General features: G+C 44.4%; 2 protein-coding genes across 30 annotated transcripts; both read right to left on the bottom strand.

Moving 5' to 3' along the window:
* Positions 1-23079: 23079 nt before the first annotated feature.
* Positions 23080-26874, bottom strand: Fgfbp1 (fibroblast growth factor binding protein 1). Of its 3 annotated transcripts, none has more exons than XM_006251079.5 (2): positions 25894-26874; positions 23080-24102 (listed from the first exon to the last, which is right to left on the bottom strand). In XM_006251079.5, exon 2 carries the CDS (start codon positions 24037-24039, stop codon positions 23437-23439), a length of 603 nt encoding a protein of 200 aa, XP_006251141.1. In that variant the 5' UTR covers positions 24040-24102; positions 25894-26874; the 3' UTR covers positions 23080-23436. The 3 variants fall into 3 exon arrangements, with proteins under 3 accessions (XP_006251141.1, XP_006251140.1, NP_072125.2); XM_006251078.5 differs by having other exon boundaries at positions 23080-24173; positions 25894-26873; NM_022603.2 differs by lacking the exon at positions 25894-26874 and having other exon boundaries at positions 23080-24162.
* A 9162-nt stretch (positions 26875-36036) lies between these two features.
* Positions 36037-140742, bottom strand: Prom1 (prominin 1). 27 transcript variants are annotated; one of them, XM_039092362.2, is made up of 28 exons: positions 140617-140742; positions 131036-131406; positions 100467-100522; positions 96429-96455; positions 93687-93892; positions 82365-82485; positions 80377-80440; positions 78935-79024; positions 75798-76015; positions 72341-72415; positions 71478-71541; positions 68160-68319; positions 65524-65676; positions 59762-59885; positions 58103-58206; positions 56212-56296; positions 54528-54674; positions 53326-53397; positions 51854-51946; positions 50140-50193; positions 48048-48128; positions 46808-46876; positions 45536-45628; positions 43936-44051; positions 43453-43476; positions 42978-43046; positions 37468-37507; positions 36037-36922 (listed from the first exon to the last, which is right to left on the bottom strand). In XM_039092362.2, exons 2-27 carry the CDS (start codon positions 131253-131255, stop codon positions 37492-37494), a joined length of 2601 nt encoding a protein of 866 aa, XP_038948290.1. In that variant the 5' UTR covers positions 131256-131406; positions 140617-140742; the 3' UTR covers positions 36037-36922; positions 37468-37491. The 27 variants fall into 27 exon arrangements, with proteins under 27 accessions (XP_038948290.1, XP_008768433.1, XP_038948293.1 ...); XM_008770211.4 differs by lacking the exon at positions 140617-140742 and adding an exon at positions 140334-140473; XM_039092365.2 differs by lacking the exon at positions 140617-140742 and adding an exon at positions 140334-140473 and having other exon boundaries at positions 68208-68319.
* Between the last annotated feature and the right edge of the window lie 3437 nt (positions 140743-144179).

The following is a 144179-nucleotide window of genomic DNA, read 5'->3' as shown; positions in this document are numbered from 1 at the left end:
CTGTCAGACAGTTACAGATGGGTTCTCAGTAAAGGCCTTGCTGTTTCCTTTAACCTAACAGACAGGAGGGGGGAGTAAGGCAGAAGGAAAATGTGGCAAATGCCTTTACTGTGGCTTTATGGGAAATAACAATGAAAAACAAACATACAAACAGCAAACACAGTTTTCACCTTAAAGGGAGTAAGAGATAGTTTATTCTGGAGCCATTTTGAATGACCATAACCCAGCTACACAGATACCCCAAACTCAGTGTTCCAATGTGGAGTTTCATGAAGTTTTATAGTTTTACAGAACAAAGACAGTTATAAATCAAGGCAAGCTTCAAACACATTGAGACAGTTACAGCAAGACTATGAAAGCTCACAAAACCTCTAGGAAGCAGGTGACTTTGTATATTAGTCAGGGTTCTCCAGAGTCACAGAACTTGTGGAATGTCTCTATATGTTAAGGGAATGTATTGTAATGACTTACAGTCTGCAGTCCAACTAACCCAACAATGGGCAGCTGTGAATGGAAAGTCCGAGAATCTAGTAGTTGCTCAGTCCCAAGAGGTTAGTTATTTCAGCTGCTCTTCTGTATAAACTGGAATCCTGAAGAAGTAGGTTCCAACAGATGTACTGGCAAGTAAGTGCAAGCAGGAGAAGAAGAGTAAATCTTCCTTCCTCCAATGTCCTTATGTAGGCCTCCAGTAGAAGGTAAGGCCTAGATTAAAGGTGTGTACCATGCCTAGATCTGGAACTTGCTTTGTCCCAGGCTGCCTTTGAACTCAGAGATCTGCTTGCCTCAGTCTCCTGGGATTAAAGGCATGTACTACCTGGCCAGGGCCTAAGCTTTTTGAGGCTTCCATGCCTCAAGATCTCAATGTCAAGATCTGGATCACAGGTGTGCCCTCCATTTCTGGATTGTAGTTGACTCCAGATGCAGTCAAGTTGACAACCAGGAATAGCCATCACACTTTGTGTCCTTAAGGAGTTGGTTTCAGCACCCTCAACAAACACCAAAATCCTTAGATGTGCATGTCCCTTATATATGACAGAACAGCTTTGTATGTGACCTACATATGTCTTGAATACTTTACATCAGTCCTAGATTACTTATAATACTTAACATTATGCAAGTTTATGTAAATAGCTATTTCACTATATTACTTAAAGAATAACAGCAAGAAAAAGTCTATATGTGGTTTCTCTACAGGACAGTTTTGATTGATTTGGGTTTGGCTTTACAGCAGGGCAGAGGGGCTTAAACCCAGGGCCTCCTACAAGCTACAGAAGTGCTCTATTGACCAGCTGTAGCCTTGCGTATGAAAGGAGCTCTTGCATAGAGCAATTTGCTCTCTCTAGATATAAGAGGCTTGGGGGTGGGGATGTAGCTCAGTTGGTGGTGTGCTTGACTAGCAGGTATTAATCTCTGGGTGTGATCCCATGTAGCCCATAAACCAAGCACAGTAGCACCTACCTGTAATCCCAGCACTTGGGAAGTGGAGGCAGGAGGGCTGGAAACTCAAGGTCATTTACATGAGTTTGAGGCTAGCCTAAGCTATATGATACCCTGTGTCAAAAACAACAACAATAACCACAACAACAACAACAACAACAACAACAACACACACACACACACACACACACACACACACACACACACACACACACACTGACTTTCCGAGGGGTGGCAGTCTTTCCTGACTCATCAAAGACGACAGAAAGCAAATAATCAGAAAATAGCGAAAATAAAGGATAGCATTGCATATGTGGTGGTTTGAATATGCTTGACCCCAGGAGTTGCACTACTAGGAGATATGGCCTAGCTGGCATAGGTGTGGCCTTCTTAGAGGAAGTGTGTCACTTTGGGGGTGGGTTTGAGACTCTCCTCCTAACTGACTAACTAGACTAACTAGACTAGACTAACTAGACTAACTGACTCCTAGACTAACTAGAATGTAGTCTGCTCCTGGCTTCCTTTGGATGAATATATAGAACCCTTGGCTCATTCAGTGCCATGCCTGCCTGAGTGCTGCCATACTTCCTGCCTTGATGATCATGGACTGAACCTCTGAAGCTGCAAGCCAGCCCCAATTAAATGTTGTCCTTTTTAAAAGTTGCCTTGGTCATGGTGTCTCTTCCCAGCAATGAAAACCCTAGGACAGCATGGCAGTGTGCGCAGGGCAATAGCAAGTCTTCAATACACGGATGAGATCTACAGCCTTGGCCCGTTCTGCCTTGGATGTGTGAGAGGTCCTGAGGCCTGATACATCTTTATTGGACAATATTCCCCATGTTACTTCTTTGTCTGTAGCACAGGGTAACAGAGTTAGGTCGCCCTGTTCTCTAGCAGATACACAATGCTTAGTTGGCAGTCACCAAAATGGGGCTATGCAGAGCCATGGGGCAGTGCAGAACCAAGGGGGTATGTAGAACCAGGAGACTGTATAGAAACATGGGCTGTGCAGAAGCAGGGGTCTATGCATATATACAGGGGCCTGTGCAGAGACAAGGGTCTGTGTAGAACCCTGTGTAGAACCCGGGGTCTGGTTCCAAATTTTGTTTCCCATTTATATCTAAGCTAAGGATCTGTGTCCACAACTGTCTGTTGTTACTCTAAATAGTGGCCCAAACACCTCCATAATGGAACAAGAGCTCTGACCTTTCTAGGCCAGGACAGACAGATATTATATATACTTCTCCCCAACAGGTTTATCTAGGTTTCCCTGAAATCTGACATAACCCATATAAGAGCCATGGCTCTATTTCAAAGGAGTTGGCTTGAGAGTTTCTTCCCTGGAGGCACTGGGCATGAGTGAGGGTCCAGCAAGTAGTTCACATCTGGAAGCAGTGGTATTGAAGCACCTAAACATCATTTGGCCAGTTAACAGCTTTCAAAAGCATGTGCTCCCCATTGCTGTGCATTTAGCATTGTTTGTGTATTTCAAGATACCAGCAATAATTAACTATTACCTTACCATGATAAAAAATAGCATTTGTAAATATTCATAGCCTAATTATTTTCGATTTATTTATTTTATGTGTGTGAGGGCTATATCTGTTCGTATGCCTTTGTGCCAGAAGAGGGCATCAGATACCATTACAGATGGTCATGAGCCACCATGTGGTTCCTAGGAATTGAACTCAAGACCTCTGGAAGAACAGCAAATGCTCTTAACCCCTGAGCCATTTCTTCGGCCTCCTTATATCCTAATTTTTTATTGAACATCAATTCTGCCTACGTAGAATTGGCATCATTAACCAATTTTCCATTTAGCGTCTGTGGGAAGAGGCCTCTGCCCTCTTCTCTCAGAACCTTGGAGCCTTAGCAACTTTGTAGAAAGGAACCAGTTAACAGAGGAGGGCTGGTGAACCAGCTTATGATGGTTAGTTTTGCTTATCAACTTGACACAGTCTAGAATCATCTGAGAAGATTGTCCCAGTGAGGAATTGGTTGGTTTATAGGCATCTATCTTAGTTGGGCTAATGAATGGGGGTGATATAGGAATATTGAGGTGTCCTTGAGAGACATGGAACCTTTCTCAGCTCTTTTTGTGCTTGGATTGGGAGCTGGGAACTTGATAGATTCACAAGCTTCTGCAAACCAGAGGCTTTTGGGTCTTGTGAATTCAAGAAGTAAAACTCATAGACCACAAAAGGTGAGCTTCAGAAATATTTTATTATAAATAGCTTAAGAGAGAAAAATCCTGAGTTCTTGTACAGTAGGAGTTTCCCCTAGAGTGGGATACCATTGGGCTTCCCTGAATTGGAGTTAATAAACCTACACTGGATGGAAGGAGGGGGAGGATAGATTGGTGCAGATGCCATTCCAGGTGTCCAGGAGCCTTGAAGTTTCACTCCTATCTCTAGTGCAGTCCCTGAAAAGGGGTATTCCTTTATGGGGAGATAGATAAGGAAAAAGCAGATCCCCTTTCTGGTATCTGCAGCCTCTAGCCATTGTGGAGCAGGAGACTTTTCTGCCTTAAATGCTCTGGAAATTCGGATTTGAGTGTTACATTTGTTGGGCAGCCAGTAAGGACAGAGGTTGACCTCAATAGGTCAGATCTGCTTGGTTTGCATGTTTCTCACCACCAGGATGGTATGACCCAGAAGTAGGGATGCTCTAGTCTATCATGGACCATCCAGTTCTGTATTGAACTGTATTGAACACAGAGTGGGAGCTCAGTTACTAACTGGCCCAAATTGACTTCTTTGTGAAGCCGGCCAACTACAGTTCCAAGACATGCCCTAGGTGAGAGGGGTGAATACTGGAGTCAAGGTTTTCCAAGCTCTTGACTCAACAGAATAAGAACCCTTTTTCCCTGTCTTCCTCCCTTCCAAACCCTGCCTCCCCTGCTCACATTGCAAATGCCAATCCCTCCATTGCCCTGGGAAAGCAGTTCAACTAAAAACATAGTAAATGCTTTGAGGAAGAATCACGAATGCCCCTGCCAAGATAAATAGCCATAAACTACAACCACAGCACCCACTTACCCCAAGTTAGATAAGCTAAGGAAAAATAAACATTGGTGCCATTCAGACATCCAATTAATGTAAACTGGAGGAAGGCTGGCTTCATTGATGTAAACAAGAGGGAGGCTGGTTTCCAGCCTATCTGATTCTAATCCAACCACAGAGACCTTCATCTATTCTGATGGGGCTGGCCATGCTGCTTTCCTCACCGCAGCCTATTATCACACTAATTTGTGGTTCTGTTGGATGGATTTCTATTCTCAACCTTGGCTGTGTCATGAAAGTTGCAGAATCTTTGCCAAAAACTGTTTCTCTCCTGTCTGATTTCAGAGCACAGCACCCATCCATTCACTCAACAATCATCGATTGAATATGCCCGGGGGCCAAGCAGTACTCCCCGGACAACCGGGTCCAATTCACTGACTACACCTTCTCCTTGGAACATCTCCACTCTTATAGTTTTAACTACAGTTTTCTCACTGATGGTTCTTCAATATAAATCTCCAGACAGAGACTACCCAAGTAGTTGGATGCATGCCGGAATGTCTGTTGGACAATCTGCAGTTTGGGGTCCCGTAAACAGCCTACACTCAACTCGTCCTGAACAAAACTCAACAACCACCTTCTCTAAACGCATTGCTCATTTCTCCTATAATTTTAGTCACAGCCCCAAAAAGAGTCAGTTAGTCATCTACATACAAACCCTAGCTTTTATCTTCATTGAGATCTAGCAATTTCTATTCGTTTTCAAGTCAAGAATTAATCTTATTTCTTTTCTTTTGGTATGCATCCCGCATCAGCTCATCTCTGATCTGGGCAGACTCTACCTCCTTTTGGCTTCATTCTTTATCCTCCCTTACATGAAACCCTTTGTTTCCCTAGCTCTTCCCTCATCATCCATGTATGATGGCTGCTTCCCTGGTAAATTCAGTTCTGCCTCTCTTGGCATAGAGGAATTGACGGCTCTTTGGCCAGTTACTGTTAGCTCAAGTGTCTTTACCTGCTCTTGTTGGCTTTTCATTTGATGTGCCTACATCCTTGTTAACAGTATCTACTCTAACTGTGCTCCAGTCCCCATGTGGTGCATGTGTTTCCTGGCAGGACCCACTGCCACTGCCTTGTGACTCCCTTTCAATCTTCAGGCAATGTATTTAGGCAATGTATTCAGCAGCACTCTACTATGTCTGCTTAGGGAAGTGTTTTCAGCCTGTGGGTCATGACCCTTTTGGAGGTCAAAAGTCTCTCACAGGGGTTGCCTAAGCCATTGGAAAACAAATATATTTATATTATGATTCCTAACAATAGTAAAATTATAGTTATGAAGTAGTAACACGGGAGTCACACAACATGAATAATGATATTAAAGGTATGAAGCACTAGAAAGATGGAGAACTACTTGCTTTGAGAGTCTGTGTAGGAGCCCTGTGGTTCTTATCCAAGTCTTTGCCCAGGCTAACCCTCTACCTATTGAGTTCTTCTCACTGTTCTGTATATTAAGATTCTGAGTTTAGGTTTCTATTGTTATTATAAAGACCTATGTCCAAAAGCAACTTGAGGAGGAAAGGGTTTATATGGTTTATAATTCTATATTACAGTCTGTACTGGCTGGTTTTGTGTGTGAACTTGATACAAGCTGGAGTTATCAAAGAGAGAGGAACTTCCCTTGAGGAAATGCCTCCATGAGATACAGCTGTAAGGCATTTTCTCAATTAGTGATCAAGTTTGGGAGGACCCATTGTGACTACCCATTGGCTGAAGATATAGCCCAGGGGGCTGGTAGTCTTGGGTTCTATAAGAAAGCAAGCTGAACAAGCCAGGGGAAGCAAGCCAGTAAGTAACATTCCTCCATGGCCTCTGCATCAGCTCCTGCCTCCTGATCTGCTTGAGTTCCTGTCCTGACTTCCTTTGGTGATGAAAAGCAATGTGGAAATGTAAGCTGAATAAACTCCCCCCCCACCCCCCGCAACTTGCTTCTTAGTCATGATGTTTGTGCAGGAATAAAAACCGTAAGACAAATTGGTACCAGCATAGTGGACTATTCCAGTGACAACCTGGCCATGCTTTGAAGAGGACTGTGGAAGGACTTTGTACTTTGCCCTAGAAGAGCCATTTGGGTGTTGAGAGCTCTGTGGGGTGTTCTGTAGGAGCTTGGAAGATAATGTTTCAAACAGTGTAAATGATGCAGTGCAAAGACGGTTTGTGAAATTTCAGAGGGAAGATTAAAGACTCTTATCAGGGCCATTCCTATTTTGATTGTGAAGATTCTGTGGTTTTGGTTAGCTGGGGCTGAAGAATCAACTGTGATTAACAAGATACCAAAACTACTAAAGCGAAATTTTACATTACTAGGACGATTGATGCTGGTTAGCTGGGCTAAGAAATTAGCAGTGAGTGAGAAGAGACCAGCATCACTAAGGTGAAATCTTCTGGAAAATGTTTCCTGAGAGCACAGAGAAGCTGTGTTCCAGAGGCAGCCATGGCTGTACCTCATGTTAGCAGCCAGACTTGGTAATAGATGAGTCACCCAGGTTTTGAAACATGAAGGAGTAGCAGCTGATGCTTGGCACTGTGAAAGACCAGGAGAAGTCATTGGTGAAGGTGCAGCCTCAGTGGCAGTTGAAGGCCCAGGACTGAAGGAGTCATGCAGAGAAGTTGAGGCTTAGCACCATGAAAGGAGCATTTGAGAGGTTATTTGTGAAAGTGCAGTCAGTTGCAGCAGAAGACAGCAGTGTTTGGGAGATGTCAGTACCATGAGATGACCACCAAGAACATCAGCAGTGGAGTACAGGCAGCTGGAGCCTAGAAGACATTGGATATTTTAAAGGGATTAAAATTTTAATATGTAAGAATTTGTAAAGATTAGGACTTTTAAAGTTATATAGATCTTGGGAATGGATAAGAAAGTAAGGGTTAAGGCTTAATAGTGATGTGTTTGTCAAGTTGACAAGTGTTCAGTTGTACCAGCTGGTTTTGTGTGTCAACTTGATACAAGCTGGAGTTATCAAAGTGAAAGGAGCCTCCTTTGAGGAAATGCCTCCATGAGATACAGCATTTTCTCAATTAGTGATCAAGGGTGGGGGAGCCCATTGTGGGTGGTGCCATCCCTGGGCTGGTAGTACTGGGTTCTATAAGAAAGCAAGCTGAGCAAGCCAGGGGAAGCAAGCCAGTAAGTAACGTCCCTCCATGGCTTCTGCATCAGCTCCTGCTTCCTGACCTGCTTGAGTTCTTCTCCTGACTTCCTTTGGTGATGAACAGCAATGTGGAAATGTTCCTCCCCAACTTGCTTTTAGGTCATGATGTTTGTGCAGGAATAGGAACCCTGACTAACACAGTCTAGCATTAAAGGAAGTTAGGGCAGGAACTACGGGAAGGAACCTGGAGATAGGAACTGAAGCAGAGGTCATGGAGGAACATGACATCTTTTAACTTACTCAATTTGTGTCCTTATACAACATAGGAACACATCACGAGTGAGACTGCCAATGATGAGTGTCTTTGGGTCTCGCGTTGCTGTGACAAAACACTGTGACCAAAAAGCAAGATGGGGAGAAAAGTTTATTCAGCTTACACTTCTACATTGCTGTTCATCACAGAAGGAAGTCAGGACAGAAACCCAAATGAGGAAGGATCCTAGAGACAGGGGCTGATGCAGAGACCGTGTGCTGCTTACTGGCTTGCTTAACATGGCTTGTTCAGTCTGCCTTCTCATAGAACACACTCATCATGGGCTGGGCCCTTATTGATCACTGAGAAAATACCGTACAGCTGGATCTCATGGAGGCTGCTAAGCACCTGTAGAATCCCTCCAGAAATTAGGTCTTCCCAGAGGATAGATCTCGTCTATCTCAGGCAGGTTTTTTTTTTTTTATTTAAAGATGTATTTATTTATTATATGTAAGCACACTGTAGCTGTCCTTTAGACACACCAGAAGAGGGCATCAGATCTCATGACAGATGGTTGTGAGCCACCATGTGGTTGCTGGGGATTTGAACTCAGGACCTCTGGGAGAGCAGTCAGTGCTGTTAACCACAGAGCCATCTCTCCAGCCCTCAGGCAGGTTTTAAAACCTTCATTTCTACTATCTCTTACTAATTCCCTTGACTATAGTATTTCTTAGGAACTGAGTGTTTAATGACAATCTCCTTGGGTTCAAACCCTGAGCTCAATTTGATTTTCCCCTCTGAAAACTGAAAGCTGTCACCACATAGAGCTTCAGTACTTCAGTATGTGAAGTGTATAGCACAGTTTGGGCAGCATAGACAGTGTTGGCAACTATGAACTGGTTTTCTCAGTCTGTCTTTTGCACTTGACTGTCATGAAAAAATGGACTTTTTGTTGACCAGATTTTACCCTCCAAATACAGTCTAGCAACTGGTAGGTAGTAGGCACTTAATGAAAAGGTATTGGAAGGAAGAAGGGAATAAAAGAAAGCAGTATACAGGGAAGGAAAATGTCATATAAGAAAATGGAAGAGAGTGGGAGGGAGGGGTGAAACAAACGAGTCTTACTGGAGGCAAGGCAGTCTAAAACAGAACCAGATGCATGGTGAGAAGGCAGGGCTTCTGGGAAGGAGAAAAGTTGTCTCTGCTGGGCAATGATGTCTAGCAGAGGCCTAAAGGCAGTGAGCTGATGATAGACTAGCTAGGCAGGGCTTCTGTAATCTGTGTTCACTGGGATGTATTTGAAGGCATTAGGGAGCTAATGGCATGTCAGAAGTAGGGATGGCCTAACGAGATGTACTGCTTGAAGCCCTGTATGATACTCATGTATCTGTCCCTCTAAACGATTACCTGTTTGACATTGCCAGCTGATGTCATTCATCTTCAATACTTACTGCATAATTGTCAGAATGAACTTTGTATGAAGGTAGACCAAGGCTCTGTACCACCTTAGATGGTTTCTTGATGTAATTTTCCCATAAAACAAGCAAAGTACCACCCTTCCTGATGAGCTGTAAGGCATGAGCTGTAAGGCTCACCAGCGCTCTCTCCATTTAATGATTTCTCTACTTTCTCCTAGCATTTCTGTCCAGAACAAATCTCTCCACCTTCTCTGGAACTTTGTGTCTTGGCCAATGCGTCTGAGTGTATCCTGAGCTGCTCCTGTTAAACCTGAAAAGTCTAGTCATTCATTGCAGGCCCCAGAAGTCTCTCTGGTATGTAAAAAGGGTCTTGGTAAGATTTTCATCATGAACTCCCAGGGTTGCTCAAGTGTCTTTTTATGCCTCTGAGTAAAGGAAAACATATTTATGTTCCATGAACATGAATGTACACAGTATGCCTACAGAGAGATGGGGATCTTTGGGTTCCTACTTTTTGTTGTTGTTCTTTGCCTTTGACAGCATTCAACACTAACAGAAAAAGCACACTCACCTGCAGACACTACAAAGCATTGTTGAGAACTGGCAAGAGAATCATGCACAGCCATTCTTCAGAAGCCACTGGGCTCCGCCTAGTTTTGCTTAGGGACAACCCAAATCACATATGGGTCTACTCTAAGTTTAGGAAACCAATATCAGTTCCTCATACATGTTTTTAAATGAGCTATTTTATTTTAACTAAGAGAGACATTCTTATTTGAGCTACTTAAATTTGCTTGGTCAAAAATGATAGACCATTGGTGGTTACATATGATTATCCTAACACCTTTGTATTGTGAGCAATTCCAAAAGTATAAAGGTGATAGAGGGCTCTCTACTATTGTAGCTTTCTGCCTACTCTCTCTAATACAATAGCTATTGGTGATTTGGTAAACAGTTAGCTATCATATGAGAACTATTTTACATGCATATTAACTTATAAACAACATAGAAGTATGTTATTCTCATCTTTACCTACTGTATCTTTTAGAAATTGTTCCAATGGATTAATTGGTGTTTGTTAATCATTACCTAAGACTTTCTCCATTGTTCCTGGTCTTTTAACATTGTGAGTTCTACTATAAGGAAGATCTAAGACATGGGTAATCTCCATGGAAGTAGAGTGATACTTCGGTTTTACTATTTTTGTACTTTCCCTGGCATGATTTCTCTCTTCAGAGTCCCAGGGGTAGCTGGGGTCTTGCCAGAGCTCACAACCTCTAGCCAAGTGCCCTGGGCCCTGGCTCTGTGATTCCTCTGCCTCCCCTTGCCTTACCAGCTGTTGGCAGCTGATGTGATGTCCTGGCCTTTGAATTACCTCTCTGTGTCATGTTGTCCCTCAGTTTTTTCAGCACCTTTGTAACTGTCCATTTTTACTCATCTCTATTGGCTGTGAATTGTCTTATTCTTACTCTCTTCCAAACTGGACACTGAACTGTTAAACTCAGAGTGATGGGGGGGGGGCATTCTGATGCTGCTGGTGTAAGTGGAGATTGCTGTAAAAACATCCTTTGACAGGCAGTTTAGCAAGAACCTCAAACATGAGCACAGTCTTATCTTAAGAAACAATCTTTGACATATTTGTGAACTGTTAGGACCTAGGTAAAATATTAAGGCCTAAATGAGGTGTGGCTAGCCTACTGTTGGAAGACAACTTTCTCATATGTTTCTGCTGTTACTAAGAAACTTTCAAAAGCCAAGATGGATTACATATTCTGTTGTGTTATGTGCCCTTGGAAACCCATCATGATAGAAGTCAGTAGAACCGTTGTGTGTTACCCACAATAAGGTTGGACCCAAACCAACCCCCCAACAGTGCTTCCTGCACCTACGCATAAGCTTTCGTGGTGTTTGCCTTTAGAAGCTGCCCCTAGGATGGATCCCAGCACAGGAGAGACACCTGCACCAACATAAGAAACTATTTGGAGTAAGATTTCCATTTGAGTAGTGACCTTTTAAAGTTCAAGTTCCCAAGACCTCTCTGGAAACTGATATTCCACTTGGCAGAAAGATAAATATACGTACATGGGTAACTGATATCCTGGTTGGCAAGCTAAGACATGAATGTTAGACAAGTCCCATCCTGGAAGACAAGTTAGAACATGAATATTAGACAGCCAAGTCCCCTGCCACAGTTGACTCTCCCAACCAATAGAAGCAGGTTAAGTGTACAACAGATACATGTTCCTAAGGAAATACCCCTTCCCTAAATCCTGGTTAAAGTTTTTGTGGATTTAGGGCTTAAAAACCCTATAGAATCTTAATGTCATGGTTCAGCTCCAGAATCTGGACTATGGCCCTGATCAACCAATCCTGGGGTGTATGCTCAATAAACTACACTTGTCTGACTGAGATTGGTGTGGTCTTGTTGTGAGGCAATTTCTGGACCCTAACATGAACAAAATTATCTGAGGTCTCAGACTTGCTTCTAAACAAACTGGTGAGTAAGGGAGATGGTACATGGATGTAGGGAGACTACCATGATGAGCAGGATAACCTGCTTGGACACTGATCACAGCCATCTCTTTGTGAACGTCTGAACGTTCAGTCATAAAATGCATTCTGCCCAAAGCAAAATTAGACTTTTCATTCTTCCTCATAGATGTTTATTCTAAAGGGAAAAAAAAATCCTGAATGTTTAAAAAAATGGTCCTACCAAGACTTGACACCCCCCCACCCAGTGTAAGGGAATGTCAGGGAGGGGAGGCAGGAAGGCGGGAAGGGCTGGATGGTTGTGTGGGGGAGCACCCTCATAGAAGAAGGGGGATGGGGGATGGGATAGGGAGTTTATGGATGGGAAACCGGGAAAGGGGATAACATTTGAAAGGTAAATTAAAAATATCCAATAAAAAATAAAAAAATATTTAAAAGGATTAAAAAATTCTCTTTAGGAATGTTTTCAACAGCATTCTTTATAATAAACAATCACAAAATGGTCTAATTTTCCATAGTAGGACACTCCTATTGGTGTTTCCAATAGAGCTACGTACTGAAGACCACTCAGGCTTAAGAAGTTGTAGAATAAGAGAAACAAGAGAAAGCAGCTTTTCAAGGCAGGGCTTCAGGAAGTGTGCGTGCAGGCTGGTGACAGGGAAAGAGGAAGAGTGGGAGGGAGGGAGGAGGGAAGGTACACAGAGAAGTAGGTAGTAACCATAGCACTTCCTTTGCTCTTTTGAAGCCTTGCTTTTTTTTTTTTTAAATTGGTTCATATTTTAAAATGAAAAATGATGCAAACCTTGTGATAATACAGTTGGATTAACATTTTTTAGAGACAGTCTCATATATTGGCCTTGAGCTCAGTTTGCTTCTGTTTGGTCTCCATTGTTTTTCGTTGATTTGAGACAAGGTCTCACTATCCAAGGCCGACCTGGAACTGGCTATGCAGACCTCAGTGGCCTTGAACTCAGAGATACTCTTACCTCTGCCTCCTGAATGCTGGGATTAAAGATGTGTACCACCATGCCACATGTTGAAATCACTTGGGATTAGAGGATGACCTTGAACTTCTGATCCTTCAGGATCCACCTCCTAAGGGCTGAGACCAATGGGTGTGCGTCATGCTTGGTTTTATGTGGTACTAGGGATTGTCCCCAGCTCCGGTTAAATCTTCATACTTGTCTGATAGAGAACTCGAAGGACACGTTCAAGCTAAACAGTGGATAGTGTTGGCTGCTTTCTTTCTTCCTTTGATGGCCTTTGTTTTCTCATTAATTTTCCTCCTGGTGTCATGCCATGCATGACTTCTAGGCTCTAAAACACAGTGAGCACATCTCTTCTTCCTCTTTCTTTCCATATCTTTCTCAAAGCACTCTTGCCCAGGCAGCCAATGCATGTATTGGAGTAAATGGTGAGGGAGTCTCCCTTTAGCTTCCTTTTAGCAAATGCCACTTGTTTTGAGCTTTTCCAGGCCAGAATTCAGAGTGTGTACACAGGCTGGTGAGGAAGGGAGGGAGGAGGGAGGGAGGGAGGGAGGGAGGGAGGTGCATAGAGAAGTCAGGTGACTACACCACTTTCTTTGCTTTTTGTAAACCTGATTAGCCATGTGCAAACTCTGGAGTGAGAATGTGCAGCAGACATAGGGTGGGACCTGTGTGTGGCCCTTGCCCCACTGAGGCTGGCCTTGTGAGTTTGGCTTTTACATTTGATTCTTACCTGATCTTTACATGTTATCCTAACCTTCAACATAGAAAGGGCTCTAGTTTGGAGGGGTGCACATTCTCAGTACCTGCCTTCCAGGCTGTGTACCCAGATTAGACAGTGTGGATTCCTAGGGTACATAAAGATACACCCTTGTGTCAGAAATATGTTTAGAAGGGGCCAGAAGGCAGCTCAGTTGGTAAAGTGCCTGCTTTGCAAACTGGTTACACTTATAATCCAAGTGCCAAGGAGGCAGAGACAGAGAAATCCTCAGCGTGCTCACTGACTGTCCATCCTAGACCAGATCATTTCTGAGATCGCTGAGGAAAGGCTGCCTAGGGAGATCCTATATTGACTGATGATGGCCAGCCATAGATGCTGTAGTAGAAAGAGAAGCTCACCAAGATGTTAAGCCTTCATTTTCCAAAGGAGTAGAGGGGTTCAACCTTCTTGGAAAAAAAACAGACTGACACCCAGCTAGCTTACTCCAGTTACTTTATTCAAACATTATACAAGGTTAATTGGAACTGGGCAAGGGTCTAGCTACTAAAGTTTTATCTTGTCCTTGCTGCCTGTGACGTCGGACAACCCATACAAATCTCAGTCCCTTTTGACCGTGGCAAGCCATAATCCAAGGTAAGAACTCCAGGTTTGTTAGGAGTGTCTTAGGACCGAGGTTTGTGCAACTGTAAGCTCTCATGTAGCATCAAGTACAGACTTTCCAGAGAGACATTTCCTCAAGGTTCCAACAGTCTCAAAACAGTTTTGCAGCCTCAGCTGATTGACACACAGCAAAGACTTTTCGGAAACATTCCACTCAAAACCAGACACAAAGGCTGTACCATCCATATTACTACAACCCTAGTCTCTGCCTCAAGAATGTAGTGTCCCTGGCAAGCATAGTGGCTCCTTGTAGCCTTGCTGTTTTTCAATCTTAGGACAGTTCTGACAGACAGGTATTTGTGGAGATAAAAGGTGATAACATTATGCAAACACTTGGCTCAGTGCCCAGGGTGTGCAGCTCCACCTTGACTGCCTATGCCAATCATGATTAATTTATCAACCATCAATGGGTTATGTTAATAGTGTGCTGGCTATAAAGGCCCATTTAATTGAGTTTCCCACCATCCTACATCACCTGAGGACTCTGCCAAAATCAGTCTGTATGACCCCTCGACTTTAGACTAGACCCCTGAGCCAGTATACTCTACTGCTTCAACTCACAAAGCTTCACTGTTATTGCCAACAGACGATGGATTAGGGCAGAACACAACTAAAACATGTCATTTCCAATGGCCAACCACCCAGTTTCCATCTCACTCTCCTCAGCACACTTACATTGCATCCCATAGTCAACCGACTTGTCTGCAGGATCCAGTCTTCTCTCTTGCCTCCCAGAAGTAGCCTAGGGGATCTGAGAAGTGTGTCATTATCCCATGACCCAGTTCCTGTCAGCTGCAGATGACCCTCCCTTTAGGGATGTTTAGCAACATCTGGGAGTAATTTTGACTGTCCCAACTGAGGAAAAGGTGGCTCTAGGCTCCTGGAGTTTAGGGCTTAAGAACGTGACTGATTGCCAGCTGCACAAACGCTCAGCAGAAAGCGTTATCAGCTCCAACTGTCAACATCTCGGAGGTTGAGAAACCCTGCTGTTATCTCTGAGATTTATTGAACACCTGCCAGGAGCCAGGTGGGTGCTAAGTCCCAAGGGGAGAGTGGGAAGCTAGACAGACTCATTTCCTGCTCACTGTGGCTCACAGAAGAAGCATACTCATTCCTATCAGTTGAAGCAAACTAAAAGAAGCAAAAATGGGGGCTTCTATATAGAAATCTCCCCAGTCTATACAGGATAAACTAGACCTCAGTGTACCATCTTCTTATATCGATGAAACTGTAGGGAGTGGGGCATAATATCAGCATTAGAGACCAAACTCTGGCTACTTTAGCACAGGTAAGTTGTCTCTAAAACCCCATCTGGCCCGCTCCCTGATTCTTGGTTTTCCCAAACAGACTCACTCTAAGAGTCTTGGTTTATCAATTGCCTCTGCAGAGAACCCTTTTCTGAAATTGATTGCTACTCACGTGTCCTCAGACACTTAGTGTTCCTTTCTGATTGTACCTCGTTATCTTAATCTTAACCTTGTTTGTATCCCAAGTACAAAGTTATATTGCTGTTCTCGTCCTCCTCTACATCATCGCTTACCACCCTTCCTTCCTCTTCTTTCTCCCCTTCTTTCATATCCATCTTCTACTTTTTCTTCTCCAGTGGTCCTTGAGGTCAAAACAAGGGACTGTGGATGCTTGCACATCAGCTATGCTCCCAGCCCTCAGCTTCTTGACAGCTCCATGGTGGTCAACAGCAAGGTCCTTAAGATGGCAATACCTGGATTTCCCTTCCATTCTGGTGCTCAATAACTAGGACAGTACAAAGTTTCCTATCTCTCTCAGCTTTAGCTTCATGATGAGGATACCTGTATCTGCCATGAGTACTCTGTGTCAGAAACACAGATGGATGCTCCTGTGTTTATCCATGATGTCAAAATTTACTAATTAGAGGTTGACAAGACATGTCAGGTTTTGTTGGCTGATACTTATCAAGTATTTTAATTTTGCTCCAGAGACATTGGCAATCTCAGGTCCTTTCATTTCTATCTGAATTACTCATCTTAACTCACATCTACATTTCACTTTATACAAACATATATATCAGGTTATAAAATGGTTAAGGATTAACCAGCTACAGAGATGGGAAAGAGTCTTCACAAGCATAGTTATAAAGATGTTCAAGGTCCAGAGTGCCCAAAGTATGTTTTAGTGGCTGGCTGTGGATAGTGCCAGTCAGAAGTGGGGTTAAGTGTCATGGCAAGCAAGAGAACTTGCCCTCAAGCTGGGCTCTGAGGACAGAGGCAGACATCCTTTGCCAGCCATGTTCCTGGATGAGACTCAACAAGTAACCAGGTGATAGGTCAGTACAACTGACATATCTCAATCTCAGGGTGCTTTTCCTTTAATAGTCCCAGAGAATCACATCAAATGTGATTCTGAAGCCCCTCCTTTTTCTTCCCCAACTTCTCTGATGGGGTTGGTTTATTTACAAGTGTCAGTTTTACTGTCATGTCACTTTTTTTTTCTTTTTCTTTTTTTTCGGAGCTGGGGACCGAACCCAGGGCCTTGCGTTTGCTAGGCAAGTGCTCTACCACTGAGCTAAATCCCCAACCCCGTCATGTCACTTCTTAGCATGTGTTTCTTAGTGTGATGGCCAATGATGGTTGTTTAGTTGGGCTAGCAATATGCAGAGCCATGCTTCCTTGGTACTTACACTCAAAATGATGCCACTTGTGTCAAGACTGTTGCTTTATGGAGTGAATCATGGCTACTGTTCTATGTAATCTAGGGTAGCTGTTCCAGGCTCCCTTCTGGGTGAAGGGCTGTGAGAAGCAGGGAGGTCATTACTTTGTATAGCAGGGACCTGATCCCTAGGGACCTGGCCCACAAATCCTGAATGTTCTTGGTGGGTATGTTCACCAATAACCTGCATATGCTCAAACACTCAATCATGCTTGCTTAGGAATAAAACCGAGTCTTGGGGATGCTAAGGAATCATGTGCCTAGGGCTCATGAGGCTAGAAAGTAGCTGAGTCAGCATCTGAATCCACACCTCTGTTGTTGGAGGCCATACCATTCCCTGCTACTTCCACTCCACGGCTACTCTGCCATGCACAGCCTTTATGTCCTACCTGGAGGAAATGCCAAGTATTTGATGGAACTTTGAGCCCACTTGAAAGACCTAGCATAGCCTTTGAATGGAAACCAGAACCTTCTGCCCCTTGCCTTCTGAGAAAGCATCCCTCTCAGTCTTGTTCGGTTTGATTTAAGGCAGATATCTCCCTGACATACAGCCCCTTACTCTCCCCTGTCCCTTCTGCCAGTTAGGGTCCCTGTTGACCCCTTGGCAATCCATTACTTTAATTCAAGCCATGTAGTGGTCACTGGGATGAGAAATGCAGAGTAGGGTTGGGAACTAAGGTAGCTTATGAGCTGAGATCTGAAATAGGTAAGAGATCTTTCCTGGTACAGTGGCCAGAAGGCGGGTGTAGGGCAAGTTTCATGAGCAGCATAGGGCAGTGGAACCATGGAGTTATCACATAGGAGCAAAGCTGGCAATCAGTGAGGGGGGCGAGGCCACATCGCTTTGTAAAGCATCAAAAAACCTTTTGGTGTTTATTTTGAATGCAACACAAACCACTAAAGGGGTTTTTGCAAAAGAGAAAAATTATGTGACAGGGTAAAGGGAATTTATTTTATTTTTATTTATTTATTTTTGTCACTATGCTAAAATGAACTACACGAGATAAGCCCAGAAACATGGCAACCCATCAGGACAACTACTACAGTCACCCAGGTGAAAAAGCCTGAGCTTTGACAAGGCTGTGGCATGGAGGCTCCAATGTTGAAGCCTGGTTTGAAGGTAGAGAGGATGGGACTTGAAGGTGAACTGAATATAAAGTTTGAGAAGAGTCTAATATAATCCAGAAGAATTCTGACCAGGCAATTGGAGGGTTATGTCACCATGAGCTGAACAGAGGAGAGACATGATGTGGAGGGGTGAGGTCTGGCTGGAGTTAGAAGTGTGCCTGGTACCCAAAGCAAGAGATCCCTGAAGAGATGAGCTAAGACGTCCTGGTAGATGGTCCTCAGCTTAGACTGCCAAGTCCGGGTTAGGAAGACGAAGAAGAGAAGGAAAAGGGAGAGAGAAGAAGAGGGAACAGGAGGGGGAGGAGAAACTGGTGGCTGGTGAACAGGACGGCACAGATGGGAGACTCAAGGATTGCCTTCATATTCGAGATTTGTCACCACCTTGCTCCTAGATCAGGGACAATGATTCTGTCCCTGGCAGGTGTGTGGGGCTGCTGAGGACCATGAGGTAGTGAGTACTTATGAGAAGGTGACTTGGGAACAGCCGGCTCCATCTCACAGGCAAGTGAGCCCTGAGTTTTTGGTTTCCTAAAAAACGGTCAGTCTTATTATCTCCTCCTGACATTCTACTCACCAATAGCAAGGAAGTTCTGACTTAATGACAATCGCTATTAGTGTGCGCTATTAGTGCTTTTGATGCTAATCGTTTATCATTCTTCTCAGACGCCTTTCATGGTGGAAACTTGAGACGGAAAAACTTGTCCCATCTAGCACAGTCAGAAGCTCTAACCCAGGTTTCATTCACCCCAAAGTCTATCTTTGCCCTTGCTGTGATAATATTTGTGGAAGACACACCTTGTGGTGAGCCTGGCACCGAGTATTAGCACTTGCTTGAGTGTAGCATTATCAACACATTTCCAAGAACATTGTGAAAACTTGCCCAGGATAGCACAGATCCAACAATCCAGGTCCCAAATCAGCCTTTTTAGGGAATCACCCATGCTTTTTGAGTTTCATTGAAATGGACCCTGACTAATATGTTCTTGTATATGCTACTTGTATGACATTTATTGAGGAAGATATTTCAAGGTGTACACAGAAACATTATGAAAATCCAACGTGTGTGGGAATTTTAACCCCTGACACTTTGTTTCTCTTGCTTATTCTGCCGAAAGCAATTTAGGAGGGAAGTTAATGAAGGAAGGTGGACGGGAAGGAGGCCAGGTGAGATGTGCCTGACTCCGGGCATTCAAGTCTGTACTGGTGTTGCGGTGAACAACTACGCAGGGATGGGATGCCGGAGGGAAGGGGCCCTCCTGCTGAATTATGGGGCAGATAGATATTACTCCTCTTACTTCTCCAGATGGCTTCAGTGAATGCACATCAGGGGGAGATCAGGGGGAGAGAGAGAGAGAGAGAGAGAGAGAGAGAGAGAGAGAGAGAGAGAGAGAGAGAGAGAGAGACACCTTTTGGGGGGAGGAGGTTGTTTTGTTTTGTTTTGAGACTCTGTGTAGTTCATGCTGTCCTGGAACTTACTCTTTAGACCAGGCTGGCCTTGAACTCAGAAATCCACCTGCTTCTGCCTCCCAAGTGCTGGATATGCCACCCCGCCCAGCTAGAAGCCTCTCTTTTTTTCTTGCCAGAGAAACCTCAAGGAAACTACACAGTGACAATTTAGATAGAATCCAATATAAAGTCTGGATTACTTTTTGCTTATTTTTTCTTAAAATTTTACCACCTTCCCTCACGATATGATTAGGATGAAAAGTTGATCAGCTAACAAGTGTTAGCTTCTAGAATTTTTTCTTTGTAAAAGCTGGGAGGGGCTTCACATGGACTCTGTGCACATCCAGGTTCGGCTCATGTCTGAATATCATAACTGTCAGTCTTACTCATTGAAGAATACTCTCCGGTTCCCCAGTCAGAAGGACTCGTGAGCTCTCAAAGAAAGCATTCTCCTCACAGGCTCTGGCTTTCGCTGTTTTGTGGTTCTCAGAAGTTCTTCATCTTTTCTGAGTCTCAGCCCCTTCATTTAGGACATGATATTGAGAAGTCCTGCCATGCTTGTTGAGAGATTAAATAAGAGAATGAGGATCATGTCATTGTCACCTTATAGTTGATCATTAATGGCACTTGGCCACTTACTATTCTATAAAATGTAATGCTGAGGCAAACATGTTAAGGCATGTCCAGATTGCCAATATTGAGGAGGTTGAGGCAGTAGGATTATGAGTTTGAAGCCAGACTGAGCTACAGACTCAGTTTATGGATAGCCTAGGTTGCATATTGAGACCACGTCACAAACAACAGTTAGTAGCACACAAACAACAAAACCAAAGTCAAACTGAAGGAGAAGAAAACCAATTCAGACCACCAAAGAAAGCTCAATACAAAAACTGCCTCTTCCCTCTACAATCTAGTCTCACAGTATGGACTCTGAATGGCCACTTGTGGTGGCCACCCATGATATGAAGGGGACAGAGTAGTGGGTGACTGTTTTCTTTCTCTACTTTGGTCCTGGAGATTGACCTGAGAGACAAATGCATGCTAAGCAAGTAATCTACAATACAGTAAGAGAACAGGTTTATTTTGGTTCCTGGTTTAATAGGTTTGAATCTCTGACCCCTTGGCCCTGTCCTTTAGGGTCTGTGGTGGTACAGCACACCGTAATGGGATCAAATGCCAGGAAGAAAGAAAAAAAGATATTGGCTTTTCAGTTTCTCCTTGAAGGACACTTCCTTGATGACCCAATTCACTCTTTATGGTTCTACCACCTCCCAACAGGGCCCCGAATTCAGGGCCAACCTTTAAAAGTACATGTGTCTGAGGGATAGTCCAGACCCAAGCTCTAGCAGGGAGGAGATTGGGTCAATTCCTAAAGTTGATGGATAGATTCTTAAGCCAGGTCTAGGGCCCCACCTTGTGCTGCCAGTCTAGTTTTTGACATTCCACTAGTGTGTTGAGCACAGTCCCCGTCATAGGAATAGATCATAAGGATGAGGATACATTTTTCTGTTTTTCCTGATGTTATTTAAATCTGGAGGAGGGCCCTGAAAACAGTGGGAACGTAACAGAGAACAAGGAAATTACCTGTGGTGTCAAACCATTTGCTCTGACAGCTCCTTCTGGATCATTCTTAACCCTGACCGTCACCTGGCTGGCTCCCTATCTTTGGATCTAGGTTCAAGTTCCCTCTAGAGAGAGGTCTCTGGTCAGCCATGTAAAACTCCTTCCCATGGTTCACTTCCTTCTCCCAGCTCTGCTTTCCTTCTCGAACTCTCATAGAATCATATTTATCACCACTCCCGCACCAGGGAGAGCTGTAACAGCAAAGCAGTCATCCATGGTGCCTCGCTTGTGCCCAACACCTGGAACACATCTAGGAGGAGTCCATGCTCCATAAACCACATTTGAATGAGTGACCCAGTGAGGAAAAGAACATAATTATGGGAGAGTCTTGGCAAAGAACCAGACCCATAGCAAGTGAAGGACTTTGGTTTCTGATTTTATTTGGTTGTTTTTTGGGTTTCTTTGTTTGTTTTTGTTTTTGTTTTTTTTTTTTTTTTAGTGGTAGGTTTTTTTTGTTTTTTGTTTTCTTAATTTTTTTAACCAATTCTTAAGAATTAGTAATCTATTTTGATATTTACTCCCCTCCCTCAACTCCCTGATCCACCTCATTTCTCCATCTACCCATGCATGGCCTACCTCGAATGTGGTTGGCTTACCAAGGGCCACGCCCTTCGAGAAAACTCCCCTTCCCCCTTCCCTGCACTTATCACCTGATAATAACTCCTCAGTTAGGGCTGGGACTCCCTTACCACCTCTCCTCACAATGCTGGAATTAGTCTGACTTGAGCTTGTGCAAGTCCTATGCATGTTCTCACAAGCACTGTGCATTCATAGAACTCTTGCAAAGCTGCGGATATCCTCTCGATGTCACCGAGGCCTCCTACATCCCCCAACACATGTCCTGGGAAGTTGAAAACAGCAAAAGACTGTCGGCATACCCGCCATTCCTCTCTGACACCGGCAGAAATGCTAAGGGTGGGGCTTCTTCTAACTGACTCTTTCCCCACTCAGTGAAACATAAGAAGGCATTGACAAGAGTCCTTTCCCCTCAACTCTGGAGGCAAAAATAGCTTGATCTCTTTCTTACTAACATGTCCACAACTGGGAACTGTCTTGACTGTGTTGCTTGGCAAGACCACTCTCAGCTTCTGGGACTTGCACATAACTGTGCTCTAACACTGTGCTGTCGTGTTGAAAGTGTCTTACTTTGCTTCATTTTATCCGTTTTAAAAATTGTGTTAATATTATTTTATTGTTTTGTATGTGTGGGTGTTTTACCTCCATGTATGTCTGAGTGTCAGAAGAGCTTGTTGGAGCCCCTGAGACTGGAGCTACAGACGGTTTTAAACTGGCATGTGGATGCTGGAGTTCAAACCGAGGACCTCTGGAAGAGCTGCCTGTGGTCGTAAGTGCTAAGCCATCATTCCAGCATCTCCGTCTCATTATTAAATATGTCCTCTCCAGAGCCCAGCTCTACCATGGCTTCCCTGTGAAGCTCAGCCCTCATCGCCCACATCTCTCTGGTTTTTCATGCAGCACCCACCTCCTGTTACAGCTGCTATCACAGGACAATGCTTACCTGGCCTCTGTCCCCAATGGACTCTGTGTAAGGACAGTTCTACATGTGGTGGATGGACATGGGGCAATCAAACGTGAATCCTCAAACCTGTGTTCTCAGTGGCTAGAATTTCTGAGTCTCAGAGTTAGTGAGATGGTTCAGTGGGTGTAAAAAAAAAAAAAAAAAAAAAAAAAGCTTGGTTCTCAGGGGTTTTTTTGTTTTCTGTTTTTTGTTTTTTACCTCTGGGACTTAAAATACTAATAATAACAATGATAACAAAATTAATTTAAAATATCCCTGGTTCTAAATTACTGCCTCCTCTCTAATCATGTGTGATGTCTTGAGAAGTCACCATGATACCATGCCCAGGGCATCCCATCTGAAAACAGATACTGATGACTATATTTCACTAAACATCAAACAATACAAGACAGTGGATATAGGGCAGTGGATGGCCTCAGGGGGGAGATATGGATGGGTAAACCCTGAAGTCAACCTTCCACGTCTCATCTACTCACACCTGGAAGCTCGTTAAAAATGAGCCAAAAGCTCTTTCAGAATGCGAAGTATCAGAAGGAAACAGTGGTTGGTGGCATTTCTGAGAATGCCCAGAACTTTATTATCTTGGTAAATACAGCCAACAATTCCTTGCATGGACATTATCACTTGGATGTATATATCCACTGCTTATATGAACCTAGGTTTGTAGTCCATGGAAGATTACGCTGAGGTAAACAGTCTCTGAAAAGCACATCTAAGAATGTAAAAAAACAAAATAAAGCAAATTCTAAGACACAAAAAACAAAATTTACAAAATCTGTTTAAATACTTCACTTTGTTCCCGTATTGGAAATGTTTGTGTCTTAGTGGGAACCCGGGGAGTTTCCAGCAAACAGTGGGGCTCTGATACCACATGTCTTAGGCTGCTCTCTCTCTGACTTCGTTAGCATGATGTGGCCTGTAACATGTTGAGGAAGAATGTGCAGAAGGAGCTCCAAGATTCCCCACAGAACTCCAGGGCGGTCTTCCTCTGGGTGAGGACATCTGGGTCCTCTAGACACTCTGAATCTTTGACAGCCACGGTCGCAGCTGGGCTGGTGGTGATGTCCACTTTGACCTTGTTTGGCTCCATGGAGACAGCTTCTTGGACCTTGTTGTGCTCCCTTGGGGAGACCTCTGCTTTCTCCTTCCTGGGGTTTACCACCTTGAGGTTAGACTCTGGAAATTTCTTTCTGCACACTCTGGTCTTCAAGACACTCTTGGAGTTCTCACAGATATTCTTCTGTTTGCGCAGTGTGCGGGCGACTTGTTTCCAGTAGGTCTGGTCTTTGTCGTATTTAAGGCAGCCGGTTGGATCACCAGCGAAAACACAAGAAAACTCCTGATCGGCTCGTGTGCACTGGACCTTCAGGTTGATGCCCAGCTCCTCCTCAGTCACAGCCCATCTGCATGTGGCTTGGTCTTTGGTGACAAACTTGCCATGGGTCATAGATTTGGATGTCCTGCTCCTCTGCTTATTCCGTGCCTTCCCCAAAGAGGGAGACATATCCTCCTCCGTTGTGCTGTCTGGTACATTCTTGGCTGTCTTTCTGACCTTTTCCGAGAGTACCTGAGCAGCCAGGAGAAGGAAAGAGAGCAGGATGAGGCTGTGGATTCTCATGGCGACAGCTGGGTGGACACCTGTTTGACAAAGGCAGATGATTGAGTGGAACATCCAATGGCTTGAGACTGCAGGCTGCCTCTCTCCACCCTCACAGGGGCTGGCCCACTTTAAGGTCTGCCAAGTGGCCTGCCTGCTCTCACTTCCACTTTGAAGAAAGTTATACCTCCTTTCCTTCCCCACTGCATGAGCCCATGACCCTCCTCCACTCTCAGCTTCTTCTGCACCCAGTGCCTATGACCTGAACACTATTACCACCTTAGTGAGAAAGACCCAGGCCTTAAAGAATTCACGCAGTACAATCAGAGGAATTTAAATATCATCAGCTAGGGACTCTGTCCCTTCTCAGCCCTCAGTCTAATCTTGAGAAAGCCACTCCTCCCCTCTAGAAATTGTTGAATAAAATAATCACTGATCTGATCCCTTGACTAGCTCCAGAGAGAGTTGGGTTTCTACCCCATCATCCACGTGGGTACCAACAACCACCAGTTGGGAAAGGGTGTAGTAGGAGTCATAGAAATGTCATGAAAAAGATATGTTGACTCAGAGTTGAACATGCACAGGGTTTGACATACTAGGCTGGGTGTGGCTGTGGGAAGAGAAGGGGAAAGTCATGAGGAAGAGCCCCAGAAAGGCAAGAAAGAGAGGCCACTGAACTTGATGGGGCCAAGTTGAAACATGGTAGAAAGGAATGAGTTTCAGATGGTATAGACTTCAAGACCGAAGGTGGGGGTCATGGCTGAGGTCAGTGGCACGGTGCTGGGCATACAGGGAATATTTTTTCAGTGCCCTTTTCCTATATATAACAAAAATAAAATGACTTTCCATGGTGTATTAAATCACATGGTTTTCACGAAGTATAGAGCTATAGGTAAAGGCAGAGGAAGCTCACATAGTTATTTGCCATCTACTAGGTGTTAAGCAGTGCCCTAGCATTTGATTCTCACCCCTCGTAATCCACAAAAGAGCTTGCACAGGGTCTGTTAATGTAACACTCCTGGGCGGGCAACTGCTGGGACAGCTAGGACTCAGAGAGCTAAGCAAGTTGATCAGGGTTCCTTGGTGGGCAGAATTGGTGGTGTGGAAAGCCAGAGTGTGTCTCCCTTTCTATCAATTCTTACAGCTCACTTCTTGCTTTCCACCTTTATTCTGCTCTTCAGAAAATAGGAAAAAGAAACAACGGACTGTACAAGGTTTGGTATGGCATCAAAGACGATCACTGGGTCATCCTTTTAAAAACATTAAATCTGTGCTTTTAAAATAAATAGAGAACTTTTGTCTGAAAGGTAGAAAAAGCTACAATTTCATTTCTGCCCACCTGGAAAGTTAGAAAAGGAAAAGGCCCTGAGAGGGTTGGGCTAAAGCTTGGCTGAGACAGGAGGCTAAAAGAGTCAGGGAGAGACCTGTTTCTCTCCGCATTGTGATATAGCTTTCATGTCCCCATAATGTGGTCCAGACCCAAGGAGGTCCAGGGGCTAAGAAGTGGGTAACACAACTCTTAAGAGGGGACAGACAGGATGGCCCTGAGGATGGAGGCACTTGCCATGCAGGCCCGATGACCTGAGTTTGATGCCCAGAACCCATGTAAAGGTGGACGGTGAGATCCAACTTCTTATTACATGTTATCCTCTGCTCTCAGTATATATAAGACCCCATCCCTGAAATCACACACACACACACACACACACACACACACACACACACACACACACACACAATGTTTAAAAGAGCCAGGCTCACCTTTCTATGAGTATACAGATCCAGGTGCGCAGGGAAGTGCAGGCTTCCAGTCCTCACGCTGCTGGGTGCAGGCTGCACTATTTATACAGGAGCCCAAGCCTGGCTTTTACAACTCACACACCTTATTCATACTCCTCCCAGCCACACCCCTCAGGGAGAGCCAGTTCGTGGAGGGAAGTTGCTCACCTCACAGGGTTTGCAGTTGCCACTTGCCCTCCTCCTTGGAAGCCCTTCCTTTCCTATTCAGTAGCTGCGATCAAAGCGCAGCTCAGCCTTGCAAAGGTGAAGCAAGGACCCCAGCAGCGACATTTATTTATGAACTGAGGAAAAGAACCATACTATTTCATTGTAGCTGCCAAACACTGAGCCCAGTTCCTCTAGTGCCTTTCCATATCCCCTCTAGTGGTTCTTCCCATTTCGTAGACTTTGCACTTAATAATAGCAAATGGGTGGGAATTCACAGAGCTGGTAAGAGCAGAGCTCTGATTTACACCTAGGACACCCACCGTCCGTCCGTGGTCTGATTTCTTCCCACCTGGCTGCCTTCAGGGAATATTTGGAGAACACATGACTGAAGTCACTGAAATTTGTTTCTGAGTTCCTGGTTGCTCTGAGTCAGCGGGATTTACTGTGTAGGCAGATGAATCTGTGGGTCCCAGGGCTGGTGGAGAGATAAGTCTCTACCAATGGAATCTCATTTAAAAATATTCGCCTTCAGGCCATCAGAGAGAACTTGAACAAGTCACTGGGTTGCAGGTAAAGTCTCACTCTGGTACATCTACGTAGGGAATCCTGGCCACAGCACACACCAAACGGACTGACAGTCTGCACTCTCCAACTCCTTCTCCAACCCCTACCACAGTGTGTGGTCACTGTGCACAGTGTGGCACTTAACAACAGCACCTCCCTATAGGCAGCCCGCTGAAATCTTTCCTGGGGCTGAGCTATTTAGATCTCCTACTGAGATCTTAAGCTGTCTTCTTGGAAAACAGGCTTTTGGGTAAGAGTGTGTTCTTTGTGTGAGAGTGTCATTTTTGCTTTTTTTTTTCTTTCTTGTTTTCAGAGCTGGGGACCGAACCCAGGGTCTTGCGGTTGCTAGGCAAGTGCTCTACCACTGAGCCAAATCCCCAGCCCAGAGTGTCATTTTTGAATGTGGTGTTTCTCATTAGATTGGAAATTTGTCATTGGTTAAACTCTTTATTAAAGAGTTTAAATAGCAGGGGTTGGGGATTTAGCTCAGTGGTAGAGCGCTTGCCTAGCAAGCGCCAAGGCCCTGGCTTTGGTCCCCAGCTCCTAAAAAAAAGAAAAAGAAAAAAAAAGAGTTTAAATAGCAAATGTAACTTGGCTTTCAGGGATGCCGAGCAAAGAACACAATGAATATTACTGGTGAATTGGTATTTGCCCAACCAGACAAGACTGGTGACTGAATGCCTCTCTCATCCAGGCTGACTGGTCACAGGGAGAGAATACCATGTTCAAAACTGGTTTTAGTCACATGCTTTTTACACATAACTGCTTGTCCTGAGGCCTCCAGAGAGCGTTTGAGTTGTGTGTGTTTGGATTCTGAGGTGAGCTTTAGCTAAGAGCAACACTACCAAGCCATCCTAGCCATCAACCCGCCTCTTTGGAAGTGACCTCATAAACAGAAGAAAATGCTGAGTTACCTCATTAAAGCAATAACAATCTGTCTGTCAGATAAGTACATCGAAGCCTTTACCAGTGACAGAGGAAATGGAGGTGGGGGAGGGGTCTGGCTAAACAAACAGAAAAACGCAGGGAGTGCAGTAAACAAGTCCTCAGTTGGAACTATGAGAAGAATGTGCGTTCCACATTTTGATTCTGAGGTTTCTGAATCACCGGGTAGCAAATCAAAAGACACCTACTGCTAAAGCCTCTCTTTCATACACCATCAAGAGACCGTGTCGACATGACAGTTGTGTATAAGAAGGCAGACTGAGGAGCTCTTAAAATTGCTTGACTTGCAGGAGAATGAACATCTCAAACCGTTTAGTACCAACTTCTTTTGTTGGCTGCGCTGGATTGTTTCAGATTCTGAACCAATCGAAAACATAGCTTTTAGTTTTAGTTTAGACTAATCAAGAAGAAATTATTAGGGATTTTTCTTTGTGGGTTGTAATACTAGAATGCCAGCTATTGAAAATAAGACAATTTAGCTTTTTCCTGTGTAACTGTTCTTTCAAACACTACTCTTCTTTCTGAAAAAGTTTTCTGTGGTGGTAGAGGTGGTGGAGGGTAGTAAAGTGGTGGGGGTGGTGGGGGTGCTGTTGGTGGTGATCGTAAGTTAGTAGGGCAGTGCGTGAGAGTAGTTTTGTTAGTTTTGGTCTTTTATGACAATTGTTCCCTCAAATCAAGCATTTTGACCATCTTGGAACTTTTTAAAAGTATATTATTTTTAACAGCAAAGAGTCCTAAAAGGAGTCCACAAGATTTCATTCTTTTTCACGGCCTCTCTCTGCATCTACTTATGTGTGCACATGCACACACATGATCTCATGGCATGTAACACACAGAAATGCCCTCACGCTACCTTATTCTCTTAGAGCAGAAGATGACTCTAGAGTCTCTTGTTTAAGGTTTTAGCCTCTCATCTCAATGTTTGGGTGAGAACCCCAGAAACAACTCTGGAATGGCCAGTAAGGGCACACAGATCCATAGAGTCAAGACACTCTCATGAAGGGGGCCACTTGAGAGAAGACGGGAATAAGAGCAGGCCCGGATGCTTGTGAGACCGCATCTGTTTCACTCGATCATTGTTAATTCCTTTATTTGTCTAAAAACCAACTACAAAAGGCAGGCTATTGGCTAACAGGAATGTAGAGTTTGCCCTAAAGGAAGTGGTAGACAATAAGGGGGTTGGCTTATCTCAGATGCCACTGCAGAAGTTAATTGCCAGGTTGGAGGAAAGCCTAGGATTCTACCCATGGGGACATCTTTCCTTACCAAAGTAGAGAAGAATTTCTCAGGAGCCTGAAAAGACAGCAATAACTGGGAACTGGGGGCAGAAGCTTGTGATTCTATTTTTATGTAGTAACTATTCTAGGCAAGTTGAAGTAGTACGTACTCAAGGGAATGCCAACATGGGTTTAGCTTAACTCCTGTCCTTAAGATCTGGCAGTTTGTCCCACGACTAGCTCTTAGATGCTGCTAGTTCATACCATACTTGAAAGCTGTTGGGGTCATATGAACAGAGGCTATGTCATGGCCAGCAGTGGGTGTCTGAGACAGCACAGTGTCCTCTGAGACGCCTTTCCCATCCAAGAGAAACCCTACTGGAACTGATGTCTATCATAGCATTTGTGAAGGGTTTATTCAGTTCGTTTTTATACTTATTGATATTTTTTTTGGTGTTTAGATTTTTGAGGGTTTTTAATATTTACATATTCTGGAATTTAATCCCTTGTGAGATAAGTAGCTGGCAAAGTTTTTCTCCTATTCTGTAGGTAATCTCTTCACTGTCTTAATTGTTCCTCTGTTAAACGTTTTGGCAAAGCTACGATGTCTTTTGAGGACCTGGGCTTCCGGATTGTCAATCAATGAAAGCACCCAAATCTGAGAAACAATCAGACTGGTAGTCAGCCAGAACAGTCTGTGGGTGCACTGAGTGTTTTTGCTGTTGTTTTAGTGAAAGTTGAGGTTCAAGTGGGTCCTGTATCACATGGCAGGTCCTTGGCCGATGAGCATTTATAGTTCATCAGTCCTAGGAGAGTTTGGATTCTCCGCTCTTCCCTCTGTTATTGTGGAGTGATGGCAAAACGGAAAAGTCATAAAGAGAGGTTAAGTCCTAGTGAAAAACAGAAACTCTTTGGGGGGTTATTCGAAAAGGTAGAGTTTTTAAAAGGAGTTGTCTGAGGAAACCATTACTTCTTCCAGTTAACCTAGTTTTCTGGGACATGAGCGTCCTATTGAATGAGTTTCTTCTACCAGCTATGCCTTCAGGTTCTGAGAGTGGTGTGTGTACCTGGGTAATTCTTAGTAACACCTATCTGCAAAAGGACTTAAGAGTGCGCTGAGATCGCCTTGTGCTGTGGGCTTGATACCTGTAGAGACATGTGTAAGTTTGACTTACAGGGTGAATATCTCGGAGATGGGCAATTCTCCAAGTTGTTTCAACATGAAGAGAACAAACATTAGGCAAATGTCCAATGGTTTATAATAAATTTCAAGACAGAGGCACTTGCTAGACTGGTAATCCAAATGAGGATGAGTTTTTGAAAGTTCAGACAGTGAATAATTTCCTGAGTTCCATCCTTCATCAGAGACAGCCTCACTAAGGATCCAAAGCAGCTACAGACACATTCTGCAGAGCTCCAAGACATATATTGATAAGAAGAATCATTTGCATAGTCTGTGGCACCCCATCAGTCTTTAGCTAGCCATTCCAAAAGGCTCCTCAGGTAGCTGAGGGATCTGAGGGAAAGGTAACCTCCTCCAACGCCATGACATCTGGCAAGAAATGGAAAACACAGAAGTCACTTTCTCTAGCAGGAAGAATGTGCTAGAACACTTAGTTTCCACTCTATCCTGCCTTGAAGTCCCAGCTGAGCATGGCAACTGGACAGAGAGAGTAACGCGTCAGGTCAAAAGTCATCAGAATGACCTGTAGGTGGCGAAGTATTGCTGTTTTAATGGCAGCCAGCATGAGGCATTTTTTTATTGGCCAAGTTTGTAATTTTTATTAATATAGACTAATTACACAAAACAATGTACTTTATTGTAACATTTTCCTACATCCACATAATGTTCTTTAATAACAGTCACCCTTATTGTTCTCGTATATCTCCACTCCTGCTGGTTTCCCTTCTCTGCCTTAATAATCCCTTTTCTGGTTTTGTGACTTTTTCCTTGAGCAGATTCCATTCATGGAAGGAATCATGCAATACTTCTCTTTCTGAGCCTGACCTCTTTCCTTTATTTGTTTTTTTTTTCTTTTTTTTTTCTTTCCGGAGCTGGGGACCGAACCCAGGGCCTTGTGCTTGCTAGGCAAGTGCTCTACCACTGAGCTATTTCCAAATACACTTACTTTTCTGCAAACGCCATGGTTTCATTTTTGTTTTTTTGTTTTTTTTTTTTCATAGCTGAGTAAGTCTCCATGTTGATTCACCCATGGCTGGGTATCTAGGCTGATTCCATAACTTGTCTGCCATGAATGGCATCACATTACACATGCGAATGTGGTTCTCTATCATATACTGACTGCTTTCTTTGCGTGTTTACCCACAGTGGTTGCTGGATCATATAATAGGCCTAATGTTAGGTTTGAGAGGAACCTTCAAAATAATTTCCATAATGGATACACCAATTAACTCTCTTACCAACAGTGTATCAGGGTTCCTTTTCCTTCCCAACCTTACCAGTTGGATTGGATTACTTTCTGGATTGGGCAACCAATAGGATGTTGAGAATCCCAACAGAGTTCTGAGGAGTTCTAAGTTACATTTACCTGATGGCTAAACATGCTGGACATTTGTTCCATGTATTTATTGTCAATTATACTTTCTGTCTTTAAAGGAGCCTATGCTGGTCATTTACCCCTTTATTTATTTGATTACTTGGTCTCTTGATGTTTAATTTTGGTGGTTCTTTATATATTCTGACAATGAATCCCTGTCATATAGATAAATAGGAAAGATTCCCCGCCCCCATTCTATAGGTCGTTCCCAGACTCTGTGAATCACTTCTCTCTTCTCTGTATATGGAATGTGTTCAGAAACTCTTCATTGTTGTCATATCTTGAAGTGTTTCTATCGTCATGGGACAGGTTCTTACATCAGAACCATCGGCCTGGTCATAGCCATTAGGAGGCAGGAGCAGTTGAAGGCAGGTACAGTTACAGTGAAGGGCTCTCAGAGACTCAGGGGTGCTCCTGACTTTGAAATAAAAACTTTAACTAAGATACACACTGCCATCAGAACCCCCTAAAACTTCAATGAGTATTCTACTTGTATTTCCATGATGAGCATGTCTGTAAATTCCCATGGAGGAGGTTGTTATCAAGAGGCACAGGGAAAGTGTAGACAGGAGGATCCATGGGTGTCACTGGCCTTCCTGTCACACAGCTTTGTGAATGTGAGGAAGAGATCACCCGGGCTTCTTCCAGATGTCTTTGTAATATCAACACCCCATTCAGTCCAGGTGAGAGCTAAGGGGTCCCCACAGCATTTAATCAGTATGGGGGTGCAGGCAGCAGCTGAGAACTTGGAACCTGGAACTTTTGAAATAACTACTGGGTGGATTCAGGAACCCGAGGGGCTTGCTGTGAGTTGGAAGTGAACTAAAACTCCATGGATCATTTGACCTCGGTTAGCATCTGCTTTGACGGGGAGGTAGGGGGTCTGTTATTAGACTAAGGATAGCAACTTGCTCCCTAACACAATGAGTCCCAAATGGGTTTCTAGTACTTTCCCTGGATGGAAATACCCTTGCAGGACTGGTGGTGTCTCTCAGTAGTTGCTGTGTCAGCTTAAAGTAAGCAAGGACCCCTTAACTCTGGTATTTGTTCCTTATGCCTGGCAAATAGACCATTTGGTGCTCTGCTGCCATCTGGTGGCTGCCACTGGAATGTAGACGTAGGTGGAACAGAGTTGCGTTAGTTGAAAGGCAGATTCTGACCACAGTCATGGTAGCACCTTACCCTTTAGTAGATGCTGTGCTGTTCAGGACACAGAATTATGAACAGCAACATGACTGATGCATAAGATCGGTGGCTCACACACACCCTTAGCGTATTCAGCTAGCGGTGTCTGCAAGTGTTGGAATGAGCTTGGTGATTTGACTGAAAAAGATGATGGACAAATTATATACTTGTGATGAAAGAAAGCATGTCAGGTGTGTCTGTGTGAGCAGCCTGCCGGGGTGCAGAGAAGACTCAACATTTAGAGAAAAGGAAGGGTCATTGGTTTGCCACTGCTTGGCAGCCACTCTGAAAAGTACAGAACTGAGCACTTAAAGGAATTCAAAGGCCAACCTGACTTGGCTTCTGTCTTGCCATGTGAGTTCTGGTCTTATTCTCTGACACAAAATACACTGATGACTGCTCATCCCTCCTAAGCTTCAAGCCTGTGCTGGCTTTCTGAACTCACAGGAAGGTCCAGACACTTTCCCTAATCCCGGATACTTCTCAGTTCATTCCCTGTATCTTCTGCACAGGCTCTGAGGCAAAGTTGTGCACCACTCAAGCTCCTCAGGACTTTTTGTCTTTGCCAAACTTTTGTCCACGAAATCCCCTTCTGTGTTTGTCTTCATGGAATCCACCCCTCCCCCTTGACATCTGTACTTGTAATAGCAATCACGAGTTCTTCATAAACCAAAGTTATGGGTTCCCATAACGTTCCCAGTGCTGTTAACCTTTGTCTGGTTGATGTCCTGTGCAGCATGGCACAGTTCCATAGTCAACGCCCTTCACTGTGTTAATCCATAGATGTCTTTAACTTAAAAATAAAGTGCTTTGTTCTGTGTGTGTATAAGCATTTTGCCTGCATGTATGTCTGTATACCATGTGCATGCCTGATATTCCTAGAGGTCAGAAGTGAGTGTTATGGAACTATGGTTACAGATGGTTGTAAGGTAGCATGTGGGTGCTGAGAACTAAACCCAGCAAGAGCACCAAGTGCTCTTAACTGCTGAACCATCTCTCCAGACTGATTTCTACCTACATTGAAAGTGAACAAACAAAATCCCAAAACAACCCCCCCACCCCTGATTTCAGTGATGTCCCTGAACCACATAACTCATTTGCTGCAGACGCCAAGTCTCATAACCTTCCCATTCCAGACACAATACTAGTTCTTGCTCTGTGGCAAAAGGAGACATTTCTCAGAACCTATGAGATAGAGGATTTGTCAAAGGCTAGGGAGTGGTGACAAATATACTTTTGCATAAACTGGTCATGTCACTCACTAGTTCTTAATCTTTTCTAATTCTCATTAAAAGGTGTCAATAGAGTCAATAGATACACAATCACTTCAGAAATACCTCAAAAGTAGTTCTGTTAAAGGAGCCAACCACCTGACTTCTTGTACACCTCAAGATGACATCGATGTAAGACTTACATGCAGGGGGAACATACCCTTCAAAGGGATGCTTTGTGAACTGTAACATTCTGCAGACATAAGTCTGAATGTATTTGAGACTAACACATTGAAAACCTCTCATGTATATACTCTGAGTAGCTCTTTCACTCAAAGCAGCTACATTAACCACAGTTAATGATGGTTAAAGTCCAATAGCTGTCCCAATGCCTAAACAAAGTTTAAAAGGAAATTGAACAGCTTAACATGTTTCAGTCCTATCACATCAACAAATTTTTACTGACTGCTTGAACATGCCCAGAGAGAATGGGTGATGTGACAAGTCGTTCCATCTGTAAAGTGGCAGAGTGATTGTTGTGTTATGTCAGCTAATGTGATAGATGGGCAAACCCTACATTCTGGGAGCTTAACACATTAAAAATCTTCCTTCTGTCTCACATGAACTCCAAATTGAATATCTCTGACCCCAAAAGACAGTGAACCATCACCAAACACATCTGTTGTCAATAGCAACCAACTGGACTTGACCATGGTTAGGTTGATTGCACAGGTTGGTCATAGCCCATGCTTGCCCTCCAATTCCCCTCCCCTGAGGATCAAAGATTACTTTCTCTATACCCCTCGAACTTGTCTAGCTGTCCCCTCCACCACCAAATACTGAATTATTCCTATTGATTGTGGAAGGATGGGTGAAGACATATGACAACCATTCTTTCGAGTGATACCCTGCTCATAGGCACCACCAAAAGACAGGTAACAGACTCTTTAGAGTAACTGCTGTCCTATAGAAAAGCCCAGCCATTTGTGGATGTATAGGACCCTTGGACTGAGAATCCCAGACTGATTTCTGAGAGAGTCAAGTGCGCCGTTCACTCAACTTGAACTTTTTCAGACTCATCAGGAACAGAAGATAAGAAACACCTCAGGCAGATGCTGTTTTGAACTCTAGCTACAAACTAGCAACAGAATTGGCCTAATTTATCTGAGGGCCTGGCAACGAATGCATTTAATACAGTCCAATAGGTTTCTCCTTAGTCTTTACCTTGGGGACCACAAACTCCAAGGACGCACATGAACTTCAGGTTTGTGTGATAACTGCGCTCAATGAAACCTCTGGCCCAGGTACAGGTTGTGCCTTCAGTCACCCATTGAGACATTGACCTCTTGGAACACAGCTCTTTTTAGAGCCAGCCCAAGAAACCTGCTAGAACATGACTGGACAGTCATGGAAGCAAGAAAGTCTTAGAATAGGCCTCCAATTATCTCTTCACTTAGACATCCCCATGCTGTGTTGGATCCCTCAGATACTCATGATAGGCTAGGTAAATGCCAACAGGTTTCTCATACTCCATAGAAATGGAATCTTCCAGAAGGACCATTCTCTGAGGTTGTAAGTTCTGAAAATGATGCTAGTCCAGGCTGGCGTTACTTTTTTTGTGCCCTGAGTTAAAGCTCAAGGGAAGCATGGCTACCCAGAGGAGACTTCTGTCATTTTTTTCTTCTTTTAAAAGCAGCCTCCCTGGGAGATGTGAAGCAAACTTCTGTCCTAGTTTTGATCCATCCTTCCCCAATTGCTGGTGCTCTTGGGCACCTACTTGCTTATTTCCCATTTATAGATCTTTGGAGAAACAGATTTTCAAGAACTTCCTCAATTTTTGAATTGATAGTTTCCTCGCTAAGTTTTAGAAACTGAAGGGAGTTCCATTTTCAGGCACACGCGTAGCTCAGCAATGGTTGTCAGCAGTGCCATTCGAATATACACAGTTTTAAAATCACCGGCAATTTCTCAGCCTTTACCGCATATTCAAATCTAATTCTGCCTGCAAAGGTTGCATCCCAGGCAGTGCACACTCTGACTACCTAAGGAAGCCACACTTGCCACGTTCCTTTATATTGAACTGACTCAGGGCTGGGATCTCATACGGAAAAGCCTGGCGTAAAACAACCCCTCTACCTGCAGGACACAGCCTCTTTGACCTGACAAGCTATCCCCCGCTGCTCACTTTTGGAAAGGTGAAAGCCAATAAGAATAACCCGCAGCAAATGCAAACTCACTTTACACCTCGGTGTATTTTAAGGACCAAACGCCAAAGGCTTTGTTCATTCATGCTTTATTTCAAATCTCAGAATCAGGATAGGAGCTCTTGCACCTCGGTTTAGAATCTCGCAGATAACCAGATAACACCGAACGTAATGCCCATCCTTATAAACCAGAGCATGACACTAAACTGTGAACCAGGACCAGTGGCTTCATCTGCTTCTGGCTGAGCGACAGTTCCTTCTCTCAAGGTTCCTCATTCTGAATTTGGCAGTGGTGTCAAGCTGGTCACTCCTTGATGGCTCTTGAATTCTATTTCTAAACCACAGGCAGATCTGCAGTGAGCAGACGGAAATCCACAAGGAAGGTTGTGCCTGCTGTACACACTTTTAGGCAGACACACTTTTTAGTGCATGCGGATTCCCTTCTACAGCATCACTAAGTCAACCCCACCCCAACAGTAACCTCATTTGGAAGAAAAATCTAGAGTATTCATTTGTTTAAAAAACCGGCCGTGGTAAAAGGGTGAATATACAATTTACTATACACAAAATACATCGTTTCTGTAAACTGGTTTGAGTTTAGCACACTTCACATATGGAAGTAAGTTAGGTACCCAGCCATGACATCCGAATAGCTGGCTCACAGATAAATGTATCCGGGTGACAAGCACCCCTATATGTTTTAGTGTCTAAATAGAAATTCAGTGTAAAAAAATTTTAAAAACAAAACAGAAGAGAATCATTCGTGAGTAGCAATGGAAACGTGGATTATAACCATGACTGTTCATTCCTGACAAAGCACCTCCCTAAGACCACTGTGCTGTGTTCCCAGTGCCCGCCCGAGTCTCCGCATTTGCCACCATGGTTTCTTCTTGGAAAATTCTAGAAGACTCAGAAACTATCCAAAGTCTGGGATTCTTTCCGAGTTAGCTATCTTGATGCTGAAATGGAAATCAAACATGATTTTAGAAACTTTGAATTACAAAGAGAAGCAAAAATGCAGACTCCTAAAACGATCCCGTCAGGAGCCTGAGAACTACAGAAAACATAAATTTATTCAAGAGACAGGTGGGCAGACCTTGTGTGCATCATCTCATCACTGGATTCCAGCATAATTTCTGACATAGATTTATGTTTATAGGAGTTCACCATAAAACAATGTTTTACAATGCTAGCACAGATTTAAAAACTCTCAATTTCATAACCCTCAATATACATGTGAATATTTAGAGCTGATTATATTTACTACATTTAAAAGCATCTCATTTTATACTCTGTTCATCTGGCTGTAACCACATGTGTGTGTATCTACATATATGTATGTGCACACATTATCTAATCACATATGTAGATGATTCCATGTAATTAAAAGCGTGTTATATAATCTATATACTTAGATTTTCCACTTAATATGTTAGAATTCCTTGTTTTAGAAACTAAAAACAATAGTCCTATAAATTCACTTATGTGAAAGCATCGAACTTACTTCAAGCAATTTCCACTTCAGTTGTCAGTATCGAGACGGGCTAGAAACAAAAACAAAGCAGAATAATTGTAGCACTGTGGGCTAGGCTTCAGGTGGTTTCATCATCTGTGCTGAGAACCAGGATGTGAATATAGTCACAGCTGAATACAGACTAATCCCCAGAGAGTTTACCAAGGGAAAACCATGTCAGGAGAAGCAGGCTGTTTTATCTACCCATACTGCATTTGAAAGAATGATGTGGAGGATAGCATGAGGCAAGCTAAGACACGCTGTGGTTAGAAGATGTGTTTGGGGGTCACTAGGAACATGTGTGTGCTAAGGGTCACTAGGGACATGTGTGCAGTACATCAGAGTAGCAGAGACCAGGTGGCAGGCAGGTAACTGGCCACAAAGGGCTCCCTGAAACTTAGCTATAGGATCAGGAGGCAAAAACCAATAGAAGTTCTGCAGGGATCTTGCTGGATTCCACGTGTATGTCCATATCCTGTATGTAGATTTCTGGCTATAACCAATACTAAACCCTACCATCCTCTCACACTCCATTAAGACCACAACCTTGACCACCATGAAGAATATGTGCAGGGGGAGGTAGGAGGATTCCATTGGAGGGCCCAACCAGATCACTGTTCAGCAGAAGGGCCTCCAGGCACCTTCTATAAGACAGGCACATACAGAGCAGATGCAGGCAGGGGTACTGTGGCCGCACTAGCACCTCCCTTGGATCATATGTTTTTTCCTTTGGGTAGGAGAAATACGGGGAAGGTGGGGCCTTCCCATTTTTCCCAAAGCATCCGCAAGCAGACTGCACTAAAAGTAGCCTCTACAGCTCAATGGCAAGGCATAAGTTTGAAGACATATTTCACAGAAACAGAACAGTATGTTTTCCCCAATGTGATTAGTTGACATTAGATGGGAAAACAGCAGGCAGGGTATAATGGCTAATACCCATAATCCAGTCCTTGGGAAACTGACACAGGATTGGCGTGAATGTGGGGCCAGAAAGGATACAAATCGTGGCATCTCCAGTTGAGTGGACCCAATTCTTTCTATAGTGGCAACTTGATGGGATTTAGCATCACCAGGAAAACACAACATTGGACATGTTTGCACTGGATTTTTGAGGTTAGGTTAATTGAGATGTAAAACCCACCTCAAATGTAAGTGGCTCCTTCCTACAGTGTAGGGGTCCCAAACTGAATAAAAGAGGACAAAGCAAGGCAAACACTAACATCCATGTTGTCTGTTTCCTCACTGTGGACACACTGTGACCAGAAACCTCATGTTCTTGTCACCACAACTTCCTGCTATGACTTATACCTTAGAAACTGTGAGACAAAATACATCTTTCCTTCTCTAAGTTATTTTATCAGGTATTTTGTTACATCAAGCACAGTTCCTCTGAGGAAACTACCTCTCCTTGGTGCAGACTGTGTGGGAGGCAGAATTAACCTTACGAAGGATGTCTCAGGTGTCATGGCTTAGAGGCCCATTGCTTTTTTTCCTTAGGCAAAAGCCAATGACAGGTCCTATGACAGACTAACTAGAAGCTGGAACTAATCGTGTATGTACAGCAAATATAAAAGGGGGCTATATTAAATTTGTTTATGAAGTTGAATTTACCACAAACAATATGCTTCTTACTTATGAACACTTTGCCACGCCCAACTCCCCATGATGAAATAGATTGGCCAAACTGACTCTACCTCAGTTAAGTGTCAGTGAGTACTTTGCTTGTCACAAAGCTTTTCCTAAAGGGCCAAGCGCCTCCATGAAGCACTCACACCTAGCTTTGTCCTGGTTACAGACAGCATGTCAATGCTTAGGTGGAATCACATCACCAAGTCCATGTGAAGGGAGCGGGTATCTAGGTTCACGGGTACCATGTGAAGGTCTCTCTAGGAGTCTTTCCCTGTAACCCATGGCTCTGTGGGGAACAAAGGGAGGCTGAGTGGAACTGGCTTGGCTGACAGGCTAGGGATGCGCCTTTACTTATTTACTGAATGTTTGGCTCACCTTTAGATTCTGTCAGAATCATCTGGGGAGTAAGAATATCCCCATTATCATGGACTGCAAACCGTCAAAGAGGGGATTGCACTAAACTATGATTGAACATTTGACCCTCAGGGGCTCAGTTGACCCACACAACTTGTAGGCAAGCAGGGTTTTTATTGACATCCTTTGAAGATGTGGAAACAAGATTAAGGACATTTCCACAATGAAGCAAGTAATGGAGTGAAGATTTACTCCAGTCTAGACCCCACAGTCTTCTGACAGGAGTTGGCGGTCTTGTTGAGGCTAAAGTGACTGTGTCTCTAGGGCCTCTGAGGTGTCACTGTCTCATCTTCAAAACATAAGCAAGCCTTCTAATCCCCAACTCACTTTGAGTTCCTCAGGTGACCCACCAGGTCCCCATAAGACAGTGAACATTCAGGAAAGAAAGACGGTAGGTCTTGGTGTAATTGTCACTGAGAAAGTGGCTTCTGTGACACAGGCTAGGCCCTACCATCTTTGGGACTCACAATATTGCAAAATGGAAACAAAGCAAACAAGACCTTCAACCTGTCTTTGGGGCCATCCCATGGAATGCACTGAGGGATGACTGCAGGCACTAACACAGTCCTGGCTTCACCTCTCACACAATGAGGATTCCTGAGTCCTTTCCAAAGTCACATCTTCAAAGCAAGGCATATGCAAGGATTGTGCAAGCAGAATCATCAGTCAACCACCCTGAAACAGGCATTTAACTCTGCTGGAGCTTTTTTGCCTGTTTTAAACCTCAGCATTCATCCTGTTTTTTTCAATCGCAATCACCTCCTCCCCCTCTCCAGTAAATCAAACCAAAGCTTCAGCAAGGCTTCCTGCAATCCATTTATACAGACATGAACTGCTGTTATTCAGAACCAACAGCCCAGAGAACCAAGTGTTTTGTCCGAGGAGCGGTGTGCCTGTGGGACTGAGTGGGGTCTCAGTTATTTCATCTTTGACGCTTAAAGAGGACATCTGTCTCTCTACCCGCAAGAGCTCAGGCCAGGACCTGGTAGGATGGCTCCAAGGAAGAGAATTGGTGACTGCCTAGCAGGCATGTCCAAACTTCCGCCCCTGAGGGTCCCAGGTGAGCTGAGAATGCAGCCCAACACAAAATTGCAAACTTACTGAAAGCATACTGAGACTTACTGTTTTATTTTGGTTTACAACTTTTGTTTGTAACTTCCCTGATTGCTGAGTGTGAACTTTGTAGATAAGGGTCTTGTCGGTATTAACAGTTGGACACACCGACTGACTGACATCATTTCTAAGTGACAAAGTGTCCACAGCTCCGTCGATTTACTAAAAGATTCCCGGTTCTCAAAGACAGTCCTACCACTGGCAAGTGAAGCTCTCTCTTCTTACTGGAAACATTTTGGGGCTACAGCACACTCTGCTGGGCCTACTGAAGCTTTTACTCTTATTGCTTCTTGCACTACACCACCACACCCTCTTCTAAAATGGGTTTGTCACCAGTTGCAGGGCAAGTAACAGATAGTTCTTCCACTAGAGCAACTACTTAACCACCTGAGGGCTTGAGCAGATCCCACACCTGAGGGAAGTGAAGTACAAAGGTATCTGGCCCATGAGGGTGACTTCTAACAGGCCACGTTTTCTTCAGAGCTCCCCACTGCTGAGATGAGGCCTATGGCAGGTCCTCCTGAATGTCTGTCTCCTACTTTCTTTCACAGTAGATCCTCATAAATGTCTTGTACCCCAATTTCCAGCTGGCCACACCCTTGCACTCAAGCAGGCCTCTCTTCAACACTTTCCACATAGCCTCAATGAAGTGACCTGCTTGAGAGTGGGCATTAAGACATCCCACCCAGGAGGACAGCACCAGGAGTCAACTCTAGACACTCAGCAAGTCCTCAGAGAACTGATGCCGGGTGTCGTTGGTAGGAAAGAGTTCACCTCTGACCTGATAAATGGAGACACTCTCCAAGCTCACCATGCCAGGAAGAGGGAGGGCAGTATCAAGGGCAGGGCTGGACAAAACCTTGTAAACTGATACTTGCCTTGAAGCAACCTTACAACATAGCACTCTGGCAGCCAAGTTCAGCAAATTATCAGAAAAAGGTCTTTATCCCCCACTTCAGAACCGTACTGCCCCTCCCCAGCATCATCAGATGCTCTGACCTATTCATCTACACAGTTCCAAATTCATCAAAAGAGATTCTGATCTCCAGGATGGTGGTACCAGAAAGCAGGGGTCGGCGGGTGGAGGTGGGGATAGGGGATGGGGGGTGGTCATCGGCTGGTGGTATATGCTTTGGAGAAGTGATTAGGGCATGAAACTCCAAAGAACTCACAGACCACCACCACAATATGAAGACACAATGAGAAAGGAGATGTCCTGTATGACAAATCTTCCCTTACCAGACACTGTGTCTTAGGGCACTTTGATCTCCCATTCCCTAGCCTATAGAACCATAAGGAAGAAATTTCTATTCTTTATAAGCTACAAGACTTGTTGTGATTAGTTAGAACAGCTCAGACATTAAAATGATACCTCTCCCTGTATATGACAATCGAAACAAGGGGATCTTAAGCTTTTAGAATATACCAAGTTGTAAGTTGGGGGTGGTGGATGGAGGAACCTTTATCTTTCTGAAAGGAAAAATTTTACTAACGTTCTTGTTCTCTTCCTCTTGAAACCTGCCTCTAGGCAACATGGTTTAAGATAAGGATGTCCCTGAGTAGGAGGGGAACTCTTATGGAGAAGTATCAGGTGAAGAGCCCAAACTGGGGACCTCCCTGAATGTGGTCTCTCTTCTTTTAAAGGAATATGCCCCATGTGGAGCATGGGACGTCTATGACAAGAATGATTTCCTATGCTCCAATGTTCGATTCAGTGCTCTGCAGCAGCCCCTGGGGAGCTGAGCATTCATTAGCTTGGAGTCAAGTGGGTAGACATGGGGAGGAAACACTTCTCAGCAGAAAGGCGGCCCCTGGTGGACACATTTGTCTAAACTTTTAGTGGAGTGCAATAGAATTCACTTGGCTATCTGGCAAATCCAGACCCACAGGAAGTCCCTTAACTCCACAGACCATAAAAACACAAGGATTTTGGAGGAAAAGCTAGAGGTTGATTATAGTTAATTTTCTGGAGAGAAGGAAGAAGGAAGGGAAGGAGGGAGGGAGGTGCAGAAGGTCTTCGAATCACTACTTTGTGGTTTAGGGCAGAAGGCTCAGTAAAGGTGCACATGCATGGACCACATTAGGATCTAGAGTCGCTCATAGCATTTAAAGATGACATTCAATCTAGATGCTACTCAGCTCCATTGCTGAGAAATCCACTGAAAACTTCTCCATTGGGCATCGTGGAATGCTATGCGGAGCGCGGCTAGAGCTAGCCAGTGACAGTGCAGTGTCATGCAGAGAGAAGTGAAGGGCTCCGAGAGCATGCAGAAGACTTGGTGTCAGGTCTAGCAGAGACAAAAGGCTCAGCACAGGCTAGGCATGCACTTCAGGCTTCGTTTTACCTTGTCATAACAGGATTGTGAACACCATATAAATGATCTTTATGATAACCATTACTACCGTTTTCCAAACTGCAACAAAAATAAATACACCAGAAACACCAAGTTACCCCTGGGATGAAATATGTACGTTACGGATCACAACAACAACGTAAAGGTTACGAAACATGCCTCACAAATTCTTAGGTCCACACAGAAGGTTTGAAGGTGTGTTATATTTACATCTTCCCTCCTTCAAAACCACAGTGGTTTTATAGATCAATACATTTAATATTAAAAGCATTCATTCACTCAATGAGTGGTTTGGAAGCACCTTCTATGCGGCAACCTTCTTTCTAAGAGGTGTCATGATTTATCTTTACCCAGACATATGTATTTATTGTTCTTTTGTCATATCATCAATTTAACTGATGGTCTGCCATGTAACAGAAACCTCCCCCATCCCATCTGTGAAGATAGATTTTTTAAAAAGGCTTACTTTTTCATGGGTACAGTCTCAACACTATAAAATACAAAAGGGGGGAGACAGGGTTATTTTGCTTGTGGTGTCACTATTAAGGCTCATGATCTACCCCCTCCCGGTGTTTTCACTGCAGTTGAGTGCTGACAGTACAAATTTCAGAGACAAGGAGGATAGAGAAGGCAGAAGGAAACATGCATGTTCACCAGACAGAGCAAAGGCAGGCGGCAGAACTGGAGGAAAGGAGCAACAACAGTTATCAAAGAGTGAAATGCCACATCCCCGAGACAGATGAGCTGAAAAAAGAAGGACACAGTTAAAGAAGAAAAAGATCAGTCGTAAGATTGGCTAAAAGCAAACAAAACCAAGAATAGCAACAACAGTAACAGAAACGATGGGGAGGGAACAGCCCAGTCCTTAAGCAGAAGCCAAGTTTTTCTCATGAGGACTCGGCTCTGGTGTCTGTCTGAGGACAGTGCTGCGTAGAAACCTCATACTCACTCATCATATACATCCTCTGAATCCATCCTGCGATAGTACTTGGCCAACTTGATAGCGATGATTACAGCCGGAAGTAAGAGCATGGTGGCTTTCCCTATGCCGAACCAGAACAGATTCTGAGGATAGCAATAACAGCAACAACGAAAAGTCAGTAGAATTAAATGCTTTAAGTTTGATAATAGGAAGGAACATTTGCTAGGGGGAGAATTCTTTGGGCAATTTTTGAAGTTCGTATTTTGCTCTCAAAATCAACGGTGAACCTAACAGGAACCAGCCCCCAGGTAGAGAGCAGCGTATTAATGTAACCCAGTTAGTCTTTCAGGAAGATGTGCAGATCCTAGGCCCATGTTTATTTTGTAAAAGAGGTAGAAAAACATTTAGTGGTGAAACTAAGATTTGCTCTGAGACAGTCAAAAAAAAAAAAAAAAAGCACATAATCACACACTACATGGGGTATTGTGGAGATTTGGTCTTTTGCCATGTATCACAATGCTAAAATACTGGCTCCTGCAATGTGGTTGCCCTCAGGGATGAGGAGATCCTCATATATGTCAAGTGATGCTGTGTAACCTTGCTCCTTAGTTTAAAGCTATTGGTTGAATAAAGACACCTAGAGCCCATAGCTGGGCAGAAGAGAGGAAGGTGGGGCTTAGGTTCCTGAGCTTGGGATCAGAGGCAGAGACCATAGGAGAGAGGGAGAAGGTTGAGAGAGAAGACGTCATGGAGTAAGGGACTGTGAGAAATGGCCATGATGGCTGGCCAGTTGGAGTAAGAGTGGCCCTGGTAAAACATGGGGATGTCATATCTCAGGGTTATTGATAGGGAAGTAGATACTAATAGTTAAGAGGGGTAGGTATCTGGCCAGCTCTGGTGCTGATCAAGGCTTATTATAAATATAAAAGTTTTATGTTTTTTATCTGGGGACAAAATGATCTAAGGTGGGGTAGAACCCCCCAACTGAGATTAAATATTTACTACAACAGGTCAGGCTGTCTAACCAAAATAGATAAAGATAGTACAACATGGGGGGACCCTGGTATGTGCTGAGGGTAGAAATCCCCAACTGAGATTAAATATTTAGTGCAATAGGATAGGCTGTCTAACCAAAATAGTTACAGATAGTATAGTTTGGGAAGACCCTGGTGTGCGCTGAATGCTACTTTGGCCTCTTGGCTGAACTTTTATAGGATGAGGATGCTGGTAGGGCTTCTGAAGCCCAGGCCTCCCTGGGAGTTTATAGGCAGTTAACGGTTGTTGGGGGGAAGAAAAAAATAATTATTTTGTGGTATACCACTAGAAAGGACACTCACACTCCTCTAAAGATCTTTCACCCACGTTCCTGTAAACAACTCTAATGAAGACCATTAGGTTAAGAAAATCTGGTTTGAAAAAGGAGGGTGATCAGAGTGAAGGGCGTGGGACAAGGGAGGACAGTGGTGGCATCTAATCTTCAGAAGAATAGCCTTATCATGAAGCTATCAACCTCTTAGAACAAGGTTGAAAGCATAGAAAACCACCAATAACACAATATGGGGTGTGGATTGCGGGGAGAACATGTTTATTTAATATGTCTTCTCTTTTGGAAAGATGAACTTCTTACCAGAGGGTCAGCAACATAGCTACACAGAATGCCATTAACAGCAGAGTCCATTGCTGTAATCATGGGTTTGCAGGATGTCATCTTCTCTGTGATCTGTGGAATGGGGAACATTCACTGAGCCAGGCTCACAAAAATCATGCCCTAAGTCAGGACCCCTGGCTGGATTCACGAGTGCCAGAAGCCAGGAGGGCTGACAGCTGCTGAGCACTGAGGAGATCTATAGCCGACACAGTGACATACACTTATAGCAAGTTCCTTATTCCCCATGAGCCACAGTTTTCCTCATTTGCTGTCTGGAATACTAAGAGCCATCCCATAGAACTGCTGGGAGAGCCAAGGAGCGCACACACCCAGCCAAGGGCTGCAATGACAAATGAAAGATGCCACGCAGCAAAGGTGAGCAAAGGGACGAGGGGATTGGAGGGTGGGATGCTCACCCTTGTGGGGAGACTGTCCCACCCCAAAGGTCCTGGTTCCCCTTATTTACAAATCTCTCAATGCAGACAAGTATAACAAGTCTTTGCGCTACAGAACTCCGCTGGGTTTGAACTGTGCACCGGTTCCTTTCCTAACTATGCATTTAGCCACTTTGGACCCCCACAGCATCAAGCTGAGCTGCACATACACCCCCGAGATCACAATATGTCAATTCACCATAACAACCTTTACATATAGCTCCCTATGTACATTCAAAAATGTCCTAGAGCACACCAGGGGACTTGAAGGAGTGATGGAGAATGGGAATCCAGACTCAGCTGATTTGGGGGAATATGCACAGTACAGTAAACTGTGTTCTCTGAGTGACCATCTAAGGAAAACCCTTAAGTACCTTCTTATGCCTATGCATAATTGGACAGGTATATAATTAAAGTCAGACACACCATGGGGAAGGACATGTGAAGTGAATGAAGACTTCCATAACCTGCATCTTTAATGAAAAGTGAAATCATCCCTGTCCCATCCCTAGCAACTAGCTCTTCCTTCTGAAGACCCCATATGAGGAAGCCTCAACCAGTAACCAGCTGACCTTGCAGCTACCTCAGACAGCCTGCTGCTTCCTATACCTTTGAATAAAATCCTTGCTGCTTTGATATTCATTTCTTTAGGTTTTCTGTACGAGATGCGGGGAACCTGGAACACCAGGTCCAGACAGGCACTTTTATACATCTCCAGTTGAAATGACCAGGATTTTGGTATCCTTCAGAATTTATACTAGAAATGACTCTCCTGAGATATGCACCTGTTATGCTCATAAAAGACAATGCTACTTACGGCGTACAAGACCCATTGCAGATAATGTTCAAAGTAGCCTATTATTGTTCTCCCAAACTTCTTTGTTTCCTAGAAAGAAACCGAAGATTAGAACCATTAATAAAAGGACTAGAGCAGTGGTTCTCAACTTGTGATCAGATATCCTGCATGTCAGATATTTATATTACGATTCATAACAATAGCAAAATTACAGTTATGAAGTAGCAATAAAATAATTTTATGGGGGTTGGGGACTTAGCTCAGTGGTAGAGCGCTTGCCTAGTAAGCGCAAGGCCCTGGGTTCGGTCCCCAGCTCCGAAAAAAAAAGAACCAAAAAAAAAAAAAAAAAAAGATTTTAGGGCTGGAGAGATGGCTCAGCGGTTAAGAGCACCCGACTGCTCTTCCAGAGGTCCTGAGTTCAATTCCCAGCAACCACATGGTGGCTCACAACCATCTGTAAAGAGATCCGATTCCCTCTTCCGGTGTATCTGAAGACAGCTACAGTGTACTTATATATAATAAATGAATAAATAAAAAAAAATCTTTAAAAAAAATCTTAAAAAAAAATAATTTTATGGTTAAAGGTCACAATAACATGAGGAACTATGTCAAAGGTGTTTAGTTTCAGACCCGGGCACAAGGGACTGAGGTGCATCTCCACCCACATCCCTGAACTCCACCTGCAACCCTGAACTCTCCACCCACAAGCTTGAACTCCACCCACAAGCCTGAACTCCACCCACATTCCTGAACTCTCCACCCACAAGCCTGAGCTCCACCCACAAGCCTGAACTCCGCCCACATCCCTGAACTCCACCCACAAGCCTGAACTCCGCCCACATTCCTGAACTCCACCCACAAGCCTGAACTTTCCAGCCCAGGGACCGGGCTGCCCTTCCTCCAGAGGCTCTTCCCTGTATAATCCAGACATTTTGGTCTCATCTCTTCTCCTCCTTTTCTGTCTCTGCATGCACTCCCTTTCTCTTTCTGCTCTTCCTCCCCCACCCGTTTCCATGACGACTGCAATGGCCTTGGTCCTTGGGGGCGATGAACTCACCTGAGAACAGTTTCCCAATAAACCTGCATTTAATATACTCTAATCTGGCTTGAACTGGCTGGTTTCACCAGCGGGAAAAAGAACTTATGAAAGGGATTGCAGTATTGAGAACCATTGGACTAGACATACCTAACGGGTATAGCCATTTCATACTCACAGGGTGCTTTATCTACACATTTGTTTAAGAAAAGAGAAAGAACTCACTCCAATAACGATGGAGGAGAGGTTACTGGTGAGGAAATGCTGAGCAGAATCCAAAGAGGCAAGGACCTTCTTCACTTCCTCCTGGAAAACAAGAGATTTAAACAGACAGTTTGCAAATCAATTAGAGTTCCCCTAGACAGGCCAATTCCAGGATCCCCACTCCTCTTGATCAAAATCTGAAGGCCCTGGATTCCTCTCTATAAAATGGAGTGGCACTGTCAATATATATGCAATCTGCTTGTGCACATGTCTAGTACTAGGTACCTGCTCCTTCAGTAGCTGACATACTATGACATAGCTGTGTGTGTTAACAATAACAAAACAGGGGGTCTATACATGTTTGTGGTAGACAAAACCTACCCCTCTCCTGTATGTTTCCTTCCTTCCCTCATTCCTTCCTTTTCTTTCTTTCTTCCTTCCTTTCTTTCTTTCTTTCTTTCTTTCTTTCTTTCTTTCATCTGTCTGCCTGCCTGCCTTCCTTCGGTCTGTCCTTCCTTCCTTCCTTCCTTCCTTCCTTCCTTCCTTCCTTCCTTCCTTCCTCTCTTCTGTTTCCATACATGGATTGATCCCATGCCTGTGCTCACTAGACAAGCATTCTATCACTGTGCTAAATCCCAAGCCCCTCTATTCAATATATAACTGTTTGAACCCACCCACAGACACAGAACTCTTGTTGATGGATAGCTGTCTAGTGGCTAAGGACTATAACATCACACTCTGGCTCAGCCCTCTGAGGACAGGAGCAAGAGATGAACTCAGAGTGAGGACACACTCTGGGGCTACATGCCCAATGGGTCTTTGATGGGAATCCCCTGGTCATTTGTAAATTCACACTGCCAGAAGAACGGCATTGATGACTTCCTTTGGAGGAGACAGCTGACCTCCTTCAAGGTTGCCCAGCTAGCTGGTTTTTTCTTTCTTTTTGAAAATTTTGAAAGCTGACATCTGTTGAAACATCACACCAAGAGGCAGCCACTTCAAACCCATGTGACAACTTGTTACAAACAGGAAAAAGAGGCTCCTTTTGCACAGAGGTCCAGGGAAACAGAGCTGGGCAAGTGAATCAGAACTGAGTTCTGTCTACTGCTCATGCACAAAACTGGGTTCCAATAGGGGTGCAACATGCAACTGCAGGCCTCATCCTGAATGTGCAGAGAGACTGTGAGCTCACAGTATATTACCAGAACCCCTTGGCATGGGACAGACATGTATGAAATGCACTGGGACCAGGAACACAGGCATGGCCCCGGAGACAAGCAAATGCACTGGTCCTCAGGGGGACTGTGTCTCAATATTGGGCTCACTAAAGAAAGCAGAAAGAGCATTTTTTAAACTGTGGGGTTCACACCACAGAGTTTCTATGAGCAGTCTTTCCAGTTCAACAAAGATACTTATTTCTGATTCATCCACCGCAGTTCTGCAATATAAGATGAACTCAACACAGCCTATGGGCTCAGTTTCTGTTTCAGGGTGCCTCTTGTGGTGGAGTGATGAACCTAGATACTGGTGCTCTTCCTGGCACAGCTTCCCAGCTGTAGGATGGTCAGTCCTCTAATCTAGGAGTTTGGAATCTGCGACTCAGTTAACCTTTGCAGCAGGGAAGGGAAAGATCTACTGAATATGTAAGGATTCTTCTGATCATTCTTCCCTAAACAATACAGGACACCAGCTATTTCCATCATATTTCTACTGCACTGGGTGTTGTACACAATCTAGAGATGGTTTTAGTACAGTGGAAGGTGTACTTTTCCAGGCTGAGTCTTTTAGGGGATAAGCAAGTTGAAAAGCCTGTGGCATACCCAGCAATGACGGTGAACCTGTGTGGTTAACAGTGCCGTGGCTACCATTGACATGGTACAATCTTTATAAGGGTAACCACACTTAGTCTTGCCTCTTATACAGCAAGACCAGGACTCCTGAGACTTGCATTTAAAGAAACACTTGGGAGAAGGGAAGCCATGGGAAAGCCAGGTTGGTATTCAATACTCTGGACACCTTTATCTAACTTAAAGTACTTGAGAAAATCACTACCTCTGTAATTCTAGGTGTGGTACTTGATAACAAACCTCATGAAAGAAAATCAAACCCTTACCGGCAACTTGCTGCTTGTTTGCTTAAGGGCCCAGACACTTTGTTTTAATGAATTCTGGTGGAGAAAGGAAAAAGACTTCAAAGTTCTCATTGAAAACATCAATACCATAGGCCTTGAGTCAGCCCCTCTCCCAATATAGACTTCAGATCTGACTGTAAAGTTGTAATGGCTGCATTCTAGAAAGTAGGACAGACATGAGCAACAACATGGACCTTAGGCACCATTTGTGAGTAAGAAAAACTATAGAATAAAGACAGAATCATATTCAAACAGTTTGATATCACACACAGCATACAGGAACTCCTGCAAAAAAGGTTTAATTGGTGGAAAAGCTTTTTTAAAACAGAGTCTGCCCATCAAGCATGGTTTACCTAAATGATTTAGGTTAACTGGGCAAACTTTATCTATTAAGAGCCACATTGCAAATACTTCAGGTTTTACAGGCCATATTCTATGCTTATAGCAACAGCAGCCAGAGGTAGTTTCTAATTAGCTGTAATGACTGTGTCCCAGTAAAACTTTATTTAAAAGAGAAAAACTGGCAGCAGGCTGGGTTGGGTCAGGCTGTGGTTTATAGGGGGCAGTTTGCTAGCCCCTGCCTGGTTTAGATGATGGATCTATGGCCAGGTTGTCCTAGCTCTGAAAAGACCAGGGTGTTCTGTCTACTTGAAGAAAAGCATTGGAGAAAAATGCAAACAACAGTAAGTATGCTCACATAAGCTCACTGTGTTCTAGGTGTGCGCAAAGACAGAGAACTGCAGAGAGCCAATGCACAGTGTATATGAATCCAGTAGGAGAACCCTGTGGAACTCTAGCAAACCAGGAAGTAAGGAGGGGAAGAGACAGAAACAAGTGGAGTGGAAACTAGATCTATATGTGCCTATATCAGAGAGGATGGACTTGCGTACATCACAAGCCTGAGCAACTATCCTAGGGACCCAGTTTCCACACAGTTCTCCCTTTGACCACCACAAACAGGTCTGGGAGCAAACATAGCATTGATACCTCTGGTTTCTGAGTTCAGAGGTTAGATATTTTCATGAACCAAGTGATAGTGATGTAGAAGCTACCCCAATATTCCAGCATTCTTCTCACTTTTATTATTCAAAACCTTACTGTTTGATCAGGACACTGGGATGTCATTATGTTTAAGAGGGACAAAAGAGGGATTTGAAACCAGGTCTGTGGAATCTCAAACTGCAAACTACCTTTGTTTTCTATAGAACTATAGAAGCGAGGGGACAGAAGGTTGGACGGTTTGGGGGTAGAACAGAGGAGAAAGAGAGACAAGCTGTGGATGAAGCCAACAGAGCTAAAGGAGACAGAGGTACTTACCCTCACCCTCACAAATTTCTAAGCAGAGGTTGGAGAAAAAGAATTGGAGAATATGTCAGCATGGGACCTGAGCACAATCACACCACCCAGGAGGCCTACTAGCTGGAGTGCAGGCTAAAGTGAGGTGCTGGAGACAGGTGTGGGGTGAGTCTCACTGCTCACACCCTTGTGGAAGGAATAGAGGGAAGAGCAGAGGAGGAAAGCACGATTTAAGGTTGTGGTTTTTAAAGCCCCGCTCCATATTCGAGGCTGAGGCTGAGTGGAGAGGCCCTCGGACACATCAGAGTGTGTGTCTTGAGGCTATCAGCAACTAAACTAGCTAACGAGGTGCTGGACTTCACTCAGGCTGCCACAAAATGCCATGGTTGTTAACTGTTACCAGTGACTGCTGCACAGGAGGGACGTGCTGCTGGTGGATGGCTCGAATGTTCTGTGCATCCATTAAGAAGGCCTGTTTCAGATTTCCGTCAGGCTACAAAGAGAAGAAAACATGTAAAGATCAGCCCCATCCTTCTGGACCACAACACAGGCTCTTTAACCATAAAGGATACCAGAAGACATCATATAACTACAGGATCCCCTCTTAGACAATCAGGACAAGGGTAGGCATCAGGGCGATACCAGAAGACACCACATAACTACAGGATCCCCTCTTAGACATTCAGGACAATGGTAGGCATCAGGGTTAGCCCAGAGACGCAGCGCCTAGACAAGACGGCTTCAGACTACGAAGCCACAGATTTGGTAGCGATTCGCACTCCTAAGCAATTCCTAAACACAAGATGCTGTCGTTGCCTTTCCTCTGCCCCCAAATGACAGAGCCACTAAAGTTCCCTGTTTTACTGTTCAGAAAAAAACAAGGCTCATTTGTGAATTAAACAAATGAATTCACACTTAAACGACAGTTAGTATATGGACTATAAGAATCTTGTAAGGCAGGTATAATTTCTGCCTCCATTTTACAGACTGGGAAACTAAGGCACAGGTGGGTAAAATACTTTGCTCAAGCTACTAGTATTAGGAAGACACGAAGTCAGGGTTTAGACCTGGGTCTTCCTCTAGAGCCCAGCTTCCTTGTCACCTCAGCCTACCATTTGTTAGAGGGGACCAGGCCAGCCTTGTAAAAGAGCTGATCTGTGGGCTATGATGGTGCCTCTGCCCAATCTTCTATGTTCACTGTTGGTGATGCAAGGCACAACTCCGTTACCACTCCTTACAATGCAAGAAAAATGTATGTGTGTATACCTACATGTGTGCATGTCTGTATAAATGTACACAGGTATCTTCATATCTGTGTACATGTATGTGTGTATGTCTGCATGTGTGTGTATGTCTGTATGCTGTGTGTATATATCTGTATATATGTGTATGTCTGTATGTGTCCCGACGTGTGAATGACTGTGTATATTCTATGTATCTATATATATGTATGTGTATATCTGCATGCTATATGTGTACATATCTGTATATATGTATATGTCTGTGTGTGTCCCTATGTGTTCTTGTCTGTATGAGTGTGTGTATATTCTGTGTGGATGTATGTATGCATATACATATATGTATGTATGTATGTATTGTATGTCTATGCATGTATACATGCTGTGTATGTGAATGTGTGTGTAGTATATGTGTTTGGAGTGGAGGTAAGGGTCTATGAAAGCACATGCAAAGGTAAAAGCCTTCTGGACCATGTAGGGACAATTGCCAATGGGACCTCTGATGCACTGGTGAGGTGCTTGTGAGACCCGATCAAGCCATGGTGACAGGGACCTCTTTGTGGCTTCCCAATCAATGCTATTGACATTTGCTGTTCCAACTATGACAGTATTTAACCAGGCTACTCAAACTCACCAACTGGTTTGCTTCTGTTTCCAGAAAAGAGGCAAATGTCAGCAGGTCCACTTTGGTAGGGGGTTTCTCAGCCTAAAAGGGAGGAAATGGGAAAACAAAACAAACATCTTATAGACAAGTGTAGGTTGATGTCATTATGCAGGTGAAGGCAGGCACAGGATAGAACGAGGCTGTCATTGGGTTAGAAGGAAGGATGGGCGGGAGAAAAGTTTTAGAGGGGAGAGAGGAGAGTCAGGGTAAGGAGGAGCAGGGAGAACATGGCGGAAGATGTTAAGATTCGTCTCTGCGCATAGATTGTTATAACTAGTTTTAAGGGATGGATGTGTACAGGATTTTGTGCTGTCTAGATGGGCAAATCATATCTTATCAATTGGATCAGAGGTTATTGTGTGGTGTGTTCTTTCATGTGGCGACTTAATTGAGTCCACGGTAAGAGGGTCACTAGATAAGTGGTCTCTGTATGAAACTGGTGTGGCAACAACCTGCCTTGGGTACTAGATAGGTAGAGAGATTGCTGGCAGGCTCAGAGAGTAGCCATCTGCAGTGTGAGATGGGACGGAGCCTAGCCGGTGAGATGCTTTGTCGACTGAGATGAAAATATCCCGCAGATGCCTTGTGGCCATATGGTGTGAGCTCTAGCAAGGATAAAAGAAACTGCTTTTATATTTTTACTGCAGCAGACAAAGGCTTTTGAAATCTGAACCATCAAAAGGGCCACAGCCATCAGGGAACAAATAAAGCTAGAAACTGTTACATAGGTGACTACATTTGCATTTCCTATGTATATATATTAAATACACACACATATTATATATATTATTCATCCATGAAAAAGAATGCAACAAATACCACTGTAACTCTAAAAGCATGTTCAGCAGAATGATCTAGAAAAGTAAGTCACAAAGTATACATTTCTACTTCTATGGGTTATATGGAATAGAGCACAGATGGATTCAGCCAGGAGTTTGGAGCTGGGGAACAACTGCTTTTGGGTAGAGTGCTTCCTGTGGGAGATGAAACAATGCTGGGGCTGGAGGTGCTAACTATGAAGACACTAAATGCCCCTAAATTGCTGGCCTTAAAAATGCTGACCTTTATGCTATGTGAACCTGTTACTATGATAAACACAAGTGCAAATGAAACACATGTGTGCAATACTCTAATTTCTCCCCAAAGACCATGCATCTGTATCTGACTCATACCTCCTGTAAGTACATGGAATAATTGATTCTATCTATCCCAGATTGTGCAAAGTCCTCGAGGCTCTTCCTTCCTGTTTTGTCCAACAGTTCGATGCTGTCAATGTTCACATTCAGCTTTTCCAACTCCTTCACTATGTCTTCAGAAAGCTGTGTAATAGAAAAGCATCCTTTCAGTCACATACTCAGAGCCTTCAAGAAGAATGGGGGTTACTAGATCAAGAGAGAAGCATAAACTTTGAGAATCACCACCTCTTCTCCACCTCCATAAGCATCCTCTCTGGAGGTACAATCCAGAGAAGAAGATTACATCTCCACCCTTAAAGACCTCAGTGCAAGAAGCTGAGTCATGAGAGAGGGGCACATCTACTTCGTCAGAAGACCAGGCAGAGAGGACTCAGTGGAAATGGGCTATAGAGAAGAAATGAGCTCTAGGAATCTAGACTTCACAAGCAGAGAGGCTAAAAGGACAGAGCAGGCTGTCATTCCAGGGAGGAGACCTGCAAGCACCTGGGTAGTAAGACATAGGAGATATCTTCTGGGAGACAAAGGTCCTGGGAATGTGGGGATGTTTTAATAGCCAATCAGTAGTTCCCATCAGTATACTGTGCCTGGCTACCATTCTCAACTGTTACATGGTGGGGTACAGGGAAAATATCCCATGGCATGTGGGGCAAAAGAGTATAAAAAAGATCTGCTTAGGACTTTGTCACAGATGATGTTTTATTTATGGAAATATTTAGTGCAGGTCCTGCATATAAAACTCAAATAAATCTATCAAACAAGAGGTCCTCGCAGTGCAAAGCTGTAGAGACAGCTTGGTTCCTCTAATGACCTTCTATGATGCCAAACTCAGCAGGACCTTCTCCCCTGGTCTTTCTTTGGATCTATCTATTCATTCTGGAAGCCGAGAAGGCTTAAAAAGGCCTCCTAGTAGGAAGATTGAAGATGTCTAACCTAATTGTTCTCTAGCTCAAGAGCAGAAACTCATGCTCTTCTGTCCATATGCTCTCTAGATACAACAAGGGTACAGGCTAGAACATACAGTTAAGACAGTCATTCTCCTTTGGACCCATCCATTCTGCTCCTTGTCACATAACCCATTCAGGAGTCCTGGGGTGGCAGTGCTTAAGGTATAAGGAATGAAGACAGTGGCCACCATATTTTTCCATCTCTAATTCCCAAGTCCAGGACCTGGCAGACTAGAGGAGCTGGTCTTAGTCAACGTCCTTGGAAAGTGAGTAGGCATCTTCTTGTAGAGCATACTCACTTGATGAAACTAAGGGTTTCCTCTTACAGGATACCTCTTTGGAGGGTCTTGCATAGACTATAGAGAAACTGTGAAGAAGATAAGGACAACTGGTTGGCAGTGAGAAAACGTTTGGAGAAGAGTGAGGATTACAAACACTGCCAGAATAAGTAGATCTCATGCAAGACTAAGGGAGAAAGTCTTGGCCCATTGGCATTACTGAAAGTCATTAGAGGAAGAAAGGGAGACATAATGGTTCGACAGCTTTCCAATGGGAAGAGCTTTTACTAGAAGAGTTTTTGATGAGTTTTGTGCCCATTGTAAACTACGTGGTGATACTTTCACACTGTGTCTTAACTTCTGTGGGCTTCACATCAGTCTTAACCAAAGGGAAGAAATACACCAAGTTCAAATTTATAACTGGCTCTAATGACTCACCCTCTCAATGTTGAAATTCTCAGTGATGTTGAAGACATTCTCAAGCTGAAAAGTGGCATACACTCCTCGACCTCTTTTGCAATCCCTATGGAGAGAAGCAGAGAAAACACAACCAGTTCAGCAGATGGTAATCTCTGGCTCTCGCTAAAGATGAAGGAAGAGGTTTGCCATTCAACAAACTAATAGCATTTCTCCACCTTGCCAAAAGTGCATGATGGGAAGTGAGTTACCCCAGGTTTAGAGGGAAGGGAATATCGCACACTATTTCAAGGCTTCCTCTAAAAGCCAAACTAAGGACAAATAAAAGATTTTTTTTCTTTGAGTGAGCTCAAACAATGGAGAGCCCTTGGATCCTCAAGACTGAAGTTCTTTTGGTATCTTGTCAGATGACCATGAATTTGAGGTCCTGAAGCAAGACCTCCGGAAGTCATCTGGCACCTCCACGTATGCACCCATGTGGTTATTGAACATCAAAACACATTTATGAACAAAAGTGGAAAGACCCAAAGGGGACTGTGAAAATAACCAGGTCTTCTACCCAAAAGGAAACATTATAGGGAAGAAGATGCTTCTGGGGGAAGGATGCTGAGTGCTTCAATGTCTCTTCAGCTAACTGACTACCAATGGGAGGAAAAAAATGAAAGACAAGTTTTAAAGTGAGGGGCCCATTACACATGAGGAGTCTGTGTCATGTTACTGGGGCAGGACTTGTAGATTTAAAGTTAAGGTACCTCTTTTGTGAATCAAAAAAAAAAAGATTTAAGGTTATAAAAAGGTTGGAGATATCTGTGTATCCCATTAGCTTGGCAGAGATATTAGTGACGAAAGTCAGGATGTTCCACCAATGTTCTTACTTGTCAAGGGTGGAAAATGCCTATAAATGAACAACAGTAAAGGGCACTACTGCAAACACATGCATCTCACTTGGCTCTAACAACTCCAAGGAAATTTTTTTGTGGTTATGCATCATACCGAATGGAGAAGAATTAAATTGTCCATATCCACAGGAACTAGATTGGACCCAGGTGATTTGATTACAGGATGCACAAGCCAGCCCTAAACTCTCTCACTATTGTGGTGTCTGTGACATGAGCTACTCTCTGAGTTCTTAAAGGATCCTGTTAATGTATATTATTGTTACCTTAGCCAGGGAGTCTTAGGGAATACCAGGACAAGGGGGCTCAGAAATCACCAAGACCAGGTCACAAGGGCTTGAAAAGATGACACTTTGGGGTCATTTTCTATGATATTTTGCTGACACTAGAAAACAGCTTAGTTCTGAAATTAGAACTTCATACCATTAAGAGGGGGCAAAAGCCACTGAAAATAAAATTCTTATTCTTAACAACAATGAAAAACATTGTCAGCAGGAACCTTGTAGGAGATTGGTGCTACTAATGCTTTGAATCTGTGTATCCAGATGCTGAAGACTCTTGTCCCCAATTGGCTTTTGATCTATCAATAAAGATGTCCACAGCCAATGGCTGGGCATGGGGGTGGGACACTGAGAGTTGCGCGGGTAGGGTAGGAGAACAAGAGACTGGAAAAGAAGAAGGGGACATAGTAGGGCAGGAAATGAAGCCAACTAGCCATGTGAGTTTTCAGGTAAGTGGCCACTGGCCAATCCCCTGATCGGGCATGAGGGTAGCATGGGAAGGTTTAGAAGTACCAAGCCTTTGAAGTAGCCAAGGCATTTTAAAATTAGCTGGTGCATGCATGTGTGTGTGTGTGTGTGTGTGTGTGTGTGTGTGTGTGTGTGTACGTGCGCGCTTTCTATTCCTGGATCCAAGATAGTTCCTGGGCTGGTCTGGTATTGTGGCCCACTCAGGAGCATAAGGTGGGGTAACAAAAACTACCTACAACAAAAAATGTCTATTGCAAGAATTAATACCTGTAGACTTGCTCAAAGGTCATGTTAATGTCTGGGTTTTTGAGTAGTATGCCAGAGAGATAGAATTGCCATTGATCGTTGAGCAGGTAGGGAGTATCCAAAACCTGGAACAAACACAAAAGTTGTTTGAAAGACAGTTATACAACTAACTCATACAATCAAATGTATCACTTGGTTAGATATTTTTGGGGTATTTTCTACTGTGATATTTCATATTCATTTCAGAGTCGAAATGGGAAAACAATGGCACAATTAGAATAAATGGGTTGAGCACCAAAGTTAGCATTAATCAGAACAACTGAAATTGTGTTTTTAGAGCAATGCCAATTTATTAGACACAGGAGAAAATGGGCCAGACGATTTGGCTTAGAAAAACAAAATCAAGTCATAAAGCAATAGACTCAGTCCCTCGGGACAAAGTGAACATTTATTTTCCAGTTGGCCATGAGGGTGCTCGCCTTTAACCCCTGCATTCCAGGGGCAGATGCGGGCAGGTGTTTGTGAGTTCTAGGCCAGCCAGGGCTATGTAGTGAGACCCTGTCTTCAAAACAAAACAAAACCAACCATCGCTTTCCAATTCTGTAACACACACATTAAAGAAAAACACCAGAGTGTGTGGCTGTGCGGCTGCTATCTAAGAACAGGCTCCATACCGCCTTCCAAAACGCCTAGGATAAAGTGTCCCAGATTTAAAAAATTTTTTTTCTGATGTTAAAATATTCACACAGGTATAAAGAATATCTAAGGTCTAGGACCCAAGACCGAACATGAAGTTCACCTCTGTTTCGGTATTTTCTTACACACATAACTTGAAGGCAATGTTCTACCAATCTTTTTTTAGGAAACTAAATAGAGACACTGTGATCCATTGGGGGGTCTCAATTTAGTTTCTCTTGATAAAAATAAAAGGGGGAAGTATAGATAAATAGGTTTCAAACGTAAGGATCTGTGGCTGGAAACATGGCTCTGTAGGTCAAATGTTTGCTGTGCAAGCGGGAGGACCTGAGTTCAGATCCTAGCACTGATGGAAAGGAAGAATGTAGAGGTGGATAATGTTAGCACCATAGGGAGAGAAGGGCAGATCCTGGGGCCTTACTGGCCTGCTAGAATAGTCAATTAGTGAAATCGAGATTCGATTGAGAGCTTCCCACTTTACATTTTGAGGCAGAAGCTCAAAATGTAAAGTGGAATAGACAAAGACATCTGACGTTGACTTCTGACCTCCATATAAGCATACACAATGCTACATACACACAAACATCACAGACAAACAGCAGACACATGCACACACAAATCAGAATGTATAGAAAAATACTAGGAAGCCAGCTACATGAACATGATTAACGAAGGAAGTGAAAGTACACACTGAGTCCTGGAGTCTTTGTGAGTTGATCTCAGGGAAAGCAAATCTGAAATTCAATTCTTAACTGTGCCTCCTTGCTATCTACCAGGGTAAGCCTACTACCGTGTGTGTGTGTGTGTGTGTGTGTGTGTGTGTGTGTGTGTGTGTGCGCGTGTTCTAGCTATTTTAAGCAGAACTTCAACTTGTTGAATGAAAGCAAAGTCCCTATAGTGTTTTAGTTGATAAAACCCACAAGATATGTGTTAGACCCAAGAATCTGTCCGAGCCTCTCATATTAAGTAGAAAATCATATTTACCTGTAGTAATTTCTTGTTTTCATAAGGTTCACAGAGCAACTTTTCCACATTTGCACCAACAACAAAAGTAAGAACCACAAGGATCATCAATATCCAGCAAAAAAGGAAGCTGAATCCAACCCCACTGGAAAAAATAACAAACAATGTGAGTGATACTTATGAGCTCTCACTAACTCCCCCTACTCATCACGCACAGTGGACCTGCTGTCTCCAATGCTTTTCAGTTAAAAATACCTTAACTTTCCACAAGCAAAGAATCTTAGAAAATGCTTACAGAACACTTAGAATGATAGCCTTGGGTCTACCTGTGGTCTCGCAGGGTCTAGAGTCTGGACTCTGGGGTCAGTTCAGAACTAATTCTGAGATAGATTATGTATATAATTATCTGTCTGTCTATCTATCAATCATCTATCAATCAATCTATCTATCCATCTATCCTCTATCTATCTATCTATCTATCTATCTATCTATCTATCCATCCATCCACCCACCCACCCACCCACCCACCCACCTACCTACCTACCTACCTACCTACCTACCTACCTACCTACCTATAGAAGTATATGTAGGAAGTATAAGGAGGAAGTGCGCCTGTGGAGATCCAAACTGACAACTTCACAGGCTCTAGAATCACCTAGGAGATAAGCTGTGAGGCACACCAGCAAAATATTGTCTTGGTTTGCTTTCTACTGCTGTGATAAAACACCACGATGAAGAGACTTCATAGAAAGGCTTCTTTTGTTTACAGTTCCAGAGAGATAAGGTTCGGTCACGGTGGTGAAGCATGGGAGTAGGCAGCAGACATAGTGGCTAGAGCAAAGGCTGAGAGCTTTCGTTCCAAACCATAAGCAGGAAATAGAGGTCCACTGTGTGGAGGTGACCTTCATTCACATTGTATTAAGGTGCCTCTTCATATTCAATGGTTAATTGATGAAATGGCAGTGAGCTAAATGCTTAACAGATTCTCATTGTCATTAGTGTGACCCATTACTGTCCTATTGTTTTATAAATCCAAAAGAAAAGGTTAATACTGTCCTCTATCCCTAGACAGTTTAAGAGTTGCATCATGATCTTACTGCTGATTGATTGTTATAAAGATCTGATGGCCAATAGTTAGGGCAAGTAGAAAGTGGGACTTCCGGGCAGAGAAAGGGACTTTGGGAAAAAGAAAGAGGACAGTCTTTTCATCAGGAGACAAGAAAGGAGGGAGACATGTCCATGGGCCTAGAAGATATAGCTAGCCATGTGGTGGGTCAGAGCTAGATGGTAGGGTTAACTTATGTGAGCTGACTGAGAGTCTGTCCAGCTTAAGTGTGAGCTTTGAAATATTGAAAGGTCTCAGTCTCTTTATTTTTGGCTGGTGGGGCACCAGGTTCCTGCAACAGCACTGGGAATGAGGCTTTTGAAACCTCAAAGCCCACCCCTAGTGACATACATCCTCCAGCAAGGTCATCCTCCTAAACCTACTGAAGAGCTCCACCTACTGGGGACCAAGTATTCAAACATCTGGGCCAATGGAGGATATTCTTAGTCGTATCTGTAAAGGGTTATTAGGATAATTGAATGGGACCATCTACCTTAACTGTGGGTAGCACCATTCCATGGACTGAGGTGCCAGGCTGATGCAAAAGAGAAGACAAGGCAAACACTAGCATTCTCTCCTTCCTGCTTCCTGCCTGTGGTTGCAGTGTGATCCTCCAACTCCTGGTGCCATGACCTCCTCGCCATGATGGATGTGCCCTTAAACTCTAAAAATATCTCCTTCCTTGCTCAGTTGCTTACCAGGTACTGTGTTACAATAATGAGTAAAGTAACTCACATAGCACCATTGAGGTTCTGAAAGGAACCAGTGTGGTTCTGTCTCCACAGGGGGACATGGAGTAGAACAGTGGATGGGGACTGGGAAATCTCAAGGAAGACCAACAAGGGACTGAAACCCAGGATGAATACAAACCAATTTCTTCCTGAAGAAATACACTTTTGGCATAATGTGAAGGATGAGATGAGCAGTTGTTCACAATGGTGAGACACCACTGCAGAGGCTGTTATGGTTCAGGATAGTGACCTAATGAGGCTGTTGCTAATGGAGAGAAGCCAGTGGATGGATGAAATATAACACGAAAGGCAATGGGATGAAGAGCAGAGGGAGGTAGCAGGGATACCGATGCTCTGTGCAAGAAGAAAAGAAGAAATGGACCTTGGTCATGTTACCGGTGAGACAATGTGACAGTGTGGTGGAGGCGTTCAATGTGTTTGGAGCACACACATGGGATTAGAGGAGACATTAATAGTAGACGCATCGAACTGGTTTCTTAACAATGGGGATGGATGGAAGGGACAAGCATCCTGGGGCTGACTTGGAGGACTTCAACTTTTGAAGAATGGGTGGTGGAAAGAGAGCCAGTGATAGAGAGCAAGGCAGAGAGCCAGAGAAGCAGGAAGGGAAGCATGTAGGTGTGAAGTTGCCAGCTGGGAGTGAGGGCTTTGCACAATTGCAGAAGGGAGTGCTCAACTGGCAAACACTGCTGCCCCCACTGTTGTGTAGAACAGAAGTTACTGTTGACTTGAGAGGTGGAATGATGGGGGACGAAAATAAATTGGAGAGGGCCTGGGAGCTATTGAGAGATGAGAAAACAGGAAGCAATGTAGACCGTGCTGCTGAGAAGTCTGGTGTGTGGGGAAGAGTGTTGTAAGGGAATTGTTGGTAGACATTCTTTCTGTTTAAAAAGGGGAATAGACAGAGTAGTTGCCAGCCTCTATTTTCCAAATATGTGTTCACACAGATCAGTGGCATAGACAGGTGTGGGAACATAGATCAGTGGGATGGACAGGTGTGGGCACATAGGTCAGTGGTGTGGACAGGTGTGGGCACATAGGTCAGTGGTGTGACAGAAGCCCAGGGTAAGAACACACTGATGTGTATTACAAGGACCAGGAGAAAGGATGAGCAAGAGGAGAATGAGGAGGAGAAACAAGAACCACAAGAGGAAGCAAAAGCAAAACTGTCCCATGCAGAAGGGCTGGTGATATCGCTCAGTGGTAAAGCACGTGGCTAGCATATGTAAAGCCCCAGGTTTGACTCTAGGGACAACAAAGAAACTGACGAAACAAGAGAAAGGGGAGGAAAGCATAAGTAGTGAATACTCTGATGATTAGAAAGACCCAGAACAGTGACTACCGAGTCCTGATCTGTGTGGTTATGACAGCATGTGACCCCTATCTTATCTTGGAAACATTTCTTTTTTCTAGAAAGCCATAATAGTCAACCTAGTGCCCAACTCACAAGTGCTTTTACTCAGATCAACTTGTCTATCCTGCAGCTGGACATTCAGACCTTACCACATTTTTGGGTTTTGGAGACAGGGTTTTTCAGTGTAAGAGCCCTGCTGTCCTAGAAATAGCTCTGAAGATCAACCTTCTGGGTGCTATGTATGCACCACCACCACCACTACCTGGCCAGACCTTACCACCTTAACACAAATTATGGAAACACATCCTTGCTCAGGAGGGATCTTCCAGAGCTCGCTCCCCTTCCTTTTAGAGAAGCCAGAATGTGAATTATTAGACAGAGGGCATGACAGTGTCTCTGTGGCCTTTGCTAGAGTCTGGAGAATCTTGAAAATGGGCACCCAGCTATGCAGATATAACTATGTGATACCATTGACTCTCCTGGGATTAATTTTTTCCCCTGAAGTCTCGAATGATGATCTGGACACTATTGTCAAGAGCTAAAGAAGGAAGCTTTGTAATGGGCTTCAAAGAAACATACTCAAAAAAGCTTATAGTCAGTGCTGGGTCCCCTAATCTCCGAGGAAGCCTGAAATTCTATTCTGTGTTTACCACTGGATCCCATTCAGTCCCTAAGATGCACTGGGGACCCTCAGAAGACACAATGAAAGAACCCCTAGACCTTCATGAGGAGCTTTTGGGAATCAATTTTTGAAAGAGACCATGCTTCTGAGTAGATGATGTCACTATGTGCACAGAGCTTGGGGGGATGTGGTCTCAGCAGAACTGGAAATAGATGCCGTGGCTTCTACAAGCAAGGACACAGTTTGGAAGCAGACACTTCAGCCTTCTCATGGGTCTGAGGTGAACTTCGCTAGGAAGCAACCTTCCCTTTGCAATTGTCCAGTTGTTTACCAGATGTCTCGGGGTAGAAATGTCAGCAAGCATAGTCAAGCCTGCCATGAACACAGGTGGAGCTCAATGATAAAGATGCCCTCGACACCTGCACCTGTGACCCACCTGTAATGAATCTGATGGTATCTGAAACGCTTAGCATTTTTCCTGCCTCCATCCCAAATTTTTCTATGAGCCTTTGTCTCTGTAAAGACTCCTTAGTCTACAGAAAAATACCTAAACAGAAGTAGCTTGTAAGTTTTCATCAACCTGTGGATAGAGTCTTTGCTCGCTTGCTTGTTCAAAGCCAGATCGTTGTTGTATTCTTTTTTTTTTTTTTAACAATCTGATGAAGGGAGTACACTTTTAGGCTAGTTTAAACTGATCGAGTATATATGTCAGCCAAGTGTGTTCCAAACAGCCAGATATTTGGGTTGAGAAAGTCTTAACATTAAACTAATCTACCTTTATCTATGAGTAATTGAACAAAAAGCAAAATAAATACATTTTTTCCTTGCTGGTGTAATTTGTTATTGCTTATTTTCTACCCAGTTGAGAGGTACTCTTATTTGGAGAGCCCTCCCTTCCTCCCTCCTTCCCTCCCTGTGTTGTATCCAGAGCCTTGCAAGGGCCCTACCTCTAAGCCATTTCTCCAGTCCTGAAGGAGAATGCTTTAAAGCTACCTGTGTGAACAAACAGGCTTCTCATGTGGAACACTTTCTTGGGTCCTGGCAGACCCCAGGCTTTTCATTTGAAGAATACTTTTAGACATATCTACATTAATGTTAATGCAAGTACATGATAGAGCCTGTTTGGGGGGAAATCCTTAGAAACACAGAGCACAAAGAATTCTGATTTAAATCTGTGTTTAAAGAGGCAGATCAATGCAGGCACCTGCTCTCAGGCCTTCCTCCTCATACCAGTGACAGTCAAAGCCCATGACTGATAGTTTGGCTCTCCGTCTCCCTTAGGTGCTGTTTCTAACCTTTACTCCCCCTTGAGCCTGCTTAGGTGTCCTAGTACTATTCCCATTGAGAGAACTGGAAGGCCTCCCAGCTTCCTCTGCGAGACATTCATTGCCACTGTACCTGAATCCCAGTTTACCACTCTGGCGTCATCCTTGGGCACACTGCTCTTGCCCACTACTAGTCTTTGTCTCAATATCTCACAGGAACCTTTCTAAATATCTGAACTTAGATGTGGATGTCTTTAAAGCAGGGGTAGCCCCTCCTATCTGCCACAGAGTCCCTACCGCCAGGTGCCTATCACCTACTCTTGTTCCTAATCCGGGCTACTCAGCTAAATACCAAGGGTGCTGACCTTAAATCAAACCCTGCGTTACATTAAGTCCCTGGAGTTTCAGGTTAGCAGTACTGCTAGCAGGAGCCAATGGTGTCTCCTCTTCTCATGCATGGGTGGGTGATGGGCGAGTGAATGAAGATAATGAAGGAGCCATAGGTATTGTGCAGCTCAAGAAGATTTTCATGATAGCTGCTTTTAAAATGAGTCCACCATATATAAGCAATATGACTTCAGAGGCTCCAGTGTCAGCCAGGAGGCTGCAGCTTCCGTCATACCACACTCGGCACCCTCCTCCTCACATTTCTACCTCTGTATGACAGAACTCGGTGAAGACTCACGCCATGAGGAAGATGCCTCCAGTGTTGGACACGCAGCCTCTTCTGGTTGGGGTGGCACGCTTGTCATAGCCAAACACACCACACAGCAAGCCCAGGTAAAAGAAAGTCACAATGAGGGTCAGCAGGAAGCAGACTATTAAGCCACCCAGCCACCTGCAGAAGAAAAAAAGTGTTATTGGATAACTTTTGGTTGTGAGTCTAGTCTTTAATGGCAGGACCATCTCTCCAGTCCCGTTATTATGTCAAATGGGCAATGACTATATTGGCTGAGCTAAGGCTGATGTGGTCTTGGTCATCTAACATCAGATGGCAAGCCTTCATGACAAGAGCCCTTTCCACTCCTGCTTCTTAACCAAACCAGCCAATACACTTTCCTTTGGCTTTGTAATCCCCTCTCTCTATGGTGGTGGTGAACACCCACAAGCATCACATGGGGCTCATAGCAGACCCAAGCTTCCTCAGGGCTCTGATCAAAACACACCTAGGACGTTCAAACCCTGTCAAATGTCTTAGTGTGGAAGCTGTGGCAATGGTTCAGGTACATGACAGAGAAAACATAGCAAGCTCCTCTCCCTTTCCCAATCTCTTTTGGGGTTACAGGAATATTCTGGGGCATCATGTTTCTTGCTGAACCAGAAATACTCTGTGTGGCAGATGCATGAGGCATTGAGAATTTTATGATCATCCTAAATCAAATGTCCACAAAATGCAAAATCTAATTTTGTAGTGGTCCTGGGAGACGTTTTAGGATAATGGTGTCTCAACTAGGTCTTACTGGCATTCCCAGGATGCGCACCAACTTTCCCTGAAGCTGAGGAAGGACCGCTCAAGGCTAAGACTGCTTCCCAACACTGAAGACACTGAAAAACTGCAATATCTGTTTATCTTGGGGCCTCCTGACAAAAGTGGACGCTAAAGCTTTTCATTCGATTAAAAGCAATTTTGGTAATTACACTAATAGCTACCAGCAGTCCCTTCTGTCGGAGGTTCATTCCAGATATCAGGAAGGCCTAATCAAATAAACTATGGAGCCTGGCTTCAGAGAACTTTCAGGATTAATGAATCAAATGATTAGTTGAAATGTTTAAAAAAAAAACAAAAAAACAAAACAAACAAACAAACAAAGAAACCCAAAAGCTTTATGGTCTCCAAGCAAGGCTGGAGGAAGGGAGAGAGAGAGTAGCTGGAAGGGCAGACAGAGAAATGTGCTATGCTGTCCTGTCTGTGAAACAACAATGACTTTCTGGGGGAAGCTGTCTCATGTCTGGTGCAGCGTCCTAGCCTCAAAGAAATGTGGCACTGACCCCTGGAGGTTTATCCATTTGCAGTGATCTACAGCGCAGCCAGAGTGTGTGGCCTTAAAGGAGTCCTTTCCCTTTTCTGAGCCCCAAAGTCCTCATCTACAAAACAGTATGCACAGAACATAACTCAGCAGATTCAGGGAAGCACTGTTGGAAATATCATGCATAAAACGCTTGGTGAACATGCTGAACAGCCCCTTCCCCTAAGGTGACAATCTTATCATCTGTCTTGTGTGCTCGTGTGAAAGGGAAGTCAGGTGAGAGAGAGCCTCTAAGCTCTCCAGAGGGCAAGTCCTAAGACTGCATCCTTGAGAGAAGAAAGTACACCTCCCTCCCCATGCTCTGTCTGGAGTGCCCATCACCACCCTCCAGGACCAGCCACACAATTGGCATTATTCAAGTCCTGATTACAGCAGCCCGTCCCAGCCCCTCAACCCGAAGCTCAGATACAAACCTAGAGGCTTCACATCACAGCTAAGAAAAACAGATTCCTTCAGAAAATACCAGCCTCTGGGCATTTGTGTCACAAATCGATGAGGACATTTTCCCCAAATACCCTTCTTGATTACGTTCACACTTCCAAATCCCAACACAGTTTTGGCTTACTAACTCTAGCAAAGATTCAAGATGTACTTAACATCAACGTCCTAAACTGTTAGCTCAAAGATTTCTAGTCCCTCAACTTTGGCTTTTAAACAAGGAGTGTCTCATGAATACGCATGTCACCGTTACTTGGAAACCATTTCCATAGTGTTCCAATTTTATCTGTGAGCTGCCTCAGTGAGCACTTAGAGTGTGTGTGTGTGTGTGTGTGTGTGTGTGTGTGTATGTGTGTGTGTGTGTGTGTGTGTGTGTGTGTGTGTGTGTGTGTGCAGGGTTACGTAGCTCACACATGAATATGCTTTTATAGGGAAAAATTGATGTCAGGCGTCGTCCTTGAACACTCCTCACCTTAGTTGCTGAGTCAGGATGTCTCACTGAGGCTCATCAATTGGCTGGCCCTAGACTGGCTGGCTAACAAACTCTAGTGCTCCACCAATACCCTCCCGTCCAACCCCAGTACTAGAGTTACCCTGTCCCTCTTCCCTGACTTTATCTTCTACTATGGGGTTCTGGGGATCCCAACTCAGGCCCTTACACTCGTACTGCAAGCGATTTACCACAGTTTCCTCTCCCTGGCTCCCTGGCTTTCATAAAGGAACATGGTGGGGGTTGTTCACACCAGCCCCATTCGGCTTCACAAGGCTATTCTGGGATTATGTCATGTTTTTATACCCATACAAAGCAAGCTATTCATGCCCCTCATTTGCCAGCTCCATCAAGGGGGGCACGCACCAGTATGAGTCATATTCTTCCACTCTGGGCAGCGACTCGTGGATGTACCTGTTGCTGTCATTAAGGTAGTGGGAGAACTGAAGCAGCACCTCCTCGACAGGAATACTTTGGCTCATGTTCTTAACCTTGGAGCTAACAGAATCCAAGGTCTTTTTGACATCTGCAAACAAAGGGACCACAGTTATTCACTTGCAAACATAGAAGACAGAAACCATATCTGGAGACGAGGGAAAGTCACTTAAGTGTTCCTCATGTGAGTTTCTAACAAAGTAAGATTCTACAGCAAAGCGCCAAGACCATCTATAAGCAACTGCCAAACCAATGGTGAATCTAAGCACAGACTTGGTGAGATGATACTAAAATCAAGCCAGTCTCCCTTGTCAATATCTTGAAGAGAAAAAAAAAGGTTGGGGGGATCAGGTGAAAAAATGCAGGTATCCTAGCGAGTGCCAAGCATGTCTGTCAATATTATTCAGTTCCCTTACCAATGTCTGCCTTAATCCCCTCTTTAGTATGACCCAGCAGCCCATCTGGGTTGACCTGCTGACCCATTGCTCTCTTTAGGAAAGTTGATGTTTGTTTTAAGGAAGTCCTATCGTATGATTTCTGGAACAGGAGGAATGGCATGATGGGGGTGTGTGTACAGTAATTCCAGCATTTGGAAGGCAGAAACTGGTGGGCTGCAGCCAATCTGAGACAACCTGGTCCACAAAGGGAACACCCTTTGTCAAAGACACAGGGGTGTTTGGGGTTGGAGGGGGGGCTGGGAGAAGGAAGGAGAGGGAGGGAAAGAAGGAACAATCGAGAAGGGAAATGGAGGAGAAATAGACTAAAATTAGGAAGACATGGCATTCAGGGGCATAAGTCTCTTACATTACTTCCTGAAAAAGTGACCTGAGTTGTTGTTTATTTAAAAATTGCTTGCCAGCTGGGTGTGAAAAGTGTAATACCTTTAATCCCAGCACTTGGGAGGCAGAGGCAGATCTTTGTGAGTTGGAGGCCAGCCTGGTCTACAGAGTGAGTTCTAGAACAGCTGGCAGGACAGGTACACAGAGAAACCCAATAATAATAATAATAATAATAGTGATATTATTATTATTATTAATAATAATAGCTTGACTCATCCAATTGGAGACTTAGTAGAGAAGTCCACCTATGTTTCCTACATGTCAAGGACAACACAATTCCCCTGCTCAGTTTCCACTCAGATCCATAACGGCTCCCCAGAGTAGAGATTTAAATCCAAGGACACACCAGTTTTCTATAATGTGCTGCTCTGTCCCAACAGATCCTGGATCACAGCTACCTGCTCACATTGAGTCCCCTGGACCAGCACCCCTGCAAGTCCAGAGGTTAGGTTCTGGTCTAGATGTGCCATGAACAAACACAATAGTTAAAAGTCTCCTGGCAGAGAAACGGAAACTGCCAAGGTCATAGTGACCGCAAACAGAGCTGAAGCTCTCCAAACTCTTCTCAGCACTCTTCTGGCCTCTAGGTAAGTGGCAGAGGTCCGAGGCTTGGGTCAAGATGTGATTATGTATAAAAATGGCAGGAACCTTTCCAAAGGTTTGAAATCCCTGTGAAACAGACAGCAGCTGAGCTGTCTGGAGACTTCTGTGGTACCTCATTGCCTCCCCAAATGGCTCTTGTACAAAACTTTCTGAAGAGTAGTAACTGCGGGGTCTGTACAGGCCACTTCAGTGGAAGTGATATGAACACCCAGTCTGCTTTGAGCAGATCCTTAAGGGCCTGTCTTGCCGGAGACTTCACAAGAGACAAGACACAGCCTTGTCAGCGTTGGTGACTGGCGGGTGGCCATCAAATGAATTCTTCAGGCCTCAGCGTGCAGGCTGTCGTTCTGAGGAAGCTCCTACTGCTGTCTCCCCTCTGTGGCTACCTTGCACATACTTGGCTATGTTAACAGAGTGTGATCTGCAGCCAGTCAGCGGTCGTGCCTAGTGCCTTCTCACAGCCTCATCATGTGGAAGAACCTGGCACAAAGTAGGCACTCAAAAAAAAAAAAAATCAGGCTAGGATTGAAGGCTCAGAGTATGGGAACTGAGGTCAGAAAAATAAACTGACATCCGGGCTGAGAGCTGGATCCTTGTCTGGTTTGGGGATAATGCTGAATTGTGTTTAAGCAATGACACCAGAAACTCTGTGCTCTAGCTCATGCATGCAGCACACTTACAACGGAGGACTGCTCGTATGGGCAGAAGATGTTCAGGGAGGAGAAACGAGAAAATCAAACACAGAGATTAGTAAGCAGGTAGTATCGGGCATCCAGCATGCAGTAAGTAGCCTTGAGATATTACCTAAGGAGAGCCCGAACTTGCCTTTGGAATCTTTATGAAATAAAGTTTTATTTATTTTGTTTTATGTGTATAGGTGTTCGGCCTGCATACGTGTCTGCATCGCACACATACAATGACCGAAAGTAACCAGAGGAGGGAATCAGATGCCCTGAAATTGGAATTAGAGATGGTTGTGAGCTGCCATGGGGGTGCTGAGAACAAAACCCAGGTCCTCTGAAGAGCGGTCAGTGCTCTCACCTGCTGAGTCATCTCTCCAGGTTCTAACATAGAAGATAATGTTTTTAAAATCACGTGCTAAATGGATAGAATGAGTACTGGGAAGATGATCTTCAAAGGGAGGCTATAAGCTTACTCAGCTTCCGGCAAATAAAGCCAAGTGTGTTCCCTGCTTGGTGTAAAGAGCTTCCTAAGCGCTCACTCGCCAGCACCGTAACCATGAACGTAGCACAGTTCAGTAGTTCCAAACCTTAAAATCCCCTCAGCATAGACTCGAGTCCCTAAACTTCTAAGCAACCTCGAAGCCTAAGGGACCATCACATCAGGTCCATGGACAAGAAAGAAAACACTTCCGCAAAGACAAATTCTTCCATAGAATCATCTCAGAAATATAATAATCTGAGGGTGGAGCTCCCCTCCCCAGGAAGATAGCTGTAACAAGACCTTCCAAACTGCAGCTGTTGTAAGCCCTAGAAGAGCCCAGCTTAGGGAATGAGTGACCACCCAGTGACACCTTAACCATGTAGCAACAAACATTAAATATGAAGTTTGGTGTTTTTCTTTTTCCTATTAACATCACCACTGACTACAGAGGGCATAATCGAAATGTCTGATATTCCATATCTGGACTCCATATCAATATCTGATATTCCATAGGATATAGTGATGGACTTTTTTTTTTTAACTAGAAAAGAACAATAACATTTATAACAAACCCTTCCTTCATAGCCACCAATCATAGCATTAACAAAAGAAAGAAGCAGAATGACCTTGAAGTGACTCTTACCTTTGATGACATCCCCAGTTTGGTTTTGTATCATATTGGGTATTTCATCAATCGACATATACCCCTAAAAATATTTCAAAATGGATTGAAGATCAGTTGGCTTATATTCCACTTTATATCAAGTAGAGAAGCAAAATTAAGACATAACATTTATCTTAAGATGGACATTACCCTAATATGACTATCGGGGGGTGTAAACACAAGTGCCCTTTAGAAAAAAAGGGCTGCCTTTTTGCCTTGGGCATTGAACCCGGGGTCTTGCACTCATTAGACAAGTGTTCTGTCTCTGAACTGTATGCCTAGGCTGAGACCATGTTCTTTTAACTGGATACATCAGAGATCATCTTAAAGGTTTTTCACCCTAGAAGAAAGTCCTTTAGACCATATACAGAAAGCCTGAAGAAAGATAAAGCTCTTGTTTGCACTAAGGTAAAAAGAACCACAGGCCATTGGGACAAAAAAGATGTTGAGTAAAGACATTCAAGGGGGAAATATATACAATAAAATTAGTTTAGTGGGTTTTTTTTTTTTAAGTAAAAGAGAAAGTCGTATATAAAAGCTAAAACCACAAAGTCACAGATAAAGGAGAGAGAGAGAGAAGTGAGTGCCAGGCTAAGGGCATGGTGTATGAAAAAGCATAACATTTAGGAAGGAAATAAAACCAAGTCAATTGAGCAGCTCCTGGGCGGAGCGGGGCACCACTCTGTATCAAGAATAGGGTTTGGTCTACACTGCACCCACCACTAAGCCCAAGAAAGCAGAGAGGTCAAGGCCGTCATGGAATCTCACTGTTTCCTACGTTCCTATGTACTAGACTGCCCTGGATATAGAGTAAGCTACCTTAGTTGTTCCAAGGAGCATACCCTTTTGACGAGGCTCTCCAGATCGGTTCTGTCGACATCATTAACGGTGTTGAGTTCCCTGTCCACTGATGGGAGCTGGAAATTTATGAAACAAATAATAAGAAAAAGTGACTAACCTTCATACATGTACACACACACACACACACATACAGACACAGACACACAACACACACACAGACACACACACACATACAGACACAGACACACAACACACACACAGACACACACACACATACAGACATAGACACACAACACACACACAGACACACACACAAGACACAGACACACAACACACACACAGACACACACACATACAGACATAGGCACACAACACACACACACACACAGACACACACATACACACACAAGACACACACATACAAGACACACACACACACACATACAGACACAGACACACACACACACACACACACACACACACACACACACACACAGTCATCTTATATCCAGGTCCTAGGATGTTAACATTTTCTTTTGAAAACAGAATAAGGTTTGGGGAAATCATACTCTGTTCAAAGTGGCATCTATCAGAACTGATTTTTCACGTTTGAGGTCTTGATGTGGTCAGCTAATGAGGTCCTGATCAAGTATGTGTGGCTACTGACACAATTGCTAGTACTTAGACTGCAGTCAGAATGAAGTGAAACATACACCAGGCTCTCTGGGTTGGAGCCTCTACATCAAACAAAACAAATAAGTAAACAAACAAACAATACTAAACTAAATAAGCAAATAAACAATGCCGCTGGTAGTTTCATTGGTAAGAAGTCTGAGACCAGTTTCCCAAGTTCAGAATTACAGATGGGGCACCTGGGACCCATGCCCTGGGGCTCTCAACATGACACACACCAACGACGCAACACCACTCTTGAAATAGGTCCTTGGTGAATGTGGAGAACTCGTCTCATCATGAGAGGCCACACATAAACCTAACTGAAGGCCAGTTCCCTGAACAAATGGCACATTCAGAAATGCCAATGTTACAACACAGAAAGATTGAGAAGCAAACCCCATAATAAAGAGGAAAGAAAGGCACAATGCTACTGCAACACAAGATCTTCAGTTGCAAAGAAAGGAGTGTCAGGAGCCATCTAGGATAGGCTAAGAATAGCAGGTGACCTTCCTGGAGGTGGCCCACCATTTTAACAAGGTGCGTGATGGATGAGTTCGATGGCAAGGTTCCAATGACCCTTCATCTCAGGATTGCTTCTTGCAGCTGATATGCCTTTCCTGTCATTATGAAATGAATATAATAATTCCCTGGGTATCTGGGATATAATAATCCTGACTAACTGGACAGAGATGGGAGCAATAGCAATACAGTTTTTACTTAATTCTCCTCTGCTAGGCAGCAGGTGTTAATTGTTCAAGCCAGTGGTTTTTGACCACGTAATAAGCAAGAAAGTTTTTAGGATTTTTTTTAGAAGTTATCAGCAAGCATTCAGTATGGTTAGGGAACTAAAAGGCCAGAGACCATCAGTCTTTAAAGCTACCTCTACATCCAACTCTGTGTCCCACTTCAGCCCATTCCAGGCAGGATCCAGGCAGAGAAGACATCTATAAGTGCATTTTCATTAAAAACTTGACATCAGAAGAGACCATGTAGAGTGGACAGGAGTAATGGTTCTGTGTTTTGTGTCCTAACTTGGATGTGCACATGATGATTACACAAAGTTTACAAACATATTATACTACTTTGGTATAAAAGGAACAGAAGAGCAATTTACCACAAACTTGTTTTCAAGAAAAGAACTGTATATAATATTGTATAAGAATATGAAGAAACAGATAAAATAACTGGGACAAAATGCTGAACATACTGGTGTCCTCCTTAGGTTTAACTGTCAACTTGACACAATAAGCATCGTCATCTGAGAAGGAAATCTCAACTGAAGGGTTGTCTAAGTCAGACTGACCTGGAGCATGCCTGTAGGCTATTATTTTGATTAGTAACCTATGCGGGAGGACCCAGCCCACCGCAGGGAGCACCATTCCCTAGGCAGGCTGTATAGGAAAGCTAGGCAAGTAAGTAACAGCAAGCCAGCAAGTAACATTTCTTGATGGTTTCTTTTTCAAATCCCTGCTTGAGTTCCGGCCCTTATTTTCCTTAAGGGCAGACTATGACTATGATCTGGAAGTGTAAGCCAAAGATACCTTTTTCTCTCCTAAATGGCTTTCGGTCTGAGTGTAGTGTCACAAGAGCAGAAAGGAAAACAGAACACTTGGCAAAAGCTATCCAAAGGCATGGAAGAAGTGCCATGTATTTACAACTTTTCCACATGTGTAAAAATCATATTAAAAAGCAATAGTTCCAGGTGTGGTAGAGTATGCCTGCCTTCCCTGCGTTAGGAAACTGAAGGCAGAGGGTAAAAGTTTGAGGTCTGCCTGGATTGTATAACAAATCCCAGGCAGGTATGGGGCCATTATGAGACCCTGTCTCAAAAAGGCAAGCAGCAACAACTAGGCATAAAACATTATCCTCTCAAAAGATCTATTCCATTAGCAAAATCTCATGGAAAATACAGCGAAAACTTCTCTTTATGATTTTGTTTATTTAAACCATATGTCCCGTATTTAATGGAGGTTTTTTTTAAATGAGCACTTTGAATAAACCCTTTGGAGGAGAAATTAAAAAAAAAAAAAGATCTATTCCAAATAGCTAAAATAGAACTGACCTTTAAGAGTACATTTGACAGCTCCAAATATAATTCAACAGATATGCAATGATAGTGTATGTGAAATCTTTGGAAAAAAAACCTGACTCATAAAATATGAAGGTGAAGAAAAGTATGTTAAAATATTTTATATAGACCGTGAATGGTAATATAACTAAAGTAGTATATTAATTGTAATTAATATCACAAATATGAAATGGAATGCATCTCAAATGAAGAGATAAATTGTAGAAAGTAATGGACTTGTCTCTTCTAGCATATATGGTTATTATGCCTAGTTTGGGGCTGTTTTTAGTATTTTATTTTACTCAGGTTTACTGTATGTCCATAGGGAGATATGCACACATGTGGGTGCAGTGCGTGTGGGGAACAGGAGAGGGCGCTGGAGTCCCTGTAGATGGTCAGCTGTGAGCTACCCACGTGCTGGGAACTGAGTGAAAGTTCTCTCAAGAAAGAGCAGTCAGTGCTCTAACCTGCTGAGCCTCCTCCCACACCCCAGTGTGCTGAGTTTTAAAACTCTTTAAAGTTCTTTCTAAATCTGGATTTACGTTGATAAACCATCAAATGCCACAGAACTTCTCAAAAAAAACCCTCTCCTTCATAATTTTTTACTTCTATTGCATCCATTCCAGCCAAGTGATTAGAGGTCCTGACAAGACTCCCAGAGCACAAGATGTTACTCCTTTCCAGCCCAAGCCACTGTGCACCCAGTCTTAGCCCTGCTTGGCTTCCTCTGGCTCTCCCAGCTGGGGCATGCTCACCTGACTTCCGTTGTGGTTGCTCCCCAGATTGCTCAGCTGTGGTCTGAGGCTATCACAGATCTTGCTGGCTGGGTCTGAAGCACAGTCGTTGCTGTTGAGTGAATTCTCGATGCTGTTTCTCACAGACGTCAGGTTGGTACTGAGCTGGGTGCTTGCGTCACGTAGACTTTTCAGACTGCTGCTCATGTTCTGCAGGGCATCCTTGGTCTGTCTAATGGCTGTAAGAACACAGCCAGAATCAGAACTGGCCAGAGGAGTTACCTCAAAAAATCCTGGAGATGACTCCGACAGCTGCAAAGGGCAATGGGACAGGACGCCCAAGAGAAACCAGAGCTCCTTGCAGCCCCTTTGCCCAGAGCATCTCCCCTCCACTGGCTCTCTTTCATTAAGCAGGAGTTGCGCACAAACTCGGGAACTTCGTGGGGGACACCCCAAGTACCACTGTCTTATCAACAAAGCAGTTTCACCCACTTAAGAGTCAATTACATCCATACACGGGCTATGAATGTTAAGAGAACAACCATTTACCATCCAGAAGTGGGCAGGTGGTGTGTGGGTTGCCCTGATGTTGTTTGTATTTGATGCTAATTATGCTTCCCCAAAAGGGGCTGTCTAGGTCTGAGAAGTGAATCGCCCACTCAGGTGACTTCATCAGAACTTTCTGATGAAGAGAGAGAGAGAGAGAGAGAGAGAGAGAGAGAGAGAGAGAGAGAGAGAGAGAGAGAGAGAGAGAGAGAGAACACTTGTAAGGGCCTCAGTTTACCCAGCTATGAATTAAGGAATCTGTGGGTCTAGGCTTTGTTCCCACAGGTAGTAGGTAGGCTACAGCTCTTAGGAGATATTAACTAGCCTGACCAAGCTTTGACAATTTACTTAGAACATGGAGAAAGTTTCCAGTGCTAGAGTGCACAACCCCTGGTCTCCAATTCTGTAACCTTACCCAAGAAGACGTATTTTGAAACCTGCTTTAATTTTTGCTCTGGATTTTGTTCCAACCATAACTCACTAATGTTTAAACTGTCAAGGAGCATGCCGGAAGTCAGCCATGAACCACTTCTACCCACCAGGACCCTGCCCAAGTATACAGTGTTAGATCTCAGAAAGTACATATGTCCAAAAATGAGCTCAAGCTGGACTATAAAAGGATTTCTGACAGCTATATAAAAAGCCAGCATTCCTCTGAATTGTGGTAGAAGTTCTCATCTCCCCTAAAATAGTCATTTCCTTTACCTTTACCTCTGGAGAAGGCACATAGGGTCTCCATTGACATATGCCTATGGTGCCTATCAGCTTAACAATGTCCGTGCTGGCCTTCAGGCTCCCCGAGTCCCTACTTATAAGTACTTACTTGTCCATTCCAAAGTCCCCGCTCCAGCATCCTGACTCTTCTCACCTCTTCCTCTACCCTAAAACTCCAAGGCCTGTATACACACACACACACACACACACACACACACACACACACAGAGAGAGACACACACACACAGAGAGAGAGAGAGAGAGAGAGAGAGAGAGAGAGAGAGAGAGAGAGAGAGAGAGAGAAGGCTACTCCCACCCCTGCTCTTTTGCTTCTCTTGGAGACAGCCCTGGTCATGTCCACTCTGTTGTCATGTCCAGTCTACTTCTTTTTCCCAGATGCCTCTATGTATCTTCTCTCTCTTACCCACAATAAAACCCTCTCCTTAATAATGGAGGGAGGGACCGTCTTATCAGCTTCTTTACTGTGCCCTGTCACATGCAGAGTCTCAATAAAATTATCACCAGGAAAGAAAAAAGTGCATAGGATTAAACAGAGACAAACTCAAGAGCATGAGAGAGCACACATCTCTCACTGGCTTTATCTCATTGTCTTGTCCTTTGATTTCAGTTATTTTCAATCAAGAAACAAAGAAAGACCCATGATCCAGTGAGCTAACGGCCCAGGAAGCACGTGTTTATTTAGTCACTGTCTAGAAACATTCTAGCTTATGAGGACTATTCTGTCATGTCCCAGGAAGAACCCAGTAGTTAGAAATCTCTGTGTTCTAAGAGCTTCGAAGCATGTTATGCCCCATAACAGTATAAGTACGGGGCTGTAACTCAATCCCATGATCTCAGGCTGCATGTATCTGAAGAAAACAGAAAAGACCCCTTGGTTTCTTAATTTCAGCTTAACTCTTGATTCTTAACTCCAGCCAATTAACATTAGCCCGTCCAACGCTCTCTCCCTTTGTGTGGACTGACAGCCCACATGTAATGTGCTCAGGCAACTTTCATGTTTCTGCTCTCTCTAAAGTCCATCTGTGTGTTCTAGCCCCCAGCCCACCCCTGCAGACCTTAGAAGCCCCCAGAGCTCAGCACAACTGACACCATGATAGAAGTACCATTCAGGCTTTGGGACCCAGCAGGTGGGCTGCTGAAACAGAACAAAGTCCTAATCCGTCAAAGTCCATCATTCTGGAAAAGTCCCTGACTGGAACCCTGCTTTTTACTTTTTGTAGTTCTGCTTCTGGCTAATTGTTCTTGCTACCTGAGGATGTGTTTTTTGGACTTAAATGCTCGCTCTGAGAAAGGTTGGGGACTGCACTTGGGTATCAAACATTTAGTGTAGTCAGCAGCTGGCTAATGAAAACTTTCTGGTGACTTGAACCCATGTCCAAATGGTCTCCTCTACAGGATACCTCACAACACATGAATTAAAAAACATTGCCGGAATGGCTCAGAGAATATGTGATGACACATTCCTGGCCACAGTGGGAACTCAACTAAGTTATTCAAGCTGGCCTAAAATGAGCTTTAATAATATGGGAAACACAAAGAAAATACAATGTGGGAAGGGGGCACAAGCACATGCACATAACTGTGTTCTGATAAAACTTTATTTATAAAAACAAATGGCCAACCCCTATCAAATTGGGTTACTATTCCCTCAAATGACTTTGGTTTTCTCCAGCACCATAGGTTTAGCACAAGCTTTTAACTAACAACACACATATTAGGATAGCTCATGTCTTTGCTAGACATGTTTGCATGGCCAGATTATATTTCTCATCCCTACCCACTGGAGAACATGCAAGTCAAAGGGAGTGACCCTGGGAAGCCAGGAAGCCAGGAAGCCAGGATGGGCTATTCTTGGTCACTTTTGCCACCATGCATACCTGTTGCCATGGCCTTAATCTCTTCGAGAACAGGAGTAACTTTGGGTTTTAGTTGGCCCTTTATTCTGCCTCCCAGCACGGAATCGATACCTGAATTCAAAGGAAAGAAGTTAATGGGGGCAGGTCTGCTTCTCCTTCAGCTCTCCTGAGCTCTCCTCAAACCCCAGGAGTCTACACGTGGAAAACATCTCTTTTCCTGTCCTCAAGTCCCAGCCTCTACTCCAGACTATCACTGTGGGCCCTCATGTAAAACGTCATCAGCTGTCTTGGAACCCCCTAACGCTCATTCCCAAGGGGAAAGTTATTCTCCATGGACCCTCGGACTTGCATGAAGAATACAGCATTTGCCATCTTGAATTGTACTATGTAGCCACTGTCTCTAGCTCTCCATCTACACTGGGTTTTCTCCACTGCAATACAACTGACATTTGGGAGCAGATATTGCTTTGTTGGAAGTAAACTGTCCTGTGCCCTGCAGGATGGCGAGAGACCTCCACTGCCTTGGCCAACAGATATCTGTACCACTCCTGCCAACAAATGCGGACAAATGTCACCTTGTGTTCATAACCATTTAACCAAGCTCTGTGTGAACTGGAATGAAAAGTGATTCAGCAAAAAAATGGAGCAAGGCTATTTCTAAAGCCCACTGAACGGGGCACTTAGCAGGTCCGCTCATCCTAGTCTGCATGAAAAATGACTATAGAAAAGTAAGGCTTTGCAATAAACAACATAAAATTATATATGTTTAATATTACTACTGCTGCTACTACCACTACTATTGCTATTATTATTATTATCATTATTATTATTATTGTTGTTGACAGTGCTTCTTTCTTTGCATAGCCCTGGCTGTCCTGGAACTCACTCTTTAGACCAGGCTGTCCTCGAACTCACAAAGATATGTCTGCCTCCGCCTCTCAAGTGCTGTGATTAAAGGTGTGCTCCACCACTACCTGGCTCTGCAAAATGAAATTTTAAAACAGAAACCCAAGTTCTTCTGCTTGGGAAACTGAAGTTAAATGTTGAGTGACTTTTTTTTTTAAAGATTTACTTATTTAATTTATGTGGATGAGTGTCACCTTGCATATGTCTGTGCATATGTCTGTATACCATGCGTACGCCTGCTGTCCTTGAGGAAAGCAGAAGGCATTGGATATTCTAGAAGTGAAGTTAGGGATGGTTGTGAGCCTCCGTGTGGATACCTAGGTTCTCTATAAGAGCAAGTTCTACTCACCACTAAGTCATCTCTTTGATCCCTAATAGTGGGAATTTTAACCATCCAATGCCAAGTGGCAAACACACAGTAGTTCTACAGCTTGCCCCATCTCCCTCCTACCTTCATTTGCTTCCTCTTTTGGTCTGTGCTTTACGAGAGGTAGGTAGCTAAGGCATCTTCTGAGCTGTAACCATGACAATATAAACCATCTTTCATTGCTACTTACTGTCCAGGTCTGAGAATGCCTTGTTCTTGGTTGTGTTGTATTGCCCCAGAATATAGTCGATTTGCTGGAAAAGAAAATGACACGGCATCTGCCCTCTGAGGTGCAAAGTCATTAGACAACAACAATATTTAAGATAAAAAGATTAACGCTGTCAGAGCACTTTGAAAAAGAGACAGTTAGGAAATAGTGAACGTTCATCTTGTCTGGTACCCTTGATGGACACACTCCCACAGTTCATTTCCGGTTACAAACTCTCTACTGTGCTTTCTTAGTATAAACTTACTGGCTGTGCTCGCATCTTAGGTCTCATGATTCTGTGGACCAGCCAGATGGGTCATAGTGAGGATTACGTGGATGAGCAGAGAGGTCGGTCTGTCTCTCTCCATATGTCCTTATATCTTCTTACTGACCAGCCTGCGTATCTTCATGATACCCTCAGGGTCACCATCAATGAGAGCCTAATAGATACTCGATTCGAGGCCCCTAGATGCTGGAGTTTCCAACTAGCCTGAGGTCACATCCACTGTGTCCTCCTGGTCATAAACAGGTCACAGAGACAGCCCAGACTCAAGAAACGATGAACAAGAGGACGTTCTGAAGTTTTCATACACGAGTCTGTGATATTTACTATTCCTGACTGGTCTTCTAATGGAGTGTTTACCTTCTTATCTACAGGGGCTCAGATGGCCTGCTTCCTACCCTCTCTGTGAGGCTAGATGAACATTCTTCTAGGGTTGCCAACCTTCCCAGTGAGCACACCTCAGAATGTAAATTTTCATCTCCCTAATTACCAGAGGTGAAACATCTTGCTCTGTTTGGAGACAGCTATATTCTTTCTGTTGGTTGCCTATTCAATTATCTGTAAAAATTTCTATCTCTTAGAGGTCTTCATATATGCTCAACCAGGTAAGCTCCCCAAAGTCCCAGGAATTTGCACTTTTTATAAAAGGGTGAGCAACGGCCTAGTTTTCGGGAGCCACTGTTGTTACTTTTGGCTTTTTTGGAGAGGGTGGGGGGAAGAGCTTTCTGTGGAATCTTCAGGGTGTTACATGAAAAACATGTTTTTGTTTACATGGTGAGAAAAAAGTAATTCTACCTGCGCTGAACTGCAAAGCCATGCAGGGTTAGTCTCTCCGTTGTCCACCCTCCCAAATGCCTCCATCCTCACTTCCGGCCTCTGGACACACTTGATATGCAGCATTTGGAGGACAGAGTCAACTGAGAAGGCCACATCTTGTTCAAGGGTCCTTGGTTTTGGGGGATTCTCCCTACCAATGTCGATTCCCACAAGCATCACACACTTAAACCAGTTCCTGCCCAGATGCTTTCCAAGTCATACTCTGTACAGGTGAGGCATCAACACGTTTCTGGGATAAGGACAAAAGAGGCTTCCCCATCACTGCCTTCAGCCATTCTGCTTTTTGTCTTCCAAAATGACATGCGTGCGTGCGTGCGTGCGTGCGTGTGTGTGTGTGTGTGTGTGTGTGTGTGTGTGTGTTAGAGAGAGGGGATAGGGGAAGAAAGTCCTTCCTAAGCAGACTGACACACCCACACAATAATAATAAGCAGGTGTGCATAAAGCTAATGAATTCCATCTTAATAGTAACTATAGAAATGATAAGGGGTAACGATAACCCACTGAGGCGACAGTATCCAACAATATATTAGCAACAAGAAACAAAAAAAAGAACCAAAACAACCCACAGTGAGACTCTTAAAATTGGTAGGTACTTTTATACGTGTAGTGATTTTGCTATGCCTCAATAAAGTAAAGCAAGATAAGACACCTATCTTAAAGCTATGGAAACCATATTTTCATGCTTCTGACAACTCTCTGGTTGTGTTTCTTCATCTACATCACTAAAGGGCAGTGATTTTCCATGTGGTTTCACTGACTTCTTAAAAGGTTTGGCTGAGTTCCTAAACACTCGGGGACTCGGAGCAGCCTACAGAAAGTGCCACGGAATGTGCAGGCTGTAGGTGTTTACCTTTGGGGCTTCAGTCAGGAGAGCCCGCAAGTCTCTGTAATTGCTCTCTGCCAGCTTCTGGGTCCTTTGGATCCGAGTCCTTGTCTGCTGGTTGGCCACAAAGCCAAACGCGATGCCAAGACTACAGGGAAAAAGAAAAAGTGTTGGCAAAGATCCAATGTCCTCAGCCGCACAGAAGCCGTGGAACGGCCACCCCTACCACTGCAGCGTACCCATTAAGACCACCGTCAGCACAGCGTCAAAATGAGGACACAAAACAGGGCTAAGGCCCCTCTGAAGACAGAGTTCCGTTTAGGATAAACTACTGGGTTATGACTCTCATAAATGAACAGCGCCCACAACAAATGCTGGAAGGACAAGGACAAAGGTGCAGGCAGTGTCAGGGTTGTGTGTCTGTGTATGTGCATACATGCACGTGCACCTTGTGGGTGCACCCTTACACCCACACAAACATTCTCACACACCTGAGCTACCCCCGAAGAAGAGGGAAATAGCAAAATGAGGAGAGGGACTTGAGATGTCTGGTGTTTCTTCATTTAATTGTTAGTTTCCATATTGTCCAGATTGAAGAGAAATAAGGTATTTCAGCATTAAAGCACCATGGGAAGGCTTAGATTCATTTCCTGTTGCTGGGATAAAATACACCCACAGTGATTTCCTCCCACGCGATACTAGGTTAAGGCAAGATGACAATTTGAAGCGAATTATTGCACATACAGGGAGGGAGGCATGCCCACTCTTCATTAATATAATGTACAAAAGCCACCCAAATGATGGTGCTAGAAATGTCCTGGTTCTCATGGTGAGGGCTGAGTTTTTCCCATGGAAATTCTTGAATAGGTACTTATGAAGAAAATACTTTTCTCTACATAAAATATACATTATAAGAGATTCCTTCATATAGTCACCTTGCAGGAAAGATGACCCTATGGGGAAATTAAAAACTTCTTCCTTGCTTATCTCGAAAGACTAGATTTAAATGTATTAAAAGCTCTTATGCTTATTAACCACTATCAATCTCTTGGTTTAAATTATACAAATTGGTTCATCTGTTGAGTCAGAACCTCCGAACATTAGAATTTTATAGGCTGTAGGAGTAAACTCCCAGCCAGGCATGGTGGTGTATAACCATAATTCTGACACTTGGAAGAGCAAGGTGAGAAGACCTCAGAGCTCCAGGCTAACCTGAACTGCAATGAGACCTTGCCTCAAAATCAAAACAAAACAAACCCCTCAAAACGGCAGGGGAGCTAAAACCCAAACTACATTTCAATCTGACCACTAGAGGGCAGCAAAAATTAATAAATAGGGCAACAGGTTTTACCCACAGGCCCAAAAGACTAGAACTGTTACTTTGTAACTGTCCAGTGTACAATGTGCATGTATTTTAAGAACGGTTTAGCAAGTAGCAGAGAAATCTTGGGAAAACAATATGCAGCAGCCTCTCAGGTTACCAAGCAATTTCTTGTGTTTTATGCACACATATTCACGGAGTAGTAAGATAATAGGCACCTTGCCTTTTTGCATTGAAAAAAATCCCAAGTCACCAAAACCAAAATCAAACAAAAACAACAAAAAAAATACGAGTCCCGGGACAGATATTCCCTCTGTTTAAGAGTCCTGGGGCTGGACTGCATGGGGCTGGAGAGATGGCTCAGCAGGAGTAAAGTAATCTTAACTGCTCTTCCAAAGAACCCAAGTTTAGTTCCTAGCACCTGTGGGGCTGCTCACAGCCAACTGTAATTCCAGCTCTGAGGTAGCTGGCTTTGAAGGGTATCTCCATTCCTGTTCTCAGACCCCCACACAGATACATACACACATGGACACCTAATCACACAAACACACACATCGACAAATAATCACACATAGCCACATACAGACACACACAGACGCACAGTAAAAAAAAAAAAATATTTTCAACAAATAAAAGTACTGTTGCATCTGGAGGAGTGCTTAGCTCATTTGTGGATTCTCTTTGTTAAAGCCCGTCTTCCTGTGGCAGTACGCACAGTTCCTCCAGGTCTCCCTAAGTGACCCTAACATGCCTATGTGGCACATGACATTGAATAGTACTTTACTCGGTCGGCCTAGTGAACTATAGCAGAATTAGGAGAGCAGGAACATGTCACTTGGGCCTGGTTCCTCGTCCCCACCCCACCTCCCACCACCATTCCTCCTACCCCCTTACCCCTCCCAACACACCCACCACCATCACCACCACCCCACTAACTCTGTGAAGACTTTTTTTTCTATCTGAGCCGCAACCACCATCTCAAAGGGCAGTTTGCAGCTGATCTTATAAACCCGCTGTAGGATGTATAAACTGCCCGCACTGCAAAGGAAAGGGGCTTGGGGGATGTCCACAAATTCCCTGGGACTTGTTTATTTTTAAGCTTGAGGTTCATCTTAGCGCAAGCTCAGAAAATGAAGACAGTGTCCTGTACCCTTTGAGCTGCTGTATGATCCACTATTCTCTGTCCTAAACTTGTATTTGTATATGAAGCAGACATTGTACCTCAGGAAGACACCCTAATCCTAAGCTAGGTTAGTGACTCAATGATTTTAGTTACGTGCAAGACAAACACACACAACTGAGAACCAAAACATGGTAATGTGCCAGGGCCTTTATTTAACTAAGCCAGGTTCAAATATCCGGGCTACGACAAGCCAGGGTCACCCCCTAAATAGAGCTGGTATCCGCCCTGGGGAATCTTTTTTTTTTTTTAAGATTTATTTATTTATATGAGTACACTGTAGCTGTCTTCAGACACACCCGAAGAGGACATCAGATCTCATTACAGATGGTTGTGAGCCACCATGTGGTTGCTCGGAATTGAACTCGGGACCTCTGGAAGAGCAGTCAGTGCTCTTAACCACTGAGCCATCTCTCCAGCCCCCACCCTCGGGAATCTTACTTTCTCTCCCTGCATTCTACAAACTATTTCAGTCATTCCTTCTACTGAGCGACAGATCCATGTGGTCATCGAATAAGTCAAAGTGAACCAGGAAGTTCACCACTTCCTATTGACCTTTTCCTGTTGTCCATTCCCATGAAAGGAGCTCTTCTACAGGGATCTGGGATGTTGCATGTCGCAACACCTGCTGAAGTTTATTCCTAGTTAAACCTAAGTTCAGTGTCCCTAAAAGGAGGTAGTAACTACCTCCTTGTCCTTATTCTATACGACTTTACTCATAAGACCATCACACAGTGCAACAAACTGCCGTATAACCTTTCGGAAAATAGTCTTTCCAAATTTTCCAACTGTCAAGAGTGCAATTCTAGAAAGCTTAGCTAGAGATGATCAAAATCATGCTATCAATAACTTTAACAAAAGTCTGTGCTAAACAGAGTTCTGCAAACAAATTCTACAACTTTCCAAGCACATTTTCAGTGTAAATGTTTGTGTTTAGGTTAAAAATGACAAGTGCAAGGGCTGGAGAGATTGCTCAGCAGTTAGCAAGGATGCTTTTCCAGAGGACCCAGGTTCAAATACCAGCATCCATGTGGTCACTCTGTAATTCCAGTTCCTGAAGATCTGGCCTTTGCAGGCATCAGACATGCACAGAGTGGACAGATATTCATGAATATAAAACACCTAAAGGTGATAACAAAAATATTTTTGAAAATGACAAGTCCGAAAGCCCTCGTGGTCAGATAGAAAGCACGAGAGGAAACAGGGTGGCCCGAGACCTGGAACATGTCAGATGGCTGGCAGAACATTCTCTCTGTAGTTCTCCAAAGTGGCACTAAAGAGGAACTTCCCGGCATCTACAAACACCTGTAAATTGAGTTCTTAAATAAAACCTCCCAATGTGCAAATATTAACATCTGATAAAACTTTACTATATTGACCAGCACTAGTTTCCAATTATGACCTCTAATTTAAACCTTTCATTTAAACAAAATAGAGAATGAATGATTCTATTCACTGTCTATTTGGACACTCTCTGTCATTCACTGTATTTTAAAGCAAACATTAGGGCCACGTAAATTAATTTTTCTGCATTTTAACAGTCACCAGTCAATGACTAGGGCATGAAGACACTGAGAAAAAAATGACCCAAGGCAAACAAGCCATAAAACATCAATAGATCCCCTGTCAGCAGAACCAGACATAACTCTTCTTAAACTACCAAATATGTGCTTTGGTGTGGTATAGCAAAATGTCGTCAGATTTGGAGCAGAAGACAGGAGCTTTTACTCATAGGTTAAATGGCATTATGAATTGTCTGTACACTGTGGAAAATAACTCCTCACATACAAGTAAAGACTTAAGAGCTTTTATAAACTAAATCTTTAGAAAGTGAAGCCATTTTCCCCCTATCTACGGCCTTAATGAAACTGGCCAGTGGAAAACCAAATAAACGCTTTTAGCAAGCGATCTCTTCCTTCTTAAAAGTTACTTATTTAAATTTTAAACAACCAGATCTCTTGTTTCCATTATCAAAGGCTCAAGACGTTCTGGCAGGATATAGTTTGATCTGTTTCTCTGAGAATCTTCTACCCTCCAAGCTAGAGAGTGGTAAGCACATCCTATAGATAAATTTAGAAGCTTTGAGTTCACCAGGGTAATCGTTACCAACGCTGACTTAGGATGCTATCCCGAAACTTCCCACAATTCAAGGCACGGATGGGTTTAGGCTTTGCTTTTCGTTCTAGAGTCATCTCTACTTTTACTTATGTGTCGCTTGCGTGTCTGTGTATGGGTGCATGCAGTCGAGTCCCGTGCTCACAGAGGCCAGGAAAGGGTGTTGGATCCCTGGGGCTGGAGTCACAGGTGGTTGGGAGCTGCCCAGTGTGAGCGCTTGGAACTGAACTTGCGTCCTCTGCAAGAGCAGCAAGCACTTTTCAGCACTAAGCCATCTTTTCTCTTACCTAGCCTTTGGGACACTCTGACAAATGTAGTTGATGACAAGTATGAAGGGAAGATAAGTTATTTTTTTCTGAGGAAGATACATCTGTTGACTCAGCCACAGAAGCGAGAATACAACCTACTGGGCATGGACAGACAGCAGAAACATGTGGCCAGGTCCCAGGGCACTCCCTATCTATAGCTGTCTCTAGGAAAAGCTCAGAGGAAGCACGAGGAAGCACGGCCTGCACTTCCTTACACACCAGGAAATCTTCCTCTTGACACATGTGGCCTTGTCAAAAACAGAACAATGAGAGACTGAGAAAATAAACCTTTGAGATGAAAAGGTCTAAACAGAACAAGCAACATGGTCAAGATTAAGTAAAACCAACTACATTGAACTGTATGATTTCCAATGAGTGAATGAGGTCGGGGACAGGTTGAGGGTTAGTGGGAGGATTTATGGTAATCACAGCAAATATTTTATCAATAGTACGCAATATCTGCTGAAGCAGAAGCTAGAGGAGTTGTTGAGAAATGGAGGACTGTCAGCACGGCCTCCCCCTGCCTCCTCTCTAACATGGCCTCCCCCTGCCTCCTCTCTCACATGGCCTCCCCCTGCCTCCTCTCTAACATGGCCTCCCTCTGCCTCCTCTCTAACATGGCCTCCCCCTGCCTCCTCTCTAACATGGCCTCCCCCTGCCTCCTCTCTAACAAGGCCTCCCTCTGCCTCCTCTCTAACATGGCCTCCCTCTGCCTCCTCTCTAACATGGCCTCCCTCTGCCTCCTCTCTAACATGGCCTCCCTCTGCCTCCTCTCTCACATGGTCTCCCTCTGCCTCCTCTCTAACATGGCCTCCCTCTGCCTCCTCTCTAACATGGCCTCCCCCTGCCTCCCCTCTAACATGGCCTCCCCCTGCCTCCTCTCTAACATGGCCTCCCCCTGCCTCCTCTCTAACATGGCCTCCCTCTGCCTCCTCTCTAACATGGCCTCCCTCTGCCTCCTCTCTCACATGGTCTCCCTCTGCCTCCTCTCTCACATGGTCTCCCTCTGCCTCCTCTCTAACATGGCCTCCCTCTGCCTCCCCTCTAACATGGCCTCCCCCTGCCTCCCCTCTAACATGGCCTCCCCCTGCCTCCTCTCTAACATGGCCTCCCCCTGCCTCCTCTCTAACATGGCCTCCCCCTGCCTCCTCTCTAACATGGCCTCCCCCTGACTCCTCTCTAACATGGCCTCTCCCTGCCTCCTCTCTAACATGGCCTCCCCCTGCCTCCTCTCTAACATGGCCTGTCTCTGCCTCCTCTCTAACATGGTCTCCCTGCCTCCTCTCTAACATGGCCTCCCCCTGCCTCCTCTCTAACATGGCCTCCCTCTGCCTCCTCCCTCACATGGTCTCCCTCTGCCTCCTCTCTCACATGGTCTCCCTCTGCCTCCTCTCTAACATGGCCTCCCTCTGCCTCCTCTCTAACATGGCCTCCCTCTGCCTCCTCTCTAACATGGCCTCCCCCTGCCTCCTCTCTAACATGGCCTCCCCCTGCCTCCCCTCTAACATGGCCTCCCCCTGCCTCCTCTCTAACATGGCCTCCCCCTGCCTCCTCTCTAACATGGCCTCCCCCTGCCTCCTCTCTAACATGGCCTCTCCCTGCCTCCTCTCTAACATGGCCTCCCCCTGCCTCCTCTCTAACATGGCCTCCCCCTGCCTCCTCTCTAACATGGCCTGCCTCTGCCTCCTCTCTAACATGGTCTCCCTGCCTCCTCTCTAACATGGCCTCCCCCTGCCTCCTCTCTAACATAGCCTCCCCCTGCCTCCTCTCTAACATGGCCTCCCCCTGCCTCCTCTCTAACATGGCCTCCCCCTGCCTCCCCTCTAACATGGCCTCCCCCTGCCTCCTCTCTAACATGGCCTCCCCCTGCCTCCTCTCTAACATGGCCTCCCCCTGCCTCCTCTCTAACATGGCCTCTCCCTGCCTCCCCTCTAACATGGCCTCCCCCTGCCTCCTCTCTAACATGGCCTCCCCCTGCCTCCTCTCTAACATGGCCTCCCCCTGCCTCCCCTCTAACATGGCCTCCCCCTGCCTCCTCTCTAACATGGCCTCCCCCTGCCTCCTCTCTAACATGGCCTCCCCCTGCCTCCTCTCTAACATGGCCTCTCCCTGCCTCCCCTCTAACATGGCCTCCCCCTGCCTCCTCTCTAACATGGCCTCCCCCTGCCTCCTCTCTAACATGGCCTCCCCCTGCCTCCTCTCTAACATAGCCTCCTCCTGCCTCCTCTCTAACATGGCCTCCCCCTGCCTCCTCTCTAACATGGCCTCCCCCTGCCTCCCCTCTAACATGGCCTCCCCCTGCCTCCTCTCTAACATGGTCTCCCTCTGCCTCCTCTCTCACATGGCCTCCCTCTGCCTCCTCTCTAACATGGCCTCCCTCTGCCTCCTCTCTAACATGGCCTCCCTCTGCCTCCTCTCTAACATGGCCTCCGTCTGTCCCTCTTCTTTTGCTCAGCCCTTTAATTTTGGTGACATGATTTCTTTCCATTTCTTTCGCTTTCACTTTCATACTCACAGAGTCATTTCCTCTTCTAGATCCTAATCTCAGCTGTCCTAATACTTGCAAATAATATTTAGCCAATTTTCAATCCTGATGAAAACTGATAGGGGTTTCAGACAGAAGATACCAAAACAGCTAAGTACTTAACTGACGTCATCTTTCCAGTCCCCCACACTAATCATTTTTGCCTTATGAGAATACACGTCAAAATACTATGAAGACTCTTTATTATACAGATTTATCTATGCCAACCCAATAAATATTTGCATATGTGTACCAAGATTTTCATTTTTTTAAAAGAAACATGTTTTCTATATTGGATTCCTCTTTTAAGTTAGACTTTTGTTTGCATTTCTATAAATTACAAAGGATTTTATTCTGAATTGATGAAGTATTTAACTGTGTTTAAAATACCAAAATATATAAATAACATATTTATGTATAGCTCACCTATCTTTATTCCTGAGATGCAGACCCATTAAACAAAACTTGTTAGGCTTTTTAAGTATATATTAGTTTGAAAAATTATTTTTTTTAAAAATCCATTCATTTTCTAGTTTCTTACATACTTACTTGTTTTTTCTAATCCAAATAAAACACTTGTTTTCAGTTCATAATTTCAGGTTTCAATATAATTAAGTCAGAGCTGATCTACTGTTTTAGTGTGTGACAAATTTAGAACTAATTTGATTTCATGTTGTAAATTAAACTTATGTGTAAATACTATAGGGCTAAGTGAGAATAGTATATGGGTTATTTTTCCAAATCCCCATACCCACATGAAGGCTCACACCATTTGTAACCCCCAGTCCCAAAGGATTCAATACCCTCTTCTGGCCTTTGTGGGTACCAGTCATGAACCACACATGGTACACAGACATTCATGCAAGCAAAATATTCAAATACACAAGACAATATTTTTTTTTTTGTTTAAGAAATAACAAGCTCGCTAAGTAGGGAATTACCCTAAGAGAGGCAGTGCGTTCAAATGTCGCTTCCTGACCTGTGCCTAGTCCTTAATGTCTAGGGTGTGTGAATGAAAAACATAAGAGCCAAGTCTGTGGGTGAGGGAAGCACGTGTCTCCAGCCTCTTGGAAACACTAGGGGGCCCCTGTGGAGTCTGAGGGGTCTTTAGGCTGTAATTTATATTCCTGTGCTAACTACCCTTCCCCCTGCCAGTGCTGCCCTGCTGAGTCTGTACATTCCTGAGAAGGCTTCAAAGGGAAGTAGGGGGAGACAGACACTTCAGGAATTACCAGTGAAAAATAGATTTGAGTTGTTAGAGAGAGGGAGAGAGAGAGAGAGAGAGAGAGAGAGACAGAGAGAGAGACAGAGAGAGAGAGAGAGACAGAGAGAGAGACAGAGACAGACAGAGAGACAGAGACAGACAGAGAGACAGAGACAGACAGAGAGACAGAGAGACAGAGAGACAGAGAGACAGACAGAGAGACAGAGACAGACAGAGAGACAGAGACAGAGACAGAGACAGAGAGACAGAGACAGAGAGACAGAGAGAGACGGAGACGCAGAGCAGAGCAGAGTCAGAGATGGAGTAGAGATGTCCACACTTGGGTTCAAGTGAGAAGGTTAGAAATAACCAGAAGTGCAGGAAGTTAAGGGCTCACGAAACTGGGTGCTGTTTGTGCACAATCAATACTTGGTTAATGTCTACACCACTTCTATTTCAGGGAAGTCCTGTCTTTGATCCAGCTGTCACTCCTCTGGAACAAGAGGTAACAAATCAGCTTTTGTTGGTGATGGGAAGTTGTTGTAAAAAATATAAAAAATAAAATGCTGTCTTTTATCCCGCTCTGGGTCCGGCACCACAGTGTCCCAAGATATCTAGCAGATATCTTAAGTCTCAGTCAGCAAAGCCTCTCACCCGCTTTGCTCCATCCCATATCGCACTGCTGAGGGCCTCTCTCTGAGCCTGGCAGCAATCTCTCTACCTATAGTTCCCAAGGCAGGTTTCCATGCCAGAAACACACATCCCAATTCCGCGGTGACCCAGCATCTCTAGCCACCGCACATTTTCTTACACTTAAATCTGCACATGAAAGAACACACAACACAATAACCTCTGATCCAATGGATAAGATATAATTGCCCACTTAGACATACAGAGCCCTGTACACATCTGTCCCTTAAGAATATTCATAACAACCTGTAAAGGTACATCGTGGAATCTTAACGTCAGCTTCCATATTGTCCCCAACTACTCTCTCTCTCTCCTCCTCTTCCTTCAAACTTTTCTCCCACCCACCCTTCCTTCTCATCCAATGACAAGCCTCATTCTATCTTGCACCTGCCTCGCCTGTGACATCATCCCACAGGGAGTCTTGTTGTTCATGTTTAAATCAATTCAATAAGTAACCAAGGACCAACAGCTAGTAACTCAGGGACCAAGCAGCTGAGTTCCTCCCAGCTTTCTAGCAACCTTCAATCTCTTTTCCAGGGGCAGCCATTAGCTTCTGTTAATCAGTTCACATAATTTTTTATTTCTAATATAAAAAGCTGTTTTGCCAAGTGTGGTGGCACATGCCTTTGATCCCAGCACTCTGGAGGCAGAGGCAGGCAGATTTCTGTGAGTTTGAGGCCAGCCTGTTCTATATAGTGAGATCCATTGGCTGTAAACTTCTATCAACAGCAGGAATTACACATGAACATCCTGGCTTATGAAGGAATTCTAGACTTCACAAGTGGGGACAAATGGCAAATTCAGGAAAAGCAGGTTTCAAAATGACTAGGAAGTTCTTTCTGTTCAACAATCTTTACAAATTCAGAGTTCAGGGACTTGTCAACATTCCTTTGGTGTCAGCTAGTAAACAGAGGCTCTCCTTCCTGCTTCCCTGCGGTGAACCTACACAGAGGTGGCAGAGGAAGGAGGTAAATGTTTCAGCCATTAAGTTTGCCTGGGGTTGGGGACCTGGTTCAGTGGGTAAAAGTGTTTGCCACACAAGCAAGAAGATTTGAACTCAAATCCTAAGACCCCCCCCCCCCACATAAAAGCTAAACTTTTATGGCAAACATCTGTAATCTCAGCACGCCTAAGGGTGTATGGGAGGAGAACGGAGAATCCCTGGAAGCTTGTAGCCAGCTTACCCAGAGTTCTCAGGGAAACAGCAACGAAGAGCCTTTGTCTTAAGCAAAGTAGAAGAAGACCTACATCCAAGGTTGTTTTGTGACCTCATACAAGCCATGGCATATGCATACCTGAATTTACACATTCCTAGGTTCCCGTAACAAAGCATGCTCGTGCGTGCACACACACACACACACACACACACACACACACACACACACACACACACACACACACACACAGATACACACATCTACAAGAGAAAAACTGCCAAAAGGACCACTCAGGGAGTAAGGAAGGGCAACTTCCAGACAATGCTATTATCTAGTTGACAACGGTACCTTCGCGTTGAGTTGCTTCCCTTTCTGTTTCACTTTAAACTGGATATTCGGGTGGAGGTGGGCTGGGGGTGGGGGAGCATGCCTGTAATTCTAGGACTTGGAAGCCAAAGCACACATTGTTCAGATGTTCAGGCCCAGCCAGGACTTTTGCCGTCCTTACTGAGTTCAAGGTCAGCCTAAACTCTATAGTGGGATCCTGTCTCAAAAAAAAAAAAAAAAAAAAAAAAAAAAAGTCCAGGTGTAGGGATGCATGACTCTAATTCCAGCACTTGGGGAGGAGATGTAGCCGGATCTCTATGAGTCCAAGATCAGACTGGTGTATACAGTGAGTTCCTGGATAGCCAGGTCTACCCCCTGAACTCTGGACAGAAGAAAATGAAAGAAGAAAGAGATGCGGGAAGAGGAGAAGGAGGAAGAGGAAATACACAAACTCATGAATAAAAGCAGATATTTCTCCCATCTCCCTGCAGCCCCCTAACAGCCGCGATTAGTCTTGACTTGCCTCATGAGCAGACAAATCAGCAAGAGGGAGATGGCTAAGCACTTCCTCCGGCACGACTCGTTCTGCTTCTGCCGCTGGTGCATTTCTCCGCCGCATTTGTTACAGCAACGGCACATACAAAAGAAGAAGCCCACCAGGGGCATGAGGAAAATGAACAGCAGGCCCAGGATGACGCAGATAAGAACTCCAATTTCATAGATGGCGACCTGCAAAGGAAAGGCATGGCACGTGTCACCCAAACAGGAAGACCATTCCACAGGTGCTCACTATTGTGAGTGCCTCAATATGCACGCATTTAAGGAGTTTCCGTTTAGTTCCCTGCTGAAGGACGTAGAGTACTGAATTACCAGGATGCTGGCCCAGAGTTTAATATTCCTTTCAATTACCTGGAAGTTACCTAAGAGCAATGTCAAGTGGAAAACGGTTTACTATCGATTCCAAGGGCATTTTATTTTCCAGATAGCTTAAAAAAGAAAAAAAAAATAGCTGTGCATGGTCAGTTACACACAGGGTGCTTTACACCAGGAAGACAGAATGAATAGAGATTAGGAAAGACTCGAACCATGTTGGATGGGATCGACTAGTGACAAACTCCACGTTTCTAACAGAATCTAAATGGTGAATGAAGTCTAGACATTCCGAGTGACTCAAGCACAAGGCTTTCACCTTCCTTGGACAGACACTGGGGAAGAACAGTGTGTCTCTTCTCAGGTCATCGTGGGAACTAGGAAGAATGTATGCTTAAAGAGGAAGTACCCAGGCAATCACCTGGCGCTAGCAAGTGGAGCTCTCTATGCCATGCAAAAGGCAGACCTGGTGAGTATAGGACTTGGCAGCCTGTGTCCATACTGGTCCTGAGATCCCAGCATCCTGCACAACTTCCACATACAATCGTTACAAAGACTTTAATATATTTTCATTTTCCTTGCTAGCTTGTCCCTGGAGTACATGGAACAACGGGGGGGGGGGGGGGGGATGAAATAATCTTTCATTCCGGTCCATGCAGAGTCACTCATATTTCTTTGTTGTTGTTGTTTGTTTGTTTGCTCGATCCCTGATGCTTTCTTTTGTTTTTGAGACAAAGCTCCCTGTATGTATCCCAGGTTGGTCTCCTTAGTAAAGAATGATCCTCCTGCCTCCACCTCCTGGATCGTTCAATTGCAGGATGTATGTCTAGCTTATGTGGTACTGAGAATGGAACTCAGAAATTCATGAAAGCTAGGCAAGTCCTCTACCAAGTGAAATGGCAGGAAAAAAAAATCACAGGATGGCACTTGATTCGTGAACAAGCAAGATAGCAATGGACGACGTAGGCGCTAAAATGAAAAGTCAGACAAGCCTTGCTCCTTTATGTGTGCACTGAGACATGATCTTATAGCCAACTTCCTGTTTAACCAACTCAGTTTATCTTTCCACCACTGAATGATGGCTGTATTTTTTTTTTCATTGTCATAAGCAAGGCAATCAAGAAGAGAGCTCAAGGCCACCACTCTCTGTAGCCTGTCCACAGTGGAATATGGCAGGGACAAAAGCAGTAGAAGAAAACAATGACTTCTGTCCTGAAATCTGCCCAGCTAAAAAGCATCTCCAGATACAGGGATGTGATCATGTGTAGCCTCTGGCTACGGGTCATGAGCAACCACCCACCAGTGTGCGATCCCCTACCCCATGGTCTCTGTCAGCACTCCGGAATGTCCAACAGAATGAGCTTGGTGGCGAACCTGCCATCCTCTCAGCTAGCTGGCTCCCCTCAGCTGCCTGCCTTGCCTCGATGCCTGTCTCTTGGCTTAAAAGGCCTGATGTACAGACAGCAGCCCTACTGGGTGGACAACCCTGCCAGAGGTGACTGTGATACCTTGGTAGGGAGCACTGAAACGGAAATCAGCTACATCCTTCTGGGAGTGCCTGTTTCCCTACACTGGGAAAACATCCATTAACACGAGGAGCCTCATAGGCACAAGGGACGAACAGTCACGAATTCAAAGCCAAAGCAACTGCTCAGAGTCAATGTTCAATTGACAGCGGTTAGCTATAGGCAGCGCTCATATGAACCGGGGTGCAGCTGACACTTGAATATTCCTCACTTCCATGTTAAGGTTTAAATGCTTTAAAAAGGGGGGAGGGGCAGCTGCTGAGTTCATCAGAGAGAGAGAGAGAGTGTGTGTGTGTGTGTGTGTGTGTGTGTGTGTGTGTGTTCTTCTATCCATGAACACCCATTATTAACTGACTCTTTAGCATTTCCTTGAGAACTAATGTCACTGGCCAACTAAAAACCAACCCAGACTCCAAATTCTCACAAACTCACAGACTTTGCTTCCATTTCTCAGCAAACAAAATTATTTAATATTTAAAGGAATTTTAAATACTTTCTGAGCCACAGGAAGCAATAAACGCAAACCCAGAAGAGAAGATGTATTAAAATGTTTATAGTGCATTAGTTTTGGCTTCAACAACAACAAAATAGTTTATAATGTATATACAATCTTCCCAATGTTACTGACTAAGTATCAGACAGTGTCAGGAAAGAGACTGTTTGATTTCCTCTCTCTTCCTCCCACCCTGCCATCGTGAAGAACTGAACTTAGGGCCACATGTGCCACAGAGATAACACAGACAAAACAAATTGAGACCACATCACAGGGGCAATACCAGGGAAGAACAGAAAGTGCCAACAGAGACGACACTAGCCATTGACCTAAGTAAGACAAACAATGACACGAACAGATAGCAAGCGCAGTTTACCTTCAAAGCCAAGACTATGTTTTCTGGCTGTGGGAATCAAAGCAGTTGAGGAGTTTGTGTGTAGCAGAGGCAGCATGCATCGAAAGAAAACAGAAAAGTCACATGAGTCATTCACCATAACCATATTCCACATTGTAAAATACCAAGGTGGAAAGAGCAACATGAGAACAGAATAGAGATGCTTGCGTGCATATTGGGAATTAATGTTTCAGAGTCAAGTTCCAGAATTCACCTTTGGATTTTTGAAAGGTTCAAAGTCAGCATGATCATTGGTTAGGGAAAACAGGAATCACAGGGCGGTGAGAGATGCTAACATGCTTGCTATATGATCTTCGTGAAGCAGTAAGAAGGGCTGCCTGTAGTCCAAGAACCAAAGACAACTCTTCCAAAGTATCTTCTCAAGAATGAAATCTGGAAGTGCCTTCCCTTGTTTAACATCATGCAGTGAAGTTCATTAATGCAAACTTCCCAGCACAGACCTTTACTAGTCAGTCTGGGCTTCACCTCCTCATTTTTCGTGGCTGTTCTAAGTTGGTTGTTGTTCCCACAAACCATTTTCTCCCTTCCCTCCTCACTCTGACTTCCCAGGTCGCCTCCCTATTCCGCTCACCCATCACTCACTGGATGAGTCTCAGAAGAGATGCTACCTCCTCCAGAAAGTCTGGGCGTTGTATATCCTCTTTCATATGACCCGGTATCCCTGGACTTGCCATCAGAGATAATGTTCTCACATTAGAGGACCTGGCAGCCATATTGCTATCTCCTGTCGTACCAACTCCAAGAGCGCAAACCCCACTGCAATACTCACCTAAGCAAACTTAAGCCCACTGATATTGCTAATGGTATAAAAGCCACAGCCCAAGACCAGATTCCTCAGCGTGGTCCAGAGATGGAGACCAGTCAGTCAGTTAGGAAAAGAGTCAAACCACAATGAGGAGAGGAAAATAAAGCAGATCTCAGTGTATTTCTCTATAACCAAATTTGCTCAGTTTATAAAACTACCCATCCCTTTTGGTCACCTGTGTGAGGGGAAGAAAGTTGCTTCTGTTTTTTTTTTTTTTTTAAGATTTATTTTATGTATGTTTTTATGTATTCTATCTGCATGAACACTTGCTTGTAACAAGAGAGCATCAGATTACATTACAGATGGTTGTGAGCCACCATGTGGTTGCTGAGAACTGAACAGGAGACCTCCCTCTGGAAAAGGACCCAGAGCTCTTAACCACTGAGTTATCTCTCCAGCCCAAAGATTGATTGATTGATTGATTGATTGATTGTATATGAGTGCCCTATCTGCATCCCTATCTGCATGTACACCTGTATGTCAGAGGAGGGTATCATATCTCATTACAGATGGTTGTGAGCCACCATGTGGTTGCTGAGAATTGAACTCAAGACCTACGGAAGAGCAGCCAGTGCTCTTAACCATTGAGCCATCTCTCCAGTCATGCTACTGTTGTTTCTAAATACCCTCTGGAGTAAAATAAACCAAGGTGGCTGGGTCATTCTCCACATCGCTGTTTCGAAGTTTTCCAGTTTGGACATTTGAAAATATCCAAACTGTTTCTTGCCTGGGGCAGGTCCTCAAGCCTTTGAAAGAACGATGCTTGTGATTCTAATAATTTTTAACCAAAACACTGAAAATGTTGAGCGTTGGGGACATTTCAGATATACATGTTCCCAAGGGTCACCTTGACAAGTCCCATTCTGTCTCCCTGGATGAGTCCCACATCTATCAACCCTAAGGACCTCCTAGTGTAACTAATTTCCAGGCTCCTCTTCCCTTATAGTACATGAGTCCATGTTTGGGGAAGGCCAGGTATCTGTATTTTAAGAGAGCTCTTGTAAAGATTACAACTGAATAATTTAGGAAAATCTGTCCTCACTTGGTGTTGCAGCTAACTAGATCTAGAAAGGTCACTCTACTTATAAAGTATACCAAACTACTATACATTCTTTTGTAATTTCTCCAACCCAACAATCAATCAGCCTGCCTGGTATATTTGACATGGTACAATAAACACCTCCATAGACCTGGGTGGGTGAATTTTCACTGATCTCTTCCCAAATGAGTTGTCCTTTGTGTCCTATGATTTTCTACTCAGTTACCTATTATAACCACTTAGGGAACTTTTAAAGATACCAGTAGCCAGCCCTAAAGAACAATACCAAAATCTTTAGGGAACATCCACAGTGTTGCTGTCAAAGCCACGCTGAGTCTGGGTTCCTTCATAGGCAGAATAAGCAGAAAATGTACCTGATGAGGCTTTTGCAAAGACTAGAAAGGAAATGGCAGCCAGCGACATAATGGTCACTCTGTTATCAGGGCTTCATCATGTCTGGGATGAGCTGGTGCTCTTGAAGGTTACAGGCTCAAGTTTATTGCAGACAGTAAAACCCAGTAATTCCTGCAGTGTACTCTCTTCTAAATAAATACCCCGGAAGATCCCTGGCATGCGCTTTCCTCATGGAAAATGGGATGTAAATTCAGACTAGGAGTGTGTCTTCTCCCTCTGAAGACGTGTTGAACAGGTAGCTGGACCATTTCCAGACCTCCCCGCCATCTTGGAGTCTCCAGACAGAGATCCAAATGAGGTGATGTTCCCATTTCTACCCACTCCCAGAAGAACCCTTGCCATTTGGGTTATGGTATTAGTCAGGCGTGCTAGTGTCTTCCAGATACACGAAAAGCCACAGTCATTGTATTTTGCCCGGAGATATGAGCCAATCTGGACAATGCTTTGGTAATAAAATTAAGTGAGAGTATTGAAAGTGAATGAATACTTTTTAGAATTCTAAGAGGGTAGTGAGCAGAAGGTAATTTGGTTCCCTCTTCAATAGTCCCAAAGTTGGCCCTGCTGCCTGACAAAATGGCTTCCACAGCAGTTTCCCTCTTTGGCTTCCATAGTTACCCTTCCCCTGTATCATCTATTACAAACTGAGGCTGTGATGAAGCCATTTCTAACTACACGGTCTGGACTCATTAGCCATGGGCAGTAGGCATTCACATTCAGACCTGTGCTGCCTATCTCTTTGTCCCCATGGACACCATCCTCAGAGCAGAATAGGAAAGAGCACATGTCCTACTTACTTCACTGGGGGCTGAGAATATGACAAACAAATTTCCCTGGTTTTTAACACCCTGTATTTACCACACAAAGTTCTATGTGTTTCCAGCATCTTCCACTTACAACTAACCAAAAATCAATGGAACTTTCTTTGTTTGGGTCCTAGAAGTAAATGGGGCAGATCAGCGTAGCCTGGTGGGCTGGGTAGAGATCAGCAAGATTTTTTTAAAGCTCTCTGAAAACCCTCCCATTTATCTGGAGTGGGTCACTTCTCTTCCTCTTTGAACCAACTATTTACCTTTTCCACACCTGACCTCTACTGACCTGGTCCCCATGACTCCCAGAGCAACCCCTACCCACCCACCCCAAGTCCTCTTCACTTCTGCTGAAGTCATTACTTGTGGTAAGGGCTTCTGCTCACAATTACTTGGTTTCCTCTGCTCCTCTGTGTGTTATGTCATTCCTATGGATTTTCTTATTGCCCTTTGCACTGGAACCATAAGATCCTGCCCTGCTTGTCTGAGAACAACCGTGCTTATTTCTGACACTCTCTTAATTCCAACCAAGTGTGCCCACCTAAGCAGTTTACTCCACAAACCCAGCAATAGACACAGATGAGAAGCTGTTGTGTAACAAGCTGTCTTTGAAAACACTCTGCCCATCACTGTTTCCGGCGTCTAAGGATTCTCAAGCATTTCTGCTTAGTTTCCCTCCCTTAGCTTAAACAAACAAACAAACAAAATTTAGAATTTCTTTTCAGGAAATTTTAGAATGACACATAACTTGTTTCTCTTCAACAACAAATTTGGACATTTCTGCTGCCACTAAAAAGAGATTTATAAAATACAACAATATTCCATAAAAATCCTTAGTCAGAAAAGTTACAAAAAAAAAAGATTGTTTAAAGGCCAAACATGATCTTTTCCCTATTTGCTATTTGCTATTTTTAATAACAAAAACAAAAGGTTACCTCCTTGGTATCAACCGAGATGTCAAACCTCTTCTGTATGAGTTTTTTGACCAAATCTGTAAAGAAAAAATTCGGAAAATATAAAAATTATTTTTTTCAGTAAAAGTATACACTACATATACATAAGGTCTATTAGGTACTTATAAATCACTTCCGGTAGACATAACACCCTGATAATGGTGGTCCCATTCCTAAGCCAGGTAAGTAAATTAGGCTATTGAATCTATTTTACAGAAAAGCTGCTAATATTTTAACATTTATTTGAACATTTATTCCAAAATGAGCATGAATAAAAAGTAAACATTTTTCCACAATATCTCAGAGTTTTCATACACTGCTTAGAGACAGGAAGAGGGACTTCTCACGTTAATAACTCCTTGGCTTTTAAGACTCATTCATAAATATTGCAAATGTTGGGAACAAGTCATATTTGTGGTTACAAATAAAACTAGTGACTTCAGGGCCGGCAGAATGGTTCTGTAGGTAAGGGTACTTGCCACCCACGAGTGACCCAAATGTCACCCCCAGAGCCTATGCTGGTGCAGAAAGGGAACTGATTCCTGTAAGTTGTCCTCTGACCTCCACTGTGTGCTACTATGGACAGAGCCCCAGACCCTGCCAATACTGTGTACCTATCCTACCATAGCGCTACACCCCTCCAATCAATGATGGGGACCTCAGGCAATGGGTGAGCATGGCGAGAAACACACTTCTAGGGAGGCAGGCTGGGAATGTACATCATGGGCGGGGCTAGGTGCTGGGAATTCCTTATTTGTACAAAGAGGCTTAACTTGACATGATAAGGAAAGCATAAGTTTAACCTGGCTGCGGCTACATGACCTCCTTTAGTGGGAGTAAAGGTGGAAGGCCCAGGACATGTAGACCCTGAGCAGAGGAGGGAGTAGTCTTTACTCTGACCACTTTCCAATTGAGATTTTTATGGTTGGACATGATTTGACCCCACTCCTCGCTCCTGACTGGCTCCTACCAAATCCATGGTATAACACAAGTGTCTCTTAATTATTCTGTAGAAGAAAATGGAGTGTCTGCACACCACATTATCATGGTATGAAGTCTTGAGAAAAAAAGCCAGGCAGAACACTATACCAGTAGTTAGCGATAAGCTAAATCGGCCACATTTTCACAGAATACCAGTTTTTTTTTTTTTTTTTTTTTTTTTTTTTTTGCTGAAAGAAAGACTGAATGACAAAATGTTTACTCTGATTTGGGTATCTAGTAGATATTTTTCCTAAATTTCAGGTATATAGCCCGCAACTTCACAAAAGCCAATGACAGCACCTATTACCAATGATTAAATGAAGCTTTGAAGCCAAAATTAGAATTTTGCAAAACTCCGTTAATGAGCTTGCCTGTTGTGACTAGTAGATATAGTAAAAATGAAGTGTGTTTAGACTGGAGAGATGGCTCAGCAGTTAAGGGAACTCAATGGCTGCTCCCACAGAAGAACTCTGTTCAGTTCTCAGCACCTACAAGAGTGCCTCCAACTATTCATTGGATCCAGTGCCTCCATGTCAGTAAGTGGAGGCAGCCATGGGTACACGAACAGTGCACAGACATCCTTGCACATCCATGCATAAATATAAAACAAACATGACCCTTTTAAAATGTGATATGCCATCACGGGAAGACTTGTAAAACTCGGTGAATCCCTTTTCTGATGAGAGTATAAGTGGTCACAAAGGCTTCTGTGGCAAGGTGGAAAATGGACCAATGGATCATACAGCAAAACATCAGAGCAGGAAAAGTGCATTCACATCCCACATCGAAAACAGACTTAAAAGCCAGGGGGCAGTGGCGGAGGGCAAGCAGACCTTTAAGCCCAGGAATTGGGAGGCAGACAGATCTCTGAGTTTGAGGCCAGTCTGGTCTACACAGCAAGGTCCAAAGGTACATGAAGAAACCCTGTCTGGGGAGAGGAAAAGAAAAAAAGAACAAAGAAAAGAGCCTTAAGAGATGAGCAGTTTGGGTCATATCAAAGAAAAATACCCAGAGTTATGGAAATGACTGGGAGACTCTTGTATTACCTCTCTGCAGGCTCAGATGTCCACACTGTCTGCAACCCAAGCTACTTACTGGGACAAACTGAACTGGGACATAGATAGAAGGAAGGGGCTGACTCCCACTAAGCCAGAGGGAAAAGAGGTTTGCAAATATGTAGAAGGTAATGGCATCCCTCTCACTTTTTATTTGTGTTATATATGAAGAGTCGGGTGTCTGGGGTGGTGTTTTTGAGACAAAGTGCTGCTGTGCAGTGCAGACCTGCCTCGCAATCAATCACGAGAATCCTCCTGCATTAGCCCATTCTCACCCACGCTGGTTTTACATACAAGCCATGCCTGGTTTGGAAGGGACTCATTATCGTTACTTTTAAATTAGAGAATGAATGTTAAAAATCTTCAGTTTAACTCCAAACTTGGTCAGTGTCACGGTTTTAGGCTCTCAGGGAGTGGCACTCTTTTGGTATTAATTTTCACACCCTGTTTTCTCAGGGACTGGTTCCTTTTTTGCCTTGAAGCAGAAGCCAGCAAGCCAGGAAGAAGACCATAAAATACCGTGAGCTCGATAAACCAGGAGGCTCACCTGAGAGCAGAGCCTGGAGGCTTGTCACTTTCTCTTCCGTGGGACAGACTCCTTGACGTCAGTAGTGTCAGTAGTGTAAGGACAGAGATGTTTACTTTGGCTCTGAGTTCAGCCATACACCATGGCAGGAAGGCAAGGTGGCAGGACCCAGCCCTGCCGGCAGCAGCAGGTGGCTGCTCGTCCACATCCTAGTAGATCAAGAAGCCTCAGAAGAGAATGCCAGAGCTTAGTTTCCCACCCTACTTTCCTCCTTTTCTTTCTGTCAGGGATGGCAGCACACATGACACCTCTGGGGTAGGTCTTCCTCCACAGGAAAATTCCAAGGACAGTAACACCCTAGGTGTATAGTAACCCAGTCAAGTTGGCCATAATATTAACTATCACAGACCAGGGAGAGTGACTGCAGGGAAAGAAAGGAAGAGGCCCAGGAACTTGTTTTCTCTCAAGTCTGGGCTCTAGTTTTAAACCTTTAGTAGCTTTGCCACAATGACTCAAGTGGCACCTTCACCTGGACTCTTTGTTGGCATGTTTTGTCACATAGCTTTATGCTCCCACATACATCCTACATGTGCATTTGTGCTTACACACACAAGTGGAGGTCAGAAGGTAACTTTCTTCTTGGGAAGTGGTTCCTGACTTCCACTGTGTGGGTCATGGGAAGTGGACTCAGATAATTGGGCTTGGTAATAAGTCAAGTGCCTTTTCTGTTAGGCAATCTAGCTGGTCCTTCTATAAACTTTATACTTTGTGTGTGTGTGTGTGTGTGTGTGTGTGTGTGTGTGTGTGTGTGTGTGCGTGTGAAGTGTAATGGCCTTAGTACCTAATATAGGGTCGGAACGCATTCGGGTCCATTAAACATTTTTGAGAATGTTTTGAGAATGAGGTTGGACCATGTCATTGAATGTGTGAGAAACTTTGAGGTGGAAAGGGGAGGTGACAGGGTCAGCAGTCAATGGAATCTGTAAATGAAGAACCAGAACTAAAGCCCAAATCCATCCCCTTCCAGTCTCAGGCTCTGACCGGTTGTGAACAGTTGACAATATAATAGTTACCTTAGACTGAAAAGCTCAGAACTGTCTGTCCGGAACCCTGGACAGCTGCTACAGCCATGGCTTCTCCAGCAGCCATGGAACGTTAACTAATGTCTGATACCTTCCCAGAGTGCTGTCCACATGTTATGCATGTGGCTCAGCAATCCTGCAAGGTCAAGTATCCCTTCCTTTTCCTCTATGGAACTGAACCACAGAATTCAAGTGAATAGCCTGGACCCTAACACATGCCTTGGGTGGCAACATTAGAACAGAGGGCTGGAATCCAGGCAGGATGCACAGTACAAAGAGCAGTGGGTGTCAGAACTAAAACCACCCCGATGGTGAGTTTGGATCCCCGGCCACGGTTCACTCAGTGATCACAGACAACTTCTTCACCTCGGAGTCACCTGCAAGGTCACCAGCAGGATTCTGAGATACAGCTGCTGTCACTGCCGTCCCTTACAACCTTTCTGGTAACAATCATTGGGTTGTAGCAGTGAGTCTCTTCTAAGAAGTGGGGCCTGGAGAGTGTTTGACAAGTGTTCCAACCCCTCACATAGCCTGTGGTAGTGCTTAAGGCAGAGCTAGAAGGAACCAGAATTTTAACCAGATTTCGTCAGGAGCTATATTATTTTGTTTTATTTTCAGTTTGAAGTTTGGATGTGAAGGAATATGCCGATACAATTATTTTAAAAATTAAAGACCTAAAGTATTTTTTCACGTGACCTGGAAGTCTGTATAGACGTTCCACTCCTCTCCCACCATGACACGCTCTGTCTCCAGGAGGCCTTCCAAGCCTTTGTTGCACGTAACAAATGGATTGACTTGATCCACACACAGTCCCACAGTTCTATCGTTAAGATCATGTGGTCTCTGGTGCAGATCAAACACATACCCGGAACCAGATGTTTTTCAAAGGTCCTCCAGACAATTTATTTTCTCCATGAAGAACAGAAACAAAGGCTGGAGGTAGAATCATCCTCTCCAGGGGTGTTTTAGAGGAAGGAGGGTGCACACATGGGAATCCGTGGTCCTTAACTTGCTCAACCTGGACTCACCACGGCCTGCCATGCTGGAGCCCCAGGCAGCGACAGGAAAGAGGAGCCAGCTCTCCTGCAGCTCCTTCATAAATTAGAGGCCTCTCCTCACTGCTTTGTGCTTATCTGAGAGGTATCGTTGTTAAGAATTCCCAGTGCAACCTCATAGCTTCCTTTGAAGGAGGCAGAAATGACTGAAGCGTAGCCCAGTAACAACCTGGCTTGGGTCAGACAGCATGCAGAGTGGGTCCAGGAACAGTGAATGAATTGGTGTGAACACATGGCTGGCAGAAGCTAAAAGCGCCAGATTCGTCCCAGATGATTTCACAAGCAAAGCTTCCTCTGTAGCTATCTTTCTTCATTATTCATCGTACTGGCTAGCTTTATGTCAACTTGACATAGGCTGGAGTCATCTGAGATGAGGGAACTTCAGCTCACAAGATGCTTCCATAAGATCTGTAGACAAGCAAGCCTGTAGGACATTTTCTTAATTAGTAATTGATGAGAGTCTAGCCTCTTGCGGGGCTAGGTACTGACCGCCTCTGGGCTGGTGATTCTGGGTTCTGTAAAAAAGGTGGCTCATAAGCCATGGGGAGCGAGACAGTAAGCAGCACCCCTCTGTGGCCTCTGTATCAGCTCCGGCCTCCAGGTTCTTGCCTAGTTTGAGTTCCTGCCTTGGTTTCCCTCTATGCACTGTGATCAGGATATGTAAGCCAAATAAATCCTTTAATCAACTTGCTTTGGATCGTGGTGTTTCATTGCAGCAAGAGTAACCCTGAGGTATTGGTCCAGAGAGCAAGTATGCATTTTGGCTAATGTAGTAAAAAAGCCAGGGTGAATGGAGAAACACTGCAGCCAGCGAAAGAAGAATTAAATATGGCAACGAGGAGAATTAAAGGAGCAGAGGCTGTGGTTTGCCCTGGAGTTATCTGTATTTTGATGCTAATTCCACTGCCCCAAGGACAGCTGACATACTCAGGAATCAGGTGACTTCACCAGAACCTTCTCCCCATTGAATTTGTAAAGTACAGGTGAGGAGCAGGTACAGGATAGAAGGAGGCCTGTCATTGGAGGAGAAGGAAGGATGGGTGGGAGAGAAGTTTGAAGGAAGAGGAGGAGACTAGGACAGAAAGGAGGAGACAGGAGGGAGAGAGAGGAAGAAGCCATGGCAGGACAATGGAGGCTGATTCTGCTCTGTGTATTTACAGGTTGTTATCAATGTTCCTAAGGGATGGATGGTACTGGGCTTTGTATGTTTAAGTGGGCAATTATATCTTATCAATTGTATCTAAGGTTATTGTGTTGTGTGTTCTTTAATGTGTAGATTTAAGTGTAATGGACTGTGGGGCGACTGGTCTGGGCCACCGCAGAGCTGGGATGTGTTTCCTCAGAGATATCTAGCAGATATCTTAGGGCACTGCGGTGCCGGACCTAGCGAGGTAAAAGACAACAATACTTTTTTATTTTTTATATTTTTACAACAACAAGCAGATTTAAATATGACAAGAGAAGAAAAATAATCAAGAGTCGTTGTTGATGTACCCTCGTTCTTCCGCTCCATCCCCATTGTTCCAACTGCTTTAAACTCCTGAGCCTAAGTACTATTCCTTCCTCAGCTCCTGAGAGTCCGGACCGCAGGCGTGCATTGTTGCACTCCACTGTATTTTAAAGAAAAGGAAGGAGGCACACCCTGACCAATTCGACTGTGAACTTAGAAGTGGGAGCAAACACTTGATAAGTCTGATAAACCCAACTAATGTCTGAAATGTCTGAAGCATCAACCTCTTTATTAAAAAGCAAACCAGAGGTTTAATTAGGTTGATGTTGGATCTGGTCTCCATTCTGTTACACAAAACTGCAAATTCTACAGCAGGGATTCAGACTATCTTCGCTTTAGCCATACCAGCCATAGGAAGTAGGAGTTGAGTAGCAGACATATATACACCGTGGTAAATGATGGCAGATGCATTTAACCTACCAGAACTGTTGGACACTGACAGTGCCCACCCCCTACTTCTCAAAATAACACATTTTCAGCAACATATTTCCTCAGCTCTGTCATTTCCAATGGAAATCTTGTCAGAAGCCTTGGAAATCAGGGCCTCTTAGAGAGCAAAATCATCATCATCAAATTCAACTCACTTCAGAGTTTGGTGTCAACTCCCACCCTTGCACTTCCTGAGACCGGGCTTGGCATGGAGAAATCACATTGTCAAGTGCTGTTAAAGCATTTGGCTGCCTTCCAGAGGACCCTCATTTGATTCCCAGCACTTTAATAGCAGCTCATAACCATCTCCGGTTGCAGTTCTGGGGCATTTGATGCACTTTTTTTGGCTAATATGGGTACTGCTTGCACAGTTTACACACACACACACACACACACACACACACACACACACACACACACACACACACATACACACCTCAGCCTGGGCTAAATGCTGTCCCCAGCCCTAGGGCCTCGACTCCATTCTTGGCTCTTCCACAAGTCCCAGTGGTGCCTGGATGTCAAAGAGTCAGAAAACTCCTCAGCCCTGGCCTCTAAGGTTGTTTGGATATGTACAAACTCCCTGTTTCACCTTCCGAGAGGCCGTTCCAGTGGGGGTGGGGTAAGGGGGTGAGGTTCGGACTCACATTCAACTAATCAGACACTTCTGTATTTGAAGTAATAAGATATTTTCCTGTTGGACGTTTTCATTTTGGAATTCTGACTCAGGAAGAGTCAATTAACATAAACATAGAACCTAGCAAGCTCTGGCCTCTAGTGAGAAGAAAGGAGAGAACTCCACTGAATTACATTCACGGTCCAAGATCCTTCCTCCCAGGAGACTCTGCGGGAAGTGCTGTCAACCATGCATAAGCTACCTAGGGGTTTGTTAGGGATTTGCGTTTGCACCAGCAGGCCCAGTGTCTTAATTTCAACCTGCATTCTCTTTTAGAAAGAACCATGTGGGTTTGTAAACTGGTGGTCATAACCCACTTATTTTATGGACCGCTTTGTGTGTTTAACTCTTAAGGATGCAATCAGAATCCCACTGGCCTCAGTTGTCATCTAAAGGGTTAAATATTTCAGCAGCACACGTGTACTTGAATCTGTGGTTTACACTGGTTAATGAGCATGTTTTGTAGATTAGGAAAATCTAGAAGACTTATGCATGTATAGAGCCTGTGGGGTGAGATCTCTTAGAACCTTGACAATATAAGGATGAGAATCAGGTGGAAGGAATATTTTAAAACTACACTTTCAAGTAATTTTTATGGGTTTCAATGGATTCTTTTATGCATTCTATTTTATGATCCCACGAGTTCAGCTCCTGCATGAAGATGACTTTTGCAGTCTTACTTTTTACATTTGTGCTGATCTGTTGGCGGCGTCAGAAACTAGATGTGGCACATCTGCGTACATCATCATCTAATGGGGAAAATGAGGGTTTTCTCATTTCTGCTTGGTCAGAACTCGCAGAAAAGTTACAGACAGTGGAGGTGTCTTAGAGCAAACAACACAGCATCACGATCTGGATAACTTATTAAGGAAATAACTTTATTTCAATGGCTGGTTCTGATCCGAGGTTGAGGAGCCTCTGCTGGTGCTAGCCTTCAGGCTGGCAAGAGTATGGAGTTGAGGCAAGGTGGCCCCTGGTGAGGCACAGGGAGTGTGCTGGAGGGCTGAGTCCCAATCACTGCTTAAAGGTCCTCACTCCTAGTACTGCATAATGCAGTCAGCTTCCACACACATTTGGATGGAAGGAGGCAGATCATATTCAACCGTGTCGAGAAGCGTGCTGGAAGGAAGGCTTAGCAGGTATTGTTTGTTCTAGAAAAATCTCGGTACCTCCACTTACCACTTTCTTCAAGTTTAGTGATTTTGGGGGCATTGTTCTTTTTAAAGTTACATGTGCTAAGACAGAGAGAGACAGAGACAGAGACAGAGACAGAGACAGAGACAGAGACAAAGCATGTTTGTATACCATATTATTCTTGTGGGGGTTGTAGAGTAACTCACAGGATTTGGTTTCCTCCCTATCATGTGGGTCCCAGAGAGCAAACTCACGCCTGAAGGTATGGTGGTATGCACAGTTGTCTACTGAGGCATCTTCTTATCACCTCTCTTCTCCCTTTAGAGACATGGTCTCACCCTTTAGCCCAGGTAACCATACAACTCTCTGCTTAGCTCTGGATAGTGTCAGTCATATTGCCTCAGCCCCGCCCCCACTCCCCCTACCCCCATACCCCGAGCGCCTGGCTCAATAAAAAAAATCATTTACTTCTGTGTCTATTTACTTCTGTGTCTAGGCTCAGGTCCAATATACAGGGGAAGTGGTCTGGGGATTCTGGTTTGTCTCCCTGTGGTTCTGGTTCAGACGTTTCTGTGAACCTATCATACTTGACAGAGATGGAGATTGTGGACACGGACGACAGCTGAGGAGTGGTGTGGAGACCAGGCCTAGAAATGGCTCACAGAGACATCTTTTCACATTCTACACTCACAAGCTGCTACCTAATGAGTTGGGGTGTGGGCCTAGGGAGAAGAGGCCATGCAGTGATGCAGCCATGCTGCTGGGCGCTCAGACTCTGTGTCTCTCCCTGAAGAACCAGGGAAGGAAGAGGAGAGTGCCGAAGCTATCGGTGGATGGTGAAAGACGCTGACAAGCTGACGCAGTGTGTAATACCAGGCTATCCTGACCCTGTGTCTGGGGCAAAATACTCCTGGTCTTCCCCTTTTGCACAATGGCAGCACGTCGGGGAAGTTAACTTTTGGGAGCTGGGGCATTACTGAGCACTAAACAGCCTTGTGCATGCTAGGTAGATGTTCTGCCAAGGAACCGTATCCCCAGTCCCTTTGTATGTTTTACTTTGAGACAATGTCTCTCGAAGTTTCCTAGGCTAGTTTTGAATTGGCTCAGTAGTCTAAGGACGGTTTGAATTTGTGATTCTCCTGCCTCAGCTTCTCGAGCAGCTGGAATTGCTGTTCAGACTTCTGTCATAAAGCCCGGTGTCATTAACTTATTATACGTTTACAAATCCGTTTGCAATCTTTACATTGGACTTGAGTATCACGATGGTCTCTTTATAAAATGGAAAGTTGATTTAACACACAAGTTAACAATGAGGTTTCATAGCTTAGAGCTATGTGGGGGACCCCTGAACCATGGTTAGGACAGTGGCACTGAATGCAAACAAGTACTCCAGCCCTTCCACAGAGACATACATGTAACACCACAAGAGTCCAAGAGCGCTGACTTATAGATTCCCACCAGCAAAATCTAAGAGCACGTAAGCTCAGCGTAAGTCTGATGCAGTAGCCTTTGAGGTTCCCACACACTTTACAGGAGAATGGTACAGGGCTCACTGGGCCCAGCTTGAGACCTAGGTGTATACTGAAGGAAGTCAGCTAGGAAACAAAAAATCCTGAAGGCGAGTGAGACCAGGCTGCCTTTGCTTCCCTCTGTCTTGGCCACTGTTTGAATCATCACCTCCTTCCCTATGTATGAATTCTACACAGTCCACAAGGCCCAACTCCCTTGGTGTCCCCAGGCCCCTTTGACACGATTCTCCTGTGCTGCTTTCATTCTTAGTCTCTTGTCTTGAGGATTGGGGCAGAGGTTTCAGACCTAGATCCCCACCACCGAGTCGGGGTAGACAGTGTGGCTTTGCAGGCTGCATTTAGACACCTTGCACTCCAAAGAAAGGGCTTTTGCCGGAGACTGGGATGCAACCTGCTCAATCCAGAAGTCCTAAGACTTTGGGATCTCAGATACCTCTTTAAGCAGGTAATGGCTATTCTGGTTCATAACGAGGCTCTTGTTTGTATTTGTCCATCCTTACTCTCTTAGTGAGGGTTGTATTCCTGTAAGGAGACACCATGACCGGGGCAACTTTTGTAAAGGAAAACATTTAACTGGGGCTGGCTTACAGTTCAGAGGTTTAGTTCGTGGTCATCACGCTGGAAAGCATGGTGGCGTGCTGGCAGACGCGGTGCTGGAGAAGCTGCTGAGACCCGCAGACAAGACACTTTGTTCAATAAAGCCACATTTACTCCAGCAAGGCCACACACACCTCCTAATAGTGCCACTTCCTGACAGCCTAAAACCACCACACTGACCAAGTTTAGAGTTAAACTGAAGATGTTTAACATCCATTCTCTAATTAATTTAAAAGTAACAATAATGAATCCCTTCCAAACCAGGCATGGTTTGTATGTAAAGTCAGTGTGGGTACGAGTGGGCTGATGCAGGAGAATTCTCATGATTGATTGCAAGGCAGGTCTGCACTGCACAGCAGCACTTTGTCTCAAAAACACCACACCAACCACCACACCAAATAAACAACTTTTCATATATAGCATAAATAAAAAGTGAGAGGGACGGTGTTACCTTCTACATTTTTTTTTCTTTTTTTCCGGAGCTGGGGACCGAACCCAGGGCCTTGCGCTTGTTATGCAAGCGCTCTACTGCTGAGCTAAATCCCCAACCCCACCTTCTACATTTTTGCAAACCTCTTTTCCCTCTGGCTTAGTGGGAGTTAGCCCCTTCCTTCTGTCTATGTCCCAGTTCAGTTTGTCCCAGTAAGTAGCTTGGATTGCAGACAGTGTGGACATCTGAGCCTGCAGAGAGGTAATACAAGAGTCGCCCAGTCACTTCATAACTCTGGGTATTTTACTTTGATATGACCCAAACTGCTCATCTTTTAAGGTTCTTTTCTTTGTTCTTTTTTTTTTTCTTTTTTTCGGAGCTGGGGACCGAACCCAGGGCCTTGTGCTTGCTAGGCAAGCGCTCTACCACTGAGCTAAATCCCCAACCCCCCCCCCCTTTTTTAAGCAGGGTTTCTTTATGCATTCTTCACTGTCCTGGAACTCAGATCTGCCTGCCTCTCTCTGCCTCCCAATTCCTGGGCTTAAAGGCCTGCTTAGCTGGCACCATTGCCCCCTGGCTTTTAAGTCTGTTTTCGATATGGGATGTGAATGAATTTTCCTGCTCTGATGCATTTGCTGTATGATCCATTGGTCCATTTTCCACCTTGCCATGGAAACCTTAGGGATTCACTGAGTCTTCCCATACTGGCATATCTCATTTTAAAAGGGTCATGTTTGTTTTATATTTATGCATGCATGTGTAAGCATGTCTGTGCACTGTTTGTGTACCCGTGGCTGCCCCCACTTACTGACACGGAGGCACTGGATCCCTGGAACTGGAGCCATGGATAGTTGGAAGCGCCCTTGTAGGTCCTCAGCTGACTCCTCTAACATTGAGTGCTTATAGCTCATTACCCAGTTCATGCCATTTAACAATCCCTGTCTTACACTGACTACTCACTCAGCATCAATACATCTTGTTTCCACAACTAATGAATTAATTAATGAATGAATTAATTGCTCATTCCTTAAGGAAGAAAATGCTTTTTCTCCCACGTAAATCCCAGAGCCTGAACCCAGAGCCATGCATCTGTGCCAAGTGTGTAGTAAAACTTGCATGCTCTAGACAAGACACGGAAACGAGATGCAGGAAACTAGCCCTTGTGCAAGTGGGAGTGTTTTCCTTGAGAACAATAATCTAGAAATATAAGCATGCACTTAAAATTGAAGTTTTCTCTCTTGTGTTTCTTTCCCTTCGGCTTCCTTATTAAGCCACAAAGAGGGATGCTCTTATATACTTAAAACACAGCTGCAAATCATCACTGAACATGAAGACCCCAAGCACACAACATCAGCTAAAACCTGATTTCCTTACAGCCCAAGGGTTTGCTTTCAGGCTGTCTTGGAAATGTGTAACCTTTTCTTTGAGTTTCATTAATAATAATAATAATAATAATAATAAATCATTGGGGAAGGATTGTGGGAGGGGATGACTGGGAGGGAGGCAGTGAGCAGGATGTAAAGTGAATAAGTAAAAAATAAAATAAAATTATAAATAAATACATACATAAATAAATGATTGAATCCCCATGCATAGACAGTTCTAGATACACACAGGCAGACCTGTGGGTAAATGTCTTAAATGAATTTAGATATCCGCATTTTTTTCTTGAGTTGCATTCAATCTGGGAATATGGTATGATTTAAACTTTTTTACCCAACAACACAGTAGTTTGAGAAACAGCAGCCCAAATGCACACAGTTATCTACAGGTGAGCACACACCCTTCCTTTCTTCTTTCTGTGTATCTTATAGGAACATATACTTTCTATAAAATAGAAATCACGTGGATAGATCTGCTGTGCTTGAGATAAGTTACACTGCCATGAGCTTCTGTAGTCAACAAAGCGGGGGTCGCCACTGTATCCCAAGCACTGGGAATTCATTTTGGAATGACATGGAGGACACTCTGCCTCTGTGTGCTTAGTCCTCAAGAGCCAAACACCCCACACCCACACCTGCAATGCCTCACCCACTCCCACACCTGGTCCACTCTCTCGCTAGCTTGTCCTGTTAGCTGACATAAACGGTGTGGTCCTAAGCAAGCAAGCTCGCTGTCCCAGAGCCTTAGCGCTCTCTGTAAAAGAAAGCACCCAGATGTTTATGTTCTCCCCAAAATAACAATTTCCCTCACACCAAGTGGCCTAATTAGGGCTGGTTTCCAGTGACCAGGTGAGCCACGGAGTTCTATAGAGAGTTCTGCTGTTGCAAAAAAAAAAAAAAAAAAAAAAAAAAAACCGAATTAAAAAAATTTCAAAAGAAAACATAACCCTTTCACTGGCAAACCCCTCAAAAAGGAAAACTAAGAAATGCCCTGCCTTTCAACGGTTTTCAGAGATCATATCTTAACGATCATCACACACAGGTTATAGTTTGCCTTACCACACTTCAGTTCAGGGGTAGCATAAAGCATTAGAGACCTTCTGATGAACTGCGAATCTTTCAAAACCATTGAAAATGGCATTGCATGACAAATACCCTCCTGGGGGTAAATATTTGAAGGGCAAAGAAAAGTTAAAGGCATGCATAACTCTAGTGCCTTTAACTGAACTAGTGCCTGAACTGAAGCGTGGTAAGGCAAACTATAACCTGTGTGCACTGATCGTTAAGATATGATCTCTGAAAACCGTTGAAAGGTTGGGCATTTCTTAGTTTTGTTTTTTGAGGGGTTTGCTAGTGCCTTTGAATGCAAGAATATAAGAGGAGGGATAATTTTGCTGATGGAGAACCCGCTTCGGTGTTTTGGGGTACTCTGTTTCTCCTGATTACATCCAACAGTTGACCACTCTCAGAATAAATTACAGCTCCACTGCCTGGACCCACTTAACTTGTACCCCAGCTCTGCAAGAAAATGCCCACCACTAAGGGGATACATTTGGACAGAAGGCTGGGCTCGTGCCAAGTCCCCCAGGGTCAGGAGGGAGCTTGCACAGTTTCTGGAAACTAAAAAGCAGGAGTGACTGCAGTCCAGAAAGTCAGGACAGAAAGGCTGAAGACATTCAGAAGTGAGCAGAAGCCAGCACGGGGCTGGAGATAGGACTCACATAGCCAGCAAATGTTTACTGAGCATCCAGTAATATGTTTACTGCGCTCTCAATAAATTCCAGCTCTTGATAAATACCATTCCAGGCTCTGGGGATGCAGAATTATAAAGTTAAATGAACAAAGTCAGTTGAGCTCTTCCAGTAAGATGCTTTGATTGAGACATGAAATGAACAAATACTCCACAGGGATTGTCCTTTTTTGGAAGGGAAGGGATATGTTTCAAGACACTCAGTGGATGCCTAACAGTGCATAAAGTACCAAACCCTAGATAAACTGTTTTTTTTTTACTACATGCAATCTAGTTATAAATTAGGCACATCTAATAGAACAATAACTAATAATACAGTTAGAATTATTATACTTTGCTGAAATAAAACCACCAGCATCCCTACTCTCGTGTTTCAGTATTATTTAGGAAAACAAGGGCTACTTGACATAAGTATTGTCCAATATCACACCAATAAATGTGACAGCAGAGATGGCTAATGGACAGGTGGCATATACAGCATGGATACTGTGGATAAGGAGATGGTTCATGACCTGGTCAGAATGGGTCAGGAAGACACAGATTTTATCACACTTCTCCGAACAACACACAACCTGAAAGTTTATAAATAGTTTATATCTGAAATTTTCAATTAAAAATTCTAGATCATGGGTTACCAAAAGCACAGAAGATAAAACCCCAGAGAAGCAGGGCACCTTTGTAATATTGGGGTACATGAAATGAAGAAAAAAATGGAGAGTGGGGTGACGGTTTGAAGAAATAAAATCCAAACAAAGATTGGAGGGAAATGAGAAATAAACCACCCAATAGAGTGGTTCAAAACGGAAATACAGATAGACCTGAGGCAGGGGGATACTAGTGAGTTTCAGGAACTGTGGAGAAGCCAGATGGTATAAGCATCATAGCCTTTGCCTTTGCTACATGTATTGAAGGCCCACCTAGGCCATGATCCAGGAGAGCGACAGCCTCAGCTTGGGAAGACAGTTCTGCCAAAAAGCAAGAGAGAGATCTGACCCATACTTCTTCCCCTGTTTCAATTTCCCTGTGAGGAACGAGCCTGCAACAAGAAGGAGTCTACAGCAAGGAGGAGCAGCTCTGTGTTATAGACTCAGGAATCTCCTATTTCCAAAGTCAACGGACCTTGACTTGGCTGGCATGTCAGAAGCACACAGTCACCTCTGCTCAGCTTTATTGCTGTGCACGAGTTGTGTTTGCAGTGGCTCTTTAAAGAAATGCGAGACAGTGTCAGTAAGCCTGGGACCCCACCCTCAGCGTGCCTCACTCAGTTACCCTCCAGATGCTCACATCCAAATCTCATTAGGCTGAGCTTCTAGGTCAGCCACTTCCTAAGAGGATATCAAAGCATACGCAACCTCCTCCCCCACCCCACACCCAGACCAGACAAAGAGAGCCTTTGACTCAATTACTATACCTGTCATATTTAATAAGTAGAACATCCAACTGAGAAACTAGAAAGCCATGAACGGGAATTCACAGATTCCTGCTAGAGGAAGATCAAGTAGGAATAGACGAAGATGGTGATCTTTGAGATCCCAGTGTCAATTACCCATCAGGCAGACACTGCACCACCCCAGAGCAACCATCCATGTAAACCAACTGGAAAAGAAATACACAAAGATGGCCCCAGCAGAAAGCTTACTCTGGTGGTTAAAAGGGGACAGACACTGCTCTCCAGTGTCCCAGCAACAGACACCTGGAACTACTCAGGGTAATTGGGTAAGAGAAACTGGAAACTGGAAAGAGGCCACTTTTGTTTTCTTGGCTTGTTTTCTTCTGTAGCACACACAGCTTCAACAACATCCTAAGAAGACAAGCGTCACAGAGAGTTCCAAAGAACAGCAAGGAGAGACAATGCAAAGAGGGGCGTTTGAGTCCGCATGTAGCTCATGGCTCAGGACAAAGCCCGTGTGTGCTGTTGAAAACATCAACATTTTTAGATGAATAGAGCATACCAACTTTATCACAACTTTTTAATAAGGTAAAAGTTCCTCAAATGTCACTAGTCATACTAGGCAAGAGGGAGGATCGAAACTGAAATTATAAACCACTAGAAAAAATAAGAATACCACATTATATTTCAATATCTATAGGATAAAGCCCAAATGATCTGAGGAAAACAAAACCAATTTAACCATATTTACTAAGAAATAAAATTTGGGCTGGAGAGATGGCTCAGTGGTTATGAATGCTGATTGCTCTTCCAGAGGTCCTGAGTTCAATTCCCAGCAACCATACGGGTGGCTCACAACCATCTGTAGTGGGATCTGATGCCCTCTTCTGGAGTATCTGAAGACAGAGACAGTGTACTCATATACATAAAATAAATAAATAAATCTTTTTTAAAAAAAAAGAAAATAAGAATCAAATTGAAATAGATACAATTTAAAAGTTTTACCAGTGGGCGGAACTGTTTGGGAAGGACTGGGAGGTGTGACCTTGTTGTCACCGAGGATAGACTTTTTCATTTCAGTTTGTGCCATTCCTAGCATCTTTTCTTTGCCTCCTGCTGGTGATCGTATGTGAGCTCTCAGCCATTCCTGCTGCCCTGAATTTGCTTCACTGTTGTGGACTCTAACCCTCTGGATCTATCAGCCCAATGATACGCCTTCTTCAAGTTGTGGTGACCGTGGTATTTTATTATAGCAGTAGAAACGTAACTAAGACAGAAGTGAGTTTAAGACAAGCCTGGAAGACACGATCTCATAACACTGAAATGTTAAAAAAGACTGAATAAAAGGTATTAATGTTTCAGTTGAAAGTTATCTCTGTCTCTGAGGTTATTAGGGTCAGAGATGAGGTCTAGCAGCCCCCAACAAGCTAGACTTGACCGCTCATCCTCATTACTCCAACAGACAAGTAATAGCAAAAAGGCAGAGAAAGAAAGCTTATTCGGTGTAACGACACTGGAAAAAAAGCGGGGACAAAGAGATCCAGGAACCCCCCAAAGTACAGTGTTGGTCCCGACATGGGATTTGGTTTTAAACAGAAGGGAGAACCTACTCAGTGCTGCTCAGAGTGTGGTTCTGCCAGCCACTGACCCATCTGTCTGTCTGCCCTAGTCTCTACTGCAGAGTATTAGGAAAGTTATCAGCAGGGCGCATGTTTTCCTCGGAGACAAATTCATCCTCGGAAGACTCTGAGCTTCAGCCTTTTCCTTCTCCAAGCGTGAGATTCCTAGGGAGATTCCAGTTTCTTGAGGTTCATTGTTTCAGTGGTTCGATGGCCAAAAAGAGGAGCAAAACTTTGTCTAGTGTCTTCAATCCTGACAGGATAGTTACACCCAGGAGCTAGCAAAGGCCAGCTGTAAATCCTGGGTCTGATCCTGTTCAGCAGGGAAGACACAACAACTTAGATATAGCATCTTCCCTGTCTGTCTGTCTCCAGATTTTCTCCTCTGGAAGGACAGACACCATGTGCTAAGGAAATGACTCAGTGCAAGGATGAAGACCTGAGATTCCCCAGCATCCAAGGAAAGCCTGGCACTGCACTCATCTTCGACTCTAGCACCAGTGAGGCAGAGACAAGAGAAGGGCTCACTAGGAAGCAGTCTAGTCTAAATAGCAAGCTCTATGGTCAGTGGGAGAAGGTGGAGAAAGGCACTCAATATGTATCTCTGGCCTACACACACACACACACACTCACAGATATGAGTGCCCACATACACAAAAGAGCACGTGCGAGCCGGCAGACACACACATGCGCACACACTCAACTCACACACAAAAACTCTCCATGGCACCAGTCTGCTCTGGTATGGCCTCATCTTAACTATAAATTACATTCTCAATGATCCTAATTTGCAAATGAGGTTATCTTCTGTGGTACTGGGAGCAGGACTTCCATATACGTGTAGCATGTAATTTTAAAATGAACCAATTTTTGTTCCGGCTAGATATCGGCAATGGTGGTTTCACCCAGCCTGTTCCCATTCCTTGCCTGGTGCAAAGGCCTGAGATCGTGACCTCTAGCTAAGCCACAGGTGTCCCTGCTGAGAATGCCTGGAGCTACCATTCGAGTTCCATCCACCCCAGCGGCGGGCTCTGCCGAGGGCCACCACACAGCTGCACCCTCTCACTTGCCACCTGAATCGTCAAGAATTGAAAACACCAGACAATCTTAATATTCAAAACCAACCAGATGACATTACTGCTGGGCACGGAATCTGTTGTCCTAAACTCATCAGCTATTCTATCTTGGAATTCTTCCGGTGGAGGCTGCCACAGTCTAACATCTCCCCAGCCTACATTCTGCATGTCCTTTCTCTTCACTGCCTTGCCCCAAAAGCCCTTTTCTTTCTCCCTCTCCTCCTTCTCTCTTGGATGGGAAAACACACCTCCTTATCTTCGCAATCACACTGAACAAGAAGCAATTGACTTCTGGTCATCTTTATTAGCCAATCAAGTAATTAGGGGAAATCCCCCTACACATATGGATTGTGGTCAAGTAGGTAGGTAATTCAGTCTATGACACTGAATTTGCTGACAAGCTATTTTTTATATATAATAAATACGATTATGAATGTGTTATGACTAAGTATCACATGAAGTGAAGAAACATGAATGTAAAGACACTGAGTGCGGAAAAACTAAGTCAAACAGATGGTGACGTGGCTCAGTGAGGGCGTGGCTCAGTGGGGGCGTGGCTCGGTGGGGGCGTGGCTCAGTGGGAAGGCATAGGTCTTACTTGTATAAGGAAGGAGGTAGGTCCAATTCCCCACACCACACACACACACACACACAAATAAATCAAATACAAAGGCCAGTAATTTTGATGTCTGAGGAAAAAATAAACTACAAATCTGGCACTGTAAACTGAAGCGTTTTTTCGCTTTTGCTATACTTCAAAGAAATCAAAACAAAGAAACCTGAAATTATAAAGGATGCATTGTGAGCAGGATTTATATCAGAAACACTAATTTTGGAACTTCAGTTAACTCAGAATAAAGGCAAAATTGGCTGTATATCAAACAATTGGCCAATGGATGTTTTAAGTCCTTGATTAAAGGAGCTATTTTTAACTTAAGAAATGTTATAATAAGCATGAAAAGATGCCCCGTGTGTGAAAATATCAAGCCACAACTTTCCCAGAGTATCTATCACATTCCTTCTCAAAGTTGAAACCTATTAGAGAACAGGTTGAATCAATAAGATCTGGACTAACAGGGCCACCGTAGGAGGAACATCTGAAAAGGACACAACCAAACATTATCTGACTTTTGGGTTGACGCTATGTAAATTACCTATAAATTGTTTTGCCTCAGATGCAAACTTTTATCTGACCTTTGTAAATACAGCCAAGGAACCTTATCCATAGACTCTGCATCACCACATTTAGCCAGCTGTAGATCGAATGATAAAGTGGTTAGAATTTGTTTCAAAATAAAGGGTGAGGCATTGGGAAAAGGAATTGGAAAAAGGAGAGTGTTGTTGGAAAGGGGTGGGTCCCATTAGACCCTGCCCCTGCTCTTGTATACATCTCAAATGTTCCCTAGTAATTTTTTCTTATCCATGTGTACCGAGACATGTATGTTAGTGTGTGCATGTGTGAGAGCCAGGGGCCGATGTCTGGTTTCTTTTCTGGATTGCCCTTCCTTTTTTAAGGCAGGGTCTCTCAGTGAGCCTGGAGCTCATTGCCTTAGCAGAGGAGATTAAGGAATCTGCCTGTTTCTCTCACATCCCCAGGGCTCAGGTTACGGGAATGCGCCTTGCTTTGTATGCGAGTTCTGAGGATCTGAACTCAGGTGCTCATGTTTGCCGGGCAAGCACTTTACCAAATGAACCATCCAGAGTCCTTAGTAATTTTTCAAAAGATTCAGTATATCTTTTAAAGTTGGTAGTATTGGTGGAGAAAAAAAAAAATCCAGCAACTCACATGATCAGAATTGTGTATGAAGTCACTGAAAGACATACAGGAAAATGTTCATAACAGTACAATGTGCAATGACTCAACCGGGAACCCTTAAATACCAATTCAGTTGGTTGGATTAGCAATCTCAGACATATGTATACACATAGTAGAGTAGTATACAGTGAAGAAAGATTGTTTACAGCTAGACATAGCAATATTCTCATAAATAGCACATTCAGGGAGAGAAGCTAGAACCAAGATTATGTTTGGGATGACTCTATATGAATAATAACTAGTCCTTGTCACTGCAAGGTGGCAGACCAGCAGACAGTGGTAGACAGTGACCAAAAGTAAGTTTCAGGTGTGATCTTGTGGGCTCAGGTCTTCTCCTTCCTGTGGATGTGTGACGTTTGTGAAAGGTCAATTTGATAGTTTATCCATGTTGATCTGTGCACACATTTTTGCTTTGACTTTGTTTTTTCTCTTTTTCGGTGTTTTAAAAAGTAAGCGATGACTATAAGAATGTTGTGAAAAGCCCAAGAATTCATGTTTCCTCTAAACTCCCAGATGGCCCTGAAGCTAGAGGAACAGTGAGCTAGCCCTACTCCAGACACACAAGGAATTTTCCAGAGACTGTGGCCTCCTGCAGGGAGCTGTCTGTGGTCAGGAGTGTAGGTTTTCCTAGTGATCCCTTATTCCTGCTGCTGTAGTGCCTTCTATGGGCATTCCACAGCTTATCTGACATGCATCAGTCTACACACCCTGCCCTCTTCCCCACTCTCCTGCTCTCAAGGTCCTTTTCTGGGTCTGTGTTTGCATCATTCAGCTTCTCCCTGCTTCTGGGACTCAACCATGTACTTCAAAGCTCAGTTCAAATGCTAGTCCTTGTGGAGCCTCCTCTCCTTTCTCCACCACTATCAGAAAATCCATGAGCATATCATTCATATGGCCTGTGCCAGAGCTGACTGGAGTAGGGTGAGGTGGTAATCAGTTTGTGAGCCTGTTGGAAGGCAGGTACCTCAGCCAATGTTCTTAGCCAAACTGCACCAGGAAGGAAGGCTTTGCAGAACTGGAATTCGAGTGCTTGCACTGGGACAAACCAGGTTACAATCTGGTTCATTTTCTAAGAATAGATCTTGAGGCTTAGCATCCGGGAGCTGTATCAGGTTATTCAGAGAACCAGGGAAGAACAGGAAAGGTATAGGGGGTTGAGTGGAGACGATTAAATATCGGAATCCCAACCCTAGAAGCTGCAAATGTTGTTTGTGGAAAGTCTTTACATATGAGTTAAGTATGCCGAGGTGAGAGCATCCTGGAGGAGCAGGGCCCTAAAGAGAGAAAGACAGACCGATGGCGGCGACCCCACACAGGCCAAGGGACACTCAGCACCATCAGACTGGAAGAAGCAAGGAACATTCACCCCCAAGGGCTGTAGAAGAGAGCAAAGCTGTGCTTACACCTTAATTTTTGGACTTTTGGCTTCCGGTTTATTCCTAGCATATTTTAGGGCTTGTGTAAGTGACCCAAACTGTGACCATCTGTTACCACTACAAGCCAGTATTCAAGGGTCACATAACTGCTTCTCTTGTCTCTGTGATCAAGCTTGGGTTTAACCAATACAGATTATAAACATGCTTACATTACTTGCTAAACAAATAAACACCATTGAGTGTTAATATCACGTGTTATTCTAAGTGCTTTATAAATATTTACTTAATACTTACATACCGTGACCCCCCTTCCCCAAGGTAGAGCCTGTGATCAACTGTCATCTTCCAGGGGAACAGAGAGGTTGAGTAACTTGCTCAACATCACAGAGCTAGTAAAGCTAGGAGGCTGATCTAGGGCCCAGGCTCTTTCTTCATCATCAGTCAGAGCACAGTGACTTTCTAAGTCTAGACCCCAGTCACACGGTGGGGGCTCTCTGATCTCTCTGCATTCATCCTGCTTGGCAGCTCTGACCTGGCATAGCCCTATAAAGACCATACTTTACTCTAGAGACCCAGGTTGATTCCCCACCAGCCCGGCCTCATCCTGCAGCTGCTTTGGTGCCTCTCATGAGTACATTCACACTAATCTGCTTCCTACAGGGGCTAGAGGAAACTCGTGAGCCATTCCAGGGCAGGGCCCCACAGAGCAGGAAGCCCTGCTTCCAGAGTCCTTTGAAAGACTTTTCCTGCTGCTTGTTATGAGCTAAAGAAAGAAAGGATCACATTTCAACCAGAGGGACTTTGCACAAAGGAACAAGGCAATAGTTGGCAGGATGTGTCTTATAGTTCAGAAGCATGGCGGTGCAGACGCAGGAGTGAAGTGCTTGTCATACCTTGGTACACCCATTGCCCATCCAAGCTGACACACACATGTGGTCATGCACGAGCAAACACACACAGGAGCACATGCAAGCACAAAGAAGCACACAGGCACTCCCACATACACACAAACACAAGCACATGTAAACATACAAGTTCATGCACACACACAAGCACACATGCATATACACGAACACACAAGCCATGCAAGCACACAAGAATGCACAAACATACATACATACATGCACACACAAGTACATATACCCCCCCACACACACACACACAAACATAAAATAAGATGCTCAGTAGTGTTCATTGGGCCAGCAACACAGGGGACATTGCGGCCCTGTCTCTTGAGCCTTTTGAATTTCACTTTCCTTGTTATGCTTGGCTAGATGCAGGACCTGGGCATTCCATTCAGTGTTCTGGCCTCAGCTTCTGTAGAAATAGGTACTAAGAGGACCTAAATCAGACTGGCCAACTTATCTAATCCTGTAAAGTTGCTGGGAAGAAAGGAGAGAAGGAAGGACAGGCCATCATCAAAGACACTTACACCAGAAGGAAGAGAGAACAAGACCAATCATTTTTTTCCCATTGTGAACTTATTTTTGGCAAAGTCCAGTGCCAACATGAGTCACATGATCCGCAAGAAGACAATGGCTACTTTGTGTGGATTAGGTGAGAACGTTCAGGTGCTATCAAAATGGTACCTAGTGCAGGCACACCTGTTGGGCTGTTCACCTGGCCAGCAACTTTCCTGGAACCTCCTCTCTCTGGTTCTGATGTTGTGGTGACATTGATCGCTCACAGCAGACCCAGGCTCACTCAGCACCACCCTGGCCATAGTTACTGAGAGGGTCCAACACTAATTGTCTTCCCTGGGGGGTTAGAATTGGGGATGGAAGAAAACGAGCCGCTGTGCTCTCTTCAGGGAGCTAATCTGAAGCCCGAAACATGGGCAAATTTAAATCTATACAACCAAGACTGTGGGACTTGAGAGTTGAGGCAAAAAAGGTCAGGCTGGGAGGAGGCAGGGGATGCTAAGGTCTCTGGTTCTGATGGGAGGCAGAGGGAATCTCATGCCTCACTGAGGGCCACGGCGTAACCCTCTGTCCTGATGTTCTACTCCCTTGATCATCTCAGCTAAAAGTTTATTTGGCCCTAGGATAGAAGTGTGTATACCCTAATGTCCTGAGGAGACCCCAAACTCATGGGAACCCAGCCTCACTCACCCTCCTGCTCCAATTCTACCTTATAGCCAATGCCATGCCCATATGCGCCAGAGCCCGCACGCGCCACAGCCCAGGGGCAAATGACATTAGTCTGGAAATACTTTTCGAAATAGGTCAACCATCCTAAAATCTAATTTAAAAATATGCTAAAGCAGGGTGAACAGTTATTTTAGAATATTTCATAAAACTAATAGCAGACGTTTCTTTTCCCCGCCCCCAAACCCCACCCCTTTGCTTGCTTCCTCAGAATGGCGCGGGGGTCTTACATTAGAACAAATTCATGTTGCCGTAGACTTGGAAGAGGCACTGTTTAACACCCGCAGTGGGCAGTCTGCAGTCCCCACATGTCACACACAAAGACTATCGTTTTTCATATTGACTTGTGGTTATTTTAATTCTTTCAGTGTTTAACCTCTAGCTGTTTTTCTTTTCATTTGTTGTTATTGTTGTTTTTGTTGCAGTGCCTAACCCATGGTTGTTTTGGGTTTTTTTTTTTTGTTTGTTTTTTTTTGTTTTTTTTTTTTAAGAGCACCTCACATTAAAATAAAAGGAAAAAAGAGATTACATGCAGGAAACCAAGGATTACTGGAGAAATAACTAGTCCCAGAAACTCAGTCTGCCTCAGTCTACCTCTTTCAAGCAACTTGAACATGTGCTCTTTCTAACTCAGTTTCCCAACCTGCTAAGAGATATATGAGTATAACTGACACTCCACCTATGGCCATCGCCTACCTCCAAAAACTGTGAAAGATTTCAGTGAATTTACAGGTAGCAAAGTAAGCCTTACAGATGGATTACTGGGGTCATCATCAGTAAGGACAAAGCAGAGGAAACTGAAGAGCCGGTTAGACCACTGAGAAGGGTAAGCCTGGATCTGCCCTGCTTGAGGCCTGCCAACCAGACTCAAGACACTCCGCAAAGTCACAGAACTGATCCCAACAGGGCAATTCTGTGTAGAATGTTCTTGAGGGAACAGCAGCAAGGACATTTTAATGATGTCCAGGGAGTCGTGTTATCCCATGTCCTCTTCCTACATCAACTTAAACATTATATTTGGCCAACTTTTCCTCTCAGATAATCAAGTTAATAGCAACCACAATTATTGATTCTTCTTGGTGCCAATCAGCCATGGTTTTAAACACAGGCTTTATACACAACATCTCTCTAAGCCTCACAAATAAGAGTTCTATAGTAGGTTAAGATTCCACCTCTGAGAAACAAAGATCTGAAAGTTAACAGCTTGGCCTTGATCATCCCTGCCGGACATTGTAAAAGCTGTTGTGTTTTATAAAAAGATAAGAAGGGAAGGAATATGTTTGGCGGAGCCTAGACAAAATGCGAAAAGCTAAGATCGAAGCATCTTTGGACATGTAATGGGCGCTACGTTCATTGCATGCATTTCTCCCCCTACTTTCCCTATGTACGTATGTGTGTATATGTTCATAGTTATCCCTCTAAACCACTGTAGGAGCACCACCTTCATGTGATCTACCTACCCAGAACCAACCAGATTCTTCCCCAAACCAAATTCCACTTAGACTCTGTCTCACAACACTTTTGGCTCTTGTTGACCTTAGCCAAAATATACCATGAACAGTCACCGTATCCACTGTGGTAGTTTAAATAAGAATGGCTCCCATGGGGCTGGAGAAATGGCTCAATGGTTAAGAGAGCTGACTGCTCTTCCAGAGGTCCTGAGTTCAATTCCCAGCAACCACATGGTGGCTCACAACCACCTGTAATGGGATCCGATGCCCTCTTCTGGTGTGTCTGAAGACAGCTACAGTGTACTCACATACTTTAAATAAAGAAATCTTAAAAAAAAAAAAGTGGCTCCCACGAGTTCATATATTTGAATGCTTAGTGACACGGAGTGACACTGCTTGAGAAGTTGGGATAGGTGTGGCCTGGTCGGAGGATGTATGTCACTAGGGGTGGGCTTTGAAGTTTCGAAAGCTCAAGCCAGACCCAGTGGCTCTCTCTTCCTGCTGCCTGTGGATCTGGATATAGAATTCTCAGCTACTTCTCTAGCATCATGTCTGCCTTTGTGCCCTCTTGCTTCCTGCCACGGTCATAATAGACAAAAGCTCTGGAACCATAAGCCAACCCTAACGAAATACTTTCTTTTATAAAAGTTGTCTTGGCTATGGTTCTCTTCACAACAACAGAACACAAAATAGAACATTCATTATCTTCGCTCTTCCCAAATACATGAACTGAGCTCTGATATGTTGACATTTGGAGATGTGGACTTTGGGAAATAACCAGGTTTAGGTGAAGCACATAAGTAGTGTGTTCATGGTGAGATTTCTTCCTGGTGCAAAAAGCAAAAGAGAGGGAGATCACTGTGTGTCGGAATGTCCATTTCTATCTCTGAACATGCACCAGGGAAAGCATGCAAGAACCCAGCTAGAAAACAGCTGTTTACAACCAGGGTTATAGGGCCTATCTGAGGCTGAATCTGACTCCATCTTGATTTCAGAATTCCCAGCCTTCAGCACAGTGCCACCCAAAGAGGCTCTCTTCTCAGTGAGCCTCAGGCTAGCAGGCAGTCTTACAGTCTCAGTAACTGCAAGCCAAGAAGATATTCATGAGATAGCCACATCGGATTCTAGAACACATTGTACCATGGCTCAGTTACCCATAGTCTTGATCAATTCTATCTCTTCTCTTTTGTCCAAGAAGTAAAACTATGTCTCAAGTACCATTCTATCAAGGCCATTCCATCCCAGCCCTCTTCAGGATGTAACATGGGCTTCTCATAAGAACAAACGATAAACTCAGTAAACTATGTTGGTGGAACCCAAGATACATGGCAGGCAGAGAGAGCCCAAACACTAGTGTCATTCCTTCCTTTACCAATCCTTAGCCTATACTAAACTCTTCATTTCAAGACTGTCTACTTTCAGGCAGAAGAACAGAGTCCCTGGATAAGTCCATCTGTCTTAGTTAGGGTTTCTACTGCTGCAATGAAATACCGTGACCAAAAGCAAGTTGTGGAGAAAAGGGTTTATTTGCCTTACCCTTCCACATCCTAGTGTATCATCAAGGGATGTCAGGGTAGGAACTCAAACAGGGGAGGAACTTAAAGGCAGAAGCTGATGCAGAGGCCATGGATGGGTGCTGTTCACTGGCTTGCTCCTCAAGGCTTGCTCAGCCTACTTTCTTATAGAACTCAGGACCACCAGCCCAGGGATGGTGCCACTCACAATGGGCTGGGGCCCTCCGCAGTCAATCACTAATTAAGGAAATGCCTTACAGTTGGATCTTACAGCGGTTGTAATTTTCTCACCTGAGGTTCTTTACTTTCAGATAACCCTATCTGTGTCAAGTTGACAAAAAACTAGCCAGCACACTATCTATCAACATATCATACTTGTCTCAGATCTTTCTGTTTGAGTTAATATTCTAAGGCAATTTCCCCGTGATTTGGTACCTGTGAAATTTCAGGGCCCAGACAAAAGCCCATGACTGTTTTGTTCACGTCCTAGGTGACATAGACCACTTAGGGACACTTGAAGACTAGTTTTGATGTAATCTAGTAATTGGGTGGAATGATGGAAAAGGAACTGGGATGGGAGAAGAAAATCGAAACCCTAAGGTGTCAACTGTCAAATTCACTCTTAGGCTCTGGAGATACTCTAGTAATCTTCCCCTTCAGAGGGAAATCTGTTCCACTTTGGTCTGCCGCTGCAACTCAGAGACATGTCTCACTTCAGTATAATGAGCCCAAGCTACAAGCTAGGCTAACACCCTCAGAGTGTTCACGTTTACACACTCCTCAGATAGCTCTTTTCTTAGCTAACAATGTTTCTGATGGAGTTCAAACCCTTCAGATATATCCTCAGCTAGCCCGGTCACTGAAAGGCTTGGAAAATGGATTGCTTTATAAAGGACAAAGAGTAAGGCTGGAGAGATTCTCTTCCAGCTGCTCTTCCAGAGGTCCTGAGTTCAACCCCAAGCAACAACTTGTGGCTTATGACCATCTATAATGAGTTTGAATGCCCTCTTCTGGCATGCAGGTGTACATGTAAACAGAGAACACATGACATGAATAAATAAATAGGAACAAAAAAGTACAATCAGCCTTCCTCTGAAGTCCAGAAGTTACACAGAACAGGGCATGGAAAGAGATTGCAGGATTTGCAAGTTGTAGGATATGCCTTAAACTGAAACGGGGATAGCTTCAACTTCTCTGGAACAACTGAATTCTAAGCTTTGAACATAAATTTTTAAAAAGTGATAATTAGGGACTAGGGAGATGATGGTTCCATTGGAAAATACCTGCCCTACAAGCATGAGGACCTGAAACTAGACTGCCAGCACCGAATGAGACAGGTGTGGTAGCAAGCATGTTTATAACTGGTAGAAAGCAGTAAAAAAAGGGGGGGGGCATCCAACATCATCAGCCTCTAACTTCACCCATGTGTAAATGTGCACACACATACACTAGAGATTCACACACAAATAAACATTTTAAGATGATCAGAAGCCAGGCAGTGCTGCCATTCACCTTTAAACCCAGCACTCAGGAGGCAGAGGCAGGAGGATCTCTGTGAGTTTGAAGCCAGACTGATCTACACAGCAAGATCCAGGACAGCCAGGGCTACATGGAGAAACCCTGTCTTTAAAATAAAATAAAGCAGGGTTGGGGATTTAGCTCAGTGGTAGAGCGCTTGCCTAGCAAGCGCAAGGCCCTGGGTTCGGTCCCCAGCTCCGAAAAAAAGAAAAAAATAAATAAAATAAAATAAAGCAACAATAACAAATAACTGGGATAATATGCACTAACATCTCCTGTTTTCTCTTTTCATCATTTGGATTTCCAACTTTACTCTTTTAAACAGCGACAGAGGCAGTGTTTAACTGAAGGTCATCTTCAGTGACACCAAAGGCCCAGACTGACTTATTTCTTAGAACTGAAGTTTAAACAGAAACTGGATAAGAATACTTCAGACTGTTTGAGGTTAATCTCAAAGACAATAAAAATGGCAATAAATGTGCATTTTAATGAAACTATAAAGGTTCCTGTTCTCATTTCATTTCTGCGATTGTGTTAATGCATCCTGACAGAAAGTATCATGGGGTGGGAAGGGTTTATTTGGCTTGCAATCCCAGGTTACAGTCCAGTAATTGAGGTAAGAAAAGGCAGGATCCCAAGCACCCAGTTACATTCCCGGCACTGTCAAGAGCAGAGGACATGAGCACACTCATGCTTGCTTACTGCTTTTTCCTTTCCTCCCCAGCCTACAAGTCCGTCTGTCCACCTTCAGGGTGGGTGTTCCATCCCACCTCAATTAAAGCAGTCAAACAATTTCCCCCTTAGACATGCCCATGCCCACTGGCCAACCTGATCTAAGCTATCCCTCATTCTTGGTTGTGGCAAGTGCTATTTAAAACTTGACCAGTAGGGACTAGAAATATGGTCAAAGGCAGTGGCTACTCTTGCAGAGAACCCAGGTTCAATTCCCAGCACCCACATGGTGGTTTGCAATTATCTGTAACTCCAGTTCCAGAGGACCTGGCACCCTCACATGACAAACATATACACAGGAAAACCACCAAGGCACATAAAAAAAAAAAACTTACTAAAAAAAAAAAAAGAAAACAACAACATAGCACACACACCACACCACACACCACACACCACACACATCACACACACACACATCACACACACACATCACACCACACACACACACCATATACACACCACACACCCACACATCATACACACACCACACACCCACACATCATACACACACCACACACCCACACATCACACACACCACACACCCACACATCACACACACACCACACACCCACACACCACACACACACCACACACACCACACACAACACACACACAACACACACAACACACACAACACACACACAACACACACACAACACACACACAACACACACCCACACACCACACACACCCACACACCACACACACACCACACACACCACACACACACACCATATACACACCACACACCCACACATCACACACACATCACACACACACACGCACACACACCACACATACACCACACATACACACCACCCACACATCACACACACACACACACACACACGCACACACACCACCCACACATCACACACACCCACACATACACACACACACACACACACACACACACACACACACACCTCGTAAGACATTAGCCCAAATCATCTAAGATCTTTTTTCAGAGCCTTCCACGTTCATCTTTTGGACTGTCCCCAATTGTATAACCAATGCCAGTATTCAAATCTCTGTAGTTTAAAGACAAGCTTAGGAGAGGTGCAACCTAAGTTCATCAAAAATGCAAGCCACACTGCAGATTCTTCCCACCGGCCATTGTCCTCTTCCCAAGACTGTCAGTGATCACACAAACCAGGGGGCTTCCACGTTAAGGAATTACAGACAGGGTCAAAGAAGCATCAGTATTGTGTGCAGAGAACAAAAGCCCTCACCACAAAAGAACCTGTACCTGTGAAGTGACCAGCCCTCCTGGTCTCACACTAATCTCTTTGCACACTGGAACAGTTAGTTAGTCTTGGAAGCAAGTCTGGACACGTCTGTCCTTGCCCTAAAGAGTGTCAAATTGCTTTTAGGTGGTGGGTGGAGAAGAGTTAAATTCTTAAGTGACACAACTAACACCAGCCCAGTAATCATCAACCTCTCATTTCATGACAAGGAACTTGCATTTTTACCCTAATGTTCATTTTGTGTGTGTATACATGCACACAAACATGCACAATTTGAAACAATGCATTGCTCTAGGCAAAACAAAGCAAGATAAACTGGAAATGCAACCAAGCAGAAAGATTCAATTTGATTTCTCGCCCGCCTTAACCAATACACATCTTTCTAAATTCTGTATAAATATTTTCTGCCCTTGTATAGTCAATGCTTTTGAACCTCATACTGTACAGTGCCGATTGTCTTCTGTATGCATGGCATGGTCACTAAGAAACCAAGAGAAGCAAATCAATCCTCCCCATGGTCAACACTCACCTTGAGGGAAGTCATTCGGCTGGACCACGTTGAGGAAGATGTGCACCATTTGGTAGAGAGGGTCAATAATCCCAGCATTGAAGGTGTCTTGGGTCTCATATTCTGTGGTAGGCAATTCATAATTCAAAGCCCCGGGAGTGTTATCGAATGCAGGCTGACCTCCTGAAGCCATCTTTCCACACAGCCCCAGTAGCAGCAGGACACTGAATACGAGAGCCATAGTTGGCCTGATCCCCCAGGCATAAGGTACTTTCTGGAAGCTCAAGGGAATTATGTCTTTCCTGGACCTGTGGAATCTTCTGCCTCCTGGCTGGTAAGAAGGGGAGCAGAAGAATGGTCTCCAAGGAGGTCATTCACTCAAAGTAACATCTCTGGTAGGGAGAGAAAGAACACTGGTTACTCAGAGACTGCCTTTCCTGCCCCAGGAGCCCACCCTAGAGGGAGCAACATGGTTTAGAATTAAACACTTAGGGCTAAGTAGATGAAACCAAGCACACAGCCTGCTCCAGAGCTACAGGTAGGGACTAGGAGGAGGATCCTTCCTTCAAGATAGGATGATTCAGAAGACAGTCCCTTCTGGGGTCTAGAATCATTAGGCACGGTTCAAGAAGTTGTTTACTCCTGGAAACAGATGTTCAAACACTCACTGTATGCCAGGTACATCCTACATGCTTTTAAGGCATAATCCCACTTTATAGGTGACAAAGCATGAACAGAAGGAGTTACCTGCAGGAGTCACCAGGCAGTCACAATATGGCCATAACTCAACTCAATATTTCTCAGTATTTAGTCCACGCTCTAACAGCAGGGCTCTATGATGCTCCAGCTCACCCTCCCAGGCCATGGAATAGTGCTTAGCTTTTCTAAGTTTCTGCTCCCCTTCTTATATAAGGTACAGCTTCCTTACATCCTGTTTGCAAACAGATAACCTTCTCAGGCACCCATCTTTCTATCTAACCAAAGCTGGAAAGGCATGACCTCAAGGTCATTGACAAACAGAAATTGAAATCTGCTTTTCTGATAAGCTCATCAGGTCATCCGATGGGGACACTTCCATTCCAAGCCACGGTCCCCACTGACTAGACACACAGGAAGTGAGAGGCAGGGCCGAGGAAAGCTTCCTGTGTACCTTGAAGAGATGGTAAGAAACAAGAATCCTCATGATGGGCATCAACACTCCCATGTCTGGGGAGGAGAGGGGGATAGCAGTGATGAGAGCATCATTTGTATTCTAACAGAAGGCATCTCTACTCAGCAGGTAAATATATGAAAGAAAGAATCCCAAACACCTGGCTTCTTAACACCATTTCTCCAGGGTAAATAAATCAGCCAGCAACCTGGATGCAGTAGATCTACCATGCACAGCCCATCAGTGTCTCGTGAGGAGACTTCCCTGCAGCTTTGCTTCTGAACACACAATACACAAGCCCTGCACTGTGCGCACCCTCCAGTATGCCACAAAACACGAATGGACACTGCCAGTAATGCCTTAGTTCAGATTCCAGACTGCTGCACCATCTGGAGGGCAGTGTTTTTACTAACACACAAGGGCTTCTGTTCTCATAGAAACAGGATGGTTTAATCACAGAAAACAAGGAACCTAGGGATTTTCCTTACCGTAATTCCTCAGCACCGTCCACATTACTGTATCTTTGGGTTGCACTGCGTTAAACAAACAGTCACATTCACCTTATTGGCGTGCAAATTTGCTTTAAGTAAGTGGTAAATTACACAGATACTAAAATTTGTTTTAAACTACAATTATCATCTATTATCACTAAGCATTTGATGTGTGTGTGCCTAGATTTCCAGATTTGCACTAAAAAGTCCTTGGGTACAATCCCACTGAAGTCAGGGACTAAGACAAGGCTACCCACTCTCTCCCTACTTATTCAATATAGTTCTCGAAGTCCTAGCCAGTGCAATCAAAAGGAGATCAAAGGGATACAGATCGGAAAGGAAGAAGTCAAAATATCGCTATTTGCAGATGGTATGATAGTATATTTAAGTGATCCCAAAAGTTCCACCAGAGAACTACTAAACCTGATAAACACCTTCAGCAAAGTGACTAGGTATAAAATTAACTCAAATAAATCAGTAGCCTTCCTCTACACAAAAGAGAAACAGCCGAGAAAGAAATTAGGGAAATGATACCCTTCATAATAGTCCCAAATAATATAAAATACCTCGGTGCGACTTTAACCAAGCAAGTGAAAGATCTGTACGATAAGAACTTCAAGCCTCTGAAGAAAGAAATTGAAGAAGATCTCAGAAGATGGAAAGACCTCCCATGCTCATGGATTGGCAGGATTAATAGAGTAAAAAATGGTCATTTTACCAAAAGTAATCTATAGATTCAATGCAATCCTCATCAAAATTCCAATCCAATTTTTCAGAGAGTTAGACAGAACAATTTGCAAATTCATCTAGAATAACAAAAGACCCAGGATAGCTAAAACTATCCTCAACAATAAAAGGACTTCCCGAGGAATCACTATCCCTGAACTCAAGCAGTATTACAGAGCAATAGTGATAAAAACTGTATGGTATTGGTACAGAGACAGGCAGATAGACCAATGGAATAGAATTGAAGACCCAGAAATAAACCCACACACCTATGATTACTTGATTTTTGACAAAGGAGCCAAAACCATCCAATGGAAAAAAGATAGCATTTTCAGCAAATGGTGCTGGTTCAACTGGAGGTCAACATGTAGAAGAATGCAGATCGATCCATGCTTATCACCCTGTACAAAGCTTAAGTCCAAGTGGATCAAGGACCTCCACATCAAACCAGACACACTCAAACTAATAGAAGAAAAACTAGGGAAGCATCTGGAACACATGGGCACTGGAGAAAATTTCCTGAACAAAACACCAATGGCTTATGCTCTAAGATCAAGAATCGACAAATGGGATCTCATAAAACTGCAAAGCTTCTGTAAGGCAAAGGACACTGTGGTTAGGACAAAATGGCAACCAACAGATTGGGAAAAGATCTTTATCAATCCTACATCAGATAGAGGCCTTATATCCAAAATATACAAAGAACTCACGAAGTTAGACTGCAGGGAGACAAATAACCCTATTAAAAATGGGGTTCAGAGCTAAACAAAGAATTCACAGCTGAGGAATATCGAATGGCTGAGAAACACCTAAAGAAATGTTCAACATCTTTAGTCATAAGGGAAATGCAAATCAAAACAACCCTGAGATTCCACCTCACACCAGTGAGAATGGCTAAGATCAAAAACTCAGGTGACAGCAGATGCTGGCGAGGATGCAGAGAGAGAGGAACACTCCATTGTTGGTGGGATTGCAGACTGGTACAACCATTCTGGAATTCAGTCTGGAGGTTCCTCAGAAAATTGGACATTGAACTGCCTGAGGATCCAGCTATACCTCTCTTGGGCATACACCCAAAAGATGCCCCAACATATAAAAAAGACACATGCTCCACTATGTTCATAGCAGCCTTATTTATAATAGCCAGAAGCTGGAAAGAACCCAGATGCCCTTCAACAGAGGAATGGATACAGAAAATGTGGTACATCTACACAATGGAATACTACTCAGCTATCAAAAACAATGACTTTATGAAATTCGTAGGCAAATGGAGGGAACTGGAAAATATCATCCTGACTGAGGTAACCCAATCACAGAAAAACACACATGGTATGCACTCATTGATAAGTGGCTATTAGCCCAAATGCTTGAATTGCCCTAGATGCACAGAACATGTGAAACTCAAGAAGGATAACCAAAATGTGGATGCTTCACTCCTTCTTTAAAAGGGGAACAAGAATAGCCTTAGGAGGGGAAAGGGAGGCAAAGTTTAGAACAGAGACTGAAGGAATGCCCATTCAGAGCCTGCCCCACATGTGACCCATACATATACAGCCATCAAACTAGATAAGATGGATGAAGCAAAGAAGTGCAGGCTGACAGGAACCGGATGTAGATCTCTCCTGAGAGACACAGCCAGAATATCGCAAATACATAGGCGAATACCAGCAGCAAACCACTGAACTGAGAATGGGACCCCCATTGAAGGAATCAGAGAAAGGACCTAAAGAACTGAAGGGGCTTGAGACCCCATATGAACAACAATGCCAACCAACCAGAGCTTCCAGGGACTAAGCCACTACCTAGAGACTATACATGGACTGACCCTGGGCTCCAACTGCATAGGTAGCAATGAATAGCCTAGTAAGGGCACCAGTGGAAGGGGAAGCCCTTGGTCCTGCCAAGGCTGGACCCCCAGTGAACAGGATTCTTGGGGGAAGGGTGATAATGGGGGGAGGATGGGCAGGGGAACACCCATATAGAAGGGGAGAGGGGGGTTAGGGGGATGTTGGCCTGGAAAACAAGAAAGGGAATATCATTTGAAATGTGAATAAGAAATACCCAATTTAATAAAGATTGGGGGGGGGGGAAGTCCTTGGGTAAAGGAGTGTAAAAGTCCTTGGGTAAAAGTGCCGTGGTCTAGAAGACGGGCTTTCATGTTTTGTGCTAGATAAATACTAACTTTCAGGGTAAGTACAAAGCTCACTGGGAAGGCAACAAGAACTCCATATATTCTATGTGAGATCCTTCTGAGAGCAGCTCAGGGAGAGGAGAACACAATATGCAGGGCAAGACTCATTCTCCAAGTTTAAAGAAGTGCACATTAAAGCTAGCCAAAAGGTAGGCTTTCTTGAGCCGTGTGGATGAAGAGGTGGATGCCTATCTAATCCCTTCAGATATTGCTTCCTTTTGGAACTCCCATCTTGCTCCAATTACTTCTGTACAGAGTTACAATAGAATGTCTCCAAAGTCTTTCTCCAGCAAATCACGGCTACCTTAGACCTCCAGGTGGTTCCTGGGATCAAGCTCCCCCACATCCAGTGTGCCCTGTAACCCTGATGATGGCTCCCAACAACACCACACACACACACACACACACACACACACACACACGCACACGCACACGCACACGCACACGCACACACACACACCGCTCAGCCAGTTCTTTGCTTATGGGCCTCAAAGCTGGATGGATTAAAGGCTCAGGGACTGAGAAAAGCACACTTCCTGGTAATGAGACCAAGCCCCAGACAGAGATAGAATCTCCCCTAGCACTGTGAGTAAGCAGACTTCCAAAGCCACGCTCCTTTTACAGAGCTTGGAAATCCTGAGCGAGGAATGAAGCAAGGAAATCCCAAAGGAAAGAAACACCTCTGCTCACTAGGGCAGAGGCGGAAGTGCCCATTGCTTCCGAGGCCAGGTGGGATTCAAACCTACACATTTCTCTTCACCCTGCTACAAAAAGTGCAGAAACATCAATGTAAGAAAACACCAAAGTCCCGAGAACTATGAAGCAGGCAATTAATGAAATGCAAGGGAAAAAGAAAGATTTTTGCCTCAACTTTAGTGGCTATGAAAACCCCAGATAGGGGTGGATCTCTGAGTCCCAGGCTATAAAGCTACTTTCAGGGCATTTGGGGCTACACAGAGGAACCTTGTCTCAAAAACAGGAACAACAACCCAGGGAAAGAAAGCAAGAGTTTAGGCCCCACTCAGGTGGTAAGAGCCCTGCTGTGAGCTCAGCAGCCCAAAGAGAACAAAATGTGCTACATCTCCTAGGTCTGATGTCCTGAAGCTGTATCCAGGAAACCTGCCCGTTTAGTCTTTAGTCTTTGGGGCTAGAGAGATGAATCAACGGTTAAGAGCTCTTGTTTATTTGTTGCTCTTGCCCAGGACCTGGGTTCAGTTCCCAGCATCCACAGGGGAGCTCACAACCAATCAAAACCCCAGATCCTAGTGACCTGGTGTCTTTTGGCCTCTGCAGGGAACAGGCACACACACGGTGTACATTCTCAGATGCACGCAAAACATTCACACACATAAAATATTTTTCTTAGTTTAAAGTTTCTGGGGTCGGTGCTCTCCTACTTTGGGTTCTGGGGTTGAACTCATAGCTTTGACAGGTATTCAGTTTTTCCCCCATGGAGCCACCTTGTCAGCCCTAATTTCAATTTTAACCAGCATCCCTGAAGGTAGCAAAAGGCTGAACCTACATTATTCTTAGAACACCTTTCTGCCCCATTCCTGTCACTTTCTAAGGACAAGGCAGGTTTCCTGGATACAGCTTCAGGACAACAGACCAAGGTACCAACACCCTGCTCCTGTTGCTCTGACCTGACCTGTCCCAGAGGCAGTGTGAAGTGTTAGGGATACTGACTCCCCCAGGTACCCCCCCAGGGCCTGGTACACAGGAGATACCCAATACAGCACTGCTGAAATAAAATGGGATGAGGCTGGTACAAAGTCGTCTCCTTTACTTCTAAAGCCAAGCCAAGCGTCTTCTTGTTGGCAGTCTTACACTCCTGAGGATAGATCCTAGCCTACCTCCAGGATTGCGATGGCTGCTTCCTCAGATCAGGCAGCAGGCCATCTCTTCTGTGTCACCCGAGGCAGGACTACTGATGCACCCTTCAGGGTAGGAGCACTGAGAACCTCACCACGGCAAGCTTTGGAATCTGCTTCCTCAAGGTCTATCCCCTTAAACGGGTCAGAGTTGGCAAAGTCCACCTGGCTGTTTTCCTGCACAACTGGGCGCATTATTGGTTTCCACTCCAAATAGGCTTTATTCAAACAGGAGTCCACCAAAGTTAGTTTTAAACAATTACCTCACATGATTCTGAGACTGAAGTCTGGGGAACTACATTTCTGCAAATACTGGTTTTAAAAGAAAACGGGGTAACCCATTAGCTTCATTTTCTTCTTTCAATGGAAAGTGCTCACTCATTATTTTGCAAGGGTCCCCATGGTGGATAGAAGTTTCTGTCTTCTGGGGTGCTGCTTTGGGGATGAGGGGGCACTTGAACTCAGAGCCCACCTTTGTGAGTCCTATGAGGAACAGCCCTACTTCTCATTGTGAGGCCAGCCGGAGTGTCCAAATAGGTCCTGGGAGTGAGCCAGTCTAGGCTGGTCAGATCCTTTTTATTGGGCCTGAGCCTGAAACGTACACTGAAGCTGAGTGGTTTCTAAGTCATTCTAGAAAGACTGTCTGTGGCAATACAGCAGCCATATCCAAGACCTGCCATACCCACCATAGTTTTCATCAATCAGGGGCCTGACAACCTGTCTTCTGCCACTTCCTCTAAGTCACTGCCCCCCAAGAACATCTGTTGGTTACACTCATGCTGGGTTAGTTTGTATCATTTGTAAGGAAGCTTCCTGGTCCTTAAAAAACAGATGGTGGTTCTTGACAACTGACAAAACCTGTTTCTCTCCCATTGTGAACAAAAGCAACCATACTTAAAGCATTGTTATTTTCTTGCCTTAAAGACTTATTTTTATTTTATTCTATTTTATGTGTATGGGTATTTTTGCCTTCGTTGGACTATGTGTGTACCATATGCCTGTTACCATGGATTCCCTGAAACTGGAGTTACAGTTGTGAGCTGCCATGTAGATGCTGAGAGTTGAACCCAGGTCTTATAGGGGAGCAGCTAGTGCCCCCAACATCTGAGCCTTTTCTCCAGCCCCCAGTGTTGTCAACCCATCCTTTGATCTGTTTGTTTACTTCACTGAACTAGAACACAGAGAAACAGTTCACCATAAAAACCATAAGGAAGTCCATAAAAAATTTATGGAACACTTAAAAGGAAAAGAAAAAGTAAATACCTTGCTAACTGGCAAAAAAAAATTCCTGTTTTCAAACAGGACCAGATCTCTGGACCCATTTACTAATTCTGTAACAATGGCAGTTGCTTCTCTCTGTGAAGTCGGTTTTTGCATGGGGTTGGGCGGTTAACATGCTAACAGGTAAAGAACTTGGCACCGTATGTGCTGTTTATAAAGTTCTGCTGCTCCAGACTAACCACCATGAGCCCCTTAGGCTCATGCAGACAGAAGCCAGCTCCGTGCTGCTTCAAAGAGGTGAATTCACAAATGAATGAGAAAAATATGTAGTCAGCCCAGTGAACGGTATGAATTTGCCAATATTCAATTGGCCGATCAAAATCAAAAGTTGTCATATGGTTCAATGCAAATTCATTGTTCAAGTTGCTTGGGTCTCTGGTGGGTTAGGGTGGAGGGGCCTGCAAAGGACTTTAATCTTTTGCTCGCTTAACAAAGGCCAGCAGCCACCCACAAGAAGCTGAGCAAAGCATTCTCCGCCAGGGCATGAGAAAAGTCCACAAACGAACAAGAGAGCAACAGAGCAAGCTCCGGGAGTAGGCAGAAGCTGCAGGAAGCACGAGTATCTTTACTCAGTTGCTTTTCTCTACAAGCTGCCACCAGTCCCAGTGCCCTCCCGCCCTGGTTCCCTCCTTCTCAGGAGCCTCTCCCGGGCTGCGGAACACAAAAGAACCGACTGCGAGGCGGCGCGCGACGCTGGGAGCCTCCAGGAATCCGCCGTCGCCTGGGGGGAGGGGATCGTCCCTGAGTCCCGCCGTCCCAAGCGCCACCAAGGCATTTCCCCACCGAGTCCCCTTTGAGCGCGGGTTGAGGATTGGAACCTCCGACCCATTCTCGGAAACTCAGCCCGAGCCCCGATCTTCGAGCAGCCACAAAGCTCTGGTCAGTCCACATTCCTTTTGTTGTCCCTGGTCCCCGCATTCTATCAAGGTATGCCCTGAGCGCCCCTGGTCTCCATCTCCAGGAAAGTCTCGGTGATGTGTGACCCTGAGGGCTGATTGGAGCCAGGACTTCTAGCCCCTGTGCGTGCGCTTGGCAACGGCCGCGGGGCGGCGGTTTGCTCCTGCACCCGCGTCGCCCTCCCGCTCTGGCCGGTAGCACCGTGTGCTGCACATAGGTAGCAGATAGTGGCTGGTGACCGAGAGTCCCGCGTCCCTCCACCCCCGACCTTTCCCGGAGCTTTCCTTACCGCATAAGAGTTCTCCAAACCCGGACCGAACCTCTCCCCACCGCCCTGCCCGAAGGCGAGTCGGTGGCCTGAAAGTCTCACCGCCTCCTGCTCACGTCGCCGGAACCCAGAGACCTCCACCCCTCCACGGGATGGAAGGAGCACCCGAGCGGAGCAAAGTGGCGCGGAGCGGAGCCGGCTACCTCGGCGGGAAAAAGTTTGCACGCTCTAACAGTCCTCCAGACCCTGGGATCGCCCAGTGGCCGGGACCCACACCACCCAGAAGCCCCTCCAGCTCCAGGAAGACAATCTGGGTTCCCGCCACCTGCTGTGGAGGCAGAGACAGACGCTGGTCGACCTTCTCCACTCCCCATCCCTGCCCTGGGTGTTCTAGAAGAGGGGGCGCCTGGTCCCCGCGCTGGGTCCACACTCGGAGCAACTCACCGCTCCCGTCCAGCTCCCGCCTGGGTCTTGGAACCCGCCAGCCCCTCGCCTCCAGGCTGGGCTCCCACCACTTAAATCATGAATTATTTAAAGTCCAACCCCAGGGCACCACAGGGGTGATTGGGTGAGAGCCCGCCCCACTGCTCCGCCCAGAATTGGCTAAGGGTGCCTGAGACAGGACTACCGGACCCCAGGACTCTGAGAACTTGTTACGTCCTCTAGGGTCTCTGGTGGTAGAGGTTTGAGGATGGAGCTAAAGGAATACACTTAGAGACATACTTACTGGAGACTGGGCTTAAGACCAGGTGCCCGGTCCTCCACAAGACTCGGTAATTTAAAGAGCAGGAGCCTAGGGCTCTGAGTCTGAGCGCGCTCTGATTGGACCTTCTGAGCGGCTAGGCTACAATGCCCTGGGGACAGCCACGGGACAGAGCGTTTATTTCCTGCTAAAATCCCTGCTCAGTCCCAGAACACCCTTCTCTTTCACCTAATCCTAAATCGCTCCTTAGAAGGCCGCTAGCTCGGAAAATCTCTAGCCTCCACACACTCTTTCCTGGATCTTTAGTCACGGTACTGACAACTTAAAAAAAAAAAAAAACTTAAGGTGGGAGAAAACTTAGCTGGAGTGTATTCCGGTGCTATCTAGGATGGAGACAACACTGGCGCTTTTGATCACTCACATTCCTGGATTCAACCAAACGTGGATAAAAGAATAGACCTGGGAAGAATAGTGCCGCCGGGACATTTTTACCACCAAAGGATGCATATTGTGTGTGGGTTGTTAGGTGGATGGAGGGATAGATGAAGAAATAGCTGCAAAGATGATGGGAGTATGAGTATGTTGAAATGACATAAAATATTTTATGCGTATGAATGTTTGCCTGCATGAATGTATGTGTAACACATGACCGTAGAGTTGACCAAAGGAAGGTGTTGACTTCCCTGTAAGTGGAGTTACAAACGGTTGTGAGCTACCATATGGGCTGGGTGCAGGGAATTGAACTGTGTAAATGCTCCGCAAAGAGGGAGTTCCTATGCAAAAACAAGCAGTGCTTTTAACCACTCACCAGTCTCTCCGGCCCTGACGAATGAACTTTAATTTACAAATTTTCTCTCCACAAAATATAGCATACACTGAGGATGGGCAGGGAAAGGTGGAATTGACCATGAATGTTCACATGGCCAAGGTCTAGAAAGAGTTAATTCAGAAAGACCTCTGGAAAACCATGCCAAACTGTAGCAGGCAATGTTGGGGTACCGGAGGTGTCTAAGATAACCAATTACCCCCCTTTGCAGTCTCCTGTGAGGGTTCCACAGGTCAACTGCTCAGAGGCAGACATGCTACCGAGGATGGTGTTAGGCTGAGACTTGAGATCTCTCTCCTGAGAGCTCCTACTGGTCCTGAGCTGCCTGTTTTACCAGCACAGGCACTGATGGCCTTATCACTCTGAATCCAGCTTTCCTGTCTGCAAACCATCACAGGACTGACTATCCATACTCCTTCTCATTCCTTGTAACATGCACGAAGTTAGAGCAATGGTATGGTGAAGCTCTAGGCCATGTGTTTGGATTTTTATATAACCTAATCAACGAGAGCTTTCTAATATCTTATTAATGATTAACTGTATGATGCAGGCTTGCCAAAGACAAGTTATCGAAGCCCCAAAGCTGGACCCAGCTCTGGCCTCCAGAACCCAGAAAATAGGTGAAATTGTCTCTGACCAGTGCCATATTGAATTGAAATGGATGTCCATTGTTGTGTGATTTTTCCCCCCCCTGGGGAGAGAGCAAATGGCTATTCAGTGCATCCATTGACACTAAACCACAGATGCATTTTTTTTTGTGCGCCATTTCCATTTAATGAGTCAGTAATACAGCAAGTGACCTACACAACTTCTAACTTGGCGAACTAATAGTTTTGGGGAATTATGTATAGGAATGTGAGTAAGGGGCTCCTTCCAAGAGTACCATTAACACAAAGGTGGCTACATCAATGGAAAAGTCTATCCCGCCAGGGGTGAAAGTTCATGAAAGAGCTACATTGTAGCTAGGTGGTGGTGCAAGCCTTTAGTCCCAGCACTTGGGAGGCAGAGGCAAAAGTTTGAGGCCAGCCTGGTCTACAGAATGAGTTTAGGGATAGCCAGAACTACACAGAGAAGCCCTGTTGTCTGGAAAAAACAAAAACAAAAGGCTGGTTGCTGGAGCTCGATACACAGCTTGCAAGCTGCTCCACGGAAGACTGGAGCAATTGTGTAATGCTACCCTGGGGCCTTGTGAGTCTTTCAACTTTCTGAGCTTTGCTGAGCGTCCTGTTCTTTGGATTTCTGAATCTTACCAACGTCCCTACTCCTTGCAGGAAGGGCTGGTTCAAACCAGAGGAAGTGGCTACTGCCCATCTACCTTCATATTGCTTAGGACACAATGCTTCAACTGTTCCTTAAATTTTCATATTCTTTCCTAACCCCTATTTTGCCTGAACCATTTCCTATGTTTAACATGAACAAATGAATAAGCACAAAACCCAACAGTAAGATATATCCTGGGTAGCCTTAAGCCAAAGAGACAGCTCAGCAGTTACAATTTCCTACTGCTCTTGCAGAGGACACAAATTTAGTTCTCAGTAGCATGTAGGTGCCTCACAACAGCTTGTAACCCCAGCTCTAGGTCTCCTATATCGCCACCTTCTGGTCTCCTCTGGTAACTGCACTCAGGTACACATACACACCGATCCACATAATTTAAAGTTTTAAAATGTAATAAGGGTCATATGGTTTTATAAATGAAGCACTGGGTGATGGGGGGGTATGATAACTCAATAGAACAACATGTGCTTGACGTGTGAAGCTCAGGTTCTAGTACCATACGAAGAGAGGAGGCAGCATGCAGACACAGTGGTATATGTCCATAAGTGTAAGCACCAAGAAGACAAGGCTACTCAAGGTCAGCATGAACTACAAAAGCAAGAAAGTATTATATAGTTTTTCCAGAACACATTTATAAAAAATCACTATTCAATAGTCCTCTCCTTGGTTTTAAATATTGCAATCACTAAAACTAAAAACATACTTGTGAATAATCATCCTGGTTAACCTGCCCATTTCTACCATGAGTGAGGGTGTTCTGAAAGGAACAATGTCACTCTATACATTCCCTAGGCACTGCTGCTCTAAGGGTCTTCAAAGAAGGCTAGTGGTCTCCATGGTGAAGCTGACAAAGGGGGCTAGCACAGCTGTAGTAGCTCAGCCTGGAGTCCTTTGCTCTGTGTACTCTGGAGCGGGCTTTTTTTTTTTTTTCCACTTACTTGGGATTTAAGAAGGACACACATTCTGAAGTGCCTGGATCAACTATTTTGAGCCCGCCCTAGGGATAAAGAACTACCTGCTCATCTAGATTTCAAAGCAGCTGTGGGACAGGACCATAGAATCCAGGCTCCTCAGATGAGATGGAGCTGGAAGGCATAGTGCTGGAACAGAGTGGAGCTGTTGGGGACACGTGTGACTGATTGTAGCAAAACCGAATATTTCTAATAATTAAAATGGTGGGGTTTTTTGTGTGTGTGTGACTCAAAACATGGCATCATATCTTCAGATTAAGAAAATTTTACTTCCCAGTACTCCTTTTAAGACTAAAACTTGTGTAACAGGGAGCCAGCGAGAGGGAAGTTATTAGAGAAGGCAAAAAGACAGAGGGAAAGCAGGCCAGTGAATCACTTCAAGCAAGCCAACGTTTTCCTGTAAATATTTTACAGAATGATTTCCTGTTCCTCTTGCTTTTCTCTGCCTTACCTCTGGGCTAGGCTGCCAACAATAACATGACTGGTTTAATCACCAAAAGGCAATAGAACAT

Source organism: Rattus norvegicus, chromosome 14 (genome assembly GCF_036323735.1).
Source record: "Rattus norvegicus strain BN/NHsdMcwi chromosome 14, GRCr8, whole genome shotgun sequence".
In the NCBI taxonomy this organism is placed as follows: domain Eukaryota; kingdom Metazoa; phylum Chordata; class Mammalia; order Rodentia; family Muridae; genus Rattus; species Rattus norvegicus.
Note: the sequence above shows the minus strand (reverse complement) of the source record. Positions and strands in the feature narration are given on the sequence as shown.

Bases quoted from the DNA above. Each gene is read 5' to 3' on its own strand.
- Fgfbp1 (XM_006251078.5), bottom strand. From the start codon at position 24,153: ATGAGAATCCACAGCCTCATCCTGCTCTCTTTCCTTCTCCTGGCTGCT.
- Prom1 (XM_039092362.2), bottom strand. From the start codon at position 131,255: ATGGCTCTCGTATTCAGTGTCCTGCTGCTACTGGGGCTGTGTGGAAAG. The intron at 82,486-93,686 runs GCAAGTCAAGAC...TTTTCCCTGTAG, and splicing joins CTGATTTGTCTGCTCATGAG to TCTTGGCATCGCGTTTGGCT. The intron at 59,886-65,523 runs GTGAGTCTTCAC...TATTTTTTCCAG, and splicing joins GGAGGCATCTTCCTCATGGC to TGGGGTTGGATTCAGCTTCC.